This window comes from Lactuca serriola, chromosome 5, assembly GCF_051521515.1.
Source record: "Lactuca serriola cultivar US96UC23 chromosome 5, Lser_US96UC23_V15, whole genome shotgun sequence".
Classification (NCBI taxonomy): Eukaryota; Viridiplantae; Streptophyta; class Magnoliopsida; order Asterales; family Asteraceae; genus Lactuca; species Lactuca serriola.
Window position 1 is genome coordinate 149,640,137 of NC_136412.1, and position 144,179 is coordinate 149,784,315.

The 144,179-nt window shown below is 38.1% G+C and overlaps 1 long non-coding RNA gene across 1 annotated transcript; it reads right to left on the reverse strand.

Moving 5' to 3' along the window:
• Window positions 1-115,323: 115,323 nt before the first annotated feature.
• Window positions 115,324-116,699, reverse strand: LOC145053093 (uncharacterized). Its single transcript, XR_013684351.1, has 2 exons — window positions 116,510-116,699; window positions 115,324-115,572 (listed from the first exon to the last, which is right to left on the reverse strand). It is a non-coding gene; the product is annotated as an uncharacterized LOC145053093 (long non-coding RNA).
• Window positions 116,700-144,179: the final 27,480 nt, after the last annotated feature.

Here is a 144,179-nt window from a genome sequence, read left to right on the forward strand (position 1 = left end):
GTCCAAAAATTTCATTTTAATTAACTGATTATAAAAACATTCATAAAAAAACTACGTAGAAATATATCATTTCGTAAATATATATATATATATATATATATATATATATATATATATATATATATATATATATATATATATATATCATGTCTGAAAACCCAAATCATAAAATAGTAACATGTCAGAGTACAATCCCAGAATATCTCAAGTGCGGAAAATCAATGCGTGTTTGTATGATGTGTTGCTACCGCGCCAGCTCCTTCTCCTTCACTGAAGAGGTACCTGAAACCAAAACTATAAACTATAAGCACAAAGCTTAGTGAGTTCCCGCATCGTACCACATACCATACAATCATATAGCATACATACTGCCGGGCAATTATAGGGTGCCCGACCTACCCGATACGACCATTCTGGGGTGCCGACCTACCCATGTCAAGCCATTCCGGGGTGCGGACCTACCCGTGTCAAGCCATTCTGGGGTGCTGACCTACCCGTGTCAAGCCATTTTGGGGTGTTGACCTACCCGTCGGTCCTAACAACCGACCCTCGGGGATTGTTCCACCCCTACAGCTACTATCACATATATCATAACATAAACATACTATCAGACATATATGGGGTGTCTGAACTACCTTTCGGTCCTAACAACCGAACTTGGGGACTATTCCCCTCCTACTACCATTATCAAATATAACATATCATGATAGCATATAAACATATCATCAAATACTATTATACATATCTGGGGTGCCTGATCTACCCTTCGGTCCTAACAACCGAACTCTACTACTATCACATATAACATATCATGCCAGCATATAACATATGAGGTAGTAGCAAACCTAGATGATATCACAAAGACAATAATCTAACATACAACTCCTACTGGTGGGCCAGCATTGTGGCCGTAGACCCACTGCTACTAGAAAGCAACTCACCTCGAACGAGTAGCTGCTGATAATCTGCGCGGGAAATCTCTGTCTTCTGCTGCTCCGGAAATCCTCCGGCTATAATCCCCAAAAAACACTTAGTCAGAGTCTGATATCTATTCTTAGGGTAAAATGACCATTTTACCCCTGGCCAAGTTCAATTCACAGTCAAAGTCAAAGTCAACTTCCAGTTGACCTGACTCGCTGAGTTGGGCCGCCAACTCGTCGAGTCCCTATCCCTTTAACTGCCCTCATCCACGTCTCTACTCGTCGAGTTTAGAAATGAATCGACGAGTTCTCCTTCTATATAAAACATCGAAGGATCCTTCATCCGACTCGCCGAGTTGTATGAACAACTCGCCGAGTTTATCCTCATCGTATGAATCATTCATGTCCTAGATTCGTCGAGTTGTAAGAACAACTCGCCGAGTTCATCTTCAAATGTTGGGAGATTGTCGTGGACTCGCCGAGTCGGCTCATGCACTCGCCAAGTCTTATGAACTCCAGGACTATGGCTTATCCCGATACGTTTGGGTCACTCCCCTAGACCCTCTAAAACCTTTCTGACGCTCAATTGGGTCTCTTTGAACCATAACAGAGAAGGGGAGTCTAACCTTGGACTCGCCGAGTCCCAAGAACGACTCGCTGAGTCGATACTGTCCAAGTATATTCCTTCGATTTCTGGTGTACAACTCTTGTCCAAATGATAGATCTTGGTTCCTAAACTCGATCTAGCACGTAAAGTTACAAACTTTACGTGCATGCATGGGACTTTGAGCCTAAAAGGCTTTAAAAGAGACTCTTAAGATGCATGGGGGCTTCCATGGGTGTAAAAGCAACCCTTTTCTGCCTTGTAACTCCTTCATGGACCTAGATCCGAAGCCTCAACCACCAACCATGCTTGCAGTCATGGTTGGTTACCAAGAATGGCTTATAAAAGCCCTAAATCTCTTCAAAAAGGGGATCTAGCAAATGAACAAGAAAGGTATCGACTTTATATCTTTTAGGGACTACAAATGATGCAAAAACTTGAACTCCCTTGGTCTTCTCTTGATCCCTCTAGGCCCTTCCTTCTTTCTTGTGATCAAAATCACCAAAAATCACCACAAATGCCTTTAGATCTTCACACACACAGTTAGGGTTTGCTATGGGGGGTTTCTGGAAGCAATAGGGACGAAGGGTGGCTGAATAAGATGCTTAAATAAAGTGCAAACCCTTAGATTAGGGTTTTGTCCAGTCAGAGTCTACTTGTCGAGTCTGGAAGCCGACTCGACGAGTCCGTCATTTAAATCCCGTATCAAATCTGCTTCTACTCGATAGGTTGGGCCTTCAACTCGCCGAGTCCCAGACCAAAATGCAAAATACTTAAATAAAATACATACCAGGAACCAGGTGCTACAAATCTCCCCCATTTATTTTAGACTTCGTCCTCGAAGTCTGCTGCTCGTTCCTGGAAAAGCTCTGGGTAATGCTCTGTCATCTCATCCACTGGCTCCCAAGTCCATTTCGATCCCTTCCGGTGCTGCCATTGCACCTTCACCAGATTGACCCTCTTGTTCCTCAGATCCTTCGACTTCCGGTTGAGGATCGCTACAAGCCGCTCGATATGATTTAGGCTGTCATCGACTTGAATATCGTCTAAAGGTACCACTGCCGAATCATCCACCAACCATTTCCATAACTGGGAGATGTGAAAAGTGCTATGAATCTGACTGAGTTCGGCTGGCAGATCCATCCTGTATGCCACCTTGCCCACCCGGGCTAAAACCCTGAACGGTCCAACGTACCTGGGGAGCAACTTGCCCCGTTTCTTGAATCGGATGACACCCTTCCATGGAGACACCTTTAGGAGAACCATATCCCCGACCTGGAACTCCAGGTCTGACTGACGCATGTCGGCATAACTTTTCTGCCAACTCTAACTAGTCTAAAGCCTGCTCCGGACCTACTAAATCCTCTCTGTCGTCTTGAGCACCACTTCGGTGCTCCCCATGACCCTCTGGCCAACCTCACTCCAACATATCGTGTAACAGCCATAAAATTTATGCCAAATTTAAACTTTTAATACTAACAAAAGAGTCAAATAGTATTTGTTTTTACAAAACATTTCCAATTCAATTATCATAAGAGTGTCCCAAAATAGGTCATGAGGATGTGGAGCGGTACGGTCATGCCTTCGCCTTCCCTCGCTCTCCTGAAGTACCTGAAACAATAAACTGAAAACTGTAAGCCCGAGGACTTAGTGAGCTACCCCCAAAATACCAATACCACACTGGCAGAAACCATAGCCATACGAACAATCAAACAACATACATACTGGGCCATCGGCTGGACTGGTCCGCCTTACCAGGCCTACAGTCTATCTGAATCTATCCTGAGCCTTCGGCATGACTGGTCCGCCGCGTGGGCCTATAGTCTCCCCGAACCGCTCAGAGGGTGTGTTGGCCTTCAACACAAAGCAGGACTGCCTCAACCCAGCCAACAAGTAACTAACCATGTACGCATACTATCATATACTGGCATGTACACATAACAAACATATCTATCTCATTGACCATCAATCATAGAGTTTCACTCATAACTAGAGTATCGACCTAACATGTCACTAATATACCAATCCTCACGGGCCATATAAACATAACATACTATCTATCCTGATTCCAATCCAACAGATCATAATCTTATGCAACATACCGTAACTACCGATCTCTAGTGTAACAAACATCCTAAGCAAGATAAATTCTAGCAAGGCAATAACATAACACCCATCCTAAACCAGGATGAAATCTAACATGGCAATATCAAGGCAACCATCCTAACCCAAGATGTAAACCATAAAGGGCCGACCTTGGTGCCGTAGACCCTTCGATATAGTGAAGATAACTCACCTCGCAGATGTCGATAGAAATGCGAACTCCAACTATCGGATCACTTGACACCAGCTCCACCACCTTCCCAAGAGATGTCCACAGAAGAAGAAATCGTATCTCTTCCCAGATCCTTGCCAAAATCACTTGATTCACCAAACTTTTCCACCAAAAATCCTCTCTCAAACTTCAACACACAAAGGGGGGCACACACACACAAGATAGAGATGCAAAGGGGGCTGCAAAAGAACTGAGAGAGGCTTGAGCTTCTTTAAATAGGGGTGCAAACCCTGAAACTTAGGGTTTTCCATCTCCAGCTCCTACTCGCCGAGTAGACCACTTAATTCGCGTTCCGACCCGCTGCTACTCGACGAGTAGGGAAACCAACTTGTCGAGTAGGGCCAAAACCCAAAAATGTTTTTATTTAAATCAATAATTGAAAATCGGGGCGTTAGATATCGGGGTCCTGCACTTCCTCCCGTATAACATCTTGAAGGGAGGACGGTCAATACTCGCGTGGTACCTGTTGTTATACGAGAACTCAGCCAATGGGAGGTAAGTATCCGAACTACCACCGAAGTCTAACACACACGCCCGCAACATATCCTCCAGAGTCTGGATGGTCCGCTCGCTCTGACCATCTGTCTGCTGGTGAAATGCAGTGCTAAAGTGCAGACGAGTACCTAACTCATCATGGAATTTCTTCTAGAACCTGGAAGTGAACCGTACATCCGTGTCAGAAATCACGGAGACTAGCACTCCGTGTCGAGCCACCACCTCTCAAATGTAGATGTCGGCCAACTTCTCGGCCGAGATACTCTCCTGGATCGGAATGAAATGGGCACTCTTGGTCAACTGATCCATGATGACCCATATGGAATCCACTCCCCGCGCGGTCCTAGGAAGTTTGGTGATGAAGTCCATGGTAATATTTTCCCACTTCCACAGGGGAATATCCAACGGCTGCATCTTGCCGTGTGGCCTCTGGTGCTCGGCCTTGACCTTCCTGCAGGTCAAGCATCGCTCTACATACCATGCCACATCCCGCTTCATGCAGGGCCACCAATATTCTAGACGAAGATCCTATACATCTTTGTCGCCCCGGGTGAATGGAGAATCGGGATTTGTGCGCCTCTTCCATCAGGACCTGGTACACACCCCCGTGGTATGGAACCCACACCCTACGGTGTAGTGTCAATAACCCTCGGCTATCATAGTCGAAGGAGGAAACCTGACCCACTATATGCTCGCTCTTCCGATGTTCCTCCTGCTGGGCCTCTCGGATCTGCTCCAATAGTGGACTCAATACTGTCATCTGCATGTAAATGTCTCGGATCGGCGCTGCCTGGCGGCTAAGCGAATCAGCCACCACACTGGCCTTCCCCGGGTGGTAAAGGATCTCGCAATCATAATCCTTCACCACGTCCAATAATCGACGCTGCCTCATGTTTAGATTCGGCTGATCCATGAGGAACCTTAAACTCTTGTGGTCCGTGTAAATGGTACAACGGACCCCATAGAGGTAGTGTAGCCATATCTTGAGTGCGAAGACGACCGCCCCTAACTCCAAATATTGTGTCGGGTAGTTCGCCTCGTGAGGCTTCAACTACCTCAAAGCGTAGGCGATGGCATGTCCTCTCTGCATCAGTACTGCGCCCAATCCCATAATAGACGCGTCGCATTACACCACAAAATCCTCTATGCCCTCTGGCAGGGCAAAGATTGGCGCCTCGCACAATCTCTATCTCATTTACTAATTTAAACTAATTCAATTCATATGGCAAGATAATTTCAAATTCTACAAATAATTAGTTTTTCACAAAATCAAGTAATTATCTCAAAACTTGACAATCATCATGTTATTGGATGCGGATAATCATTACCATATAAGTAAAATCGAATTTTATGAGCCATAACAGTTTGTGGTAATGATCCTAATCCAAAACAGGCCAAAAAAAACTTGAAAAATCTGCCATATGATGAACCAACTCGTCGAGCTTGGCTATGGACTCGTCGAGTTCATGGTCATATGAATTAACTCGTCGAGTCCACTCATGGGACTCGTCGAGGCCAACATTCAGATAGCACAAAACATTAATTTTCAACTTTGAAAACAATACAATTGCATCTATATAACAGAAAACACCCATGGCTCTGATACCACTGTTGGATTTTATGTACTCTAACATCCCTATGGTGCACATACAACCCTAATGCTTTGGATCTAAGTTTTCTTTAGTTATACATGTAACATTCATTTTTCCAAAGGATGAAGCCTAAATAGCATACAATTGGAGATATACAACATAAAAAACTAGTTAGATGATTATCTCTTTGATGTAGCTTGTAGAAGTTGTCCTTTCAAGAGCTTAGCACCCCAAGTGTGATGCCTCAAACAAGTCACAAACACCATGAAAAAGTGGATGATAATGAGAGAGAAGTTATGACGAATAAATTGGCTAGGGTTTTAACCTTAGGAGTCTTAGGGCCGATTTTAGCTAGCTAGGGGTTTAATTTATAGTTTGGAATTCTTAGAGTTTCAACTTGTAAACCCTAATTCACTTGGGCTTTTAATCTAATAACTCATTAGCCTTTTGGATTATCTCTTCATGGACTGTCACAAAAATTTAGTCTAATCCTAATCAACATGGATCATTAGCCCAAACTATAAGTATTACTGATTTACCTAATCAATCCCTGTAAATTTAATCAGTCTCTTTTGAACATTGAATTAATTCCAAATTAATTCTTGATCAATACCAATTAAATAATATGATTTGTCAATTAATATATTATTGTTATAATATATTAATAAATCACAAATGAGGATATATGGTCCATTAGCATGGCCTAGACAGCCCTGGCACGCCAGCTTTGCCTGGCGCTCCCCTGCCAGCCTTGCTGGGGACTCCCTTGCCAGCCTTGATGGAGACTCTCCTGCCGGCCCGGCCTGACGCTCCCTTGCCTAGCGCCCCCTTGCCAGCCTTTCCTGGAGCGCACCCGATAGCCTTGCCTGGGGCGTGCCCGCCAGCCCCGCCCGATGCCTCTGGGCGGCCTTGCCCACCTCCTTGCTAGTTGGGCCTGAATTGGGCTGGCCCAAGGAATGACCCAATTCCCCTTGACCTAATTGTCCACCATAAATATGATGGGTTTTGGTCATAAGACATCCTATGTGCTCATACAAACCCTAAAGCTTGGATCTAGGTTTCTCTATTGTACATACCTTGAATCCAAGACTTTGAACCCTAATTCTAGCATATGGAAATCAGAATTCACCTGTAAATAGGTTTAAGAACATACCTTGATTGTTATATAGCAATAACAATCCAATTCCTCCTTGAATTGACCTTGGAAAGTAGAGAGTCACAAGTGTCACTCCTCTAATGGCTTGCAAACACCATAAGCAAGTGAAGAAGGTATATAGAGAGAGGAGAGAGGTTAGAATTCGTATCTAGGACTTCTTGGGAAGGGATACCCGAATTCATGACCTTGGGGTTGTTTATATAGGTGTAGAGATAGGGTTTCAGTCATTATCCTTATCTAGTTGATTATCCATTAAGCAACCAATAATATAATCCTTGAATCCTTATCATACTCAAATTCTAAGGCTTTCCAACCTTAAATTCGTCCACCATACTTATAAGATCATCCTTACCTTATTTTGTAACTATCACATAATTACAAATCAGCCCCTCTAGTTTAATTAATTACATTTCATCACAAAACTAATTCTTAATTAATTATCGACCAATATTAATTAAACAAATATGATTTCTCCTTTAATATATTATTCTTATAACATATTAATAAATCATATTATCCTCTCTCTCTTTATTCATTTCTCCAATCAAGTTGCTTTGGTGAAGGCAACCCAAAAGGACCATGCACCATCGGGTCAAGTACATACCAAAATAGTTATGGACTTAGACACTAATCCAACAGTCCCCCACTTGGATAAGTCTAACAACTATTCTGCGTATGACTTCGGATTCCGATCTGCAATCGTAGCTTTCCAAAGCCGCTGTCAACTCTGATCACATCAAATACGCGTGTCCTTAGATAAGGGATCATATATTCCTCCATTCTAGATATCATATGAGATATGATTTCAAATCATTCTCTTTGTACTATATCTCGATTCCCGATTTATGACGACTGACTAATTGAACAAATCAAATTAGCCCTAGCCCGGCCGAGCATTTACGTTTGTCATCACTAAACCATCGAGGGGCCCAAAGATATCGCTTTTATCCTATTTTGGATAAAAGGAACGGATAAAATTTGATACAATGCTTGCTTGTACTCACGCACCGAATCACACACAACAATATGTTTTATAACACCAAGTTACTGGTGCGTTTACATATTATCAATGTGTAATCGGTTTGCAAGATACAACTCACACATCTCGGTTTCAAGAATATAAGATGTTATCGTCTCACCAATCACTCGTGATACAATCCATGGAGTGATCCAAGTGAGCGTTGGTCTAATCCAATGCTCAAATCACATTCATAAGCACTCATGAACGTTGCAACAAACATTTGCTTATGTCTAATACTTTTCTAGACATTCCACACACCAATTCACGACAGTCTTCATTCATATCTACTTCCAACATATGAACGACTGTGGCCCGTTTGAATAATTCGATTATTCTTAATAAACTCAATTATTCTGGAAGTCAAAACATGCAAATGTGAAACACAAGAATAATACCAATCCCATATCGCCTCAAACCTTTGAGTATAAATAAAACACCTTTTATTTATCACCATATTGATTACTCATTATTTGTCGTTTCGGGTAATCAACTTCTTACTTGAATTCCAACACTTGTCTCATGCTCCTAGCATGCACACAATGTTTACCTATGGTTCTTACTTTGTGAAATAGATCACATTGAACACATTTCCAATCCTTCTCATTTCACAACTCCAAATCCGTTTTTCATAAGTGCAAGAATATCAAATTCTTGCTGCTTATAGAATATGCTAGATTCTAACATTCTGTGCAACTATCCTTTCGTAATGTCACTGCACCAAAGTCACAAAGACTATTGCCAATGATATTACAAAGTCTTCTATCGGAGATTGTTACAAGACAATTCCATAGATGTGATGTCTCTCACTCAAAGTACTTTCTTTGAACATCCTTTTGCATAGAAGTTTCTAATCTAGTCATAGATTTCTCAATATTCAATTCCCAATATGGACACACTTCCATATGTTCCATATGACAACTCATTCTTAATAGAATCTTATCTATTCATAATGATGTCGATATGGTCCATCCAATATGGAAACATTTCCATATTTTCCAATACTATACTTCCAACTACTCACAAGCTACCAATCCTCGTCGAACTTGGATTGTCCTTTGATAGTTGTTTAATTATTTTAGTCTAAACCGATTCTAGTCCTTTTTCCCTCTAAATGCGCTCGACATTTGGAAAATTTTAGAATGGTCAAACATTAAAGCATTTGCAATCGATCCTATACCCGAAGCGTATGGGACACGACGCATAATGTTTTATTTGCTATGTTCTCAAAATTCGAATTGTGAAGAGGGATGCCGTAATCATAATCGAAATTTTAAGAACACACTTTGTACCTTTGACTAAATTTTATTAACATTTCTCAACCTAAACCTTTAGATTTGAAATGAAGCATAATATTCTCTCCCTTAATTATAGCAAAACAACTCTTCAACTATTGCGACTTTGCAAAGTATGACTCTTGTTTTCTATAATTAATATTGCTAACCTTGCAATACTTTCCTTAATAATCATACAATCATAACTTTTATGCTCCCACTATCTTGATGATTATTATAAAACATAACACTTATGCTCCCACTAGCTTCGACATGTATTCATAAACATCTTAACTTTCAGAAAACAATGCTTATTGAATTTCTTAAGTTCATGTTTCTAATACTTAGTGCTTTGATAATCTTTTATCAAGGATTCTTTATACACCTTTGCCTTCGATAGTTCATATGTGTGTCTAAACAATTAAGACTAATTGCCAAACCTCACAATTCAAATTATGGAAAGGGATGCCGTAACCATAATTGAATTCGAGAATGCAATTTTACAATCACTATCTTCTTAAAATCTTTCTTAGCGAAAGCATTTCCTCACAATCATTTTCATGAAGGAGGAAATCTTATGACACTTAGATTTTAAACGGTGTAAATGTTCCTATCCATGTGAATTTGTCAAAACCAACGTTTACGACAAATTCAAACTCATATGGATCGAACTTTCTTAATCTTGATTTCTTGCCTCATGGTAGAACAGAACATAATCAAAATAATGTCGATAGGTTGTCAACCTCAACTCGTGTGCTAGTGATGATTGGTAAGGTTTATTTGATTTGTTCTTGAAACTATTCAAGACCATTAAGACTCCCACTGACTCCTTGACATATACGATTCTTTTGTCAATAACCATTTCTTGACACACAAATATTCAAGAGTTAGTGTAGCTTTTATCAAAACACTTCATAAATTGGTACTAGTTGGCCTTTTTCTTATTCAAGACATCACAACTTCCTACATTTGATGAATGTTATAAACCTTTAATACTTTTCACTCATTGTCACAATCTTAACTTTAAGACTTGTTATTGGAACGAAGTATGATTGACTTATTGATTTAACCATTTCTTCAATTCTTGATTCCTCTTCTTAGACATACAATTGTACTAAGACTCACTTAGAGGATCAATTGAGATATGGTTCTTAACCACTAAGACATATCATAAAGCATAAAAGCTACTCTCCCTTCTTCTTAGAATGGAGAAACTTTTATCTTTCTGCCTACTTGATTCTTCTTATTCGTTCTGCTATGGATCTAAACCCTTTAATCAATTCAGAATTACACTTAATCTTGTAAGTATAATCATATTTACTAAACCTTTAGTAAATCATGACGAATATCTTTGTTACTCTTATGGTGGACTTGATCAACACGCAACTTTGTGTGCTCGATCTCTTAGTCCTTCACTTGACACTTTGTCAACGAATCAGTCTAATTTCCAAATACGAAATTTCTCATTCATCGTGCATCCACGTTGCATGATTCCAAGTTTCTGTCCAATTGAAACTTTGGGCGATGAGAAACTCTCCCTATTTGGTAAATTCTTGACATTTCCATAAATAACATAACTAAGAATCATATCCATTGGTTGTAGAAATATTCGAACATCAATTTTCATAACGATTTCATTGTAAGGAAATAAACAAATAAATAAATAAGTCAAACAAAATTTATTTTATTTATAAAAGCAGCGGAAAAAATTTGTCCTTACAATGCAAAATCCATTGAAAACTATGTACAAAAGAAAATTTCTAACAACTCTATCATAACTTTCTAAGCTCAAAATCTAATCTTCAAGTCCATGCGATCGAGATCCATCTCTTGTGATTAGATTCATCTTGCTCTCTTATCAAGCTTCCTTTCTTTTCACCGACCCTACAAAGCACTCAAATGTAATCTTATTACATCATGTATTAAGAATCAATGAATAGGAACTTAATGGAGTTAGATAGTGGATTTTTACCTAAAGCGCAGTCATACTTTTGACTCTCCCATCTCTTAGATCTCTTAGGTAATTAGGGCAACTTCGTCTCCAATGCCCCCTCTCTTGGCAATAAAAGCAAATTGACTCTTTTGGAATAACACATGGAACTACTTCAGACATCGCCTTTCTCTTATGATCAAACTTTTCGATCATTGCATGTCTTTCATTGCCATTGTCTATATCCATAGAGGTCTTGAAGGCGGATTCACCAATCAACTTTGCTTTTCTATTGCGCCAAACCATTGCTGATTCGGCAGCAATAAGCATATAGGTGAGATCTATAAGGGTCACGTTGTGGTTCGTCATATAGTACTCTCTTACGAACTCACTATATGAGTTGGGAAATGACTGAAGAACCCAATCAACAGCCATCTCTTCATTAACAACGGATCCCATCATTCTTAGTCTATCAATGCGCGACTTCATCCCTAGGACGTGTGCACACACCGACTTTCCTTCTTTATGTTTACTTGCCAAAAGGGCTTGAGTGATATTGAACCTTTCAATTTTACAATCTTGTGGGTTAGGGAGAATAATTGGAGGAGGAGGAGGAAGTGAAGCATGATTTCTTGATCCTCGATCGAATCGTGGAATATCATCTTCATGTGGAATGCTTGTTCCACGGGATTTGGGAATACCATAGTTGTCGAACTTTGACATCTACAAAACGGGAGAAAACGAATTCAAGTTAGTTGATTGATTGAGTCCTTGGTAAATCACCCAAATGAAATTCCAAGGCTAGGACCCAACACAATATTCTACAACTCGGGAGAGGGATGCCGTAACCCTAATTGCAGAATATTTGAAGGTAAGTGAATGACGATTCACTAATTTTCACCATGAAAAACGAAAAAGAAAATTAAGTTTTAAATCTATGAAAACTCCTAGACCCTTTGAGATTCATTGAACTTTCAATGGCGTGTTTAAATCTCGATATGCCCCTCTTGTTTGTGACTGGGATGCCGAGGATCACAAAGCAGGTGTGAATAACCATGCAAACTTACATGGTGCCCTCACATGTTACAGTCACCTATTCGATTTGCCGGTAAACCACACACGCTCCACCGAACTATGACAAACATTGAGTCACCCTTTGCTACCTTTGCTTAGACCCATTTAGTGTGCCGGTTAACCACACACGCTCCACTAACGCCTTCGCAAGGGCACAAAGTGTAATTTCATGGAATTGCATCAATTCACTTTTGCCTAAGTAACTAAGATTGGGAATTATATGAAAACATTTAGTTACTTTTATACTTCATTATACTTATAAAGGAAGGTTTCGTCCTATCCTACCCGTTCGGCTAACGACCCTCCACTGGTCAAGAGTGCGGTGGGTAAGAGTGGATACCCATTTAATCGCCATTTTATAGGCAATTTCCTTAAACACCCCTTATAGACCAGCTTCGTGAATGAGGCCTACTAACGGTAAGACTGACTTTTACTCATACATATATATAATGTTAGACTTTTAATGTTATATATAGTATAGGGTGTATTTTACACTTTTAAAATATTAGGTGGTTCAATTTAACAATTATACTTTTAATTTACTTAAATTGTAAACCTAAACTTTTATGGATTTATTAAACCTCTTTAATTAAACACCTTAATTAGTTAATAAAACCATAAGGGTGTGATTTGAACTTTTTCAAAACTATACTTGAGTTTTAGAATTAGCATTCCTAATTAAACTTTTAATCAATTTTTAAATTCCAAAACTTGAGGGCAAGTTTTGAAACATTTCAACACATTAGGGTTTAGAATTTAAATATGCATCAAAATTAAACTATTTAATCAAAATTTAAATTCCAAAACTTGAGGGCAAGTTTTGAAACCTTTTTCAAAACATTAGGGTTTCAACTATTTAAATTTTAAAACTACAAAACTTTTGGGGTTCAAATTTAAACTATAAAACCTAAAGGGCCAAATATGAAACTTTTCACAACAACAAGGATCAAATAACAAATAATTCAAATTAACATTTAATCACATAATTATCCATATTTGATGATTTCTTGCAAAATAATTTATCAATTTATTTAAAATAATTAATCAATTATCTTATAAGGAAACAATTATCTTATTAATTGATAAATATCTTCAATTAGATTAAAAATATAGTCAAATATATCATGTAATCGGATTAATATTAATCTAACATGATAAGGTAATTATCCCAATGCAAAAACAGCAAGAAATCCCGAGATAAGCACTGTCTGACGCACCGACTCGCCGAGTCACCCTCTGGAACTCGCCGAGTAGGGCTGACTCGCCGAGTCCAAGAGTGACTCGCCAAGTCAGGTCGAACAGTGAGGCCAAAACACGATTTTCAGTTACATCAAGCATCAATACAATAGAAACCAATCATGGCTCTGATACCACTGATGGGTTTTGGTCATAAGACATCCTATGTGCTCATACAAACCCTAAAGCTTGGATCTAGGTTTCTGTATTGTACATACTTTGAATCCAAGACTTTGAACCCTAATTCTAGCATATGGAAATCAGAATTCACATGTAAATAGGTTTAAGAACATACCTTGATTGTTATATAGCAATAACAATCCAATTCCTCCTTGAATTGACCTTGGAAAGCAGAGAGTCACAAGTGTCACTCCTCTAATGGCTTACAAACACCATAAGCAAGTGGAGAAGGTATATAGAGAGAGGAGAGAGGTTAGAATTCGTATCTAGGACTTCTTGGGAAGGGATACCCGAATTCATGACCTTGGGGTTGTTTATATAGGTGTAGAGATAGGGTTTCAGTCATTATCCTTATCTAGTTGATTATCCATTAAGCAACCAATAAGATAATCCTTGAATCCTTATCATACTCAAATTCTAAGGCTTTCCAACCTTAAATTTGTCCACCATACTTATAAGATAATCCTTACCTTATTTTGTAACTATCACATAATTACAAATCAGCCCCTCTAGTTTAATTAATTACATTTGATCACAAAACTAATTCTTAATTAATTATCGACCAATATTAATTAAACAAATATGATTTCTCCTTTAATATATTATTCTTATAACATATTAATAAATCATATTATCCTCTCTCTCTCTCTCTTTATTCATTTCTCCAATCAAGTTGCTTTGGTGAAGGCAACCCAAAAGGACCATGCACCATCGGGTCAAGTACATACCAAAATAGTTATGGACTTAGACACTAATCCAACAAAATATAATAGTGCCTCTTCCATGAAGGAGGAATCTTCCCCAAGTGTCGCAACCACCACTAGACTTCCCCCATGGCTCAGCCACCACATTATACTCCGGCCGGGTGGCTCAGCCACCACCCGCCGCCGTCGGCCACCATACACCACCACCAATACCAAGATGGTTATCTCCAGCTAAGGACAACCATATTAGATTTACCAGCTATTCTAACTTGATCGTTGGAGTCCAATCCTAGGGCACAGTCCCTGGGGCAGCTCTAACGACTTTGTTCTGTGATGTCCAGATCTCCGCCGTAGCAGAAGACCGAAAGAACCGTCGCAGATCTATGTTACATCATTTGGCGCCATCCGTGGGACTCGAACCCATAGGTTCAAATACTACAGATGGCGCTAAATGATGCGACATAGAACTCCAACGGTTCTTCCGGTCTTCTGCTGCGGTGGAGATCTGGACATCAAAGAGCAAAGTCGTTAGAGCCGTCCCAGGGACTTTGCCCCGAGAGCAGACTCTGACAATCAAGTTAGATCAACTGGTAAATCTGAGATGGTTCTCCTTAGCTGGAGAGAACCGTCTTGGTGCGGGTGGTGGTGTATGGTGGCCGACGGCGGCGGGTGGTGGATGAGCCACCCGGCCGAAGTATAATGTGGCGGCTGCCACACTTGGGGAAGAGTCCTCCTTCATGGTGGAGGCACTATTCTATTTATAGTGGACAATTAGGTCAGGCCTTGGGCCAACCCAATTCAGGCCCAACTAGCAAGGAGCTAGGCAAGGCCGCCTGAAGGTGTCGGGCGAGGCTGGCGAGCGTGCACCAGGAAAGGCCGACAAGGGGGTGCTAGGCATGGGAGCGCCAGGTCGAGCCGACAGGAGAGTCCCCAACAAGGTTGGCAAGGGAATCCCCAACAAGGCTGGAAAGGGAGCGTCAGGCAAGGCTGGCGTGCCAGGGCTGTCTAGGCCATGCTAATAGACCATATATCATCAACAAATAACCTCTTTCTCAAAATCCATCCTATCAAATTGTTCTGGTGAAGGCAACCCGAAATGGACCATGCTACTCTCGGGTCAAGTATATACCAATTATAGTTATGGGCTTAGACTCCTAATCTAACACGTAAAAGGCTTGTACGCGCAACGTACAGACTTGTAAGCCTTGTGTACTCACCAACTTGGCCAACTATTCCATTTCAAATCTTAACCCATTAAGACTTCGATCCAAAATCATATTTGACTTCCTCAAGGTGGTTAATGACATAAACTTGCCAAATTTATGTGCATGCATGGCTAAATGGGGCTCTAGAGCTCAAAAGAGTTTAATAAATGACTTAATACATGCATGGGATTAAAACAATCATAAAGTTTGCACCTTTATGCCTAAGGAACCCTTAATATGTCTAGATCTATAAGGATAAGATTCGAAAATGGCCTTAACTCCCAACCACTAACCAAAAAGGTCCAAAATGACTAAAAACATGTAAAGATGTAGATCCATGAAATGAAATAGCAAGGTTTAAACTATATATCTCACAAGCCACCAAAAGAAGATGATAAAGCTGGATCTTAAAGGCATCCTCCAAAGAATGAGTCTTCAAACTTCTTCTTCTTTTACACATACTACCACAAACACTCTTCCAAGCTCCAAAACTTACTCAAGGCATTCTAGGGTTCAATATAGGCTAAAGGGGATGAAAGCTGACCTAAAATTTCCAGAGGAAGGATATAATGTTGCTTATATAGGGGTAAAACCCCCAAATTTAGGATATCTTAAACTCCTCGTAAGCCTAGCGTACTCCTCGTATGCTATGTGTATGAGGTTGAGGCTTCCCGATCCTTCCCTCTTGGTATGCTTAGCGTACACCTATGTACGCCCTGCTTACTTTGCTTTGCACTAGTACACCCCACATACTCCCTATGTATGGCCTACATACTAGGGTTTCCCTTAAACCCTATTAGACTTTGAAGGCCATAACTTCTTCATTATAAATCTGATTTCGACGATCCTTATATCCACGAAAAGATAACGAGAAGCTCTATGCTTTTATCGACTCATATGCACCTTAAGATTTCCCAAACAAAATCCAATTTCCATTAAATCATGAGCTGACATTTTACCAAAATACCACTTGGCTCCAAGTCACAAACCGAACACCCGGATCATCTAAATTACATCATCCACACCCAATTGGGAAACAATTCAAGACAGGGCGTTACACAAACACAAGCTATCGTAGCATACTATACCATAAAAGAGACATTTTTTATATCACTATACGGATTTGAAACCTTCATGACCATTCGATTTCCAGCTTATTCTAATTAATGTATTAATTTAAAATATGTTAACTAATCAAACAAATTTAAAATATGTTACAAAATATAGAGTATTATCTTATTATTTGTATACTTTTAAAATATTATTTCTTAATTTAAATATTATGTTAAATCCAAAACATAAATCAAAATAAAAAATATACTTAAAAAATATATTTAAATACTATTTTTCAAAACAGCTAAAAATGTTTAAATATTACAAACTAGTTGTGAGATTAATGTATTACATTAAACAAACACGAATATGTAACAATTTAGAAAATTTAAATTTATAAGAAAAAAAATTTAATTATTAAAATTGAAGTGCTTATTTATCTTTTTGATTTAAACTAATAATTTAAATAAATAAACAATTAAAATAATCGGATTCAATTTAGAAATTTAAAAATGATAAGGAAAATTACATTAATGAATTGGATATACATTTATTATTAAATTTATTACATTTATGTATTATATGAGCTTAAATAAAATGGAAAAAACCACAAAATGGCATATGGATATAATTTAATCTAAATTACCACAAAATAACATGTGACATAATGCATAAGAGGATGACAAGTGGCCAAATTGTTTTCATTTATCAGGGAGGATGTAGAATAATGGTTTATTGGGATCGGTCGAACCATCGAATACCGACCCAGATACACAATAAAGTAATAATCAAGAGTATTCTTCACAGATACAATAATTAACGATGAGTTGGTAGCAATATCATGTCATATCAAAACCAAAGTAGAAATAATCAAACGTGTTATCATAAACAATATCAGAGTGTAATCCCAAAGATCTCGTGTGCAGAAATCCATAGTGTGATGCGTTGCGATCAACCCGACTCCTTTCCTTCAAACACGAAGTACCTGAAACCAAAACTGAAAACCGTAAGCACGAAGCTTAGTGAATTCCCCCATCATACCACATACCATACAATCACATAACATACATACTGTCGGGCAATTCTTGGGTGCCCGACCTACCTGTACAACCATTCTAGGGTGCCGACCTACCCGTACGGCCATTCTGGGGTGCCGACCTACCCATGCGGCCATTCTGGGGTGCCGTCCTACCCATGTCAAGCCATTCTAGGGTGCTGACCTGCCTGTGTCAAGCCATTCTAGGGTGCTGACCTGCCCGTCGGTCCTAACAACCGACCCTCGGGGACTATTCCACCCCCTACTGCTACTATCACATATATCATAACATTAACATATTATCAGACATATCTGGGGTGTCCGAACTACCCTTCGGTCCTAACAACCGAACTTGGGGACTATTCCCCTCCTACTATCACTATCACATATAACATATCATGCCAGCATATAAACATATCATCACATACTGTTAGACATATTTGGGGTGTTTGACCAACCCTTCGGTCCTAACAACCGAACTCTACTACTATCACATATAACATATCATGCCAACATATAAACATATCATCACATACTGTCAGACATATCTGGGGTGTCTGACCTACCCTTCGGTCCTAACAACCAAACTCTACTACTATCACATATAACATATCATGCCAACATATAACATATCAGGTAGTAGCAAACCTAGATGATATCACAAAGACAATCATCTAACATACAACTCCTACTGGTGGGCCGACATTGTGGCCGTAGACCCACCGCTACTGGAAGGTAACTCACCTCACACTGCTGAAGTCCCGAAGACAATCTCACACTTGCTGAAGTCCCGCAGACTCGACCCCAGCTGTTGGCTGACAGATTCCCGAACTGTCAACACCAAAATAACACCCAATTAATAATTGGGTCCCAATACAGAGCCATAAGTACACTTTTTGGGTAATTACTACATTACCACTAGCTTGGCTTATTCAAGCCCAAGGCCCAATCCATAGGCCTAAAGTCAATTAGGAATCAAAGCCCAGCACATGGCCCAATTTTCCAAATTGGGCCTAGGCCTATACATGGTCTCAAACTAAGGCCTAACATCACATAATCATTAAGGCCCAAACTATTGCCCATATATGGCCCAGTTTTTCAAATTGGGCCCAAGCCCCTTACATGGGCCTTACCCTGGGCCCATTAAATTACTCTAGACCATTTGCTTGATCTTGGATAACCCATTTGATATCCCAATCATTAAGGCCCAATAGAAAGGCCCAACAATAAACCCAAGTGAAATTAGGGTTTCACATCAAATGATGATTAGGGTTAAGTTTCCTACTTAACCCATTAAGGACTTAATCCATTAAGTCCATCATTCTTCTAAATAAGTCATATGGTGTGATTGGGCTTAATCACACAATTCCATTCCAATGGCCCAAAAGTGGGTCCCAATAAGTCCAAGCCCGTAAATCCAATATTGGGGTTTTCTAAACCCTAATTAGGGTTTCTAATCCCATCTTAGCCCATTAGGCCCAAAACCAAGTCCTTAAGCCCATTAGGGTTTTCCTTAGGCCAATTAGGGTTTATTACACCCATTAGTCACATGTTTGGGCTTTTGGGTCCATTAAGCTTCATTGGGCCCATTAGGGTTCATTAAGCCCATTAAGCCTCATTGGGCCCATTAGGGTTTCTTAGTCCCTTATCCAAACATCCAAATGAGTCCAAACACCATCAAAGCACACCGCCAACCGACACGGAAGCCGGTGGTGGTTTCGAATTTCTTTCCATTATTCAATTTGTAATTTACACTTTACAATGCTGAAAATCAAAATAAACACATACACTAAACAACTTAAGCACAGACACACACAACCACCTTATGGTGGCCGGTGGTGGTAGAAGGTGGCAGCCACCACCTCACAGTGGATGCAGTTTCTTCCTTGCGATTTCCGGCTAAACAGAACACCCACTTGGAAACACAAACACAGTAACAATAGCGGCAGAAGTTGGCGACGATAGGAGGGTCGACTGCTAGGCGGAAGGGACGGAGGAAACGCATCCGAGAGTGGCATTACACATCCACGACATCGACTTCAGCGCCTTTGGCCTCTTCAGCAGCACCAGCGACCACGATGATTGGTGGTTTACAGCCTCAACAACAACAACACATACTCGATGGCAAAACATCGAACACACTCCTCCTTCTCGGTGGCATACGGCGGTCTCGGAGATAGGCATTGGCTCATAGCGAAAGGAGGTTGGAGTAGCTCCGTCAACCTTCGTGAAGCTTCAAAAGGTGGCGACAGAAAGCAGAAGAAGAAGAAGAAGGAGACACGGAGGAACGACGGTAGCGGCACATTATGGTGGCATCGTTGCGTTCTACGACCGGCAGTAGTCTTGCGGTTGCTGGCGGCCTTTCTCTGATCGGGAAAATAGGGTGATGGCGGCGCCGATGAGGGGGCATAAGGGAGGGATGGGGTTTGGGGCTGGAGTCTCTCATGGCGGCTGGAAGAAATATCGCTAGGGTTAGGGTTCTCTTATGGGTTATATACCCGACACCATAACATATTGCCATAATGGCAGAATTGGTCCCTCCTCATAAGTTCTCTTTAAATTAAATCCCATATTTCCCTTTTCAACCCCCGCCAACTAAATACTTTACAAACTAGATCCGAGATTTACAATACAGCCCCTATCTTCTAAAATCTTTACAAAGCTAATCCAGAATTTACAAAACCTCCCCTTGCTTGACAAATTCTTTCCAATTAAGGTCCAGAATTTACCCTTCAGCCCTCCACTTCTAAATTTATGACAATTAGCCCGTCGAGACCATCCATTGATATATAATTATTTATATTAGGGCTACTATTCGCTCATTATTTTATTTATTGATTTAATAAATAAACAGGGCTTTACAACTCTCCCCCACTTAAATTAGATTTCGTCCTCGAAATCATTCCTTACCAATCCTTACATACCAAGCCACTCTAGTAACATAGTCATCTTCCTGGGCACACCCTAGCCTTCCCTGGGTAGCCGTGACCAATCTTCGCAAAGCCCTACAATATGTAGGTGAACGAATTCCTTGCAACAAGACCACATGTAATCTATCTGAAATTTGCTATCTCGAGATGGTCTGAATCCCTGACAGACCACTTACACTAAATCATTATCGATGAATCTAGTCTGTTCATCCCTCAACTGACTACTTAACTTCTGATAGCATGTGGTTCCCGCCATAAACCTATGTGACAAACCCAATTACCTCTACAGATTACTTATTCTCGGCTAAGGCTCAGCTAATCCCGCTGTGGGTGACTTGTCACTCCCCAATAAACCAGCTATTCCATGCGCATATGCAACTAAAACACACATATTATCACTGCCCAAACATTGAAACTGCTCGAACACTGAACCGCCTGAAGCAGTATACGCTGCTACATAGCTGCTTACCAAAAGCTACCAAGACCTCCTGGGTCTTAATTCGCTTGTCAATCCTCTGAAATACTGGGTTTCCACCCGACTGCAGAGCCAAAGGACTCTCTACTTATTCGCCTCACACGACTTTTGAGCGAAATCCTTCTCTGGAACTAGTTGCCACTAGTTATCATGCCACAGTGACTCTACTACTTTCTGATCTAACCGACCGAGTCCATGCGTCGGATCCTGTCATCATCAAATCAAAGACTAAAAGTGATCGCTACCTAACCAATGGTAGCCTTACATCACCAACACCCTTACGCAGTCCATTATTTCCCTGATTTCATAACTGTAGTGGCATTCCTACAGTCTTATCACTGGCTCAACCAGATCTAATCCATCTGGGTAATACCGAAATCCAATATGGGGATTTCCATATCCTCACTGCCGCACCCAAACTGGTGGGTACGATTGTTCCTTTCGCGTTCTAACAACACGCTCATGCCATCTACCAACCTAGTGAATGCTACGGCTACACCCGCAGAATTACAACACTCTATCACTATCTAGCTGCTAGTGAATGCTACGACTACACCCGCAGACTTACAACACTCTAGTACTATCTGCCAACCTGGTGAATGCTACGGCTACACTCGCAGACTTACACCACCCCTCACACTATCTGCTGCTAGTGAATGCTACGGCTACACCCGTAGACTTACAACACTCCCCATGATAACTGACTGCTAGTGAATGCTACGGCTACCCCCGTAGTCTTACAACACTTTCCATACTAACTGACATCTAGTGAATGCTACGGCTACCCCCGTAGTCTTACAACACTTTCCAAACCGGGTCGAACACGCACTCGACCTAACCCTCAACTGAACTCGAGTCCTAACCGGAACTCTAACCTGGTTCCCGAAACCTGCTATCACGTGACCCCACTGTATCAGTACCGTACCCATGCCTGTGATCAAAGCATCACCGTAAACCATGAAATCATCTACACCCTCTGGCAGGGTGACAATCGGTGCCCCGCACAACCGCTATTTGAGAGTCTCGAGGCTGCCTGCTGCTCAGGCCCCCAACGAAAGGTCACCGACTTCCTGGTCAGTCGGGTCAAAGGAACCTCAATCTCAGAGAAGTCCCGTAAAAAATCTACGGTAATAACTCGTTAGACCCAGGAATCTCCGAATCTCAAATGGAGACCTCAGAATCTCCCACTGCCTCAAAGCCTCTATCTTGGCTGGATCGACCAGAATACCCTTCTAGTTGACAAGGTGCCCAAGAGATTGCACCCCACGCAACCAAAACTCACATTTGGAAAACTTTATAAAAATCTCTCCCCCACTTAGATTCGACTAAGTCTTCACATTACATGAGCACTGAAGGATTCCCAATCCTCCTCGCTTTCTAATATCCCACTGATGACAACCTGTGCCTGCCAATGCTAACGTTTAATCACCAATTAAACCTTGAGATCTCCCATCCTCGGAAATCTCGATGAGTATTCTTGAAATCTGATCCAGTCTAACACCTCAATCCATCTAACATGCTGTCAGTTGAAGACCTTAATCTTCACTCTAGCCAACGAATTCTCGTTCCCTCTTCCAATCTTGCAGTACCACTGAAATTTGACCGAACACGGCCCATGCGAAAACACAATTCTCTTGAACATCCAATGACTAACCACTTATGCATCTAACACCCGCGACAGACACTGCCCTCTTTCTGTCACCAGTTCTGTCCTAGCAACGGTAGTGCCTTGAACTCCAAAGTTCATCCATAAACAATTACCGACCATACCTGAACAATGATAGAACCTCTGAACGTTGAATTCATTGGAGAACAATCACTCCAACCCTGATCGAGTATTCTCTAAATAATACTCCTGCATAGATCCCGACAAAGATCCGAAATGATAACGGTATTCGCGGAACCCACTCTGCAAGATGCGTCCCTCTTTGGGTTCATCAAGGACCTTTCGGCATGCAGGATGGCATATATGATCCTTGGCAACCTAAACACTAGCAGAAAAAACTGACCCGAGGTCTGATTTATCCAAACTCACTCACAATTCCAAAGCGGTACGTATTCCAAACATTCACCTAATATCATAGAAGATGACATACCCGCAACACCTGGAGGAATACTGATCACCTTCTGCTAACATGACCAACCCCACTACCCTGTAGTAGCCTAAACCCTCGGAGCGACAAACTCCCTTGTACACTGTCCTGTACGTGCTGCACTGACTCTGGCCCGGCTGGCCCTTCACCTGATGATCAGAAATCATGGGTCTCTTTCCGAGACCCCTACTATACGCACCTGGTACACACCTCTCTTTCCAGGATGCTCCAAATCGGTCTCACATCTACAACTCTTGGAAATCATGTCCTTCAGGGTCTGACACCCTGTCGCGCTCACTAGCTCGCTTGCCAATGGCTAAGCTGCAACAACTGGAACATCCTCTGTGCCCCCAAACTAGGTCACAAACTCTTCCCTGAAGCTTCTTAGATTCTCCAAAACTCTCACTGATTCGAGTATGGATCCTGTGCTTTCAGTAGTACGGGCCCAATACTACCTTCCACACCTATCCATACTTTCCTCAGCAATCCTCCCGAATCCTCCAAGTTACTTCCTCAAACTGGTACACCCAAGTCTCACTGAACCTCATTATTAACTCACTGAAATATATCCTAGGCTTCCCTAGGTTCCCGAACTCACCCAGTCCTCAGCTGCTGAAAGATTCCCAGTAATGTCAACTAGCTACCTCATGAATATAGCCACATGCAACAGAGATCAGATAATCCTTTGAGTAAAAGACCCATCCCTAGAACGGTTGGACTCAGACAAGAGCTACACAATAGGCTCAAGTCTTTCACTCTGAGATTATCCGGCTTGTGCCCCATGTGACCTAGCATATTCACTTAATAGTTAGCTCACATTACTAAGAGTCCCACAAAGCACAAAGCAAGCAGCATTCAGACAACGGAAAATCTAACCATCATATTCCAATCAGATCATTCTATCCTCTAATCAGCAATCTGTACGTGCAATTCAAAGGCTCATACAATCAGGCATAACCTAAATAGGTTATCCTATCACTGACTGATCAGTACTAGCATGCAAGTCTACAAGCACATACAATAGGCATATAAGGCATCCTCCTAGATCCTTAGCCCTAATCTAGCATGCAATTCTCATAGTTATATCATATCATACGATAACATAAAATGTATGGGTATCTTGGGGAAAACTTACTTGAGCTCGGCTGATTGCACGCATCTCACACTTTGTTCTTCTCAAAGTTCTTTTCTCTTTTCAGATTCTTTTCAAATCCTTTTTATAAAATGGTTTTACTTTTGAAAATTTTCATACCAAGCCCTTAGTTTGAGTTCAGACACACCCGAGAATATGTCCGAATCCCTCAAACCAAGGCTCTAATACCAACTTGTAACATCCCAAAAATACAGGCCAAAAATTTCATTTTTAAATACGTCATTATAAAACCAACAATGTAATAAAACATCTGTAATATCATGTCATGTCAAAACCAAAGTAGAAATAATCAAACGTGTTATCATAAACAATATTAGAGTGTAATCCGAAAGATCTCGTGTGCGGAAAACCATAGTGTGATGCGTTGCGATCAAGCCGGATCCTTTTCTTTAAACACGAAGTACCTGTAACCAAAACTGAAAACCGTAAGCACGAAGCTTAGTGAGTTCCCCCATCATACCACATACCATACAATCACATAACATACATACTGCCGGAAAATTCTGGGGTGCCCGACCTACCCGTACGGCCATTCTGGGGTGCCGACCTACCCGTACGGCCATTCTGGGGTGCCGACCTACCCATGCGGCCATTCTGGGGTGCCGTCCTACCCATGTCAAGCCATTATGGGGTGCTGACCTGCCCGTGTCAAGCCATTCTGGGGTGCTGACCTGCCCGTCGGTCCTAACAACCGACCCTCAGGGACTATTCCACCCCCTACTGCTACTATCACATATATCATAACATTAACATATTATCAGACATATCTGGGGTGTCCGAACTACCCTTCGGTCCTATTAACCGAACTTGGGGACTATTCCCCTCCTACTATCACTATCACATATAACATATCATGCCAGCATATAAACATATCATCACATACTGTCAGACATATCTGGGGTGTCTGACCAACCCTTCGGTCCTAACAACCGAACTCTACTACTATCACATATAACATATCATGCCAGCATATAAACATATCATCACATACTGTTAGACATATTTGGGGTGTTTGACCAACCCTTCGGTCCTAACAACCGAACTCTACTACTATCACATATAACATATCATGCCAACATATAAACATATCATCACATACTGTCAGACATATCTGGGGTGTCTGACCTACCCTTCGGTCCTAACAACCAAACTCTACTACTATCACATATAACATATCATGCCAACATATAACATATCAGGTAGTAGCAAACCTAGATGATATCACAAAGACAATCATCTAACATACAACTCCTACTGGTGGGCCGACATTGTGGCCGTAGACCCACCGCTACTGGAAGGTAACTCACCTCACACTGCTGAAGTCCCGAAGACAATCTCACACTTGCTGAAGTCCCGCAGACTCGACCCCAGCTGTTGGCTGACAGATTCCCGAACTGTCAACACCAAAATAACACCCAATTAATAATTGGGTCCCAATATAGAGCCATAAGTACATTTTTTGGGTAATTACTACATTACCCCTAGCTTGGCTTATTGTAACGCCTGTGTTTCCGGGCTTGCCATTTTTAGCAATGTAATAGTCTAGGTTAACCTTTGTAACCCGTTTTGAAATAATAAAGATTGTAAAATAAACTTGATATCTTTGGTTAATGTTGTAGTAGTTGAAACGAGGTTTCCGAATATATATAGAACGCCTAAATCTGACTTCGTATGAGGAAGTTATGATTTATCGAAGTTTCGGCTTAGCGGTATGCAGCCTGAAATACTCGATTTGAGATCGAGCGGTTTTTAGTTGAAGCAATCTAAACGAGGATCGAAGGTCTCGTTGTTGGTGTTAAAGCGATAAAAAGTTAGGCGAGAACGGACGTCAAACGAAGAAGTTATGAATTTATAACGAAGTTTTTCTGTCGCGGCCTATTAAAAATAAATAATAAAAATAAAGTCAAAATTAGCCGACGGAGTCTAAACGAAAGTTGTAGAGCGTGGACTCACCTTCACGTGGATATAAAGAACGTCGAAAACGGAGTTCGTATGAAGAAGATATGAATTTCCGAAGTTTATTTAATATTTTGTATTTAAATTTAATTGGAAATTCGGAAGCATTATCCGAGGACGAGTCACCGATCTGATCCGAGGTACGCCCCGCGTACTCCGAAGTGTCGACATTCGCAGCAAGTGAATTCGGATGACGAACGCCATGACGATTTCGGACCTGTACGCCCCGCGTACAGGCGTACGCCCCGCGTACTCCGAGGCTCCAGCCTCCTATAAATAGGATCCGAAGGCAGCCGATTCTTTTGTTCATTTTCTCTCTTCTCTCTCCCGTTTTGCATCGTTTTGCGTGCTAGAAATACCCCGAAGCCCCGATATCATACTCGAGCCCCGAGGCAAGTCCCGAGATCCCGAAGATCCCGAGAAGTGCGGTTCCCGAGCCGAAGCTCTGTCCGCGAGAAGTTCGATTTTTGTGAAGATCTTCCAGATCTGCTGAGGATTACTACTTCTGCAAGTCGTAGTGCTGTCCGATCATCTTCTGATCAAGTGAGTGTGTAGTTACCTTCTTCCAACACATTATTATAAAGTATTATATATAAAATACGTGCTATGTGTATATATTTTGTTGTTATATGTGTGAATGTATATTCACTCTCTTCTATCTCATAGATATGATTTATTCTCTATGAGATATGTGTTATGTGTGTGTGTGTGCCTCATCTGTTATGTGGATTATGTGTTGATTAAAGCATGCTATACAGGTTTTTTTAAACTATGTATAAAAATGTATATTTTATCTACTAATATGTTGGGTAGAACATGGGTAGATAGTTGGTGTGTAATAAACAGATGAGAGGCCTCGTTGTTGTTTGATTTAGTCATCTAGCGGTGTTTAGATGACGACCACTGGCTATTCTAGACAGTCTTGTGGAAACATTAGCAGGTTCGCCACCTGTAGGTGTTAATGAACTTGGGTGTTCATTCGCTGTACTCCATCCCCCTCATGGTTGCCTTATTTGACTCATATTGCTGAGGTACCCCTGAAGCATGTGTTGTCGCCCCGATGAAATATTCTTAGACTAGGTCCCTTATGCTAGTTGTTTTAGGGACATAAAGTGAGAATAACGGGAATGGGTAATTGGTTTATTGTTGGTTGGTGGAAATTAAATATGATTATTTATTGTGGGTTGAAAACCCTATATGCTCACCAGGCTCCCAAGCCTGACCCAGTCAGTTTTAATTGTATTACAGGAAGTGGCGCGAGGGCATAACATGGATGAACCATCAGTTGTTTTGTTTACAAGTCTGTATATGTATATATTTGTTGAATGACTTGTAATGTTATCGTTTATGCTTATTGGTTTGTATCGGAACATGACACCCCGAGTTTTGATTATATAATGAAAAATATATTTCTTTTATGAAATGCTTTGGTAAACATTGTTTTATCATGTTTTGTTTTTGGGAACAAATTCCGCAACTCTTTCAAATCAAAAGGATTTACTCTGAAATTATTTTAAAAGCATAAATGAAATCGGTCTTTTCTGGCCGAGATTTTGGGGATGTCACAGTTGGTACCAGAGCATTAGTTTAAGCGAACTAGGAATTTGTAGGATTTCTAGACTTAAACTTAGAATGCTAAGTGAAGTTTTGAGATGTGTGTCTGTTATGTTTTAGACACGAGCACTGGTTTATTTTAGGAAAGTTGCCTAAAATGCTTTTATGTGCTAAATGTTATATGTTGCCATATATGATATTATTTGTTCGGATCTATGGTCTGTTGCCGACCGGATCTAGAAACCTTATGTGTGTAGGATTCTAAGCGTACGTCTACGATATTAGAACTAGCATGTAAACGTTTCAGAGTGGTAAGGAAGATTTGAATATCTATCATGATTGAGGATCTAATTTCACCTTATTCGGTGTGTAGATCAAAATGGTGAGAACCAGAAGTGGAGTTGGAAATGCTGATGAAAACAGGAATCAACCACCAGTGATTGAGCAAGTACCTGTCGTAGCTACAGCACCTGAGCCAATAACCATGGCTGGTGTGAAAATGATGATTCAGATGATGTTGGATCGTCAGATGGATGAAACTAGACGGTTGCTTCAACATAATCGTGAAGAACTGTCAATTCATGTGGAGGAGCCTAAATTAAATGAAGGGCACTCGGAAGGTGGAAAGTTCAGTGGGTCTATTGGTCAAGCCAACCCACCGATAGTTTGGCAAGATAACCATGATGGAAGGAATGATGGAATGGGATGCAAGTACAAGGACTTTCTAACTTGCAAACCATCGACCTTCAATGGAAAGGAGGATCCGATTGGGGTTATGGAATGGATCTCCAAAATGGAATTGGCCTTTATGACTTGTGGCTGCAGAGGTAAGTTGCAGACTATCTATGCCGTGCGTCAGTTCCGAGGTGGAGCCGTTCGTTGGTGGAACACTCTAGGGAAGACCTTAAGCCCTAATGAGCCACTGCAATTAACATGGGCAGAATTCTTGGTGCAGTTCAAGTGCAAGTTCTGTTCGGCTCAAAATTTGTTGGAGTTGGAGAACAAGTTACTGACATTGATGAAAGGCAGCATGTCAGTTGATGAATACACCAATAGCTTCACCGATAAGATGGAGTTTGCCTTGCGTATCGTTCCAGATGAGCTGACAAAGGTGGACCGGTATGCGAAGGGACTCCCATGGGAGTACGAGGTGCCAGTACGTCAGGCACATACTCTAGAGGCGGCTATTTGGGCTGCCAAGTCTGTTGAGAACATGATTAAGGGGAGAACCACCGACAAGGTTGAGGTTGGTGAGAAAAGAAAGTTTGAGGGAACATCTGGTTCCGGTAAGAAGCGCAAATTTTCGAAATCTGATTCGAAAAAGTTTGGAGGAAAGGGAGGCGAAGCGAAGTGGTGTGATAAGTGTAAGAAGAAGCACTTTGGGAAATGTAGCGAGGATGTAACCTGCTACAAGTGTGGAAAGGTTGGACATTTTGCCAATGAGTGTCCGAACAACAAAAGGATGTGTTTTGGTTGTAATGAAGAGGGGCATATTTTGAAGGACTGTCTGAAGAAGAAGGAGGCAGCTAGGCCCAACATTCCACCAAAGCCGAAGGCGAGAGCCTTCCAGATGACAATTGAGGCCGCGAAAGATGAAGCTGATGTCGCTTTAGGTACCTTTCTCGTTAATGAATTACCTGCTCGAATTTTGTTTGATTCTGGAGCCAACTACTCCTTTATTTCGCATGAGTTTGGTAGAAAGCTAGATTTGCCTGTTGATAGACTAGATAATGCTTTATTAGTCGAAGTAGCTAGTGGCAAGTTTGTACCTGTTAGCCATCGTATGAAAAAACATTTTAATCGACCTTAATGGGAATAAGTTTCACGAGGAATTATTGCCTATCGAACTAAATGGTTTCGACATCGTGTTGGGAATGGATTGGCTTAGCGCCAATGATGCCGAAATTTTGTGCAAGAAGAAGATAGTTAAAGTAAACCCGCCTGGGAAGGATTCATTTATGGTGTATGGGGACAAACGCAGAGTAAATTCTGGAATCATTTCTCTAATGAAAGCCATAAAGTGTTTGACCAAGGGATGTACATCATATTTAGCATTCGTGATTGATGCTAAGAAAGAAAAGAAGGTGATGCAGAGTATTCCAGTGGCGTGTGATTATCCGGAAGTATTTCCCGAAGATCTTCCTGGATTACCACCTGATAGACAAGTGGAGTTCAGAATAGACTTGCTTCCAGCAACCACGCCAATAGCAAAAGCACCTTATCGATTAGCACCGACGGAGATGAAGGAGCTGATGATGCAACTTCAGGAGTTATTGGACAAAGGTTTCATTAGACCTAGTTCATCGCTCTGGGGAGCTCTGGTGTTATTTGTGAAGAAGAAAGATGGAAGTATGAGAATGTGCATCGATTACAGAGAGCTGAACAAGGCAACAATAAAGAATAGATATCCGTTGCCGAGGATTGATGACCTATTTGATCAATTGCAAGGTTCGAGCTATTTCTCGAAGATCGATCTAAGGTCAGGATATCATCAGCTAAAAGTAAGAGAGCAAGATATCGAGAAGACTGCATTTAGAACTAGATATGGACACTACGAGTTCTTGGTTATGTCGTTTAGACTAACCAATGCTCCGGCAGCATTCATGGATTTGATGAATAGGGTTTGTAATCCGTTCCTTGATAAATCCGTGATAGTGTTCATAGACGACATTCTGATTTACTCGAAAAGCCAGGAGGAGCATGGCAGACACTTGCGAGAAATGTTAGAAGTCTTGAAGAAGGAGAAGCTGTATGCAAAGTTCTCCAAATGTGATTTTTGGATTCGTGAAGTCCAATTCTTGGGTCACGTGGTCAACCAAGAAGGGATAATGGTTGATCCAGCAAAGATTGAAGCTGTGATGAAGTGGGAACAACCGAAAAGTCCCACGGAGATTCAAAGCTTTTTAGGATTAGCCGGATATTACTGCAGGTTTATCCAAGGCTTTTCTTCGATTGCTACACCATTGACAGCTTTGACCCACAAAGGAGCTACTTATGCTTGGAATGATAAGCATAAATAAGCATTCGAGAACCTAAAGAAGAAGCTATGCGAGGCACCGATACTTTCTCTACCCGATGGAGTTGAAGACTTTGCTGTTTATAGTGATGCGTCTGGGGTTGGATTGGGTTGTGTTTTGACCCAAAGAGAAAAGGTGATAGCATATGCGTCTCGACAGCTGAAAGCGCATGAAAAGAATTACCCGACTCATGATTTGGAGTTGGCAGCGGTAGTTTTCGCTCTGAAATTATGGAGGCATTACCTCTATGGCACGAAGTGCAAACTTTTTACTGATCATAAGAGTCTCCAATATCTCTTTAATCAGAAGGAAGTGAATATGAGGCAACGATGATGGCTAGAATTACTTAAAGACTACGACTGCGAGATACTTTACCACCCCGGTAAAGCTAATGTTGTTGCTGATGCTCTCAGTCGGAAAGTCAATCTTGAAAGGAGAAGGCCAAGAGCGTTGAGAATTGAAGTTGTCTCGACCATTGTGGGAAGTATAAAGAAAGCTCAAGAGGAAGCTTCTGAGAAAAATGACCGAAAGGAGGAACGTTTGGGTAAAACGTTGGTGTTTGGTACAAACGGTCATGGACTGAAGGTATTCCAAGATCGTATTTGGGTACCTAAGTCAGGAGGAATTAGGGATCTTCTGATGGAAGAAGCTCACAAAACCATGTACTCAATTCATCCTGGTAGCACTAAAATGTATAGGGACCTGAAACCCTACTACTGGTGGCCGACGATGAAGCTTGATGTTGCAAAGTATATGGCTGAGTGTGTGACTTGTGCGAGAGTCAAGACACAACATCAGAAACCTTACGGGAGTTTAGAACCATTGCCTGCGCCTATGGGTAAGTGGGAAGACATTGCTATGGACTTTGTCACTAAACTGCCCAGAACAAAGAATGGTCACGACATGATTTGGGTGGTCGTTGATCGATTCACTAAGAGTGCGCATTTCATAGCAGCCAAGGAGAAATGGTCTATGGAAAAGCTTGCGAATTCTTACGTGAAGGAAATTGTGAGGCTTCACGGTGTTCCGTTAACGATTGTATCGGATCGTGATAGCCGTTTCACCTCAAGGTTTTGGAAAAGTCTACAAGAGGAAATGGGTACCAAGTTATGTTTAAGTACAGCTTACCATCCGCAGACTGATGGTCAGAGTGAAAGAACGATACAAACACTTGAAGATATGCTGAGAGCATGTACCTTGGAATTCCTAGGTAATTGGGATGAACATTTACCTTTGGTAGAATTTTCCTATAATAATAGTTTCCACTCGAGCATTAAGATGACACCTTATCAAGCTTTGTATGGACATAAGTGTCGTACGCCGTCTTGTTGGCTTGAGGCTGGGGAAAAGCAGTTTATGGGACCGGAGATGGTTCATCAAACTGCTGAAAAGTTGAAAATAATTAGGGAAAGAATGTTAGCAGCTCAAGATCGTCAAAAGAGCTATGCTGACAAGAAGCGAAGACCGATGACTTTTGAAATTGGAGATTCGGTTTTGCTTAAAGTCTCGCCGTGGAAGGGACTTATAAGATTTGGTAAAAGGGGAAAGTTGAGTCCAAGGTTTATTGGACCGTTTAAAGTTCTTCAGAGGATTGGGAACCAAGCTTACAAGCTTGAATTACCTGAAGAACTAAATGGAATTCACAACACTTTTCATGTGTGTTATTTGAGGAAGTTCACTGGAGAAGTTCCCGATATAATTCCAATTTCTGAATTGAGAATTGATGAGAACAAAAGGTTGATTGAAGAACCAGAGGCAATTGTTGACCGAAAGACTAAGAAGTTGCGACGCAAAATGGTTGGGTTAGTACTTGTCCGATGGAAACACACGAATGCGCCGAATCTCACCTGGAAGACGGAGAGTGACATGTTGAGTCGCTATCCGCATTTGTTTGTTGATGTGTGATTCCGGGGACGGAATCATTCTAAGGTGGAGAGAATTGTAACGCCTGTGTTTCCGGGCTTGCCATTTTTAGCAATGTAATAGTCTAGGTTAACCTTTGTAACCCGTTTTGAAATAATAAAGATTGTATTATTTGAGTATTATGTGTTTTGTGCTTAATTGCTTAATTATGTGGTTTGATTAATTAAGAATAAAAATAAGCGTCAAAATTTAAGTGTAAAATAAACTTGATATCTTTGGTTAATGTTGTAGTAGTTGAAACGAGGTTTCCAAATATATATAGAACGCCCAAATCTGACTTCGTATGAGGAAGTTATGATTTATCGAAGTTTCGGCTTAGCGGTATGCAGCCTGAAATACTCGATTTGAGATCGAGCGGTTTTTAGTTGAAGCAATCTAAACGAGGATCGAAGGTCTCGTTGTTGGTGTTAAAGCGATAAAAAGTTAGGCGAGAACGGACGTCAAACGAAGAAGTTATGAATTTATAACGAAGTTTTTCTGTCGCGGCCTATTAAAAATAAATAATAAAAATAAAGTCAAAATTAGCCGACGGAGTCTAAACGAAAGTTGTAGAGCGTGGACTCACCTTCACGTGGATATAAAGAACGTCGAAAACGGAGTTCGTATGAAGAAGATATGAATTTCCGAAGTTTATTTAATATTTTGTATTTAAATTTAATTGGAAATTCGGAAGCATTATCCGAGGACGAGTCACCGATCTGATCCGAGGTACGCCCCGCGTACTCCGAAGTGTCGACATTCGCAGCAAGTGAATTCGGATGACGAACGCCATGACGATTTCGGACCTGTACGCCCCGCGTACAGGCGTACGCCCCGCGTACTCCGAGGCTCCAGCCTCCTATAAATAGGATCCGAAGGCAGCCGATTCTTTTGTTCATTTTCTCTCTTCTCTCTCCCGTTTTGCATCGTTTTGCGTGCTAGAAATACCCCGAAGCCCCGATATCATACTCGAGCCCCGAGGCAAGTCCCGAGATCCCGAAGATCCCGAGAAGTGCGGTTCCCGAGCCGAAGCTCTGTCCGCGAGAAGTTCGATTTTTGTGAAGATCTTCCAGATCTGCTGAGGATTACTACTTCTGCAAGTCGTAGTGCTGTCCGATCATCTTCTGATCAAGTGAGTGTGTAGTTACCTTCTTCCAACACATTATTATAAAGTATTATATATAAAATACGTGCTATGTGTATATATTTTGTTGTTATATGTGTGAATGTATATTCACTCTCTTCTATCTCATAGATATGATTTATTCTCTATGAGATATGTGTTATGTGTGTGTGTGTGCCTCATCTGTTATGTGGATTATGTGTTGATTAAAGCATGCTATACAGGTTTTTTTAAACTATGTATAAAAATGTATATTTTATCTACTAATATGTTGGGTAGAACATGGGTAGATAGTTGGTGTGTAATAAACAGATGAGAGGCCTCGTTGTTGTTTGATTTAGTCATCTAGCGGTGTTTAGATGACGACCACTGGCTATTCTAGACAGTCTTGTGGAAACATTAGCAGGTTCGCCACCTGTAGGTGTTAATGAACTTGGGTGTTCATTCGCTGTACTCCATCCCCCTCATGGTTGCCTTATTTGACTCATATTGCTGAGGTACCCCTGAAGCATGTGTTGTCGCCCCGATGAAATATTCTTAGACTAGGTCCCTTATGCTAGTTGTTTTAGGGACATAAAGTGAGAATAACGGGAATGGGTAATTGGTTTATTGTTGGTTGGTGGAAATTAAATATGATTATTTATTGTGGGTTGAAAACCCTATATGCTCACCAGGCTCCCAAGCCTGACCCAGTCAGTTTTAATTGTATTACAGGAAGTGGCGCGAGGGCATAAGATGGATGAACCATCAGTTGTTTTGTTTACAAGTCTGTATATGTATATATTTGTTGAATGACTTGTAATGTTATTGTTTATGCTTATTGGTCTGCATCGGAACATGACACCCCGAGTTTTGATTATATAATGAAAAATATATTTCTTTTATGAAATGCTTTGGTAAACATTGTTTTATCATGTTTTGTTTTTGGGAACAAATTCCGCAACTCTTTCAAATCAAAAGGATTTACTCTGAAATTATTTTAAAAGCATAAATGAAATCGGTCTTTTCTGGCCGAGATTTTGGGGATGTCACAGTTGGTATCAGAGCATTAGTTTAAGCGAACTAGGAATTTGTAGGATTTCTAGACTTAAACTTAGAATGCTAAGTGAAGTTTTGAGATGTGTGTCTGTTATGTTTTAGACACGAGCACTGGTTTATTTTAGGAAAGTTGCCTAAAATGCTTTTATGTGCTAAATGTTATATGTTGCCATATATGATATTATTTGTTCGGATCTATGGTCTGTTGCCGACCGGATCTAGAAACCTTATGTGTGTAGGATTCTAAGCGTACATCTACGATATTAGAACTAGCATGTAAACGTTTCGGAGTGGTAAGGAAGATTTGAATATCTATCATGATTGAGGATCTAATTTCACCTTATTCGGTGTGTAGATCAAAATGGTGAGAACCAGAAGTGGAGTTGGAAATGCTGATGAAAACAGGAATCAACCACCAGTGATTGAGCAAGTACCTGTCGTAGCTACAGCACCTGAGCCAATAACCATGGCTGGTGTGAAAATGATGATTCAGATGATGTTGGATCGTCATATGGATGAAACTAGACGGTTGCTTCAACAGAATCGTGAAGAACTGTCAATTCATGTGGAGGAGCCTAAATTAAATGAAGGGCACTCGGAAGGTGGAAAGTTCAGTGGGTCTATTGGTCAAGCCAACCCACCGATAGTTAGGCAAGATAACCATGATGGAAGGAATGATGGAATGGGATGCAAGTACAAGGACTTTCTAACTTGCAAACCATCGACCTTCAATGGAAAGGAGGATCCGATTGGGGTTATGGAATGGATCTCCGAAATGGAATTGGCCTTTATGACTTGTGGCTGCAGAGGTAAGTTGCAGACTATCTATGCCGTGCGTCAGTTCCGAGGTGGAGCCGTTCGTTGGTGGAACACTCTAGGGAAGACCTTAAGCCCTAATGAGCCACTGCAATTAACATGGGCAGAATTCTTGGTGCAGTTCAAGTGCAAGTTCTGTTCGGCTCAAAATTTGTTGGAGTTGGAGAACAAGTTACTGACATTGACGAAAGGCAGCATGTCAGTTGATGAATACACCAATAGCTTCACCGATAAGATGGAGTTTGCCTTGCGTATCGTTCCAGATGAGCTGACAAAGGTGGACCGGTATGCGAAGGGACTCCCATGGGAGTACGAGGTGCCAGTACGTCAGGCACATACTCTAGAGGCGGCTATTTGGGCTGCCAAGTCTGTTGAGAAATGATTAAGGGGAGAACCACCGACAAGGTTGAGGTTGGTGAGAAAAGAAAGATTGAGGGAACATCTGGTTCCGATAAGAAGGGCAAATTTTCGAAATCTGATTCGAAAAAGTTTGGAGGAAAGGGAGGCGAAGCGAAGTGGTGTGATAAGTGTAAGAAGAAGCACTTTGGGAAATGTAGCGAGGATGTAACCTGCTACAAGTGTGGAAAGGTTGGACATTTTGCCAATGAGTGTCCGAACAACAAAAGGATGTGTTTTGGTTGTAATGAAGAGGGGCATATTTTGAAGGACTGTCTGAAGAAGAAGGAGGCAGCTAGGCCCAACATTCCACCAAAGCCGAAGGCGAGAGCCTTCCAGATGACACTTGAGGCCGCGAAAGATGAAGCTGATGTCGCTTTAGGTACCTTTCTCGTTAATGAATTACCTGCTCAAATTTTGTTTGATTCTGGAGCCAACTACTCCTTTATTTCGCATGAGTTTGGTAGAAAGCTAGATTTGCCTGTTGATAGACTAGATAATGCTTTATTAGTCGAAGTTGCTAGTGGCTAGTTTGTACCTGTTAGCCATCGTATGAAAAACATCTTAATTGATTTGAATGGGAATAAGTTTCACAAGAAATTATTGCCTATCGAACTTAAAAGTTTCGACATCGTGCTTGGAATGGATTGGCTTAGCGCCAATGACACTGAGATATTATGCAAGAAGAAGATAGTTAAAGTAAACCCGCCTGGGAAGGATTCATTTATGGTGTATGGGGACAAACGCAGAGTAAATTCTGGAATCATTTCTCTAATGAAAGCCATAAAGTGTTTGACCAAGGGATGTACATCATATTTAGCATTCGTGATTGATGCTAAGAAAGAAAAGAAGGTGATGCAGAGTATTCCAGTGGCGTGTGATTATCCGGAAGTATTTCGCGAAGATCTTCCTGGATTACCACCTGATAGACAAGTGGAGTTCAGAATAGACTTGCTACCAGCAACCACGCCAATAGCAAAAGCACCTTATCGATTAGCACCGACAGAGATGAAGGAGCTGATGATGCAACTTCAGGAGTTATTGGACAAAGGTTTCATTAGACCTAGTTCATCGCCCTGGGGAGCTCTGGTGTTATTTGTGAAGAAGAAAGATGGAAGTATGAGAATGTGCATCGATTACAGAGAGCTGAACAAGGCAACAATAAAGAATAGATATCCGTTGCCGAGGATTGATGACCTATTTGATCAATTGCAAGGTTCGAGCTATTTCTTGAAGATCGATCTAAGGTCAGGATATCATCAGCTAAAAGTAAGAGAGCAAGATATCGAGAAGACTGCATTTAGAACTAGATATGGACACTATGAGTTCTTGGTTATGTCGTTTAGACTAACCAATGCTCCGGCAGCATTCATGGATTTGATGAATAGGGTTTGTAATCCGTTCCTTGATAAATCTGTGATAGTGTTCATAGACGACATTCTGATTTACTCGAAAAGCCAGGAGGAGCATGGCGGACACTTGCGAGAAATGTTAGAAGTCTTGAAGAAGGAGAAGCTGTATGCAAAGTTCTCCAAATGTGATTTTTGGATTCGTGAAGTCCAACTCTTGGGTCACGTGGTCAACCAAGAAGGGATAGTGGTTGATCCAGCAAAGATTGAAGCTGTGACGAAGTGGGAACAACCGAAAAGTCCCATGGAGATTCAAAGCTTTTTTGGATTAGCCAGATATTACCGCAGGTTTATCCAAGGCTTTTCTTCGATTGCTACACCATTGACAACTTTGACCCACAAAGGAGCTACTTATGCTTGGAATGATAAGCATAAATAAGCATTCGAGAACCTAAAGAAGAAGCTATGCGAGGCACCAATACTTTCTCTACCCGATGGAGTTGAAGACTTTGTTGTTTATAGTGATGCGTCTGGGGTTGGATTGGGTTGTGTTTTGACCCAAAGAGAAAAGGTGATAGCATATGCGTCTCGACAGCTGAAAGCGCATGAAAAGAATTACCCGACTCATGATTTGGAGTTGGCAGCGGTAGTTTTCGCTCTGAAATTATGGAGGCATTACCTCTATGGCACGAAGTGCAAACTTTTTACTGATCATAAGAGTCTCCAATATCTCTTTAATCAGAAGGAAGTGAATATGAGGCAACGACGCTGGCTAGAATTACTTAAAGACTACGACTGCGAGATACTTTACCACCCCGGTAAAGCTAATGTTGTTGCTGATGCTCTCAGTCGGAAAGTCAATCTTGAAAGGAGAAGGCCAAGAGCGTTGAGAATTGAAGTTGTCTCGACCATTGTGGGAAGTATAAAGAAAGCTCAAGAGGAAGCTTCTGAGAAAAATGACCAAAAGGAGGAACGTTTGGGTAAAACGTTGGTGTTTGGTACAAACGGTCATGGACTGAAGGTATTCCAAGATCGTATTTGGGTACCTAAGTCAGGAGGAATTAGGGATCTTCTGATGGAAGAAGCTCACAAAACCATGTACTCAATTCATCCTGGTAGCACTAAAATGTATAGGGACCTGAAACCCTACTACTGGTGGCCGACGATGAAGCTTGATGTTGCAAAGTATATGGCTGAGTGTGTGACTTGTGCGAGAGTCAAGACACAACATCAGAAACCTTACGGGAGTTTAGAACCATTGCCTGCGCCTATGGGTAAGTGGGAAGACATTGCTATGGACTTTGTCACTAAACTGCCCAGAACAAAGAATGGTCACGACATGATTTGGGTGGTCGTTGATCGATTCACTAAGAGTGCGCATTTCATAGCAGCCAAGGAGAAATGGTCTATGGAAAAGCTTGCGAATTCTTACGTGAAGGAAATTGTGAGGCTTCACGGTGTTCCGTTAACGATTGTATCGGATCGTGATAGCCGTTTCACCTCAAGGTTTTGGAAAAGTCTACAAGAGGAAATGGGTACCAAGTTATGTTTAAGTACAACTTACCATCCGCAGACTGATGGTCAGAGTGAAAGAACGATACAAACACTTGAAGATATGCTGAGAGCATGTACCTTGGAATTCCTAGGTAATTGGGATGAACATTTACCTTTGGTAGAATTTTCCTATAATAATAGTTTCCACTCGAGCATTAAGATGACACCTTATCAAGCTTTGTATGGACAGAAGTGTCGTACGCCGTCTTGTTGGCTTGAGGCTGGGGAAAAGCAGTTTATGGGACCGGAGATGGTTCATCAAACTGCTGAAAAGTTGAAAATAATTAGGGAAAGAATGTTAGCAGCTCAAGATCGTCAAAAGAGCTATGCTGACAAGAAGCGAAGACCGATGACTTTTGAAATTGGAGATTCGGTTTTGCTTAAAGTCTCGCCGTGGAAGGGACTTATAAGATTTGGTAAAAGGGGAAAGTTGAGTCCAAGGTTTATTGGACCGTTTAAAGTTCTTCAGAGGATTGGGAACCAAGCTTACAAGCTTGAATTACCTGAAGAACTAAATGGAATTCACAACACTTTTCATGTGTGTTATTTGAGGAAGTTCACTGGAGAAGTTCCCGATATAATTCCAATTTCTGAATTGAGAATTGATGAGAACAAAAGGTTGATTGAAGAACCAGAGGCAATTGTTGACCGAAAGACTAAGAAGTTGCGACGCAAAATGGTTGGGTTAGTACTTGTCCGATGGAAACACACGAATGCGCCGAATCTCACCTGGAAGACGGAGAGTGACATGTTGAGTCGCTATCCGCATTTGTTTGTTGATGTGTGATTCCGGGGATGGAATCATTCTAAGGTGGAGAGAATTGTAACGCCTGTGTTTCCAGGCTTGCCATTTTTAGCAATGTAATAGTCTAGGTTAACCTTTGTAACCCGTTTTGAAATAATAAAGATTGTATTATTTGAGTATTATGTGTTTTGTGCTTAATTGCTTAATTATGTGGTTTGATTAATTAAGAATAAAAATAAGCGTCAAAATTTAAGTGTAAAATAAACTTGATATCTTTGGTTAATGTTGTAGTAGTTGAAACGAGGTTTCCAAATATATATAGAACGCCCAAATCTGACTTCGTATGAGGAAGTTATGATTTATCGAAGTTTTGGCTTAGCGGTATGCAGCCTGAAATACTCGATTTGAGATCGAGCGGTTTTTAGTTGAAGCAATCTAAACGAGGATCGAAGGTCTCGTTGTTGGTGTTAAAGCGATAAAAAGTTAGGCGAGAACGGACGTCAAACGAAGAAGTTATGAATTTATAACGAAGTTTTTCTGTCGCGGCCTATTAAAAATAAATAATAAAAATAAAGTCAAAATTAGCCGACGGAGTCTAAACGAAAGTTGTAGAGCGTGGACTCACCTTCACGTGGCTATAAAGAACGTCGAAAACGGAGTTCGTATGAAGAAGATATGAATTTCCGAAGTTTATTTAATATTTTGTATTTAAATTTAATTGGAAATTCGGAAGCATTATCTGAGGACGAGTCACCGGTCTGATCCGAGGTACGCCCCGCGTACTCCGAAGTGTCGACATTCGCAGCAAGTGGCTTCGGATGACGACCGCCATGACGATTTCGGACCTGTACGCCCCGCGTACAGGCGTACCCCCCGCGTACTCCGAGGCTCCAGCCTCCTATAAATAGGATCCGAAGGCAGCCGATTCTTTTGGTCATTTTCTCTCTTCTCTCTCCCGTTTTGCATCGTTTTGCGTGCCAGAAATACCCCGAAGCCCCGGTATCATACTCGAGCCCCGAGGCAAGTCTCGAGATCCCGAAGATCCCGAGAAGTGCGGTTCCCGAGCCGAAGCTCTGTCCGCGAGAAGTTCGATTTTTGTGAAGATCTTCCAGATCTGCTGAGGATTACTACTTCTGCAAGTCGTGGTGCTGTCCGATCATCTTCTGATCAAGTGAGTGTGTAGTTACCTTCTTCCAACACATTATTATAAAGTATTATATATAAAATACGTGCTATGTGTATATATTTTGTTGTTATATGTGTGAATGTATATTCACTCTCTTCTATCTCATAGATATGATTTATTCTCTATGAGATATGTGTTATGTGTGTGTGTGTGCCTCATCTGTTATGTGGATTATGTGTTGATTAAAGCATGCTATACAGGTTTTTTTAAACTATGTATAAAAATGTATATTTTATCTACTAATATGTTGGGTAGAACATGGGTAGATAGTTGGTGTGTAATAAACAGATGAGAGGCCTCGTTGTTGTTTGATTTAGTCATCTAGCGGAGTGTAGATGACGACCACTGGCTATTCTAGACAGTCTTGTGGAAACATTAGCAGGTTCGCCACCTGTAGGTGTTAATGAACTTGGGTGTTCATTCGCTGTACTCCATCCCCCTCATGGTTGCCTTATTTGACTTATATTGCTGAGGTACCCCCGAAGCATGTGTTGTCGCCCCGATGAAATATTCTTAGACTAGGTCCCTTATGTTAGTTGTTTTAGGGACATAAAGTGAGAATAACGGGAATGAGAATTGGGTTATTGTTGGTTGGTGGAAATTAAATATGATTATTTATTGTGGGTTGAAAACCCGATATGCTCACCAGGCTCCCAAGCCTGACCCACTCAGTTTTAATTGTATTACAGGAAGTGGCGCGATGGCATAAGATGGATGAACCATCAGTTGTTTTGTTTACAAGTCTGTATATGTATATATTTGTTGAATGACTTGTAATGTTATCGTTTATGCTTATTGGTCTGTATCGGAACATGACCCCCCGAGTTTTGATTATATAATGAAAAATATATTTCTTTTATGATATGCTTTGGTAAACATTGTTTTATCATGTTTTGTTTTTGGGAACAAATTCCGCAACTCTTTCAAATCAAAAGGATTTACTCTGAAATTATTTTAAAAGCATAAATGAAATCGGTCTTTTCTGGCCGAGATTTTGGGGATGTGACACTTATTCAAGCTCAAGGCCCAATCCATAGGCCTAAAGTCAATTAGGAATCAAAGCCCAGCACATGGCCCAATTTTCCAAATTGGGCCTAGGCCTATACATGGTCTCAAACTAAGGCCCAACATCACATAATCATTAAGGCCCAAACTATTGCCCATATATGGCCCAATTTTTCAAATTGGGCCCAAGCCCCTTACAGGGGCCTTACCCTGGGCCCATTAAATTACTCTAGACCATTTGCTTGATCTTGGATATCCCATTTGATATCCCAATCATTAAGGCCCAATAGAAAGGCCCAACAATAAACCCAAGTGAAATTAGGGTTTCACATCAAATGATGATTAGGGTTAAGTTTCCTACTTAACCCATTAAGGACTTAATCCATTAAGTCCATCATTCTTCTAAATAAGTCATATGGTGTGATTGGGCTTAATCACACAATTCCATTCCAATGGCCCAAAAGTGGGTCCCAATAAGTGCAAGCCCATATATCCAATATTAGGGTTTTCTAAACCCTAATTAGGGTTTCTAATCCCATCTTAGCCCAATAGGCCCAAAACCAAGTCCTTAAGCCCATAAGGGTCTTCCTTAGACCAATTAGGGTTTATTACACCCATTAGTCACATGTTTGGGCTTTTGGGTCCATTAAGCTTCATTGTGCCCATTAGGGTTCATTAAGCCCATTAAGCCTCATTGGGACCATTAGGGTTTCTTAGTCCCTTATCCAAACATCCAAACGAGTCCAAAAACCATCAAAGCACATCGCCACTCGACACGGCAGCCGGTGGCGGTAGACACCACCTGACGGTGGTGGTTTCGAATTTCTTTCCATTATTCAATTTGTAATTTACACCTTACAATGCTGAAAATCAAAATAAACACATACACTAAACAACATAAGCAGACACACACAGCCACCCTATGGTGGCCGATGGTGGTTGAAGGTGGCAACTACCACCTCACAGTGGTGGCAATTTCTTCATTGTGATTTCCGGCTAAACAGAACACGCACTTCGAAAGTAGAACACACACCACCCACTTGGCAACACGAACACAGTAACAGCAGCGGCAGAAGATGGCGGCGATAGGAGGGTCGAATGCTAGGTGTAAGGGACGGAGGAAACGCATCCGAGAGTGGCATCACACATCCACGACATCGACTTCAGCGCCTTTGGCCTCTTCAGCAGCACCAACAACCCCGATGATTGGTGGTTTACAGCCTCAACAAGAACAACACATACCCGATGGCAAAACATCAAACACACTCCTCCTTCTCGGTGGCATACAGCGGTCTCGGAGATAGGCATTGGCTCACAGCGAAAGGAGGTTGGAGTAGCTCCGTCAACCTTCGTGAAGCTTCAAAAGACGGCGACAGAAAGTAGAAGAAGAAGAAGGAGACACGGAGGAATGACGGTAGTGGCACATTATGGTGGCACCACATTATACTCCGGCCGGGTGGCTCAGCCACCACCCGCCGCCGTCGGCCACCATACACCACCACCAATACCAAGATGGTTATCTCCAGCTAAGGACAACCATATTAGATTTACCAGCTGTTCTAACTTGACCGTTGGAGTCCAATCCTAGGGCACAGTCCCTGGGGCAGCTCTAACGACTTTGTTCTGTGATGTCCAGATCTCCGCCGTAGCAGAAGACCGAAAGAACCGTCGCAGTTCTATGTTACATCATTTGGCGCCATCCATGGGACTCGAACCCATAGGTTCAAATACTACAGATGGCGCTAAATGATGCGACATAGAACTCCAACGGTTCTTCCGGTCTTCTGCTGCGGTGGAGATCTGGACATCAAAGAGCAAAGTCGTTAGAGCCGTCCCAGGGACTTTGCCCCGAGAGCAGACTCTGACAATCAAGTTAGATCAACTGGTAAATCTGAGATGGTTCTCCTTAGCTGGAGAGAACCGTCTTGGTGCGGGTGGTGGTGTATGGTGGCCGACGGCGGCGGGTGGTGGATGAGCCACCCGGCCGGAGTATAATGTGGCGGCTGCCACACTTGGGGAAGAGTCCTCCTTCATGGAGGAGGCACTATTCTATTTATAGTGGACAATTAGGTCAGGCCTTGGGCCAACCCAATTCAGGCCCAACTAGCAAGGAGCTGGGCAAGGCCGCCTGAAGGTGTCGGGCGAGGCTGGCGAGCGCGCACCAGGAAAGGGCGACAAGGGGGTGCTAGGCATGGGAGCGCCAGGTCGAGCCGACAGGAGAGTCCCCAACAAGGTTGGCAAGGGAATCCCCAACAAGGCTGGAAAGGGAGCGTCAGGCAAGGCTGGCGTGCCAGGGCTGTCTAGGCCATGCTAATAGACCATATATCATCAACAAATAACCTCTTTCTCAAAATCCATCCTATCAAATTGTTCTGGTGAAGGCAACCCGAAATGGACCATGCTACTCTCGGGTCAAGTATATACCAATTATAGTTATGGGCTTAGACTCCTAATCTAACACGTAAAAGGCTTGTACGCGCAACGTACAGACTTGTAAGCCTTGCGTACTCACCAACTTGTGCAACTATTCCATTTCAAATCTTAACCCATTAAGACTTCAATCCAAAATCATATTTGACTTCCTCAAGGTGGTTAATGACATAAACTTGCCAAATTTATGTGCATGCATGGCTAAATGGGGCTCTAGAGCTCAAAAGAGTTTAATAAATGACTTAATACATGCATGGGATTAAAACAATCATAAAGTTTGCACCTTTATGCCTAAGGAACCCTTAATATGTCTAGATCTATAAGGCTAAGATTCGAAAACGGCCTTAACTCCCAACCACTAACCAAAAAGGTCCAAAATGACTAAAAACATGTAAAGATGTAGATCCATGAAATGAAATAGCAAGGTTTAAACTATATATCTCACAAGCCACCAAAAGAAGATGATAAAGCTGGATCTTAAAGGCATCCTCCAAAGAATGAGTCTTCAAACTTCTTCTTCTTTTACACATATTACCACAAACACTCTTCCAAGCTCCAAAACTTACTCAAGGCATTCTAGGGTTCAATATAGGCTAAAGGGGATGAAAGCTGACCTAAAATTTCCAGAGGAAGGATATAATGTTGCTTATATAGGGGTAAAACCCCCAAATTTAGGATTTCTTAAACTCCTCGTAAGCCTAGCATACTCCTCGTATGCTATGTGTATGAGGTTGAGGCTTCCCGATCCTTCCCTCTTGGTATGCTTAGCGTACACCTATGTACGCCCTGCTTACTTTGCTTCGCACTAGTACACCCCACATACTCCCTATGTATGGCCTACATACTAGGGTTTCCCTTAAACCCTATTAGACTTTGAAGGCCATAACTTCTTCATTATAAATCTGATTTCGACGATCCTTATATCCACGAAAAGATAACGAGAAGCTCTATGCTTTTATCGACTCATATGCACCTTAAGATTTCCCAAACAAAATCCAATTTCCATTAAATCATGAGCTGACATTTTACCAAAATACCACTTGGCTCCAAGTCACAAACCGAACACCCGGATCATCTAAATTACATCATCCACACCCAATTGGGAAACAATTCAAGACAGGGCGTTACACAAACACAAGCTATCGTAGCATACTATACCATAAAAGAGACATTTTTTATATCACTATACGGATTTGAAACCTTCATGACCATTCGATTTCCAGCTTATTCTAATTAATGTATTAATTTAAAATATGTTAACTAATCAAAAAAATTTAAAATATGATACAAAATATAGAGTATTATCTTATTATTTGTATACTTTTAAAATATTATTTCTTAATTTAAATATTATGTTAAATCCCAAACATAAATCAAAATAAAAAATATACTTAAAAAATATATTTAAATACTATTTTTCAAACAGCTAAAAATGTTTAAATATTACAAACTAGTTGTGAGATTAATGTATTACATTAAACAAACACGAATATGTAACAATTTAGAAAATTTAAATTTATAAGAAAAAAAATTTAATTATTAAAATTGAAGTGCTTATTTATCTTTTTGATTTAAACTAATAATTTAAATAAATAAACAATTAAAATAATCGGATTCAATTTAGAAATTTAAAAATGATAAGGAAAATTACATTAATGAATTGGATATACATTTATTATTAAATTTATTACATTTATGTATTATATGAGCTTAAATAAAATGGAAAAAACCACAAAATGGCATATGGATATAATTTAATCTAAATTACCACAAAATAACATGTGACATAATGCATAAGAGGATGACAAGTGGCCAAATTATTTTCATTTATCAGGGAGGATGTAGAATAATGGTTTATTGGGATCGGTCGAACCATCGAATACCGACCCAGATACACAATAAAGTAATAATCAAGAGTATTCTTCACAGATACAATAATTAACGATGAGTTGGTAGCAATATCATGTCATATCAAAACCAAAGTAGAAATAATCAAACGTGTTATCATAAACAATATCAGAGTGTAATCCCAAAGATCTCGTGTGCAGAAATCCATAGTGTGATGCGTTGCGATCAACCCGACTCCTTTCCTTCAAACACGAAGTACCTGAAACCAAAACTGAAAACCGTAAGCACGAAGCTTAGTGAATTCCCCCATCATACCACATACCATACAATCACATAACATACATACTGTCGGGCAATTCTTGGGTGCCCGACCTACCTGTACAACCATTCTAGGGTGCCAACCTACCCGTACGGCCATTCTGGGGTGCCGACCTACCCATGCGGCCATTCTGGGGTGCCGTCCTACCCATGTCAAGCCATTCTAGCGTGCTGACCTGCCTGTGTCAAGCCATTCTAGGGTGCTGACCTGCCCGTCGGTCCTAACAACCGACCCTCGGGGACTATTCCACCCCCTACAGCTACTATCACATATATCATAACATTAACATATTATCGGACATATCTGGGGTGTCCGAACTACCCTTCGGTCCTAACAACCGAACTTGGGGACTATTCCCCTCCTACTATCACTATCACATATAACATATCATGCCAGCATATAAACATATCATCACATACTGTTAGACATATTTGGGGTGTTTAACCAACCCTTCGGTCCTAACAACCGAACTCTACTACTATCACATATAACATATCATGCCAGCATATAAACATATCATCACATACTTTCAGACATATTTGGGGTGTCTGACCTACCCTTCGGTCCTAACAACCGAACTCTACTACTATCACATATAACATATCATGCCAACATATAAACATATCATCACATACTGTCAGACATATCTGGGGTGTCTGACCTACCCTTCGGTCCTAACAACCAAACTCTACTACTATCACATATAACATATCATGCCAATATATAACATATCAGGTAGTAGCAAACCTAGATGATATCACAAAGAAAATCATCTAACATACAACTCCTACTGGTGGGCCGACATTGTGGCCGTAGTCCCACCACTATTGGAAGGTAACTCACCTCACATTGCTGAAGTCCCGAAGACAATCCCACACTTGCTGAAGTCCCGCAGACTCGACCCCAGCTGTTGGCTGACAGATTCCCGAACTGTCAACACCAAAATAACACCCAATTAATAATTGGGTCCCAATACAGAGCCATAAGTACACTTTTTGGGTAATTACTACATTACCACTAGCTTGGCTTATTCAAGCCCAAGGCCCAATCCATAGGCCTAAAGTCAATTAGGAATCAAAGCCCAGCACATGGCCCAATTTTCCAAATTGGGCCTAGGCCTATACATGGTCTCAAACTAAGGCGCAACATCACATAATCATTAAGGCCCAAACTATTGCCCATATATGGCCCAATTTTTCAAATTGGGCCCAAGCCCCTTACATGGGCCTTACCCTGGGCCCATTAAATTACTCTAGACCATTTGCTTGATCTTGGATAACCCATTTGATATCCCAATCATTAAGGCCCAATAGAAAGGCCCAACAATAAACCCAAGTGAAATTAGGGTTTCACATCAAATGATGATTAGGGTTAAGTTTCCTACTTAACCCATTAAGGACTTAATCCATTAAGTCCATCATTCTTCTAAATAAGTCATATGGTGTGATTGGGCTTAATCACACAATTCCATTCCAATGGCCCAAAAGTGGGTCCCAATAAGTCCAAGCCCGTAAATCCAATATTGGGGTTTTCTAAACCCTAATTAGGGTTTCTAATCCCATCTTAGCCCATTAGGCCCAAAACCAAGTCCTTAAGCCCATTAGGGTTTTCCTTAGGCCAATTAGGGTTTATTACACCCATTAGTCACATGTTTGGGCTTTTGGGTCCATTAAGCTTCATTGGGCCCATTAGGGTTCATTAAGCACATTAAGCCTCATTGGGCCCATTAGGGTTTCTTAGTCCCTTATCCAAACATCCAAACGAGTCCAAACACCATCAAAGCACACCGCCAACCGACACGGAAGCCGGTGGTGGTTTCGAATTTCTTTCCATTATTCAATTTGTAATTTACACTTTACAATGCTGAAAATCAAAATAAACACATACACTAAACAACTTAAGCACAGACACACACAACCACCTTATGGTGGTCGGTGGTGGTAGAAGGTGGCAGCCACCACCTAACAGTGGATGCAGTTTCTTCCTTGCGATTTCCGGCTAAACAGAACACCCACTTGGAAACACAAACACAGTAACAGCAGCGGCAGAAGTTGGCGACGATAGGAGGGTCGACTGCTAGGCGGAAGGGACGGAGGAAACGCATCCGAGAGTGGCATTACACATCCACGACATCGACTTCAGCGCCTTTAGCCTCTTCAGCAGCACCAGCGACCACGATGATTGGTGGTTTACAGCCTCAACAACAACAACACATACTCGATGGCAAAACATCGAACACACTCCTCCTTCTCGGTGGCATACGGCGGTCTCGGAGATAGGCATTGGCTCATAGCGAAAGGAGGTTGGAGTAGCTCCGTCAACCTTCGTGAAGCTTCAAAAGGCGGCGACAGAAAGCATCAGAAGAAGAAGGAGACACGGAGGAACGACGGTAGCGGCACATTATGGTGGCATCGTTGCGTTCTACGATCGGCAGTAGTCTTGCGGTTGCTGGCGGCCTTTCTCTGATCGGGAAAATAGGGTGATGGCGGCGCCGATGAGGGGGCATAAGGGAGGGATGGGGTTTGGGGCTGGAGTCTCTCATGGCGGCTGGAAGAAATATCGCTAGGGTTAGGGTTCTCTTATGGGTTATATACCCGACACCATAACATATTGCCATAATGGCAGAATTGGTCCCTCCCCATAAGTTCTCTTTAAATTAAATCCCATATTTCCCTTTTCAACCCCCGCCAACTAAATACTTTACAAACAAGATCCGAGATTTACAATACAGCCCCTATCTTCTAAAATCTTTACAAAGCTAATCCAGAATTTACAAAACCTCCCCTTGCTTGACAAATTCTTTCCAATTAAGGTCCAGAATTTACCCTTCAGCCCTCCACTTCTAAATTTATGACAATTAGCCCGTCGAGACTATCCATTGATATATAATTATTTATTTTAGGGCTACTATTCGCTCATTATTTTATTTATTGATTTAATAAATAAACGAGGCTTTACAACTATCCTTACTCAAATTATGCAAGGAACTAGGTAAGAGGATGATACAACTCTTTCGTAAGAAGCCTATAAAACAGACTCGACCATAGGAAATGTATGGTTTTTATTTTGAGAAAAGCAACATTCATATCAACAATCTAACTTAGACATCAAAGAGCAATATCGGGGCAACACCTTGATATTGCTTTCTGGCCTAGTGTTCACCTGTTTTTCAGCTTGATTTCTCACACGAACCTTAGAAGGAGAATTCTCCCAAGTACCACAAGACATCCGAGAAGTTACATAACATTATTGGCAGATCATACCAAGTTATGATCATGAACAACATGAATCCTAAGGGGGAAACGACACCCCGAATAATTTGCATTACCATTTTGGCAAATCATACCAAGTTATGATCACGAGCAACATGAATCCTAAGGGGTGAATGATACCCAATCTAGTTTCCAATATCATTTTGGCAGATCATACCAAGTTATAACAACGAGAAACATGAATCCTAAGGGGAAAACGACACCCCAGCCAGTTTGCAACTCCATTTTGACAAATCATACCAGTTCATGATCACAATCAACATGAATCGTAAGGGAAAACGACACCCAACCAGTTTGCAGTACCATTTTGGCAAATCATACCATGTTATGATCATAGGCAACATGAATCCCAAGGGGAAATCAACACCTGAGAAATTTTTTTGCATGAATCTAATGCATCAAACTGAGTTATGATTACAACTAATATGAGTGCCAAATAGCACCTCGGCAAGGTCATGGTACTAGCCTGACAAATCATATGAAGTAATATGAGAAACAGAATGATAAATGATATCGAAAGAGTCAACATTTACTACTCCGATGCATGATGAACAAACAAGGAAATTCAAGCATTGTATAGACACGAAAGACACAATACTTAGACTAAATAAAGAAGCTAAAACATAAAAAAAGGAACGGGGAAGCAGCCATTTCGAGAAACATATCAAGAACTACAGACAAGCATATAAAATAGAGAATATGGAAAACCATATATCATTAGAATAAAAAAAGAGATAACCTACATGTCAAAACCGATTACACTTACAAGCAATTCCTAGGAAATGCTTGTTGAAACACATGCAAAGCATAACTAGCCCCAAGAATAACACCTACGAAAGTTTCCCGACAAGTTGAGCAAGAAGGATTTGGTTCTCACACAGACAAGCCTCATAGTCAGCCTCAAGAAGATAATGTTGATTCTATAAAATAATAACCTTCTAGGAAGCAAAACGAAGGCAATCCTGCAGATCAGCATGACACTTCCCAGTATCAAACAACACTTTCTCACCAACCGACTTCATACCTTCAACTGCCTGTAAATTAACCTCAACCGAAAGGTACCGATCACACATGTACAACAAACCTTCATAACTTTCAACTCCTTTCCATTCACCATGGCCAAAATACCCTCCGCTTGATCAATAATTTGACTGGCCTTGTCCAACTCTTCCTTCAACATATTTCAACATTGAAAATTCCTGAAAAAAACATGCACACACTTAAAATAATGATAACATTTTACGAGGCAATATAAACCCATAAATAATACCATTAGAAGATGAGCCATAATGATCTTGGATGTAACTGAAGTCATTCCCCTTTGATAAAGACTTATCTGATAGCCCATGCAAAAAATTTGCAAACTTGCCAGAAAAAGATGAATGCTTGCGCTTGCCAATGATAGTACCTGAGTTCTTGAGAGTAAAGGAGTTCGAACCAAGCTCAGGAAACCTTTCAAGGTCGAACAGTACATTGTAAAAGCATCATTCAAAGGGACATCATCGGAACTGAGCAGTTGATCAAGAGAAAAAACTTCCGACCCAAAACCAATAAGCGGCAAAGACGATCTGAGAGGGCCAATGGGGGTCACATCCGGAGGTTTTGTATACATAAGCCCTTCCACAACAAGATCTCAGGGAGCAATTTCACCAGCCACACAGAAAAACTAAAAGTGCATTTATTTCTCCCTGCAACAATACATGCATACAAGAGTAAACGCAATTTGTATTAAAAGTGGGCATCAACAGATTACACAAAAAAGTGATACCAAGCCATAATACCAAATCAGGAAAGGGAAAGAAGAACATTTATTTACATGGAGAACTCACTAACAAGACATGCATTTCGTCTTGTGCTTTCCAAACAAGATTCATGCCACACAACGTCAGTACAACCTTTGGAAAGAAACAAATTTTAATTTAGTAACTTGAAAAATAAGGAAGGAACTGATACAGATCAGGAACCAAGGGAATCTCGTCATCTAGATTCAATAATGCTCCAAGGATGTTGAGAAGACACACACTTTTAAAATAACCCAACAAAATTTTCCCTTCTATCTACTATTTGTTCCTATAAGATCATGTACTAACGGAAAGTAACGGATACCAAAAGCGTACCAATCACCATACATCTTGAGGTGATAAAAGCATTGAAATAACGATACATTCAAAGGAGAGATGCCATATAGAATACCTCGAAAGCAATGAATTTTGAAATAGCATTAGGATATAGCTATATCAAGAGACTGCCATACGAGCACATAATCTCAAGGAAAAAGGATACGGGAGGATGTGACGTCACCTATTTTTCTGAATCGTATAAAACGTTTTCTTTATGCCTTCAAAACCATGTTGTTTTTGTTGCGGAAATTCTTAGTTTGATAAAAAACAAATTTGAGTAATAGAATTTGTTTCAAAATACCAAAAACACTTAGGATGTTATAATCAATACATAACATAGGTTACAATGTAAATACATATTTTTCCTGAATACTATTACAAGTTGTTTCTTTATTTACTTGACATCCTATTCAAGTTCCAGCAGCCTTAGCACCACTACCTGTGTTGCATATAATATGAGTGGGTCAGGTTTGGGAACATGGTGATACACATAGGGTTTTCAATCCTATAATGTTAAAATGATAATAAATCATATATAATAGTCCTTAAAAACAAACATTACCAACAATTATAGACATATAATCCAACGTAGATATCTATAAGAAAATATACCCATAGTTAACCAGCCTGTCGATTGTCACACATTGATCCTATAACAATGATCTTATGAGATCTATCCCGATGGATCACTGTAAGCAACGAGTAGACTATACTACTTTGGAGATTCATTGGTAAGTGTAAGTAAATAAAGACAACCATCTTAGGGGGATATAGTACAAAATGGGGATCCAAGTGGGTCTAAAACCGGACTCGGAAAACCCAAAACCTAGAATTAAAGGATTATAAGAACCGAGAACCAGAAAGGTATATGGTAACCGGTTCTGGTTCGGTTCCAGGTATCAAACCGGTTATGGAACCGAAAGTTGATAATTGGAACTAGATTCATGTATTAGACTCGAAAATGGATCCAGAAACCTGGAACTTTTGAACAAAAGAAAAAAATATTTTGTAACCCAATGCAATTAACTCTAAAATCTACTTCATCTTGTTCATATATATTAAAATCAAACCGAATTCAATCAAGCTGAATTCAATCAAAACCAAATAATCAAAATTAAAACTAAAACAAAATCAAATGTAATTACCAAAGTTCAAAACCAAATATTATTTTAATTTTACGTTTGATTCAAACTCCATATGCTTCATTTACTTCTTTCATAAACCACAAATGAAAGTATTCATCATATATGTGTCAGATCAATGCTCCTTGGTAATTAAACACATGAACACTACTACACAAACTTGTCTTTGTGCATACTTATACAATTCCAAAGATACCCATTTTTCACTTTCCTGATTTTAATACTCTACATTTAAGCAAACTTATTTATATTTAAGCGTGATGTACAAACTTGATATGCATCCTTTTCTTTTAACTTTGAAAACAGGAACATAAAAGCAAAGAGACAAATTCTCTTGACATTAGAATTTTTCGGTCGGACACATATGCATAAATTTGGACAACCTGCCAAACATCTCATTTTTTGTCATGTAGTTAACTTTTCTTATGGACAGGATACAAGAGACTACATCCGCTCACTTTTTTCTTTAAACCATCCAACGGATTTTTCATTTTGCATGGAGAACCACATGTGGATGCACTTTCATGTTTTTTCAACACACCACAACTTCTCATAATAAAAAGGCCCTTCCACATCTAGCTTTTTGCTTGGCTTATTATTCTATGAGTTAAAGGCTTGAAGTTGTTGGGTTTTTTTTAATTTTTTCAAAAATTTTTTATCAAGCGCATTCATGGAAGCTAACCCCCAAATCAAGTATGTTTCTCTTTAATGTTATGCAAATACACATTTAAATTAATTTTGCAAAACTAAGCATAACAATTATACTCTTGTTATCATAACATTTATGCTCTCACTAGCATAACAATTATACTCCTATTTGCATAACAATTATACTCTTACTAGCATAACACTTTTGCTACTATTTGCATAACAATTATGTTCCCATTAGCTTTGACATGTACCCAGAAATCAACTAGACTTCCAGAAATCAATACCTTTTGACTTTCTTACTAAAGTGCAAATTTATAATACGTAATGCTTTGATAAGTCTTCAACTAGACTTCTCAAACTTATACACCTTCATTAGATAGTGTATGTGTGTGTTTAAACCCATTCAGAACTTATAGCTATAAGTCCTAAATGTTCAAACTATTTCTTGCCATTTCTCATAATTCGAACTATGAAAAAGGATGCCGTAATCATATAAGAATTTGAGAACGCAATTATCACAACTACTAATCATAATGATATTTATCTTTTAAATCTACTAGTGAAAGTGTTTCCTTATAATCATTTTCATGAATTAGAGCGAAACCTTTTGTCACCTAGATCTTATGGTGTATACGTTCCTGTCCATGTGAATTTGTCAATTCCAAACTACAATCATAAGATTAGGTAAAGGAAAAAACCAAAATCAATTTTAGGTTTTTCCTTTCATGGACTGAACTTGCTTGTTCTTAATTTGTTGCCCTCTAGTAGTACAAGGGCCTACCAATGCTTCTGTGTTGTCAAACAGCTCACTTGCATTGACCAATGTACCATCACTAACAATGTGCTCTACCTTTTGCAGTCAAATGAGAACCATAAAACTCATAAGCAATGCCAACTCAACTGGAAGATGCAAAGAAACAATAATGTGTCAACTTGTCACGATAGGTTATCAACCTCAGGCCGTGTGCTAGTGATAACTAAAAGGTTTATTCTTGATTGACTCTTGAAACCTTTCAAGATCAATAAGACTCCCACACTCTTCTTGACATATAAGTTTTTCTGTTAAGGAAATTTCCTTGACAAGCAAAAATTAATACTCAAAAGTTAGTTTGGATTCTTGACAAGAGAACACTTCATATAATTGGTCTTAGTTTATCCTTTATTCTAACCAGAACATCACAACTACTAATTTCAAATGTGCTAGAGTAAGAAAACATTATTAATCCATATTTTATGAGATGTTATAAACCTACTTAGTACGAAACAAACTTCAAGATACAATTTATAGTTAATAGAGTATGATTCTAAAACTTGATTGGAGACGAAGTATGACTCATCTATCGATTGAACCATTTCAACATGTTGAGATAAAATCTCTATAGATTGAAAGATTCAAATAGTTAATAGAAAATAAGAACACAAGAATGGATCAAAATATGCTTAATGATTCAAAGTCACGCCTCAGAAGAACTCGATGAAGAATTGCTACTGTAGAGGCGTGTAGGGTTACAAGACTATAACCATAATAAATAAAGACGGGTGGACAAGCCCAAGCCCGTTTCCATAAATGGACTATTTAATAAAACACAATGACGCAACTCTAATTCCCAACAATTTCCCCCTTTGCCTCCATTGAGGTGGGAGGCTCTTCACTGCTGTGTCTTCTTTGTAGTCTTGAAGAGCTTGGGGATGACTGTGAGAAGATGCACGCGAAACACAATGTACCATATTAACATATCAGAGTAAATCTTCTTCGCAGCTTTGTCATTCAGTTGACATTGACAGTTTATGTCCAAAATAAACTCCAATCAAGTTGTAGAAAACAAATGCTTATCAGGCAATGCGAAGAAGCATTTTTGCACGTTACCTACTGGACCACGATGAAACATTACGGTCCAGTTATCCTTTTAAATTTTACCCATCTACATATTATTAATGTCTTTCGTCTTGCCAGTAAAGAGAGCAGTGGGTTTCCTCTTCAGAATAGTGGCAATTTCAATGTCAAACTTTGCCACTTCATAATTGTACGAAATTAACACTCGCTTTATATGCCCCAGAGCGGGTTTGTACTTCTTTTCATCTCTCAAAAGGAAATGCAACAAAAAGATCCAATCATTGGGATTTAGACACGACAGATCAGCTAAGGAAAACTTGTGAACAACACTTTCAGAACCTCTTGTTGTTTTGAATTTGATTTTCATGAAGCTCCCTATTTCAACTGGCCCTATGACCTTCACAACAGTAATCTTTTGTGCACTCCAGGTGAGGTACTAAGGCTTAGCATGGGACAAGTAAAACTCCATCAAAGATTTATCAACATTCTCATCTGATCTAGGAGCATTCACAATCACTTCAAAACTGCTAAATAGAAATGCTCTCGGAGTGATAGGCATGTCAAACTGAGAATCCTACGAATTCCCAGATAAAAAGATGTTACAGGTTCCAACCAATGCATGCTAGGATTTTCAGCAGCCTCATTAATCATGCGCTCCAAGGTCCATGGTGGAAATAAAGTCTTTCGACTCTCCAAAGTAACTTGAGCTTCGCGCTCTGCTTTTTCTTTCGCTTCAGCCTCGTGGATAATTCTTTGATGTTCATCCATTTCAGCCTCTCATGCCTTTATTCTTTTGAGCTTGTTTTACAGGCTCTTCATCTTTGCTGTTATCAGCAATAGGCTCATCACTTGAAAGTTTTTCTTTGCCTCTTGAACTCGAAGCTACATTATCCTTCGGTTCATTTGAGACTTTCGGTTTTTGCTCATCATGACCAGATGCACTAGTATTGGTGTTCAGAGGTTGATGAGGTGGTTCTTTTGATGATTCTTCCCCTTATTTTGGAAGGACGGGAGACTCCAAAACACCCTCAATTCGATTAAGCATGGCAAAAGCAGGACAAAAATTTTCATCCAAATGCCTTCGAATATAGATGGGAAGGATGGTATCATGAGTATCAAGAAGATTTTAGAGAAAAAAATTAACATCACTAATGCAGATCTTAATTACAGCTCGTTCAAAGTGAAGCTCCTTCATTTCTTTGTTTTCTTGGATGAGTTTTGCAACTTGAACATGGACTTTTGTTGCTTGGCAGCACATTCGTCCATAATTCTGCTTTCAACTGCCAGATCTTCATGAAGCTTATCAATTTTTGAAGAGCTTGATGTCTGAAACTCAATGTTATCTGTTTGTAGATCAGAACGAACCTGCACAAGAGATTTTTTTTCTTTTTATAGTGAGGTGCGAAGACCCACGATCGCCTAATTCGCCTTAGAGGTATTTGACTCAGCAGAAGTATGTAAGGTCGTCATAACAGTCTGAGCTTCATAGATAAGTTTTTCGACCTTTTTAGTCACCTCTTTGCACATAGCAGACGAATCAGAGAACGCTTTGTTCGCCTTGTCCAGATTTGCTTGATGTTCTTTTGTTATTGACTGGAAAAAGGCCTCAATCGCTGCTTTAGAATAAGCATCACTTGATGAAGCGTGAGAAGAACTGATCAACGAATATAGCTTCTCGTTAATAGCCTTGAACTATCGCTAAGTTATAGGGGCCTCATCATCACTATCCTCCTGAACTCTAAAGGGAATGTACTGAAAGGATTCAAAACCAAACCCATTGCTTTCGAAAAATGTATATGAATCGCCTTGTTTCAAAGGAGAAATAGGAGGTGTTGAGTGACCGACAGTTAAACCTAAAGCCCCTACCCCTGCATCAAATGCATTGATAGTGACAGGAGGTTCATTGGTCATGTCCATAGTAGAGGTGGTGGTAGTAGAGTTTGTGAACAAAGGAGTGGAATGAGAAAGAGTGGTTCGAACTTGCGAACTTACAGGGGGTGGACACGGTGCAATAGTGATAGGTACTGTAGAAGCATTGGGAGATGGAGAAGGTGTTTGGAAGAAAGCAGTTGAAAATTGTACCTCAGGGTTCATAGTGACAGGTGTTGTGACAGGTGGTTGCGAACTCTGTGCAGTGTCATAATCTTCGTTGCGAGCACCCTCATCCATGTGAATCTCAGTCACAGTTTTAGACTGCAAGCCTTCTTCATCGAAACTGGGAGTAGGAGTCCTTCGTTTGCGAGCTAGCTTCTTAACTTGTTTCTTTTTCGGTGGTTGGGCTGGTTTGGAGGGACCAGCCTTCGCAGTACGTTTGTTACCTCCCTTCTTTGGTTTGTCTTCTACATCAACAATACTTCACATTTCAGGTGTGAGTGGACGAGTGCCTGAAGTTGGAAGTTTTCGATATTCTTTAAGGATTTTGCTTGCAGTTGGCACACTACGAAACATTGCTTCATGTATGGAGCCCATGAACAAGAATTTTGAGTTGTCAACAACGATAAAGTTCATCGTGTGAAAGGTTGCAACAGTGGCCATTAAGGATTCTGCCATCACCGAAATCTTGTTTTTCTCCATATCCCTCTGAACAATGATTGTCCTGAAAAGAGAACAAGAGATTTCACTGTGTCGAGTTGTGGAATGGGTCCTTTGGACCAATTGTGCCCGAATAACTGCGCCAAAATCAACATCAACTCGAGTGTAGATTCCGTATAGGAGGGTCATGAATAATTTGCTAGCGCAATCAGAACCAGTCACCCTTTCAGAAAAGGCCTTACATAACAAGGTAAAGAGACCATTCCATTGAGGAGGAAGATTAGGTTTTTTGAACTTTGAAATTATGGTTAGGGTTTCTTTGTACCCCATTTAATAGAAAATCTCTATAATGGCAGATTTAGAGACTGATTCAGGATCCACCATATCATCACGGTAAGCAAGCCTTAACAAAGAACAAAACCTGGTTTTGGTAATGGAGGTCTTCTTGTCGTGAATCTCGAAAGTGATTCTTTGTTCTTCCTTGAGGAGTATTTCAAACACTTGATAATGGGAAGAAGAAAGCTATCATACTTGAAAGGGTTGAGATCGAGAATCAAGTTCTGATTTGGCTTGATGTTGAGAAACGGCGATTGTCCTATTTATTCTTAAACGGAAGATGAGGCTGCCATTGATGCGTTTTGGAGAAGGAGATGAACAATAGAGAGAATAATTGCTTGAGGGTGTTTTGAAATTATCTGACAATGGTAAGGAATGAATCGTTGAAAAACAACCTTTTATACCCTTAGCCAGGAGAGAGAAAAGTTAAGCGATGGTTGCGTTCTAATCTTTGAAACGTCGCCCGAAAAAGCACGATTTGACAGTTGTTACTTCTGAAAAAGGTGTCAGACGGTGTAAAGTAGGTGTCATTTCAAATTTCACGCGCCTTGTGGAATTCTTATCCATAAGAGATTGATGCTTTAGTTTCACCCATTCGCAGTTAAGTTGTGTACCACTTTCCGCGTACGAACTTTCGCTTTTAAGTGAACTTGAGTTGAACTGCGAAACTAAAATAAATGTGAGTGCCACAAACCAGCCTTTTTGAAAATCACAAGAATCTTCGTGGAAGAGTGTGTCAAAATAAATCAACAAATTCTAATGGATGCTAGTGATGTCAGTAAAGACACGAAACAGTTGGATCCCGAGCATAGATCTCTTCCTTCGAAGTCAAGAGATACTAAGAAGTGTTTGTGTAGTTCCCCGTTGCATAACGATCAGCTGTTTGATAAGAATCAGTGAAAGGCATCTTTTTATTAGGCTTAATGGGGTGGCTTATGCTCCAATCAAACTCCGAAACTTCATATAAGTCTGAACGTTTGAATAGAGTACTTGTTTGACCAGTGTAGTCAATTGAACAAGTAAGCTTTGGAATTATTTTGAGTGACATGGATTCACTTTGAAATCTCAAAAAAAAAAAAAAAAAAAAAAAAAAAAAAAAAAAAAAAACAGGATCTATTGGGAAGAAATGTCTTAGGTCTAGATCATTTCATTAAGATCTCGCAAAAGAAAAAGAGATTTCTTGGTACATACCACAAAAGTGGAGTTTTGTTAATTCCTTGGTGAATAGTCTAGAACATGTATATTGTTCATCGTCAATTCGTGTAAGTGTGTTGAATTTTTGGTTTCACTTAATTCGTGGTGATAACGAATTGAAGATCATAAACACAGAAGTTGTGTAACCATAAAACTCAGTGGCAATATCTGAGAGTCTCGAGGGTTACATTGTTAAATGCGAAAGTAGTGGAGAAAAGTATAAGGTCGTTCCAAAGAAGATAGTGTACCTCTGCTATGCAAAAGTGACCAAGCAGCTAACTCTTTACTCAATGTGAGAAGAGTGAGGTAGCTCATGACTTATGTGAATTCACAGCCTACTTAGGAAGAAACGATTGGTATTATCGAATCATTAAGGCTTCAATATAGAGTCTAGAAGGCTTCAGACAACATGCAACAAAATGCTTCTAGGGACACTTAGCTAGTTCATAGATAAAGAAATTTATACCTTCCCGATCATTCGTGATTGAAAAGTAAAGATTTTGCCTTCAAATCTGCACAAATATCTAATGAAAGAAATATAAACATGCAATTTTTTTTGAATTCTAAGTTTTTCTGAAAAAGAAATAAAAACATAAAGAAATAAAATAATTTTTGATTTTTGATTTTTTTGAAAAAGGAATAAAACAAGAAATAAGTAAAATGCTTTTGTATTTTGATATTCTTGAAAAGAAAAAGAAAAACTTAAATATACAACTAACATAAGGATACATGAAGCTCTGAACCATAAATGATTAATGAACTGTGAACCATTGCGAGCGTTCGCACCCATTCGCAAGACAAATGATGACTGCGAACTACTGCGAGCGTTCGCACCAATTCGCATGACAAATGATGACTGCAAACTACTGCGAACGTTCACACCAATTCGAAAGTCACTAAAACTTCTATTTATGCGAAGATTGTTTCGGAACTGACTCAACTTCGATCATTCCTAGGCCTTGAAGTATACGATTGAAGGTAGGTTAAGGTAAGGCTTTCGTGAAGACATCCGCCAACTGATCAGCGGATCTTACAAAATGTTTCTCAACATTACCATCTTCCACATGATCTTTGATGAAATGATACCTTAGTGCAATGTGTGTCGTCTTTGACTGTTGCACTGGGTTATGAAAAACTAGGCGGTTATTCGCGCGTTGCTCCGAATAAAATTATAACTTTTGGTAAACTTATGTTATTGATAATATTTATATAATTTATATTAACTATAAAATAATAATTATTATATTTAGTTTATATAAAATTATAATTAATTTGAACAATAGATAAAATAAAGCTTATTAAAATCAAATCATTTAATGGTATCTACTCATATTTTACGTGTGTATAATATTAGTTATATTTGTCAACTATTTTAATTTACTATTGTTATGATTTATTAATTTAAAAAAATGATGATGTTTTAATTTCATCATGATGATTATTCAAATTATCAACAACTTTTTCTAATCTAACATAATTTAATTTCTAAGTTTCTATTATTTTTAACTATTTTTATTATAAATTAATTTAAAAACAACTAAATTGAATTTTGGTTGTCAAATATAACGTACATCCTTTGGCCAAACACTTTCTGGCTTTCATTAGCGAAATGATCCCAGAATTTACTCTGCGTTTGTCCCCATACACCATAAATAACTCTTTCCCTGGTGGGTTTACTTTTATAATCTTCTTCTCGCACAATATCTCAGCATCATTGGCGCTAAGTCAATCCATTCCCAGCACGATGTCGAAACCGTTTAGTTCGATATGCAATAATTCCTCGTAGAACTTATTCTCATTCAAGTCAATTAAGATGTTTTTCATACGATGGCTAACAGGTACAAACTTGCCACTAGCAACTTCGACTAATTAAGCATTATCCATTCTATCGATAGGCAAAGCTAGTTTTCTACCAAATTCATGCGAAATAAAGGAGTAGTTGGCTCCAGAATCAAATAAAATTTGGGTAGGCAATTTGTTTATGAGAAAGGTACCTGAAGCGACATCAGCTTCATCTTTAGCAACTTCCAGTGTCATCTGGAAGGCTCTCGTCTTCGGCTTTGGCAGAATGTTGGGTTTTGCTGCCTCCTTCTTCAGATATTCCCTCGACATGTGACCCTCCTCACCGCAACCATAGCAAACTTTCTTGGTGAGGGTGTATTCATTGGCATAATGCCTTGGCTTTCCACATTTAAAACATGTGGCCACTACGTCACATTTTCCGTGATGCTTCTTCTTACATTTGTCACACCATTTCGCTTCGCCTCCTCCTCTTCTCGAACTAGACTTCGAGAACTTGTTTTTCTTGTTGGACCCCGAAGGTCCATCGAACTTCCTTTTTTTCACCAACCTCTATCCTTTCCATACCCTTTTCCTTCTGTTGGGCCTCCACATTCTTTGTTGCACGAACATCTATTTTCAGAGTGGTTGCCATCTTGATTGTCGGGCCAAAGTCGGCAGGCAGTCCATTAGCGAACCTCTCGATCTTGGAGAGTTCTGTTGGAACTAAGTACGGAAATAACTTCATTTTCTCAGTGAATGCAGTAGCATAGTCATCTACGCTCATTCTCCCCTTCTTCAAGTTTTGGAACTCATTGTTCAGATCAATCAAATCTATCTCGGAATAGTACTGCACCCTTACTTGTTCCAAGAACTCCTCCCATGACATTTTCAGGGCTTCTCCTTATGGCATAGTATCTGCCAACAACTTCCACCAGCTCAAGACTCTAGTCTTCAGTTGTCTATCTGCAAAGACAGTCTGCTGTTTGTTGCTATAGTCGCAACTTTCAAATACCATCTCCATTTCGGAGATCCAATTCATAATCTCAACAGGATTTGGGCTTCCAGAAAGACTTGGCGGCTCGGCGCCCAAGAAGTTCTTATACATTCGTCCATCCTTTTTGTTTCCCCTTTCCGGGTCATTCCTTCGTTCTCCTTGAGTCCCAACTTGACTCATAATGCGACTATTGTTCCCTTCCTCCGATTGCTCGGGAATCAGCTCGGGTTGCTTAATGGACATGATAGGTTCGTCCCTATTTTCATGCAAAATCTGTCACATTTCTTCCCTTTGTTCGGCTAACATAGCCCAAATCATGGCTTGCACCCCAACCATTGTCATTGGCTTAGAATCCTAAACACATAAGGTCTTCAGATCCGGTTGGCAACAAACCGTAGATCTGAACAAATAATATCATATATATGGTAACATACAACATTTATCACATAAAGGCATTTTAGGCATCCTTCCTAAAATAAACTAGTGCTCGTGTCTAAAATATTGCAGACACTCATCTCAAAATCTTCACTTAGCATTCAAATTTTAAGTCTAGAAATCCTACAAGTTCCTAGTTTGCTTAAACTAATGTTCTGATACCAACTGTGACATCCCCAAAATCTCGACCAGAAAAGACCGGTTTCATTTATGCTTTTAAAATAATTTTAGAGTAAATCCATTGATTTAAAAGAGTTGCAAAATTTGTTCCCAAAAAAATATGATAAAATAGTATTTATCAAAGCATTTCATAAAGAAATGTATTTTCATTAGATAATCAAAACTCAGGATGTCATGTTCCGATACAGACCAAAAAACAAAAACAACAAACTACAAGCCATACAACAGTTATATACAACTACAGACTTATAAACAAAATAACTTGATGATTCATCCATCTCATGCCCTCGTGCCAGTTCCTGTAATACAAATAAGACTGAGTGGGTCAAGCTTGGGAACCTGGTGAGCATATAGGGTTTTCAACCCACAATAAATAATTATATTTAATTTCACCAACCAACGATAACCCGTTTACCCATTCCTGTTATCCTCACTTTACGTCCCTAAAACAACAACTATCACAAGGGACCTAATCTAGGATTTTCATCGGGACAGACATTACTGCAAGGGGTTTCCTCAACAATAGATGTCCTAAAGGAAACCATGAGGGGGATAGAGTACTCCGGTGAACACATCGTTCACAACACCTACAGGTTATGAACCTGCCAGCGTTCCACTGGACTGTCTAAAAAGAATCAATGGTCGTCATCCATACTCCGCTAGATGACTAGATCAACAACAACAACAACGAGGCCTCTCATCAGTTTATCACACATCAACTATATACCCAAGTTCTTCCCAACATTTTTGTAGATAACAACATACATATGCATTCATATGCAACTTAAAAACTGATAAGATACTCATTCCATACTCATCCCAAATAAATAGATAACATATATACACACGAAACACGTATATTTATACACCAGTAACACGTATTCTAAATTAGATACTTCATATCTATGTGTTAGAAGAAAGGGAATATACACTCATTTGATTAGAAGATGATCGGGCAACACTACGGCTCTAAGAGTAGTATTCTTTGGTAAATCTGGAAGATCTTCACACACCGGGCTTCTCGCAGGCAGAGATTCGGCTCTGAAACTCTTTTCTTCTTGGGATCTTCGAGCTTCGGGACTCGCTTCGGGTCTCGGTAATGATACCGGGGCTTCGGGGTATGAGTTTCACGCAAAACGAGGTAATACGGAGGGCGAGAGTAAGGGAGGAGCAACCAAAATCGGCTGGCCCTTGATTTCTATTTATAGGGTGAGATTTTTGCACCCACGTCGTGAGTTTCTAATGCTCACGTCGTGACCTATGTAGGTCACTACATGTGTCACTCATCCACTTGCCCTGGAAGGCGTCAGGTATGTGCTCATGTCGTGACCACTGTGCTCACGTCGTGAGTTCTGACACAGCCTCAAATTTTGTGTTCCGAACTTCAGAAATTCATAACTTTCACACACGAGCTCCGTTTTTGACGTTCTTTATATCCACGCGTAGGTGAGATTATGCTCTACGACTCTCGTTTAGACTCTGTTGGCTAATTTGGACTTGAACTTTTATTATGTTATTTTAGTAGGCCGGGACAGGAAAACTCCGTTAGAAAATCATATCTTCTTCATCTGACGTCCGTTTTCATCTGTCTTTTTACCGTTGGACTACTATCGACGGGATCTTCGATTCTCGTTTAGATTGTTTCGGCCAAATATCACTCGATCTCTATCTCGAGATTTGGGTTGCATAGTCCTAAGTCGAAACTTCGAAAAATCACAACTTCCTCATACGAAGTCAGATTTTGACGTTCTTCTTATGTACGCTCTCAGTTTAACTTATTCTACGACTTTCATTTAGATCACTAAGGCTAGATATCGCTCTAACTTAAATTCATATTTTACGTCATTCAGCGTCGTGTCGGTTCTGTCGCGAAACTTCGACAGGTCATAACTTCTTCGTTATAACTCGGATTTCAGCATTCTTTATATATTTGGAAACCTCGTCACGACCACTACCACATCCTTCATAGATATTGATTTTATCTAACATTTCATTTTGACACTTATTTTTATCCTTAATTCATTTAAGTCACACAATTAAGCACAAAACACATAATACTCAAATAATACATCTTTATTATTTCAAGACGGGTTACAAAGGTTAACCTAGACTATTACATCATCATTAATGCCTAGCCTAGAAACATGGGCGTTACAATTCTCTCCACCTTAGAATGATTCCGTCCCCGGAATCACACATCAACAAACAAATGTGGATAGCGACTCATCATGTCACTCTCCGTTTCCCAGGTGAGATTTGGCCCATTCATATGTTTCCAACAGACAAGCACTAATTCGACCATCTTGCGTCGCAACTTCTTAGTCTTTCGGTCAACGATTGCCTCTGGTTCTTCAATAAACCTTTTGTTATCATTAATTCTCAACTCCAAAAGTGGAATCATGTCGGGAACTTCTCCCGTGAATTTCCTTAGATAACACACATGGAAAGTGTTATGAATTCCATTCAGTTCTTCGGGTAATTCGAGGTTGTAAGTTTGATTCCCAATCCTTTGAAGAATTTTAAACGGTCCAATAAACCTTGGAATTAACTTTCCCCTTTTTCCAAATCTTATAAGCCCCTTCCACGGCGAGACTTTAAGCAAAACCGAATCTCCAACTTCAAAGTCATCGGTCTTCGCTTATTGTCAGAATATAGCTCTTTTGACGATCCTGAACTGCTAACATTCTCTCCCTAATTATTTTCAACTATTCAGCAATTTGATGGACTATCTCGGGTCCCATAAACTGCTTTTCCCCAACCTCAAGCCAACAAGACGGCGTACAACATTTTTTTCCGTACATAGCTTGATAAGGTGCCATCTTAATGCTCGTGTGGAAACTATTATTGTAGGAAAATTCTACCAAAGGAAAATGTTCCTCCCAATTGCCTTGGAATTCCAGGGTACATGCTCTCAGCATATCTTCAAGCGTTTGTATCGTTCGTTCGCTCTGACCATCAATCTGTGGATGGTAAGCTGTACTCAAACACAACTTGGTACCAAATTCCTCTTGTAGACTTCTCCAAAATCGCGAGGTGAAACGTTTGTCACGATCTGAAACAATCGTTAACGGAACACCGTGAAGCCTCACAATTTCTTTCACATAAGAATTCACAATCTTATCTATAGACCATTTCTCATTGGTTGCTATGAAATGCGCACTATTAGTGAAGCGATCAACGACTACCCAAATCATGCCGTGACCATTCTTTGTTCTGGGCAGTTTAGTGAGAAAATCCATAGCAATGTCATCCCATTTACCCATAGGCATAAGTAAAGGTACTAAACTCCCGTATGGTTTCTGATGTTGTGCCTTGACCCCCACACATGTCACATACTCTGCCATGTACTTTGCAATATCAAGCTTCATCTTCGGCCACCAGTAATAGGTTTTCAGGTCCCTATACATTTTAGTGCTGCAAGGAAGAAATGAGTACATGGTTTTGTGAGCTTCTTCCATCAGAAGATCTCTTAATCCTCCTGACTTAGGTACCCAAATGCGATCTTGGAATACCTTCAATCCATGACCCTTTGTACCAAACACCAACGTTTTGCCCAAAAGTTCCTCCTTATGGTCATTCTTTTCAGAAGCTTCCTTTTGAGATTTCTTTATACTCTCCACAATTGTCGAGACAAATTCTATTCTCAACATTCTCGGCCTTTTTCTTTCAAGATTGACTTTCCGACTGAGAGCATCAGCGACAACATTAGCTTTACCGGGGTGGTAAAGTATCTCACAGTCATAGTGCTTAAGTAACTCTAGCCAGCGTCGTTGCCTCATATTCAATTCTTTCTGATTAAAGAGATATTGAAGACTCTTATGATCTGTGAAAAGTTTTCACTTTGTGCCATAGAGGTAATGCCTCCATATCTTTAATGTCACAACTAGCATTTTGCTAAGAAATTCTATTCCCATGTAAACATCATCCGATGTAAAATCCTATACTTACTATACTCTATTCTTGTTCAAATACATCTCATATGTTCAACTAAGGGTTGGAAACCCTAGAAATCCCGGTTCAAGTTCCTCATAGACTAGGACTCTCTTGTTGAACCCAATTCATAAATTTCTAACATTTTTGGGGTATTTGGGTCTAAATGGTTCATCCTAACCCTAATGGGCCTTTTAGGTCCATAAATGACTTAGTTAACCTTAATGGGCCATAAACCCATTCCTTTTTACCATGTTGGGCTGTGAATTAACTTAAGAGCCCAATGGGCCGAAAAATAATTATTTGGGCTTCATGATTTCGAGCCAAGACAAGTAATGGCACAAATTAATCCACATCCTACCTCCTAGCCCAAATCTCGGCCCACACATATAAAAAAAATATGGATAAGGATTAAACACATGCTTGACAACACATGTTTAACCACCATGTATCAAAGATAAAACTCACGTTTCTAGGAGAGTGTTATCCCACAAACAACAAAGTCTAGTCCTTCTCTCTCTTTTATCCTAACTCTCGGCCAAGCCCTTTCTCTCACCCCACTCATTTTCAGGTTACAACTCCTTCCAAAACCTCTCAAGAATTCCTTCACTACTCTCCAAATTTTCGAGACTATAGGGTGTTTGAAGGGAAATTCTTCATCAAGAACTCATTTATTTTGGTAAGATCTTACAAACCCAAGTGTATTACTTCATCTTTGAACACCTTTACTCCCCTTACACTCTTGTTTTCGTAAATAATGTTCTTAGAACATCTTAGAGCTCAAGATCTATTCAAGGAAGGCTTGCTAGAGCCGAACCTTTTCCATTTCTTCTTTAAATCGAGAACAAACAACTCAAGGTGAGTTTCATACCCCTCTTTTTCGATTTTCATATGTTTTATGGGGGAGAATACGAGAAAATGTGTAGATCTATGTGTATGTGTATGCTATGTGTGATTTTATGCATGTATGTGTGTGATGTTATGTGTTTTTGTGATAAACATGTGACAAAAAGGGGTGATAATTCTAGATCTATGACATGAGAAAGGAAACAAACATAATCTAAGTTATTTTACACTAATCAAGTCAAGAAAAATAACTTACAAGGTTATAAGGAACAAACTTTAACATAAAACTCATTTTAGGGCTTAAAATGTTAAAAATACAAAACTTAGGGTAAAAACTGCCAAGTCACGGTTTTCTCAAAGGTCAAATGAGTCAAAACAGTTTTTATAATCCCTTTTCTGAATATTAAAATTTTCAAAGGACTTAAAATGCAAAATTTTGAGTTATTGGGCTAAATATGGGCTTTTCGGCCCAACAAGCCCAAAATTGCGAAAATTGGAGTTTTTAAGGGGCTGAATTGTAATATTCTGTAAAACATGGGACATGAAGTGAAATAAAACTATTTCTAAGGTCAAAAATACTTTTAAACTCTAAAAAGGATCAAAAATGTAAACTTTTTTGTATTTTGGGCCAAAACTGTAAAAATTGCGAAATTTGGGGTTCTAACCGAGTAACACCATTCTGGAAGGGCTAAAACTGTTTACTAAATATAATTTGGGTTAAAAATGTCTTATCAACAAGTTTATGATACAAAAGTGTCAAGAAAATGTTTTTAAGGACTAAAATGGAAATTCTTTTATATAAAGGACTAAAAGTGTTATTTTTATAAAAGAAAGGTAGTGAAAAGGTCAAAGTCATACTTCTAAACAAATTAATTCATTAAGACAAAATACAATATATCCGGCTAGCGACAAAACGAAAAACAAATACACCTTCAAAACCAAATATCGTTATAAACGAATTGATTCGGTCTCGAATCAATACAAAACAATAAACGTCAAATCAAAACACTTCAATAGATACGTGATGACTACAATGAGTAAATCTATAAACTTTGGTCTTATGAGTTTCAAATTATGCTTGTGGGGCCTTGCAAGCCCACCAGCATGATCTTTGGGCCCAAAGGGATAACGCTTATATGTTATTGGGCCTTCAATGACCCAATATTTTATAAAAGGACTTTCAATAGCTTTGTGTGCTGGTGGGCCAAAGTGTCCCGCTAGAAAAGCTAGTAAGGTCACAGTAATCAAGTGCGAGTTGGACCATTGTGTCTTTCGTATCCACGATAGTCTAAGGTACTTACGATAGTAGTGGGACATAATGCCCCCTTCTCTTCGTTCGCTAAGGCTTACGAGAAATTAAAGTAGACATAATTTGGACGTTATACAATGTGGATTAAGAAATATTCATTCGTTAAGACAATACAAAAATCAATAATCACGAATACATTTCATTTTCGGAAAAAACATCGGGTTTTCCGGGGGAATTCAATACTACTCGTTCGAAATCTTATAACTATAATACAAAATACCCTTCTTATATATATATATATATATATATATATATATATATATATATATATATATATATATATATATATATATATATATATATGTGTGTGTGTGTGTGTGTGTGTGTCTTTTTTTAAAAATCATTCATGCATCAACTTATGGATCTTCACACTTTGATAAACAAAAGTCTTTTAAAAAAATATCGGATTTTCTGAGTTTTACAAAATACACAAATCATTTTATCACAACATTGCTTATTAACTCACCAACATTTTATATGTTAACGTTTTTCCAAAATAACTTGTATTCTCAGGTAACAGGTAAGCAGAAGAGTTATAAGAAGTAATGTTAGATGTTACGTTGTTAAATGTTCTCAAACTATTTAGGTTATGAATGTGTAGTGTTAAAACAATGTACTTGATGTGAACAATTACAGTTGTAATATATTGATGCATGGTGACGCTTGTGTTATGATTCATGTATATTCATTGTGATGATATTCAATTAATGTCACACGAGCCGTCGGACGTTTCCGCCGTCTGGTTCGGGGGTGTGACAGGTTGTTATCGGAGCATTGTTTATAGTGAACTAGCATATCTAACCACACATTGATATGCAATTATAAACCAAAAAGCGGACTAACCCAACTCTGAACATAATAATTAAAATACATACCTTCGTGTGCATTTTAGAATAATAACACAACAAGAACAGTAAAAGTCGTTGGAGGATTTGAACATCGCTATTAAACCTGTGCAATTATGTAGTCATATTGGGGGTGAATGTAGCCTGATCAACTACATTCATTCAAAATACGACCAACATGTGTCAGGGAGTAATTGTGATGGACAATGAATCAAAAACTTACCATTTAATTACCCAAAGAGCTTATAGAACAAAACCTAAACAAAACTAAATTACTATAGGAGTAAATGGTATGCTATTTGTTTCTAGTGTTTATACCCCATCGTGCAATGCACTATAGACGAGTATTATTAGCTAGGAAACCACTATCTCTGTAGTCAGGGAATACTCGGGTGGCTCGACCCAGAGGAAGACGCAGAAGGAGACTCGGAGGAAGAACCAGAGGAGGAACACGAAGTAGAACTTGTAGATGGACCCGTCGAGTCAATAGTGGACCTCGAAGAGGAAGAGCCAGAGGGCAATGTTGATGATGACTCAGATGCAGAATTTGATGTCATCAATCCCCCATGTAAAGCGAGAGTACCGACTTATCGTGTGGGCCCCGGTGGCCCCATGCCCCCATTGGGCACTCGATATGGAGTCATCAGCAGGGGATACGACCACACTACGGTAGGAACCGAGGTCTCTTCGATCTTAGTCATAGAGGACAGCTGATCGGGCCCTCCCAGTCATGGTCCGACGGACCTGAGGCATTGACAACCAAGCTCGGGACACCCCAAATCGAACGAAACAAATGTGGTTTGCTATTAAGAGAGACGAGAGGCAAACACAGGAAGTGAACGGAGACTCTTGAGCGAGACAGTTAGTTTGGGAAGTACGACTACAAGATACCGAACGACAAGTAGCTCGCCTCCGAGGTGCATCCACTTCATCAGCACCACCACCAGAGACTTTCCGCCACAATTAGGATCAGCCTTTTCTTCCCCCCCCCCCCTACTATCCGATGTGACTCTCTTTCGTGTACTAAGATGGTACTTACCAATGGAACAATTATATGCCATCTTTATTTCAGATTACTACATAAATTCAATGCACAACCGAACCCTCAAAACCGCTAGACACTTAAGGATCTCGAAACCAAAACAACCCATATACTCTAGGGATAGACGTAACAATCGTGCCAAGTTTGCGATTACCTACTACTGTAAATACGTCATAGGAATGTAGATGGAAACAATGAGAATCATACGACAAGACGCGAAATTTATGGAGCACAACCAGGAATGACGATCATTACTTGCGATCTGGCTTATTAACGTACAACATGAAAATGCCATTCCACAGGAATAACAACCACACCCGCGAGACACTGCTCCTACAAATGCACTCTGCTACAGTCCAAGCTGCTGTAACAGCAGCAGTGACCGCTGCTATAGCACAAATCAATGCAAACAACACCAATGGAGGCAGGAATAGCATTGACAAATCCAGCCGAAGGAACGAAAATGGAAACCAACAAGTGAGAGCTCATCAAGGAACTCCAAACCCCAAGCTTAAGAGCAGGAAGCGGACGTCTGGAAGTAAGAAAAAGGGACAGCCCGCTCAAGGGTTCTCAAGGAAGCAACATGTTGTTGCTGTTCATGCGAACATGACCCATATTACACCAACAACCACGAGACCATATGCTGGAAGTCTTCCAAAATACAACCAGTGCAATTTCCATCATAATGGAGCCTGTCGGGAGATGCATTGTAAGAAATGCAATCGAAAGAATCACACCACCAAATACTGTAGAACTTATCCATGCCAGAATCATCAGCCAAATGAAAACAATAACAACAACACCAATGATGAGACCAATCACACCCGTTGTGGGTGTGGAGGAACCGGTCACTTTAGGCACAACTGCCCCAAGGATAACAATCGAGGTGTAGAAGGATCAGAAATGGTCCCGACCTTGGGTCAAGGCAAGGCAGTCCAGGACCGGACGGTTGTTACTGGCACGTTCCCACTTAACAACTCTTTCGCTTACCCCTTATTCAATAGTGAAGCCGAGTGAAGCTTCATTAGTAAAAAATCGAAAACTTACTAAAACAATCAACCCCAGAAGCTAAACGATGCCTTCACGGTGGAGACGGCTAAAGGGAAAAACTGGATCAACCAAAGAAATTTATGTAGGATATACCTTAACACTAAACAACCATTTATTTCAAATAGATTTAATGTCAGTAAATATTAGGAGTTTTAATGTGATAATTAGCGTGGATTGGTTAAGCCCCACCATGTTGATATTATGTGTCGCGAGAAGGCCGTCTGCCTTCACCCCCCCCCCCCCCCCAATCACGAAACTCTAATAACCCATGGTGATAAACCTAACGTCAATCCTCGTCCTAACTGTGCATCAAGGCACAGAAGTGCCTGCACCAGAAGAACTACGTTTCCTCGCCCTCGATGTGGACAAGACCAAGGAAGAAGTAAGCATGCAAGGTATTCCAGTAATATGCGATTTTCCGGATGTATTTCCCGAAGAACTTCCAGGAATACCCCAGAGAGACGGGTTGAATTTCGAATCAACCTCATACCGGGAACCACATCAATTGTCCATTTCACCCTATAGGTTGACTCCCGCCGAAATTCAGAAGTTATCCAGTCAATTAAGAAAATTTTGAGCAAAGAATCCATCGGACCAAGCTTCTCACCCTGGAGAGCTCCGGTCTTATTCTTCAAGAAGACGGATCCTTCATAAGGTACACCGATATTAGGAAATTGAATAAGCTCCCTATCAAAAATTGATACCCACTCCCTCGGACTGGCGATCTATTTGACCAGCTCCAAGGAGCTAGTTACTTCTCTAAAATAAATCTAAGGACCCGTTATCATCAACTTCGAGTCCGAGTAGATGACCTTCCAAAAACTACCTTCCGAACTCGTCGCGACCATTTCAAATTCATTGTGATACCCTTCGGTCTAATGAATGATCCCATGGTATGGACCCCACGAACCAAGTTATCCCGACCATTCCTAGTTAGCCTTTTCATTATTTTCATCAATAGCATACTCGTCTACCCATGAAGCGAGAACGAAACACTGCCAGCATCTGCAACCAGCCTTGAAAGCATCTAAGTCAGAGGATATTCCGAAGAAAGCACTGCATGGATGGATAAAACTCTCAAAGTCGGAAGACGAAGCTTATTGTTATAAGAGTTGAGTTAGGTGTTGTCTGGGTGATCGCCGATAGGTTAACCCAATCTGCCCATTTCCTGCTAATACAGAAATCAAAACCGGACGGAAAGATTAGCTTGGATCTATATCAAGAAGATCATGAGACTCCATGAAATATCGGTATCTACCATCTCGGATCGAGATAAAGGAATTTCTTCAAGACTTTGACAGTCACTTTAGAGGGCTATGGGAACATAGCTAGATATGAGCATTGCTTACCGCCCTCAAACCAATAGCCAAAGTGAACGGACCATTCAACCACTCGAAGTCATGCTCCGAGCCTGAGTGTTCGAATTCAGCAAGTCATGGGATACCCGGTTGCCCTTGATTGAATTCTCACGCAATAACAGGTATCGCACGAGCATCAAGGATGCTCTTTTCGAAGCTCTTCATAGTCGTAAATGCAGATCACTCGTCAGTACTCACACGGGACCAGAAAACTATTCGCGAGACGATAGAGAAGATAATCCAAATCAGAACTCAACTTCAAGCATCGCGAGATCGACATAAGAGCTATGCTAACGAGCGGCGTAAGCCATTAGGATGCCAAGACAGGATCGCGTTTTATTAAAGGAATCTCCTTGGAAAGGAATGATTCGCTTTAGGAACCAATAAAACTAAACCCACGATACATCAGACTGTTACAGATTCTTGCTCAGATTGGTACAAAGACTTATAGGCTGCAGCTGCCTGTAGAGCTCAGCAACGTACACCCTGTGTTCAGCGTACCGAATCTGAAAAAGTGCCTATCAGGAAAAACTCCTATCAATCCTTTAGGAAGAGGTCGAAATAAACGAGAATCTCTTGTTCGTCGAAGAACCAGTCGATATACTCGATAGGGAAGTAAAGCGTACAGAACAAAGCCGCATTCTGATTATGAAGATCCGAGGGAACGCTAAGCATGGACCAGAAAATCACATGTGAACGCGAAGACCAGATGAAGTAGAAGTACCCGCACCTATTCCTTCATTCATGATCCTACCTTTCGAAAGAATTTCGGGACGAAATTCCCTCTAACGGGGGGATAATGTCACAACTAGCATTTCGCTAGGAAATTCTATTCCCATGTAAACATCATCCGATGTAAAAGCCTATACTTACTATACTCTATTCTCGTTCAAATACATGTCATATGTTCAACTAAGGGTTGGAAACCCTAGAAATCCCGATTCAATTTCCTCATGGACTAGGACTCTCTTGTTGAACCCAATTCATATATTTCTAACATTTTTGGGGTATTTGGGTCTAAATGGTTCATCCTAACCCTAATGGGCCTTGTAGGTCCATAAATGACTTAATTAACCTTAATGGGCCATAAACCCATTCTTTTTTACCATGTTGGGTCGTGAATCAACTTAAGAGCCCAATGGGCCGAAAAATAATTATTTGGGCTTCATGATTTCGAGCCAAGACAAGTAATGGCCCAAATTAATCCACATCCTACCTCCTAGCCCAAATCTCGGCCCACACATATAAAAAAATATGGATAAGGATTAAACACATGCTTGACAACACATGTTTAACCACCATGTATCAAAGATAAAACTCACGTTTCTAGGAGAGTGTTATCCCACAAACAACAAAGTCTAGTCCTTCTCTCTCTTTTATCCTAACTCTCGGCCAAGCCCTTTCTCTCACCCCACTCATTTTCAGGTTACAACTCCTTCCAAAACCTCTCAAGAATTCCTTCACTACTCTCCAAATTTTCGAGACTATAGGGTGTTTGAAGGGAAATTCTTCATCAAGAACTCATTTATTTTGGTAAGATCTTACAAACCCAAGTGTATTACTTCATCTTTGAACACCTTTACTCCCCTTACACTCTTGTTTTCGTAAATAATGTTCTTAGAACATCTTAGAGCTCAAGATCTATTCAAGGAAGGCTTGCTAGAGCCGAACCTTTTCCATTTCTTCTTTAAATCGAGAACAAACAACTCAAGGTGAGTTTCATACCCCTCTTTTTCGGTTTTCATATGTTTTATGGGGGAGAATACGAGAAAATGTGTAGATCTATGTGTATGTGTATGCTATGTGTGATTTTATGCATGTATGTGTGTGATGTTATGTGTTTTTGTGATAAATATGTGACAAAAAGGGGTGATAATTCTAGATCTATGACATGAGAAAGGAAACAAACATAATCTAAGTTATTTTACACTAATCAAGTCAAGAAAAATAGCTTACAAGGTTATAAGGAACAAACTTTAACATAAAACTCATTTTAGGGCTTAAAATGTTAAAAATACAAAACTTAGGGTAAAAACTGCCAAGTCACGGTTTTCTTGAAGGTCAAATGATTCAAAACAGTTTTTATAATCCCTTTTCTGAATATTAAAATTTTCAAAGGACTTAAAATGCAAAAATTTGAGTTATTGGGCTAAATATGGGCTTTTCGGCCCAACAAGCCCAAAATTGCGAAAATTGGAGTTTTTAAGGGGCTGAATTGTAATATTCTGTAAAACAGGGGACATGAAGTGAAATAAAACTATTTCTAAGGTCAAAAATGCTTTTAAACTCCAAAAAGGATCAAAAATGTAAACTTTTTTGTATTTTGGGCCAAAACTGTAAAAATTGCGAAATTTGGGGTTGTAACCGAGAAACACCATTCTGGAAGGGCTAAAACTGTTTACTAAATATAATTTGGGTTAAAAATGTCTTATCAACAAGTTTATGATACAAAAGTGTCAAGAAAATGTTTTTAAGGACTAAAATGGAAATTCTTTTATATAAAGGACTAAAAGTGTTATTTTTATAAAAGAAAGGTAGTGAAAAGGTCAAAGTCATACTTCTAAACAAATTAATTCATTAAGACAAAATACAAGATATCCGGCTAGCGACTAAACGAAAAACAAATACACCTTCAAAACCAAATATCGTTATAAACGAATTGATTCGGTCTCGAATCAATACAAAACAATAAACGTTAAATCAAAACACTTCAATAGATACGTGATGACTACAATGAGTAAATCTACAAACTTTGGGTTTATGAGTTTCAAATTATGCTTGTGGGGCCTTGCAAGCCCACCAACATGATCTTTGGGCCCAAAGGGATAACGCTTATATGTTATTGGGCCTTCAATGACCCAATATTTTATAAAAGGACTTTCAATAGCTTTGTGTGATGGTGGGCCAAAGTGTCCCGCTAGAAAAGCTAGTAAGGTCACAGTAATCAAGTGCGAGTTGGACCATTGTGTCTTTCGCATCCACAACAGCCTAAGGTACTGACGATAGTAGTGGGACACAATGCCCCCTTCTCTTCGTTCGCTAAGGCTTACGAGAAATTAAAGTAGACATAATTAGGACGTTATACAATGTGGATTATGCAATATTCATTCGTTAAGACAATACAAAAATCAGTAATCACGAATACATTTCATTTTCGGAAAACATCGGGTTTTCCGGGGGAATTCAATACTAATCGTTCGAAATCTTATAACTATAATACAAAATACCCTTCTTATATATATATATATATATATATATATATATATATATATATATATATATATATATATATATATATATATGTCTTTTTTTAAAAATCATTCATGCATCAACTTATGGATCTTCACACTTTGATAAACAAAAGTCTTTTCAAAAAATATCGGATTTTCTGGGTTTTACAAAATACACAAATCATTTTATCACAACATTGCTTATGAAGTCACCAACATTTCATATGTTGACGTTTTTTCAAAATAACTTGTATTCTCAGGTAATAGGTAAGCGGAAGAGTTATAAGAAGTAATGTTAGATGTTATGTTTTTAAATGTTCTCAAACTATTTAGGTTATGAATGTGTAGTGTTAAAACAATGTACTTGATGTGAACAATTCCAGTTGTAATATATTGTTGCATGGTGACGCTTATGTTATGATTCATGTATATTCATTGTGATGATATTCAATTAAAGTCACGCGAGCCCTCGGACGTTTCCCTCGTCTAGTTCGAGGGTGTGACATTTAGAGCGAAAACTACCGCTGCCAACTCCAAATCATGAGTGGGGTAGTTCCTTTCATGCTCTTTCAGCTGTCGAGATGCATACATGATCACCTTATCTCTTTGGGTCAAAACACAACCCAATCCAACCCCAGACGCATCGCTATAAACAACGAAGTCTTCAACTCCATCGGGTAGAGATAAAATCGGTGCCTCACATAGCTTCTTCTTTAACCACTCGAATGCTTCTCTATGCTTATCACTCCAAGGATAAGCAGCTCCTTTGTGGGTCAAAGCTATTAATGGACTAGCAATCGAAGAAAAGCCATGGATAATCCTTCGGTAATATCCAGCTAATCCAAAAAAGCTTAGGATCTTCGTGGGACTTTTCGGTTGTTCCCACTTGATCATAGCTTCAATCTTTGCTGGATCAACCATTATCCCTTCTTGGTTGACCACGTGACCCAAAAATTGGACTTCGCGAATCCAAAAATCACATTTAGAGAACTTAGCATACAACTTCTCCTTCTTCAAGACTTCTAATACTTATCGCAAGTGTCTGCCATGCTCTTATTGGCTTTTCGAGTAAATCAGAATGTCATCTATGAACACTATCATAGATTTATCAAGGAACGGATTCCAAACCCAGTTCATTAAATCCATGAATGCTGCTGGAGCATTGGTTAGTCCAAACGACATCACCAAAAACTTGTAGTGTCCATATCGTTTTCTGAATGCAGTGTTCTCTATATCCTGCTCTCTTACCTTCAGCTAATGATATCCTGACCTAAGATCGATCTTCGAGAAATAGCACGAGCCTTGTAGTTGATCGAATAGGTTATCAATCCTCGGCAACGGATATCTATTCTTTATTGTTGCCTTGTTCAGCTCTCTGTAATCGATGCACATTCTCATACTTCCATATTTCTTCTTTACGAATAACATCGGAGCTCCCCAGGGTGATGAACTAGGTCTAATGAAACCTTTGTCCAATAACTCCTGAAGTTGCATCATCGGCTCCTTCATCTCCGTCGGTACTAATCGGTAAGGTGTTTTTGCTATTGGCGTCGTCCCTGGTAACAAGTCTATTCTGAACTCCACTTGTCTATCAGGCGGTAATCCAGGAAGATCTTCGGGAAATACTTCTGGATACTCACATACGACAGGAATGCTCTTCATCTCCTTTTTCTCCTTCTTAGCATCGATCACGAATGCCAAATATGACCTACATCCTTTGGCCAAACATTTTCTGGCTTTCATTAGCGAAATGATCCCAGAATTTACTCTTTGTTTGTCCCCATACACCATAAATAACTCTTTCCCTGGCGGGTTTACTTTTACAATCTTCTTCTTGCACAATATCTCGGCATCATTGGCGCTGAGCCAATCCATTCCCAGCACGATGTCGAAACCGTTTAGTTCGATAGGCAATAATTCCTCGTGGAACTTATACCGATTCAAGTCAATTAAGATGTTTTTCATACAATGACTAACAGGTACAAACTTTCCACTAGCAACTTCAACTAATAAATCATTATCCAATCTATCGATAGGCAAAGCTAGTTTTCTACCAAATTCATGGGAAATAAAAGAGTAGTTGGCTCCAAAATCAAATAAAATTTAGGCAGGCAATTTGTTTACGAGAAAGGCACCTGAAGCGACATCAACTTCATCTTTAGCAGCTTCTAGTGTCATCTGGAAGGCTCTCGCCTTCGGCTTTGGCGAAATGTTGGGTTTTGCTGCCTCCTTCTTCTTCGAATATTCCCTCGACATGTGACCCTCCTCACCGCAACCATAGCAAACTTTCTTGGTGAGGGTGCATTCGTTGGCATAATGCCTTGGCTTTCCACATTTAAAACATGTGGCCACTATGTCACATTTTCCGTGATGCTTCTTCTTACATTTGTCGCACCATTTCGCGTTGCCTCCTCCTCCTCTCGAACTAGACTTCGAGAAGTTGTTTTTCTTGTTGGACCCCGAAGGTCCATCGAACTTCCTCTTTTCACCAACCTCTATCCTTTCCATACTCTTTTCCTTCTGCTGGGCCTCCACATTCTTAGCTGCACGAACAGCTGTTTTCAGTGTGGTTGCCATCTTGACTATCGGGCCAAAGTCGGCAGGCAGTCCATTAGAGAACCTCTCGATCTTGGAGAGTTCTTTTGGCACTAGGTATGGAAATAACTTCATTTTCTCAGTGAATGCAGTAGCATAGTCATCTATGCTCTTTCTCCCCTTCTTCAAGTTTTGGAACTCATTGTTCAGATCAATCAGATCTATCTCTGAACAGTACTGCACCCTTAGTTGTTCCAAGAACTCCTCCCATGACATCTTTAGGGCTTCTCCTCGTGGCATAGTATCCGCCAACAAGTTCCACCAGCTCAAGACTCTGGTCTTCAGTTGTCTAACTGCAAAGACAGTCTTCTGTTTGTTGCTACAGTCGTAACTTTCAAATATCATCTCCATTCCGGAGATCCAATCCATAATCTCAACAGGCTTTGGGCTTTGAGAAAGACTTGGTGGCTTGGCGCCCAATAAATTCTTATACATTCGCCAATCCTTGTTGTTTCCCCTTTCAGGTTCATTCCTTCGTTCTCCTTGAGTCCCAACTTGACTCATAATGCGACTATTTTTCCCTTCCTCCGATTGCTCGGGAATCAGCTCGGGTTGCTTAATGGGCATGATAGGTTCGTCCCTATTTTCATGCAACATCTGTCGCATTTCTTCCCTTTGTTCGGCTAACATAGCCCGAATCATGGCTTGCACCCCAGCCATTGTCATTGGCTCTGGTGCTGCTGCTACAACAGGTACTCGCTCAATCACAAGTGGTTGGTTCCTGTTTACATCTGCGTTTCCAACGCTACTTCTGGTTCTTACCATTTTGATCTATACACCGAATAAGGTGAAATTAGATCCTCAATCATGATAGATATTCAAATCTTCCATATCACTCCGAAACGTTTACATGCTATTTCTAATACCGTAATCCTACGCTTAGAATCCTAAACACATAAGGTCTCCAGATCCGGTTGGCAACAAACCATAGATATGAACAAATAATATCATATATGGTAACATACAACATTTAGCACAAAAAAGGCATTTTAGGCATCTTTCCTAAAATAAACTAGTGCTCGTGTGTAAAATATCGCATACACTCATCTCACAATCTTCACTAAGCTTTCTAATTTTAAGTCTAGAAATCCTACGAATTCCTAGTTTGCTTAAACTAATGCTCTGATACCAACTGTGACATCCCCAAAATCTCGTCCAGAAAAGACCGGTTTCATTTATGCTTTTAAAATAATTTCAGAGTAAATCCATTGATTAAAAAGAGTTTCAGAATTTGTTCCCAAAAAAATATATGATAAAATAGTATTTATCAAAGCATTTCGTAAAGAAATGTATTTTCATTAGATAATCAAAACTCGGGATGTCATGTTCCGATACAGACCAAAAAGCATAAACAACAAACTACAAGCCATACAACAGTTATATACAACTACAGACTTATAAACAAAATAACTTGATGATTCATCCATCTCATGCCCTCGCGCCAGTTCCTGTAATACAAATAAGACTGAGTGGGTCAAGCTTGGGAGCCTGGTGAGCATATAAGGTTTTCAACCCACAATAAATAATTATATTTAATTTCACCAACCAACGATAACCCGTTTACCCATTCCCGTTATCCTCACTTTACGTCCCTAAAATAACAACTATCACAAGGGACCTAATCTAGGATTTTCACCGGGACGGAAATTACTGCAAAGGGTTTCCTCAACAATATATGTCCTAAAGGCAACCATGAGGGGGATAGAGTACACCGGTGAACACATCGTTCGCAACACCTACAGGTTATGAACCTGCCAACGTTCCACTGGACTGTCTAGAAAGAGTCAGTGGTTGTCATCCATACTCCGCTAGATGACTAGATCAACAACAACATCGAGGCCTCTCATCAGTTTATCACACATTAACTATCTAACCAAGTTCTACCCAACATTTTTGTAGAAAACAACATACATATGCATTCATATGCAACTTAAAAACTGATAAGATACTCATTCAATACTCATCCCAAATAAACAGATAACATATATACACACATATATTTATACACACGTAACACGTACATTTATACACTAGTAACACATATTCTAAATTAGATACTTCATATCTATGTGTTAGAAGAAAGGGAATATACACTCACTTGATCAAAAGATGATCGGAGAACACTACGGCTCTAAGAGTAGTATTCTTCGGTAAATCCGGAAGATCTTCACACACTGGGCTTCTCGCAGGCAGAGCTTCGGCTCGGAAACTCTTTTCTTTTCGGGATCTTCGGGCTTCGGGACTCGCTTTGGGTCTCGAGAATGATACCGGGGCTTCGAGGTATGAGTTGCACGTAAAACAAGGTAATACGGAGGGGGAGAGTAAGGGAGGAGCAACCAAAATCGGCTGACCCTTGATTTCTATTTATAGGGTAAGATTTTTGCACTCACGTCATGAGTTTATAATGCTCATGTCGTGACCTATGTAGGTCACTGCATGCGTCACGCGTCCACTTACCCTGGAAGGCGTCAGTTCTGTGCTCACGTCGTGACCACTGTGCTCACGTCGTGAGTTCTGACACAGTCTTGATTTTTGTGTTCCGAACTTCAGAAATTCATATCTTTCGCATACGAACTCCGTTTTTGACGTTCTTTATATCCACGCGTAGGTGAGATTATGCTCTACAACTCTCGTTTAGACTCGGTCGGCTAATTTGGACTTGAACTTTTATTATGTTATTTTAGTAGCCTGTGACAGGAAAACTCCGTTAGAAAATCATATCTTCTTCATCTGACGTCCGTTTTCATCTGTCTTTTTACCGTTGGACTACTATCGACGGGATATTCGATTCTCGTTTATATTGTTTCGGCCAAATATCACTCGATCTCTATCTCGAGATTTGGGTTGCATACTCCTAAGTCGAAACTTCGAAAAATCATAACTTCCTCATACGAAGTCGGATTTTAACGTTCTTGCTATCTACGCTCTCGGTTTAACTTATTCTTTGACTTTCATTTAGATCACTAAGGCTAGATATCGCTCTAACTTAATTTCATATTTTACTTCATTCAACGTCATGCCGGTTTTGTCGCGAAACTTCAACAGGTCATAACTTCTTCGTTATAACTTGGATTTCAGCATTCTTTATATATTCCGAAACGTCGTCACGACCACTACCACATCCTTCATAGATATCGAGTTTATCTAACATTTCATTTTGACGCTTATTTTTATCCTTCATTCATTTAAGTCACACAATTAAGCACAAAACACATAATACTCAAATAATACATCTTTATTATTTCAAGACGGGTTACAAAGGTTAACCTAGACTGTTACATCATCATTAATGCCTAGCCTAGAAACACGGGCATTACATTGTGTAGGCCTCCTAGTTGATAAAGATACCTTCTTGATCCTGGTTTATGTTCAAACCAAGGAAAAAGTTAATCGGACGCATGTAGCTCATCTCAAATTTAGTTTCCATCAACTTTCGGAATTCAGCTGTTAAGATGTGGTTAATAGATCCGAAGATGATGTCCTGAACATAACTTTGGATGATCTCTAGTCCATTTAGACAGAGGAGGATAATTAGGATCATAAGATGGATCTAATTCATCATTTATGTCCTCAAATTCTGATTGTATATCCGAATCATCATTTGTATTATCTTTCTCTCCCTCGAATGATGTGAATGTCTCTTCTTCAGGTGTCAAATTCTCCCCCTAGAATGGACTTTCGTGGGTCTCTTGTGGAGTAGAGTGCTCCCCCTGAAAAGTTGCATTGGAAGTTGATTCATAACTCTCCCCTTGGAATGCGGTATACATGTCAAGAGGATCATTCGCACTTGGTGGCTCTTTGTGCATATCTTTCGCAGCGTCGTCTATTATTTTCCTCAATTCATCGACTTTGTTGTTAGCTGCTTTTGATTTAGATGAGATAGCCTTCTCTGGCTCATCAAATAGTAGCATGAGTTCCTTGTAAAGAGTAGAGAGTGGAATCGTAGCTGGACTTGGTGTAGGAAAGATCTCCTTCAATGAACTATCATTCGTTTGAGTCCCCTTCAATTAATTGTCGTCGGACGTGACATAGTAGGTTTCTTCCATCGTTTTAGATCGTTTGTTGAGAACCCGATATGCCTTGGAGGTCAGTGAATATCCCAAGAATATACCTTCGTCAGCTTTTGCATCGAATTTGTTTCGTTGTTCCTTTGAGTTGAAGATATGACACCTGGAACCAAATACATGGAACAACTTAACGTTAGGCTTGAGATTATTTATTATTTCATAAAGAGTGATAGAAAATCACTTATTGAGAATAGATCTGTTTTGGGTGAAGCACGCAGTTGCAATCGCATCTACCTAGAAATAGAGAGGCAGATTCGCGAAAGACAACATAGTTCTCGCAGCTTCGCACAAGGAGCGGTTTCACATTTCAACGGCCCCGTTCTGTTGGGGAGTGTAAGGAGTAGAAAAGTTGTGTGAAACGCCTTTCTCAGTAAGGAATTCTTCAAACGCTTGGTTTTTGAATTCCAAACCATTGTCACTGCGAACATTGTGAATCAGCTTTCGCAGTTGTAGCTCAGGTTGCTTTATGAAATCCTTGAGCTTTGGCGTTGAATCAGATTTCTGCTTAAGAAAATACACCCAAGTGAAATGTGAATAATCATCGACTATAAAAAAGAATATACTTATTACCAACCACGCTTTCATTTGCTGAAGGACCACAGAGGTCGATGTGCAAAAGCTCTAGTGGTTCAATGACTTTCGTATTCACTATGGTTGGATGACTTTTCCTGCTTTGCTTCCCCATTTCACAGGCTGCACATAGATGATCCTTATCGTATTTCAGGAAAGGAATCCCTCGCACATGATCACCAATAACAATCTTGTTGATGTCTTTGAAATTGAGGTGCAAAAGTCTTCTATGCCATAGCCAACTATCGTCTGAGTGAGCTTTCGTTAGTAGGCATATAGCAGGCTTCCCTTGTATCAAATTTAGATTCAAAGAATACATCTCACCTTTGCGCTTCGAATTTAGAAGAACTTCTTTGGTCTTCTTTCTTTGATTTGAAAACCTTTGTCGTCAAATGATACCTTTAATCATGTCCCAACAACCAACTGTGAAACACTTATGAGATTGTGTTGCAGTCCCTCTACGTATGTCGCTTTACGAATTTAAAACTCTTCGTTCGTTATCATCCCATAACCATTAATCTTGCCAAGAGAGTTATTTTCGTACTTCACATTTCCACCATCTTTAAGTTCTCTAAATTCTCACAAGTCTTCCTTCCTATCTGTCATGTGACACGAGCAACCACATTGTCGATATACAATTTAGTGTCAAACTACTCATCACGAATTACCTGTAGAAATTAAGCAGATTTAGGAACCCAAAATTGCTCCTTGTGAGACTTTTACAGAAAGAGGAAAAGTAAACGCAAGATCAACCATATAAATGCGTTTAATTAATGTGGTGCTATCTTTCTTTTTTATTGTAAAAACTTTTATCCTATTATCTTTCAAGTTCGTATCTTTTGAAGATGATTGTTTTTGTTTGTTCTTGATTTGATTCTTCACGAACTCTTTTTCAACTTTCTTTGAATTAGTTTCAGACTTCTTGATTGGTAATTTATGATTCGAAACAAGCTTTCCTTTTCCTTTAAAATCTTTCGAAGCATTCGTGGTTTGAAAGTGATGAGGTTTCTCCATAGGCTTCTTTGGATTTGAAAAGTTAGGTTTTTGAAAAAATTTCCTTTCAGAATCCTGTGGATAGCGAGAGTGATTTTGTGAGGAGCTCCTAGGGTTCGCATGCGAGGCGACTTTCACATTTCGATCTAACAGTTTTTTTATTTCGAACGAAGTTAGGATTCTTGGATTGCCAAAACTGTTTTCTTTCTTTGAGAATTTTGTTGTATCTCGCATTCCTTTGTCATTTCTAAGCTGCGAACTGCTCGGATGACTTGTGAACGTTAGCCTTAAGTTTTGGCTTTCTGACTGACGTGTGGTTTTGCACTGAAGACTTTTGGAACGTCCTTGGTTCCACTTGGACTCCCCTTTTCGTAGCTTGAGCGATTATTGAGTGGTTCTGCTATGCATCTTCCTTTCACTCTCTAAGAAGTCTTTTCCGACCGACCCTTAGTTTCTTATACATTGTCTATTGGGGCAAACCAGAAGTGCTCATCACATCCATCTTTGTTCTCGTCATCAACCCGGGATGTTAATTCAACAGTTTGATTTTTGTTCATACCAATGGTTACGAAAACCTGTTTAGGCACAGTTTGAACTTTTGGGAATACAATTGCTTTTTCTTTTAAAATCCTTGATTTATTTTCAGAAAAGTGTGTGAATTCAACAAAATTTTCAGAGATAAGATCTTTCGCAGGTTCAGATTCGCTTTTAACAAACTCCAAACAGTCAACCTCATCCTCTATACAGATTTCGCTCATATCACTGTGCTCATAAAATTCAGATGTGTTTTCAACATAGATTTTGTTATCTGAACTTAACTTGGTACTCAATGAGTCGAACTTCTGTATAGTATCAAAATTAATCTGCCTTTTGTCATTTTCATCCAAAAGTTGCTTTAACATGTTCTTATGGTGTTTGGACTTAATGTATGATTCAATTTTTTCTAGACCTATCCTGTAATCATTTGAGGTTTCATCAGACGAAATGATGGATTCGCACTGATAACAATCGACGTCAATTTCGTCTTCCTTTAATTCATGGAATGGTAAGATTATCTTGTACATTTTTCACCAATCTCACAATCAAGGTGCAACTGAGTAATGTTAAAATAAAGCCTTTTCGTAATCAAACAGAAAATATTACATTGTTTCAAAAGCATTAAATTATCCCGTTGCAAGTAAATTAACTGATCCCTAGACTTAGATAAATCGGACTCTATCTTCTCTATCCACATGTGTCTCTCCTCACTTTTTGATGAAACCCTATTGATTTGATCGGTTAGGTTAGAGTTTGTTAAACGTGTCTTTTTAAACAGTCACTAAAGCTTGAAAAAGTATATCTTAAGTCATTTAGTTCAGTTTCATATATGGACAAAGGTACATTAAGAGATTCAAGAATAGAATTTACCTTGTTGATTATCTGTTCGTATTTGCTGATTTGCTCAAGAACTGGCTTTGTAGCGAAGCAGCTATCATCCTCACATTCATTATCTGCTCCACATACACTATTAGTGGTATAACTCGCATGTGTGATACATCGCTTGGCACCATCAAGCATCTACCTCCTAGCAGCGAACTCTCTTCTTTCGCAGCGAAACTCTTACCATGAGTAGGCCTGCGAACCTCTTCATCTTCAAAATCGGTTGACCAGACCTCTACGCCTCCAAATTCGTTCTCAGCAAATTTTTCCTGCACAATCAAAGCAGGCATGGTGTTATCATCATTCTTTTTCTTCTTAATCTCCTCAAGCTTTCAGAGATGGTATGCTTCGTCATCTTCTCCTTCCTTCTTCTCATTTAGCCTTCGTAGCATGCAATCCTTAGCTAAGTGGTTGTTGCCATGACAATAATTGTAGTCATAGCCGGAGTCACCCAGGACCTTCTTCTCTTTCTTTTCTTCTTCTTTTTGAGAATTGCTTGCATTCACCTCTTTTACTTTCTCATAAATGTAGCTTCCCTACCAGTTTTGATTCTTATTCTTGTTGTAGTTCCTTTTTGCAAACCTTTTTGGGTTGGACACCATCATTGCGAACTCTTCTTTAGACAGTTCACAATCAGAAAGCTCAAACTCTGAATCATCATCTTCTTCAACCTTCTTACCTTTTGCGATGAGAGCTAGTGAACCCATTCCAGAAACAATCTTTGCTTCTTTCGTCACTTCAGCTTCATGTGATTTGAGAATTCCAACTAGAATTGCCAACGAATAATTCTTGAACTGCTCATGCACTTTTACTGTTGAAACTATAGCCTTCCACTCAGGTCTAAGTCCGTTCATGAACGTGACTTTTTTCTCGATGAGTTCTCTTCCAATATTATGCTTCATCATCCTACTGAGAAGATGATTATAGCGATTAACAGTTTGTTCCAGACTTTCTTTAGGCTTTTGCACAAATGCACCGAACTCCGAAAGTAGTTGAGTCTGAGTAGAATGCTCTAGATCAGCATCAGTAGAGTACAGTTCCTTAAGCCTATCCAAGATGCCTTTAGCTATATCATATGAGCTAACCAAACGAAAGGTTTCTGGTGGTTGGGTAAACCTAATAATTCTCATTGCCTTGACGTTGCTGATTAACTTTTCTTTCTCATCTAGTGGAACATCCTTTACTTCAAGAAGAAGCTTGTCATAGTCTTTCTGAGTTTCAATAACTGTCTTAGTTCCAGTATGAACAAATGCAGCGCCCAAACTTCATATTCATTGGGGAATAGGATAGGAATCCTTGTTGTGGATCCAATACCGTTTGAGAGATTTATTGAGTTAACGTGAGAATCATTTGAATGCATGTTTGTATATGGATCAAAAACTGTATGAATCATGTGTAAACAAGATTAGGGTAATATTAAGATCAAAATCAGTGTCAACAAAAGAAAAAACGATGATGATGGTTGACACCAAATCCAATAATAGCGGAAACCATAAAAAGCTTCTTTCAACAAAAGAGATGCGTATAGATTACACAGTCTCTTGCTCTGATACCAATTGTTGAGATAAAATCTCTATAGATCGAAAGATTCAAACAGGTAATAGAAAATAAGAACACAAGAATGAATCAAAATATGTTTAATGATTCAAAGTCACACCTCAGAAGAACTCGATGAAGAATTGCTACTGTAGAGGCGTGTAGGGTTACAAGACTATTTCCAAGATTACTAAAACACGGTGCATGCATGCACCTTAAATACTATAACCCTAATAAATAAAGACGGGTGGACAAGCCGAAGCCCGTTTACATAAATGGACTATTTAACAAAACAAAATGACGCAACTCTAATTCCCAACACAACAATATTCGATTCCTCTTCTCAGTCATACAAATGTACTAAGCTATTCCTCGAGGATCAATTGCGATATAGTTCCATAATCATTAAGATGATCACAAAACATGATACTAAAGTGCTCCCATTTCCTTTCAGATTGGAGAAACTTTTATCTTTCTGCCTAACAGATTCTTCTTATTCGTTCTACTACTCTTTGAAACTTTTCAAAGTGTTAGAATTATGCTTAATCTTATAAACACAACCATGTTCACTAAAACATTAGTAAACCATGACGAATGGATTTATTGTTCTTTGTGGTGGATCTAAATACTCCACATCAATGTGTACTAGATCCTTTAATCCTTTACTTGACCCACATAAACATGCGATCAACAAATTAGTCATGATCTTCCAATGATCAAGATTCTCATACATCACACAATTCGAATTGTATGACTCCAAGTTTCTATCCAATTGAAACTTAGGTGATAAGAATTCCTTTTCACATGGTTGCTTATGGCATTTCCTCAAATGGCATGATTAAAAACCAAATCCATATTTAACATTGCTAATAATAGAAATATAACCATGAATTCTCATAAATGCCATTGCAAGGAAATACAAAGTAAATAAATCAAAATTTCACTTTATTGATAATATGCGGAAAAATTTGTCCTTACAATGCAAAATTATGAACACTATGTTTATAGTTATTTCCTAAGCAATCTATTAATCTATCACAACTCCATGCGATCGAAATCCATCTCTCACGATCAGATTTAGCTTAGTCTTCTCAAACTTCCTTCTTTCTCTTAGATCCTGCAAAACATCAAAATGTGACTATCACATCATGTAATAAGCATCTAAAGATAGGAACTTAATAAAGTAGAGTTAGATAGTGGATGTACCCGGAGTAGAGTCATACGACGTGACTTTACCATCTCTTAGATCTTTCAGGTATTCTGGACAGCTTCGTTCCAATGCCCCTTCAATTGACAATAGAAACATAAGGACTTTTCAGGAATAACACATGGGACTATCTCGAGATTAGCCTTTCTCTTTACCATATAGTCAAACGGTTTGACCTCGGACGATTCCTTTCCATTGGAAAAAGAAATCTTTTCTGGACTACCAATATTGCCATTTTTAACGTCCATGGAAACTTGGGAGACATATCCTTCAAACTTATTTGCTTGATTTGTGCTCTTAAGCATTTCTGCTTCAACAACAATCAACATGTATGTCAGATCGATTAAGGTCACGTCGTGGTCCCTCTCATAGAAGTCTTTAATGAACTGACTATATGAGTCACGAAGTGAAAGAAGAACCAAATCAATGGCCATCTCCCTTGGGAAAACGACACCCAACATTCCCAATCTGTCAATGTGTGATTTCATTTTCAGAACATGCGCTCACACATACTTTCCATCTTGATGTTTGCTTGCTAATAAGGCTTGAGTGACTTCGTATTTTCAGCTTGAAGAAAACGTGGCTTGGGGAGAATTACTGGAGGAGGTGGAGGAAGAGTTGGAGAAGCATGATTTCCAACTCCACCAATGCTTGAAGGAGGGAACATTCTTTCACCTTGATCAACATGTGGAAGATCATCTTCATATATGGGAAAAACATTTCCAGAAGAATGAGGAGAACCATTATTGTCTTGACTCGACATCTATAAAGGGAGAAAAGAGTATTCAAGTTAGTTGATTTTAATCCTTAATTATTAACCCAAAAATTTAAATTAAGGCTAGGATCCATATTTTTGATTCGAATTCTAAAGAGGGATGCCGTAATCAAATTCGAATCTATTTTAGGTAGGTAAGGCATTTATCGATTTCAATCTTATGAAACTCCTAGATCTTTTGAGATTCATTGAACTATTCAATGGCATGTTAAATCTCGATTATGCTCTCACTTTTTGACCGGGATGCCAAGGATCACAAACGAGATTTGAATAACCATGCAAATTAGCTTGATACTCTCGATGTCATTTACCATCTAATTAATGTGTCGGTTAACCACACACGCTCCATTAATCAATGATAATTTACGCACCCATTGCCAACAATATTAGTCTCACATTAGTGTGTCGGTTAACCATACATGCTCCACTAATGACCAATAAGGCTCAATGTGCAATTTCATGGGTTAACATCAAATTCACATTTTTTCTGAAGTAACTAAGACTGGGATTTTATAAAAAAAAACATTTAGTTACTTTATATATTGTTATACTTATTAATGAGAGTTTAGTGTCCTATCAAACTCGTTCGGCTAACGACTCTCCACTAGTCAAGAAAATGGTGGGTAAGAGTGGATACCCAATGACGGTCATTTTATAGGCCACTTCCTTAAACTCCCCTTATAGGCTAGCTTTGTGAATGAGTCCTACTAACGGTAAGACTGACTTTTCATATATATATATATATATATATATATATATATATATATATATATATATATATATATATATATATATATATATATATATATATATATATATATATATATATATATATATATATATATATTAACTTTTAATTTTACAATATATATATAAGGGTGTATGTTAAACATTTAAAATACTAGTGTTCTTGAATTTGAAAATTTCAAAATTAAACTATTTAATTTAAATTTTAAATCTTAAAACCAAGGGCGTAATTTTAGAACTTTTCAAAAATACTAGTTAAAATTTTTAACAATTGAATTAACAAATTAATTTTATCTTTATCAAAAACTTAACCTAATCATGAATTCATGACAAAGATACAAAATTGTTGATTAAAATATCTAATTTTAAACAATTAAAACAAATTTAAGGTAATTATCCTAATCAATCCATGAAACAATTATCAAAACCAAAAATTCAAGATCTGACAGTGCAACTCGCCGAGTTGGGCAATGCACTCATCGAGTTGATGTCAACTCATCAAGTTCCAAGATGAACTCGTCGAGTTCGATGAACAAATTGACGATTTTGTTCCCTACTCCTTTAAACAATTCATAATTGCATCGTATTCAACATAAAACTAATCCTAGGCTCTGCTACCGCTAATGGGTTATGAGCATAACTACAAATCCTATGTGTTCATGCAACCCTATAATCAGTGGCATACCTTGGTGGAGCATTGGGGGTCCCGGGCCACTGCTCAATTTCCGACATTTAGTGTAATTTTTTTTTGTTTTTTCTATTAGGTGCACAGGCTTAGGGATGGCAAAAAAACCTGAACCCGACGAGAAAACCTGAACCCCGAAGATTTTGGGGCGGGTCGGGTCACTCTTATCGGGTTTCGAGTCGGGTTTCGGGTCATTATCGGGTTTTTTGTTCGGGTTCGGGTCAGGGAGTGGGGTATGCATGCCCCGACCCGCCCCGACCCGAAAAATTATATATATATATATATATATATATATATATATATATATATATATATATATATATATATATATATATATATATATATATATAAAATGAGATTTCATCCCTCTAACCCATTTCAGCCACCCGAAGACTCTAACCTTCAATCCCATCACGTATTCCCAATTTTTCACTATTGTGATGAATTTAGTTACGATATTAGACTTTAGTAATTTCTATTTGGTTCACTTATGTTAAGAACTTATTTGTATTTTAAGCATTTGTAAGGTTTTAATTTCTCAATTGTTTCATTGTAGTTTTCCTAAATTTTTTTTTGCCACCATTTTCGGGTCGGGTTTCGGGTCTATATCGGGTTTCGGGTTTCGGGTCGGGTTCGGGGGATATTTTTAGCCCCGACGGGGCGCCCCGATAAGAAACCCGTCGGGTTTCAGGTTGGGTTCGGGGACAAATATAAATATCGGGTTCGGGTATGGGATATGCCACCCCGCCCCGAACCCGCCCCGTTGCCATTCCTACACCGGCTTGAAGTACGAGGGACACCCCTACTAATACAGTCTACGTCTGCCACTGCCTATAATTAAGGATCTAGGTTTTCACTAGTTGAACATGCAAACTTGAACATAAAGAAGAAGCCCTAGTATGCTCCTATAATTTCTGAAATCCATATAAAATTAGGGTTTAGTTACATACCTTTAATATTGTTATTGTAAACAATCTTTAATCCTTGGTTGAAAGACCTTTGGTGGCAAGCGCCACAAGTGTCACGCCTCTAATGGCTCACAAACAAACCAAGCAACCAAGGATTACTATAGAGAGAGAGAGAGAGAAAGGAAGAAGAATTTCGGCTCTAAGCCTTCTTTTGGAGTGCATGGACGAATTCCAACCCCAAGGAGGGTTTATATATGCGTTAGGAAAGTATTGGATAAGGCAGGTGTATCAAGATAACACTAATCCCTTAACTTCCTCCCTAAGGCATCCAAGGCACCCTTAGAGCCCAAGGAAACCCTAGAAACACCCTAGAATTCGTTCCCCCACCCCCGATTTAGGGAGGTTCTAGAATGCTCAATGTTCAACTATTGAACATTGTCACCTTTAGTCCCTGCAGTTTCAATTAATTCCTTTAATCCCAAATTTAGTTCCAAATTAACTTCTGATTAAATATTAATTAAACAATATGATTTCTAATTAATATATTATTTCCATAATACATTAATAAATCATTTATTTTGATTTCTAATAAATTTATTAACCAAGTAATAAATTAATAAATCATTATTCTCTCTCTAACAGTTATCCTATTTAATTGCCAGGTTTGAAGGCAACCCAAAAGGACATTGCTACTATCAATTCAAGTTTATACCAATTATAGTTATGGGCTTAGACACCTAATCCAATAAAGGTATAATCATAGTCAATCCCTGGGGGTTGAGTAAAGCCCTTCGCAACCAATAGAACCTTAAAAGTGTGTACATTTCCATCCATGTTAGTCTTCTTCTTGAAGATCCATTTGCAACCAACTGTTTTTTGACCATGTTCTTGATCAACCAAATTCTAAACTTGGTTGTCATACATGGACTTGATCTTGTTGTTTATTGCCTCTTTCCACTTGGCAGCCTCAACGCCTTCCATCACTTCCTTGTAGTTAGCCGGCTCATCCAAATTTACCAGTGATCGATAAACGTATCACCATCTGACATTATACGGAAACCTTAGAACGTTGGTGGCATGCTAACTTTACTATAACTTCGAAGAGTTAACGAATTATCAATGGGTTCAATGGGAGTCTAATCCTCTGGTTGAGCGCTAGTATATTATAAGGTTCTTTCATCGGTTGACTCTTGAATTTCTTCAAGGTCAACTGTGCTCCCACTGTCCTCTTTTTCATATGAGCTCTCTCTCACGTGAAAGACTCCTCTTCATGCTAAAAACACACCTCTCACACACACACACACTCTCTCTCTCTCTCTCACACACACACACACACACACACTCTCTCTCTCTCTCTCTCTTTCTTTCTCTATCAAAATCCGTGAAATGACTCGAACACCTCTCGAGTGCTAGACCTCTCGGTTTTCTACCCTACATCAATGGTTTCATGAATTACAAGTGAGATCATGGCCCCATTTTCCAAACCTTTTAAGGAGGAATACATGTTAAAATTCAACTATACATAATTATTACTAATTATAGTTAGATAATTAGGCTCATAACATTAAGATAATATTATGCATGGTAGATACTCTACGCAAACCCTTTAGCTAATATTATGCATAGTTGTTATACTGAATCCCAATGTAGATAAGATCATATATAGTTGTTATTGATGGGTTTTGGACATAAGAACTTTACCTATGTGCACATACAACCCTATAGCTTGGATCTAGGTTTCACTAATTGAACATGCAACATATCCAAGACTTTCATGGCTAGATCTAACGTAGACTAACAATTAAAACATATGAAAACATATCTAGAATGATACCTTGAGTTACTTGCTTGGAAACCTTCTTCTTCTTGGAGCTTAGAGTCACAAATGTCACTCCTCTAATGGCTTACAAACACCAACTAGCAAGAAGATGATTTGAAAGAGATGAAGAAGAGGGAAATCGGCTCTAGGGTTACTCCAATCACAAGGGTGGCCGATTTCCTCAACCCTATGGGTCTATTTATACTATGAGCTCCTAGGGTTTCACCCTAAAACCCTAATTGGATAACATAGCCTCAAAGCAATCCAAATCCCTTCCTAGATAAGGCCTTGGACGATTTCTAGGTGATCCATATCCCTAAAATCGTCCAACCCTATATCCATAAGGGTTATTAGCTCAAAATACAACTTTCACACATTTGACAGTTTATACCCCTTTATTCAATTAATCTCTTTAAGTCACCAAATTAATTCCTAATTAATTTATGACTTATATTAATCAAATAATATTATTATTCTTTTAACATATTATTCTTATAATATATTAATAATAATATCTCTTCTCTCTAAATCACACTATCAAGTTGCTATGGTAAAGGCAACCCAAAAGGACCATGCACAATCGGGTCAAGTACTTACCAAATATAGTTACAGCCTTAGACACTATTCCAACAGTCTCCCACTTGGATAAGTCTAGTAACTATAAACGCAAACACAACCTGATTAGCAATCGTAGCTCTCAAAGACCTTGTTAACTCTGATCATATCAGTAACCTATCCTTTAGATAAGGGATCGTACAGTCCTCTGTTTGATATCGTGCAGACGATTTCATGAGACATTGTCATACTCATTGTCCAGCAACTATTTTCTCGATCATAGATTTATTTGACATAGAACTTAATTGAACACATCAATTCAGTCCTGACCGGGCCCGGTACATAAGTCAAATCAAATCATCGAGCGGCCATGATATAGTTTTTACCCTCTTAGAATAAAAGTAACAGATAAACTACGACTTATATGCATTTACTTATCGACTAACCAACTATACACAACAATGCGTTTTATGACATCAATTTACTGATGCGGTTTCGCATTATCAATGTACAACCAATTAGTAAATAATAAACCATATATCTACGTTTTAAGACCATATGATATTATCGTCTTGCGATCACTCCAAAATGATTCTAGCAAGCGCGGGTTTATTCCAATGCTCAAAACTTGTTCATAAGCACTCATGAACGTTGCAGCAAACCTTTGCTATGTCTAATACCATTTAGACAATCTACACACCAATTCACGACAATCTTCATTCATACCTACTTCCAACATATGAACGATTGTGGACAGTTTAAATAATTCGATTATTCTTAATAAACTCAATTATTCTGGAAGTCAAAACATGCAAAATGAAACAATAGCTAAACAATTAACATAAGACAGTAACATTAATTATAAATAATACTCCTTTATTTAATCATCAAATGTCAATTACATTTATCTATTAAATGTTTCTAATACTATCTAATCTAAACTAATATCATCCTTCAGCCCAATACTCCTAGCATGCTGCAAGTGCTTAACCCTGCTCAGTCCCTTCGTAAGCGGATCTGTTGGGTTATCTTTTGATGATATCCTCTTAACCACGAGGTGTCCTTCTTCTACTCGATGCCTAATAAAGTGATATTTTCTGTCGATATGCCGAGATCTACCATGATCCCTCGGTTCCTTGGTCAAGGCAACCGCTCCTTCATTATCATAGAAAATTTCCATGGGCTCCTTTATGGCAGGCACAACTCCAAGATCGCCAATGAAGTTCTTCAACTATATTGCCTCCTTTGACGCTTCGCTCGCTGCAATGTACTCTGATTCGCACGTTGAATCAGCTACTGTTTCCTGTTTGGAACTTTTCCAAGTTACTGCTCCTCCATTAAGGGTAAAGACCCATCCCGACTGCGAACGGTAGTTGTCCCTGTCGGTCTGGAAACTGGCATCACTATACCCTCGCACCTTCAAGTCATCACTCCCTCCGAGGACTAGAAACCATTCCTTGGTCCTCCGAAGGTACTTAAGGATGCTCTTGACTGCAATCCAATGCGCTCTACCAGGATTCCCTTGATATCTACTGACCATGCTCAAAGCAAAGGCCACATCAGGTTGATACAAGTCATAGCATACATGATTGAGCCAACTGCGGAAGCCGAAGGTACTCGGCTCATCTCAGCTATCTCGGCTTCGGTACTCGGACTTTGAGTCTTACTCAACTTGGTATTACTCTGTATCGGTAGTTCTCCCTTCTTTGAGTTTTCCATACTAAAACGTTTTAGTACCTTATCTAAGTAAGTGTTCTAATTAAGTCCTATTAGTCTCTTACTTCTTTCTCTCATTATCCTTATTCCCAAAATATAGGAAGCCTCTCCGAGGTCCTTCATAGCGAAGCACTTCCCGAGCAAGGACTTTACCTCCTGCAGAGTCGGGACGTCATTTCCTATGAGCAGTATGTCATCGACATACAAAATGAGAAAGCTAACTATGCTCCCACTGGCTTTGACATACACACATGATTCATCTTCGCTTCATACAAATCCAAACTCTTTGACTTTCTCATCAAAGCAAAGATTCCATCTACGAGACGCTTGCTTAAGTCCATAAATAGACTTCTCAAGTTTGCACACTCTATTTGGATGCTTCGGATCAACAAAACCTTCTGGTTGAGCCATGTAAACATCCTCAGCCAGCTTCCCATTAAGGAAAGCGGTCTTGACATCCATTTGCCATATCTCATAATCATGAAATGCGGCAATAGCTAGCATCACCCTAATAGATTTTATCTTCGCAACTGGTGAGAAGGTCTCATCATAGTCAACTCCGGGAGTTTGAGTAAAGCCCTTCGCAACCAATCGCGCCTTGTACGTGTGCACATTCCCATCCATGTCGGTCTTCTTCTTGAAGATCCATTTTCACCCAACCGTCTTACGTCCGGGCACATTGTCAACCAAATTCCAAACTTGGTTATCATACATGGACTGAATCTCGCTGTCCATTGCCTCTTTCCATTTTGCAGACTTTGGGCTTGCCATGGCTTCCTTATAGCAATTAGGTTCATAGATTTATTAGTGTACTATCACTAATATACATGTCCCCTTCGGTAGTAATATGAAAACCATACAACTGGGGTTGAACTCTAACTCTTTCGGAACGTCTAAGAGGTAATGACTTGTCAATTGGTTCAACCGGAGTTTCCTCCTCGGGTTGAGCGCCAGCGGTAGAGGTTCCTTCATCGCTCGACTCTTGAATCTCTTCAAGATCGATCTGCCTCCCACTGTCTCCTTGGCTTATGAGTTCTCTCTCTCAGAAAACCCCTCTCCTCGCAACGAAGACCACATTGTCACTCGGTCTATAAAAGAGATATCCAAAGGATTTTGCAGGTAACTGATGAAAATACATCACTCACTACGAGGTTCGAGCTTGTCATGAGTTTCTCGTCTTACGAAAACTTCACAACCCCAAACCTTGATATGTGCCAACGAGGGAGATTTCCCCGTCCACATCTTGTGAGGTGTTTTGGCAACCTTCTTTGTAGGGACTTGGTTAAGGATATGGGCGGCAGTTTCTAAGGCATACCCCCAAAATGAGATAGGTAGTGAAGCACGACTCATCATAGAACGAACCATGTCCAACAAGGTTCGATTGCGCCTTTCTGCCACACCATTTAACTGTGGTGTCCTAGGTGGCGTTAATTGCAAAACTATTCCACATTCCTTGAGATAGTCGTGGAATTCAAGACTTAGGTACTCTCCTCCTCGATCGGATCGAAGCATCTTGATTTTCCTGCCCAATTGATTCTCCACTTCATTCTTGAACTCTTTGAACTTTTCAAACGTTTCAGACTTGTGCTTGATTAAGTAAATACACCCATATCTACTATAATCATTGTCACACCCCACAACCGGAACGGCGGAAACGTTCTGGGGTGGATGACATCATGTCAAGTATCACAACATATGCAGTATAGTAATCAAAGTACAACAACCATTGCATTAATAGTAATAGTTTTACATGGGTTTACATTGTATAGAATTATCAAAGTAATACAAGTAATAATGTAGGTGCAGCTTGGTACTAAACTGTCTTCACCAAAAGCTCCTGAGATGTACCTGTCTAATGCTGACCTGAGAATACAAGTTATTTGAAAGCGAGTATCAACATTTTTACAAATGCTGGTGAGTTCATAAGTATTTAGTGTCATTTTATTCAAATAACTATATAAAAAGTAGTAGTATTAGAGTCTACAGTGTATTAGAGTTCTTTCCAGATAATCCTATATTTTCTAATTAAAAGAAGTCTTCTACCAAGACTGGAAAGAGTTATGTTGTGAAAGTAATTTTCCCTTAAACACTATCATTATCAAAATACGGGATTTGATTTTAAAGAAAGTTGGAGAATATCAGGGAAAATGACATACGCCTCAGCAGTGAAGACTGTTGACTAAGGCAGAAGAAATCATAGACTCCAGGAGAGTATCGACTGAACGACACGCCTGGCTCAGTCTAACAAAAGGAGGCACAGACCGCAGATGGTATCAAATGAAAGATACAGCTAGTAAGGTCTAAAACAGTGAATACAGACCCTAGACAGTATCAAATGAAGGATACAACTAGCACGGTCTAAAACAGTGAATACAGACCCTAGACAGGATCAAATGAATGATACGTCTAGTAAGGTCTAAAACAGAGGATATAGACCCCAGACAGTATCAATTGAATGATACGTCTAGCAATGTCTAAAATAGTGTAATTCTAGGTGTGTATATTCGAGGTGTGTATTTTCTAGGTGTGTATTTACAGCGTACAATGTTAAGCGTCGTTATCTTAAGGCCATGAATTATAAGGTAACCCCGAGATACTCGTAACCATACTGATAGACACTAGAGAACTCGACGCCCTGCAAGCGTCAAAATAAAGATGTGACATTTGTCACCCCTTGGCTTGGTAGGCCATGGACTGTAGCTAGCAGTCAGGGTGCGGGGGTGTCAATCCCATATAGATCTATACACACAATGTCCGCTCTCCCTACAAGAGACTCTGGTTACCAACTAGACAACGGAGAAGGCCGTGTCCTGAAGATGTATCCCGAATAGTGGATTCTGATGTAAGTGTTGGACTAGCAGTAGTGACTCATAACTGAACCGATCGATGTAAACCCATATGTCTATACATGTATACATGATATATAATTAATGATCAAACGACCTTCGGATAAATATCCGATCCCACCAGACCACATCTCAACGAAGAAAAGGAAATAGGGCGAACTAGCCTTCCTAAGTCCTTTAATCATTATTTATATAACTATACAAGTACATACATACTTTTAACTAAGTGAAAGCGTATCATGAAGTAGAAGTGTATCGTGAAGTAGAAGCGTATCGTGAAGTAGTAGTGTATCATGAAGTAGAAGCGTATTGTGAAGTAAAAGCGTATCGTGCAGTAGGAGCGTTAATAAGTATAAGCGTATCACGAAGTGGAAACGTTAATAAGTATAAGTGAAGTCGAAGCGTTATCAAGTATAAGTGTATCACGAAGTGGAAGTGTTAATAAGTAAAAGTGAAGTAGAAACGTTATCAAGTATAAGTATATCACGAAGTGTAAGTATAACGAAGTAGTAGTATCTAACCAAGTAGGAGTATAAAAACATGGAAGAAAACTTTGGGAAAACCTTTATACTTAAGAAAATCACTACTTGGTATTCTTTTGTAAAACAAGTTTGAAAACCTTTAGAAATCCTTTGAAAACCTTTCATAAACACATTTTGGTTATAACTTTGATAAAACAATATAAGTAAAGATTTGAACAAGTAAAGTCGTTTTGGAAAACCATTTACAGTATCACACTTGGCAAAACAGTTGACAGTGTAAAAATCCTTGGGCATGTGGGTTATCAATCACATGTGATTGATATGATAACTGGCAATTTTAACTTGTATCCCCCCCCCCCCATAAAAACATGTAAAAACATTTAAAAGGTTAATTCAGGGGTATGAACTCACCTGTTGTAAGTGGATCCGACGAAGGTGACGGTTGGGTGCTCAGCGTCAGGTAAAGACTTGAACACACTTAGTGACCTATTAACATATGATAATATATGTTTACATATAATTAGTACATATAATACTAATTAAACAAGTATACACATCCTAAAGTGCGAAAAACACTTTGGTTAAGTGCTTGGAGTATCCCGGGTAACATTTAAGGGTGTGTATGGCCTAGATAGGGTGTTTACTCTTCAAGAGTAAACTCTTTATAGAGTTCACAGCCTTGGGACTAACTCCCCATGAGTTTACGGCCGTAAACTCATGGTGAGGGTGTTCTAGGATGCCAAAATTTCTTATATCACTTGTGGAATTTTGCTAGGTCCAAATATAAAGTGTATGAATGGATTTAAGGCATCAAATGGACCATTTGAGGAGTTTACGGCCCTAAACCAGGAGTTTACAGCCGTAAGCTCCTATGTGCATATACTTTTGGTGTTTTAAGGACTTAAATGATAGAGAATAAAATCCTACGCATTTTTCCAAGTCAAATGGGGAGTTTAGGGCATCATTTGGGCACCTTTTAGGAGTTTACGGCCCATGGACCTTTCCTAGGGGGGTTTACGGCTGTAAACTCCTATTTCCTTGGTTTTCTTTAATGTATAAATGATTTACATCAATGGGATTGCTTCTAGGCATTTTTCCAAGGCCATAGGAGGTGTTTGAGGGCATTTCTAACACTTAAACTTGAGTTTACTCCCCATGAAGAGGATTTTACGGCCCAAGCATGTTCTTGGGCAGTAAACTCAATTATACTCCCCAAAAGTTAAGTTCAATGTGTTCTAAGTCCATTTCCATAAGTTATTTAGCCATATCTAAGCCTTAGGGGTAATTTAGAGGAGTTTTGGGGCTTAAAACCCCCATTTAATGGTGTTCACGGTCCAAGAGTGTTCTTGGGCCGTAAACACATAAATTTACCCCTATTTGATGTTTTAAACATGAATTTGCATGTTAGCTAAGCTATACAACAAGTTAGGGTAGATTGCTTACTCGTTTGGGGCTCGAAACAGACATTTTTGGCTCGGGAAATAAGTTATAGAGAGAGAGAGTGTAGTGAGAGTGTGAAAAGGGTGGAAATGATGTCCACTCCCCCTTATATAGGGGTTTGAGTTGAGGCTCAGTGGAAATCTACCCGATACTGCCGTTAAACGGGGCTTTTGGTCGCACCCGATTTAGTGGTCGTATTTTGACTTGGTTGAAACTAAAATTTTTCAAGGGAAAAAATTGGGGTGTTTCTAATTTATTTCAACCTTCATAAAGTCATTTAAGAAGTCCCAAATTAATTAACCAGTCCAAAAGTTAACGGACAGTTAAATAAAACGAGGCTTATTAACGGAAAAAGGGGTTAAATATGACGGAATAAATTTCGGGTTGTCACAATCATCCGTGAAAGTCACGTAGAAGCGGTTTCCATCCTTTGTGGTGGATCTAAAGGGCCCACATACATAGGTATGTATGAGATCCAATAAACCCTCACCCTTCTCACAAGTGCCAGTGAAGGGTGACTTGGTCATCTTTCCAAGTTAACAAGATTCGCACGTGTCATCTTCCCTAAGGTCGAACAACTCCAACACTCCATCCTTTTGGAGTTGGGATATGCGCTTCTTGTTGACATGTCCAAGACGACAATGCCACAAAGATGCTTTATCCATACTATTGGAAGAATCTATACACAACACATCATTTCGTAGGTTATCTACAACCATAACAGTTTCATAAATTCCATTACAAGGCATTGCTTCAAAGTATAAAACACCATTTAGATAAGCATAAATAGAACCATTCATATTATTAAACGAATATCTAAATCCTTGTCTAAACAAACCATGAAATGAAATGATGTTTCTTGCCATATCTGGCGAGTAGCAACAATTATTTAAATCTAGACCTAATCCATTACTAAGCACTAAAGAATACACTCCAATCTTGGTGACAGGCGACGATCTTCTGTTTCCCATGATTAGATTTATTCTTCCTTGCTCCACATCTCTATCTCTTCTTAGTCCCTGCAAGTCAGAACAAATGTGGTAACCACATCCTGTGTCAAGAACCCAAGAAATAGTGTGAGATGAATTACTAGATTTAATTGTGTATATAACTGCAAACGATGGCTTGATCTTTCCATCCTTGATGGCTTGCAGATATTCCGGGCAGCTTCTCTTCCAATGCCCTATCTTGTGGCAATGATGGCACTCTGTCTCCTTCGGGTTAGGGTTGGGCTTAGCGGGATCAACTTTGGTCCCACTAGAAGAGGAACCATCTTGGGACTTTCCCTTGCGGTGGCTCTTTGACGGAGCCTTCCTTTTCTTGCCCCTTCCCTGCCCTATAGCCAAAACAGGAGCAGCGGTTGGTGTGGGAGTTGGTGCAACAGACTTGTCCTTTAGGTTGCTCTCAGTTGTCCTTAGGAGTCCTTGGAGTTTGCTTAGGGTGACCTCTTCCTTTTTCATGTGGTAGGTCATCCTAAATTGGTTGTAGCATGAAGGCAAGGAATGAAGAATAATGTCGATGGCCAAATCCTCCCCAAAGTTAACATTTAACTTGCGAAGACGATCAACATATCGTTACATCTTTTGCAAGTGCACAGTCAACGATTCTCCATTTCCCATCTTAGCGGTGATCATGTTAGTGATGATCTCGTAGCGCTCTTGCCTCGCGCTTTGGTGGTACCTCTCCATCAAGTCTTGATGCATTTCATATGGATTCATGTCCTCATAGGACTTTTGGAATTCTTGGTTCATGGTGGCTATCATGATGCAATGGACTTTCGTTGCATCACGTTCGTGTGTCTCAAAGACTGCCATCTATTCGGGAGTAGCGATTTTTGGGTTGACCTTCTCGAGCTTTTCGTCGAGGACATACTCTTTGTCCTCGTAGTGTGCAATGGTGCGAATGTATCTTATCCATTCGCTAAAGTTCGTACCATCGAAGGTCACATTTTGGCAAAGACTCATTAACGTGAATGAGTTAGCAGCAGCGTTGTTTGCGTTTGACATCTACAAATAGAAAGGACAAAGTTTGATTAGAATTTGGATCCCTAATTAAACACCCAAAATGAAAAATTAGGGCTAGGACCCAACAACATTATTTACATATTAGAAAAGAGATGCCGTAATCCAATCATGCAAATAATTTGGAGGTAAGTGAATGACAATTCACTAATTCTTCACCATGAAAACATAACCGTAAGTTTTATTGAGAATTCCTAGATTTTAGAGATTCATTGAACACTTCAATGGCATGTTTAAATCTCGATATGCCCCTCTAGTTTGTGACTGGGATACCGAGGATCACAAAGCGGGTGTGAATTACCATGCAAATCTACATGGTGCCTTCATTGTTACAATCATCTATTCGATGTGCCGGTAAACCACACACGCTCCATCGAACTATGATAAACAATGAATCACCCTTTGCCACCTTTGCTTAAAACCAATTAGTGTGCCGGTAAACCACACACGCTCCACTAACTTCTTAGCAAGGGTGCAAAGTGCAATTTCATGGGATTGCATCAATTCACTTTTCCTAAAGTAACTAAGATTGGGAATTTTATAAAATAGTTTAGTAACTTTATAGTTTCATCATACTTATTAATGAGGAGAGAGAGTTGCCCTATCCTACCCGTTCGGCTAATGACCCTCCACCGGTCAAGCAAGCGGTGGGTGTGAGTGTACACCCATTAAGCGCCATTTTATAGGCAGCAACCTTATACCCACCTTACAGACCGGCTTCGTGAATGAGGCCTACTAACAGTAAGACTAGCGTTTTAATTTTACTTATATATTTATTAAGCTTTTAATAATATAATAGTATAGGGTTGAATTTTAAACTTGTAAAAATCTAGGGGATGAAATTTAAATTCTTCTAAATTAAACTATTAATCACAAAATTCAAATTTCAAAACTTCGGGATAGAAATTGAACTTTTCAAAACAATAGGGATCAAATAACAAATAATTCAAATTAAACAATTAATTTCATAATTATCTATATTTGACCTAATCTAATTTTAGTCATTAGATAATTACCAAATAATCTTAAATAGTCCAATATTTATCATATAAATAATCAATATTTAAAAGATTTGAAATTATCTATATTTATGTCAAGGATAATCATTAAATTAAGTTAAAATTCGGATTTTTACATGAAACGCTTTAGGTATCAATCCAAGACAAAACAGCAACAAAATCCCGAATTATCCTCTGTCTGATGCTCGGACTCGCCGAGTCAAGCTTTGGACTCGCCGAGTAGGGCCAACTCGCCGAGTCCAAACACTGACTCGCCGAGTTGGGTCGACGGAGGGCAAGAAAAACGATTTTCAGCAAGCAAAACAGTTAAGCATCACATTCAATTGAAACCAATCATGGCTCTGATACCACTGATGGGTTTTGGACATAAGAACTTTACCAATGTGCACATACAACCCTATAGCTTGGATCTAGGTTTCACTAATTGAGCATGCAACATATCCAAGACTTTCATGGCTAGATCTAATGTAGACTAACAATTAAAACATATGAAAACAGATCTAGAATGATACCTTGAGTTACTTGCTTGAAAACCTTCTTCTTCTTGGAGCTTAGAGTCACAAATGTCATTCCTCTAATGGCTTACAAACACCAACTAGCAAGAAGATGATTTGAGAGAGATGAGGAAGAGGGAAATCGGCTCTAGGGTTACTCCAATCACAAGGGTGGCCGATTTCCTCAACCCTATGGGTCTATTTATACTATGAGCTCCTAGGGTTTCACCCTAAAACCCTAATTGGATAATTTAGCCTCAAAGCAAACCAAATCCCTTCCTAGATAAGGCCTTGGATGATTTCTAGGTGATCCATATCCCTAAAATCGTCCAACCCAATATCCATAAGGGTTATTAGCTCAAAATACAACTTTCACACATTTGACAGTTTATACCCCTTTATTCAATTAATCTTTTTAAGTCACCAAATTAATTCCTAATTAATTTATGACTTATATTAATCAAATAATATTATTATTCTTTTAACATATTATTCTTATAATATATTAATAATAATATCTCTTCTCTCTAAATCACCCTATCAAGTTGCTATGGTGAAGGCAACCCAAAAGGATCATGCACAATCGGGTCAAGTACTTACCAAATATAGTTACAGCCTTAGACACTAATCCAACAGTTATGATGACCAGCTGCTAGGAAACGTTAATACTCTAGTCGTTATTATAACCACCCTTTGGATAAAGCTTAGTACCTAGTGGTTACTCTGCCTAAATACTCGGTTACGCATAACACACTAATTTTATATATATATATATATATATATATATATATATATATATATATATATATATATAAAAGATAAATAATGTATATAATAAGTAAACACGTAAGAATACAACGAGAATAACAACACAGCCGACGAGGGGAGGTCCCCACAACAAGAGTTAGACAAGACACAATTCATCAACACGCTGAAAGATTTTCAGCTAGCTCCCCACCTATAATCGTTAAATCTTAAGTGAGCGGGAAAGGTATGTATAGATTTATACGAGATTGACATTCCCACCTATGGTTGCTAGCTACAACTTGATGGCAAGTCGAAGCAGACATAAGTTTCTAAACACATTTGCGACGTCTGATGAAGTGTCATGGTTTTCGGGATCAACAGTCATATTTCGATTATAAGAACTCATCATAACTTTGTTAAACTAAAACTCGCTATAAAATACAAATAATTAAATATGTAGTGATAGTACCCTCAAACTCGAGGAAACGAGTTCAAACTTCCCTTATCAGCTTAAATCGTCGTACATAAGGAAGCGGTTCATACAACATTAAAGAAATGCTACCTTAGTACCAACAATGGGTTTCCAAACCAGCGAAAATAATATAATATACTCATCTATCCAAATAGGTTCATATCTAGTTACTAAACTATTTGAATCCCACTACCAGAAACATCAAAAGAACAATTAAGTGCAACATAAGAACGCAACAAAAGTTGAATTACAAAACTTGACAAAGTGTCTTTCAAGTATACAAAAACCTGTGGACTCACCAACATTATGTTGAACTTTCAAAACTCACATGTATTCCTAGGTCACCAATGGAGACCGACGACCTTTCAGCAGAAGGTAAAAATATCTGACAGTCTACTGAAGAGTATGATGGTCAAGACAAAACTTAATTGTGAAAGCCTTATCTATGAGCCAACATCCTAACGTCGTGCCACTTGGCATTTCCGCCGCCAGGCAGAGGGTGTGACACGATCACAAAGAGGAGAATAAAATTTTTTGAGTCCCTCTTGTAGTCCACCAAGACTCTTGTTGCCTATCACAGAGAAGGGAAAAAAACGAGATTGATGAATGTTTATAGTCGATGTCGATCATAGGAGATGATGAGATTTATCTGTGAGAAGCCTTTGTCGTCGAGCAAAGAAAACAGATTGATGAATTGAGCGTATTTTTTATAACCCTTCAGTTTATGGTTCACTGGCTCACTAAACAGGTTCTAGTCCTTTAAACCCGGTTCCGGTTCTTTTTACATATGTGGTTCCAAAACGCAGAATACCCGGACCCGTTGGACCCATACCCACAATACCTAGAAACCAGATAAGACTAATTTTGGAACCTAATACCCAAACCATTTAAGCTTTTTCTGGTTATACCAATTTTCGTTCCGGTCCGGTTTTCCGGTTTTATAACTCATCCCTAGTATAAAACACATGCGGGAACGAACACCCGATATTATTCCACAAGAATGTATAGAACAGTCAGTAGTCGTCATCTTACTTCGTTAGATGACCAAGTACGTACTATACTCTGGTACGAAACTCGTACCCCTGCACAAACTGTGCCATAGAACAAAGCTCTACTCTTCGTTATAATCTCTCTCACACACACCCCTTAGAATGAGACTATTTAATTATTCAACCTACTTTGAACTAAGAATCCTTTACATGACTTAGTTTATAACTAAACAAGATTACGATACATGTAATTAGCTTCCAATACAAATTTCATGTTCATGTAATACTATCACAATACAGGGTATACATTTAGCACAAAACAGAAACAATAAGCATACAATATACATTTAATCTTTTAAGTAATAAATATTTTTATTAAGATTATGCTTATGAAGCTAAGTATGCGCTCACAATACAAGGTATACATTTAATATTTCAAGTAATACTTTTATTAAAATCATGTTCATGAAGGTAACTACGCACTCACCTGATTAAAGGTGGAAGATTTGCAGATAAGTTAGCTCTTCGTTTAACACTTTTCCTTTCCCTTTTAAATGACCTAAATACAAATATTATTAAGTTTTAGTATTCATTTGTATTTATAAGGTTATATTAACTATTTCTCAGATTATTCATTAATCCCATTAGAATACCAAGTCTATCAAATACAAAATGATCATGAAAGATCATATTAGAAGTAGGATCCCTATGGTATATAAATATACTATTTGGAAAATTCACTTTAAACAACTCGCTAAGATCTTACCTTGACACTATGTTCATAAGTTGATCAATCAGTATTATAACTGATATTACTGATAAATCTTATTAATAGATTCATAACAACGACAATGAACACAAACGTAAGTTACACTTAACAAGCATAGTAAGTGCAACTTACCTTACAGGGTTGACTAGCAAAAACTTGGAGATTCCATGAGCGTAACTTTGATGATGGTTCCTTCTTTTAGAATGATTCTTCGATGCTCCGGTGGTTCGTTAAATGATTTGGAAAGAACAAAGACATCAAATCACAAGGGACTAAAATCTCAAGGGTTGAGAGATAAGTTTGATCGAAATTTAGCAAAAAATGAAGCAGGAGCAATTAAGCTATTTATAGAAAAAATCTAGAAAAGCATGCCTACATGATGCTTTCTGGTGATGCCACATCATCACCATGGTGGGTGGGGATGATGAGTCTCCAGTAGATCTAGAAATGGAGCGATTTTTGACCCCGACATGGCCCAAAGCCGTAAAAATTATATGGGTTTGGAGCATAGTTTTTGATTCGTTTACTCGTTAACGACCGGTACCTATTAACCCTATTATTAAAAGGGTCGGGTATGGATCATCACTGATCCACTCTATTTATAATCTGCCTAGTATAAACTTTTTGAATTATACATTTATATATTATAGTGTATATCGTTTGCTTTTAATTAAAATGAAAGTCCAAAGGTCAAAGGCCAAAGGCCAAACTGTGTTTACCTAGGGCTCGAGTAGTCGACATCCAGACTTCTAGTTTTCTTCCAATAATCATGATGTCATTCCATTTCAATTTCATAAAGCAATTGCCAATTCCATTTGTATATCAATACAATCATCAATAAATTAAAATGAAGTTTTCAATCAGTATTCTTTATTAATAATGATCTTGAATTCTAATCGAACGTCCTTGAGTACATGATGTATTTTCTAAATTGACATTTGTTTTATTTAAGATATTTTATTTTAAGTATTAAGTTATAGTATATGTTTTTATTTAAGAAATGTTATTTTAATAATTAAGTAAAATATGTTTGGTTATCCAAAAAATCTGAGGGTTACGAGGCAGGTTTGGATATTTGTTCATTCGGTGGATAAAGGTATGAGTTTGATTATTTAAAACCCTACTGGTTACAGAGCGGTTTGGATCAGATTTTGAAATTTCGTAAAAGGATTTGGATCAAGGTCGATTCACTCCAAACCCGCTCCATTTCCAGCTGCCACATGGCAGCCTCTGATGATGCTACGTCACCCTGTCGTAGGTGGGGTTGAAAGCTTTCATACTGTCATGTAAATTCTTCTTATCTTTAGATAATTATAACTTTCACATACGAGCTCCGTTTTCGACGTTCTTTATATCGACAGATTCATAATTTCGCATACTACAACTTTCATCAAGACTACTTTGGCAAAGTAATCTATTTCCACTTTGATATTTATAAAGAATATACAATGAATGATCTTGTGAAATTCATAACTTCTTCGTACTAGTTTCGTTGTCGATGTTCTTTATATCCACAGTTTCGTATTTACATGTACTACAACTCTCATTTACATAACTTTGGGTAAAAAGTATTATATTTTTATTTCATATTTTATAACAAATAGTTTATAACCCGTGGAAACCACGGTTACTAAATCAATTAAAGTTTCATAGTAAAAATTCGTGCTTATTATTCATTATTTTAAATAAATAATTTTGAATAAATTATTAGTTAAGAGATATACCAAAATTTTAAAGTAATTTATAACTTCAAATTTAACATATAATTAAAAAAAAAGTAAATGTTTCTATAAAAAGTTTAAATTCTACTGTATAATATAAAAACCTTATCGTCATTAATTATGATAGTGATTTGTCTAATATATCTTCCCGACATGTGACATAATATTAATGAGAAATTGTATTAAAGTGACACATGTCAAAAGAATATTAAAACTATTCTTTTATTAGTATAGGGATACTGATGCAATGTGTAACTTCAAAAAATTATAACTTCTTCATATGACGTCATATTTTCACGTTCTTTATACTCATGGTTTCGTATTCACGACTACTGCAATTTTCATTATTTATTCAAAATAATCTTTTAGTTATAAATATTTATTTAACACAATTTGTTAAGTTTTTAATATGATTTTATACAAATATTATATAACCATAATATTTATCCATATAACATGTACATAATAAATATATACAAATAACATTTATATAAACACATAAAATATATGAAGGATTCATATTTATTTATCTATAAGAGATTACATTATTAACTAACGTTAATAATAATTTTCTAGTAAAGTTTAAAGAAAAACGCGGGTGTTATAGAGGAAACCTTAAACCACAAACAAGATACCTTAGATGAAACCCCACGTTACCCGCCGGAGGTTTAAGAATCAAGGAAAAAGGAGAGAAGGTAGCAAAACACCGTAAACGTTGGATAAACAATATTCATGGACATATCAGTCCAAAGTAAAGTTGTCAATGTTGGAAACTGCAGATGACATGTCCAAGGCCATGACAAAAAAAAGATCTTGGAAAAGCGTTAAGTATAAAACGAATAAGGTTCTAAAATATCCAAAATTGATATATAAAGATAATGACCGTTTTAACATTAGTTACACAATCTAATCAACAGATGGATGTGACTAACCGACGGCTGACCGTATTAAATGCAAATTGCTACTAGTTCACGCACGACGCTTCGATCCCCGAAGATGGTTATAGTCTAAATAGAAAAAATTTGCACCATTTTCACAAATTTAGACTATGAGACTTATTGGTGTACCCGGGTTGGCCGAGCCATCGAATACTGACCTAGGTACACAATAAAGCAACAATCAAGAGTATTCTTCACAAATACAACGATTAACCACAAGTTGCTAGCAATATATGCCAGATAAAAACCATGGAAGGGGCATATCTCGGAAAAGGGCAACGTACATGTATTAACAATAAAATAAAATATAGAAATGTACGATGCAAGTAGTTGTCCTTACTCGGATTATGGAAGAAACCATGTAAGAGGCTGATACAAGTCTTTCTTAAGAAGCATATAAAAGCAGACTCGACCAAAAGAAATGTAAGGTTTTTCTTCCGAAAAAAACAACATTAATATCAACAATCTTACTTAGGCATCAGATAAGAATAACATGGCAACACCCCGATAGTGCTTCATGACCTAGTGTTCACCTGTTTTGCAGTGTGACTTCTTGCATGAACCTTGGAAGGAGAATTCACCCAAGTACCACAAGACATCCACAAAGCTACGTAGCATTATATAACGACAAGTAAAATTAAATAAAAAATCAAAAAACTATTTTTTTTTATTATAATTCAATTGTTTTTCAAATAAGTGGTTTTAATTAGTTAACATAAAAAATTACATTGTTTGTTTGTTTGTTTTTGTTTTGTTTTCAAATGACAAACTAATCTAACTCCTAATCTACTCCTAAACACCATCAGTTTCTCATTCCTCGTGAGACTTGAACACATAACCTCTCATTTGAGAGAGTCACTCCTTACAGCCAGACCAAATGCCGTTGGTAAAAAATTACGTTGTGTTAACTTACAAATAATAAATAATAGTTCATATATCAATTAACCATCATAATCAAAACATAAATCAATTAACTTACAAATAATAGTTCATATATCAATTAATTTACAAATAAGTAATTTTTAGTTATATTATAATAAATCCAAAACATAAATCAAAATATAAGATAAATTTTAAAATATATATTCAAATACTATTTTTTAAAATAGTTAAAAGAGTTTTATGCAAAAAAGTCCAGATATATTGAGATTTTTTTTAATAAAGTCATAATTTTTTTTGAACAAGAGTCCCGATTATTTATTATTTTGCCTAAATTAACGAAATAGCTATTATTTTAATTTTAGTACGAAATGACAGATTATTATGTAAAATCAAATAATCAAAACTTTTTTGTTTATTTTTTTGTAGGACTTTATCGATTTTTTTTTCAAAAACAATATGACTTTTGGTATAAAACCCTAGTTAAAAAGCTTTGAATAATATAAGGATAGAATGACAAGTCAAATTAAATAAAAAAGTATCATAGAACTATTTTTTTTATTATAATTCATTTTTTTCAAATAAATGGTTTTTAATTAATTATCATAAAAAGTTACATTGTGTTGACTTAAAAATAATAGTTCATATATCAATTAACTTTCATAAATAAAAATATAAATCAGTTTAACTTACAAATAATAGTTCATATATCAATTAACTTACAAATAAATGGTTTTTAATTATATTATGTTAAATCCAAAACATAAATCAAAAATATAAAATAAAATTAAAAATATATTCATATTTTTTTCGAAATAATTAAAAATATTTAAATATTGTTTATATAAAACGAAAAGTCAAATTAAATAAAAAATATCAAAAAACTATTTTTAATTAAAATTCATTTTTTTTCTTCAGATAAGTGGTTTTTAATTAATTAATAGAAAAAATTACATTGTATTAACTTAGTTCATATATCAATTAATCATCATGATCGATATTAAAAAAAACAATAGATGATGAATTTACACATTAATCAATCATAACTTTAAATCATAATACTAAATCGAAAACTATGTTTAGTTTTTTTAAACGACGGATGTAGATGTCATTGAATGATTTGATTATGATAGATGTATATGCTATATAATGGTTTACAATAATTACAAATTTATGTATTAACTTAGTGTAAGAGCTATTATTTTGTAGTTAATATCTTATTATTTTTGACATAACAAAATTAATATCTTATTATTTTTGACATAACAAAATTAATATCTTATTATTTTTGACATGCATATGCAAAAATTTAACTATATAGTTTTATTTTTCACAACACATGAATATTTGCCTAATATCTTTAATGTGATTCAAAGTTCAAATCTATATGGATACTTTACCATATTAATTTAAAATTTGTCTTTATTAAATCTGTTAATTAATTAATGAAAAACTGTCGATATTTTTTATTAAATAAAAACAAAATAATAGTAGACTACAATCTTATTAAAAGTAAAAAAAAAAAAAAAAAGCAAAATCCATAGATTTCATTAAGCATCATCTATCTTAACAATATTGTTCAATAATTCATATTCTAGAACATGTAAAGTATCCATCTTAATCATCTAATAAGACGTACATATATTTATATTTTATATTATGTATTAATAATACAGTATTTTTATATCTCTTATAATAAAAGCTTTTATTTTCAAGTAGTCAAGATAAATATTTATTTTCAACTATATTAATTTTTTTAAATGCATAACACTTCTATGTTTATTTAATTTTAATACTAGCTATTCAAATTCTAATATAATGTACTTAGTTTGTTTATTTGAATATGATACAAAAAACCAACAAACTATGAAGTCTACATACAATTTTAAAAACAATCAGTTTTCCAAAAATAGTATCTTTGTTAATTCTATTAATAATAACCATAATTAAAAAAATATATGCCAATAAAAGTGAATGTTTTTGTGTGGTGTGCGTTATTAAACATGATTCCTACCAGAACTCCTTTCTTGTATTGACGCAACCAAAACTATCCATGAATAAAAAGCATGTGTTTGAGGTTATTGTATGGGTGTTGATATTTCCACTGTTAATTCTTGCTTCTTCCACAGAAATTTACGTTAATTGTCAATTATGCGCATTGATATTAAAGATAAAAGATATGTTCTATACCGGATTAAGTTAATATCTTGTAAATTGTCTTATTTTCCCTACAAGTAGCGCCCCTTAAATGATATAGGCTAATTTTATTTTTTCATCTTTGTCATTGTTTACACCAATATTAAAAGATCTATATTTGTTTTAATACATAATTATCTTTTAGTTTTTTTGATTATTTTTATACTATCATCTTTATTTTTGAAGAGGGATTATAAAATCAAAAAATATTATTTTTCTAACGAGCATTCTACAGAAAAAAGAATCAACATATTACAACTTCAAATAAATGTATATAAAATCAAAAAATATTCTTTTTAATCTTTGTCGTTATTTACACTAATATTATTTCTTTTGTCCAAATTAAAAAATATATTATCTTTTTAAGTCATTATCTCTTTTAACGAAAAATTACAACTTCAAACTAACATATATAAAATCGCAAATATATTATTGTCCAACAAAAATATTCAGACCGATTGCATATCAATTTTTCTTCTTCAATCATCCATCTTTAACATACTCTCCAACAATAAGAAATCAGTTATATGTCGGATTAGTAATTTAAATATTTTTATTGGACAATATTTTATTTGTGATTTAATATATATTAATTTGAAGTTGTATTTATTTTGTTAAGTGATTGGATGTGTAATTATCTAATTAATATATTTATCAAAAAATGATTAGAAAATCTTTTTATTCAAATGAGGGCGGATTTACTTCTTAAAAGGAATTAGGTACTAGAACTAGAAAAATTAAATATAAAATGACTCAGCGATGTAAAGAATAACAAAGAAGAAAAAATAAAAAAATAAAAAAATAAATAAAAAGAAAAGCTAGTTCAGATCGTTTAAATGAGTCGCAAATATAGGGAAAAAAATAGTTTACAAGTTTTAATGTTAATTAAAAATGGTAAGTAAGAATCAGCCGCTATTAAAATGGTTAATTAGACAAGGGTAAAACTGGAAATATATATGAATTTAAGTGGATGGATTAATAGTTGCAGTGGAAGAATCAGCCTCCTTATTGTATGTATAAGTATGTGGGTGATTTGGAATTGCAGAAATAACGTCATCTACAAGTCGAACTCATTTCCTAAAAACATTTTGTTTGATAAGGTGATAATGTTTTCGTTTAATTGGTTTGGTATTAGGAACATGAAATGTAAAATAGGATTAAACGGATGGTTACAAAATCCGATTCTTTAACTCTCCTATGTAATTTTGTTCCTTGCTAGCTCTTTACTAGTTTTTTTATAAAATTGTGGCTGTTAAAAAAGTATACATAATTCACGTTGCACATAATCTGTGGCTAGAAGTCATTTATATCATGTGTACTAATTTTGAAGATTTTATTTTATAAATTTCATTGGCTACTATAAATTTTAACTTTCAATATTTTAATTATATGGTTCAAAATAATAAAAATATTTTAAATTAATACAAAAATTATTATCTCATAATTGATGTTACATTATTAGCAATTCATCTAGTTGTGCAAGTTATAAGTCCACTTTTACCCTTGATTTTTCTCTTTCTTAATAATTATGTATTTGTTTTTAGCATACATGGAGTATAAAAAAAAAAAAAGAATGATATTTACACTTAAGAAATTGATCCATAACATAAAATACAACACATTTGCTACTATCGTATAAGTCTTTTCCACTTAAGAAATTGATTCATCTATATAAGATACAACATATTTGCATCTATCGTATAAGGCAAATCATATATTTTATGTGGATGAATTAATTTGCTAAGAAGAAATATCACTATCTGTTTCTTTCTATTACAACATTATACTTTTATTTTATTTTTTCCTTATTATTGATGCATACCCAATTACAACATTATACTTCCAATTCTTTTCTTCTTACCACATCATACTTTGAAAGATCAACCCAATTGCTATAACAACTGAGTAGATTTTTCTTGGATTTAGAATCACACATCACAAAACAAAACCATCTCTATATCAATTAAGCTTTTTTATACTCGGTTTTGGCAGAAATGAAAATGTCAAAGCAAAAGAAACACTAGACATATCATTATCTTCATGCAAATGAAAAACAGACAACACAAACCTTTGCATCAATCCAAATGCATACAGATCAGATCATTCAGAGTTGCTTGGAGGCTTCTCTTTTGGATGCTTGGAGCTGTAATGATCAACAAGCTGCTTCTCATTTGCTAACTGCACCTGAAATGTCAAAACCCCAATGCATTTTCCATTAGGTACTAATTCCGGACAAAAGGGTAAAATGGTCATTTAGTATCATTTAGAACTAAATGAAACTTAAATAAGCAAGAAATGATTCTATATCTATGTGTATCATCTAATTTGTTTCAAGCTTCTGCCACAACACCAAAATTACTGCTGTTCATATAGGTATACTATCACTTCCAATTATCTAAATGCAATAAATTCATGGAATATATCATCTTGTCTAATCACCCAAATGAAACCTAGATCAAATTCAAACAGAAATAAACCCAAATAGTCAAATACACCTAAAACAAGCAAACCAGTACTAAATCAATATTTGTATCTTGAAATTTCTTCAACTATTGTGCTCCACCACCAAAATTACTATTCTATAATAAGCGTTTCTTCTAATTTACCAAATCAAAGTCAGATGAGAATTCAAAACAAAGTTCAATAAGTAAAACATACACATTATAAGTCTATATCGACTTACTATTTTTTCTAATTGTTCCAAAGCAAACTCAGATCGGAATTCAAAACAAAATTTAATAAGTATACAAACAAATTTTAAAAAAGCAACACATACACACTATATCAACATGCGTAAGAGTGTAACTTCCAATTACTTATCTCTGCTACAACACCAAAAATACTGCTTGCTCATGCAGAGAATATTGTATTTTCTAATCATACAAACAAAACAGAGATCAAAGTTCAACCAATTGTGTAATTTAAAGCCCGATAGAACTAAAACAAGCAAACAATCTTCTGAATTCCTTCCTCTCTCAGCTACAACATCAAAATTACCGTTGTTCATATAGAATAAATCATTTCTTTTAATCATATATGTGAAATCCAAATAAGAATTCAAATAAACGATCAGCTTAATCAAACCTAAACAATCATATAAATCGCGCAAAGAGGAACTTACTTTACAGATTGGGCATGTAATTTTGAGAGCAACGGCACGTGCTTCAAATTGAGATCCTTTTGATTTCTGGTTCTTCTCTGCATTTTTCTTCTGCGCCTCGATCTTCTGTTTTCCCCTTGTCATCTTCTCTCTTGTTTTGTTTCTCTCTCTAGAAGTTGCAGTTGCACCACCAGCGTCAAAACAGGGAAGAATGGTCACGGACTCACGGGTTTGTAATTTGTGTGCTTTTTAGTTTTGGGATTAGACAAAGAAAAAATTGCACTATAGTACCTCAACTATTGCTAACTTGCCCACTTGGCCCATCATGATATTTTTTTTGTTAAATCCGTAACGTGCTTTTGACACCTCCTTTAGGGGGGTTTTTTGGTCATTTTAAAGTACTTTAATTTCTTTTCCCCTTCAATATATATATATATATATATATATATATATATATATATATATATATATATATATATATATATATATATATATATATATATATATATATATATATCCGTTATTCATTGCAAATTTCGTAAATAAATAAGTATAGAAATCGAAACTTTGTTAGTTTTGAACTTACATTTTTTGTTTCGATCTTGCAATTTTGGTCGGACAAAGTAAATTAAAAAGATGAGTTTCGAACTTGTTTATAAGTTTCAAACTTGTTCATTGTAGAGAATTTTAAGCATGTTTATAGATTCTAAACTTGTTTTATGTGATGAGTTTTGAACTTTTTTTTCGTGTTGTATATCCATGATAAAAAAAAATTAAATTATTCGTCGAAATGATAGTAAGAGAAAAGGTTTTAAGTAGTGTTGTAAAAAATCGATATAGATAACTAATTAATTCGCCTAGATGCTTGACAATCTCTCACTTCCTACGAATAATGGTAATCGATCATAGTAGACTGACTCGGTCAAAACCAATTATTAGTAGGGCTAAGCGTTCAACATTAGTTAAAAAGTCAAAATGGTCAAAATTATTTGATAATGATAGGTTTATTAGCTTGACAACCCAGCGAAAGTGCTGCTTGTCAGCGTTGCATGGCGTCCCTACCTGACGGTCGCCTGGTAGCCTCGTCTGCCTAGCGCCCTCGCTTGCCTGGCAACCTCACCTGCATGGCGGCCTCACCTAGCCGTTTGCTAGTTGGGTTTGAATTTGGTTGGCCTAAGGTTTGACCTGATTGTCCCCTATAAATAGAACACATCTTCCACCATGGAGAAGGACCACGACCATCAAAATTCTCTCACATTAGGAGATCAAACCTTATTATATACACATACCCTTGCCTCATCCAAGATAGTTCTCTCCCTCCTAGAGAAACCATTTCCTCATATCTACCGATTTAACTTGATCGTTGGAGCCTGCTCATGGTGCACAATCACTGGGGAGGTTTTAATAGTTTTGTTACCTGATGACAACTAGGAATCAAGTGCAGGACTCGTTAACGACACCATTTTCGATCTCTGACAATAATATCCTGAATACTAGATTACAATTCATTGGTGCCATCCATAAGACTCTAGCGAATATATATTGTCTCGCTTGGTCTCAAACTTGTTTTCACCCTGATCTGTTCATATTTGTTGCATTTCGCCTTAGGTTTGTCAAGATCTATTCCTTTTTACCATAATTTGTTTAGATTCGCTAGGCTATTGCCAATATCTACTTCATCATTGCTCAGATCTCCAGATTTGCCCTGTTTTTCGTTCATTCGGACGTGTTTCAACCTTGCAAAGATCTTCCCAGTTGTGTTTCGTTTATGTTTTGGTGATCTCTCCATCAACTTGGGGAGTTTTTTTTTAGAAGTTCTTACCTTATGCCTAGTTTCTTATTATCGGGAAACCTTTTTTAGTTGAGGTTTTTTGTGTATATTTCCATCCATTGAAGCAGATGTTCGTAAACCATGTTCTGATACTTGTACATCTCAAAGAAATCTCATAGAAACCTATTGGTGTTTGCCTTGTTTTTACCAAAACACATCTGGTTACTTTTTAGATACCTTATCTCAAAAGTTGCATTTTCCCTATCACCTTTCACATTTTCAACATATATGTCTACTAGTTGTACAAATAGTATAAGAAATTACAAGAATGGTCATTTTTCATTAATGAATGTAGTTTTGTTTCATTTCAGCACCAAAAAGCAAAAGAAAGGAAAACGAGGAATATAGTTGGGTCACACCATATGTATACTATACACGTATCTTTCCTAATGCCCATACATCAAAATACATTATGAGCTACAAGGAAAAAAGGGGACCCACCTGGTCCATCTCTTTCCTCATAATACCATAGTAGTCACATTCCCAAATCATACCTCATATCTCTCGATCATCTCTTTGATGTCAACACGAAACCAATCCTTGATGGAACCATCACATGTCGCTCCTAATAAGTTTTATATGTATTAACGTGGATAAATCCTTAACTCTTAAGGGTACATGTAACCTAAAGACCTAAGTCATCACACTATTGATGTAATATTCTATTGAACCACAAGACCTCACTAACCCTAGGTATAATCGAAGTTTGCTATAAATGGGTTTAAGATAACATACCTTTATTGTTATTGTAGCAAATAACAAAGAAAACCTTCTTTTTGATATCTTGGAAGCAGGCACCACAATTGTCGTGCCTCTAATGGAATCACACCCAAGCTAGTAAGAGGATGAATATAGAGAGGAGGAGAGGAAAAATTTCGGCCTAGGCTTATAGAATAAGAGTGTAGCCTAAAATGTGAAGGGCTAGGTCCTTTATATAGTTGAGATATCTTGGTGCCAAAGCTAGGGCTTAAGGGAGAAACCCTAATTTCCCTAGCTTGGTGACCAAGCAACCCATTCCCTTCATATTAAGAGGCTTGGACGAAAACTCTTGGGCTTGCCCAAGTGATTTTCGTATCCAGTGAGGTCCTTGGTCCTTCTTTCTTCAACATCCAATAATAACCAAATAGTCCCAACACTTTTAATTAATCTAGTTAATCCCAAAATTAATTCCAATAAATTATTGATTAATTATTAATTAAACAATATGATTTATAATTAATATATTATTTTTATAATATATTAATAAATCAATTATTTCAATTTATTACTCAAATAATAAGTCAACCTCTCTTTCTCCAAAATCATCTTATCCAGTTGCTAGGTTTGAGGGCAGGCCAAAAGGATTTTGCGACTATCAATTCAAGTATATACCAATTATAGATATGGGCTTAGACACCTAATCCAACAATCTTCCACTTGGATTAGTCTAATAACTATAATTGCTAGTATAACTTCTGAATCGATCAGTAAATTGTAACTTCTAAAAGCCGTTGCCGAACTCTGACCCAATCAGTTACGTGTCCTAAGATAAGTGATCATATAATCCTCCGTTCTGCAAGATATCATTCAGATATGAGACATGGAACATAATCAATCTCATTGTCCAAGACTTTGTTTCCCGATTTCTGATTTGTAATGACAGAAAACTTCTAATCGAACACACCAATTTAGTCCTGGGCGGGTCCGCCACTATAAGTCAACACCAAATCACCAAGGGGCCCAAAGATATTGCTTTTCCCATTAAGGAAAAATGAACGAATAAACTTTGACTTAAATTATTCAACCATTTATTCATCACATCATGCACAACAATATGTTTTATAACATAAAGTTACTAACGCGTTTACGCATCATCAATGCACAACTGACTTGTAAACAACAACTCATATATCTTCGTTTAAAGATTATAAGATATTATCATCTCGGAATTATTTGTGATAAATTTCGTGAAGGAATTCTATGATTTGGTTAATCCAATACTTAAATCTCCATTTCAAAGTACTCATGAACATTGCAGCAATGCCATTGCTATGTCTAAAACTCTTTAGACAATCTACAATCTAATTGATGAGAGTCTTAATTCACTACTTATTTCCAAAAGTACAAACGACTATGGAATTTGAATAATCGAATTATTCGGGAAGTAAAACATGCAAAGTGAAACACAATAATAAACAAGTGACAAAAGGTAGTAAACAAACTCATAAATAGTTCACTATTATTTAATCATCAAAAGTCAATTATATTTACTTTGTTACAAGTTTCAACTAACTATCTAACTTGTGATTCAAAGCTATGATCGATTGTGAGGGTCAGTGGGTAGTAGTTTGAACCCCATGTGGGGGAGAACAAGTTATTTATGGAGAGGGTACCAGATTGGGATCAACCTATTGTTCTTCTTCCAAAGCTTAACAGTATATTAAACATGGGTGTATGGGTTATCTTGCTTATGTCGTTGATGCCCAAGTTGGGAAGCAGGCTTCAGTTTCAAATGTGTCGGTTGTTAGTGAATTTGTTGATGTATTCCTATAGGAGTTGCCTGGTGTACCTCCGGAGAGGTAGGTTGAGTTCAGGATTGATTTGGTTCTGGGGGCAGCCCCAATTGCCAAGGTGTCATACCAACTGGCACCGCCTGAGATGCAGTAGTTGTCCTCTCAACTCCAGGAGCTGTTGGGCAAGCAGTTCATCATACCGATCAGTTCGCCATGGGGAGCACCTATTTGCAGATTGATGACCTCTTTGATCGGTTGCAGGGCACATATTGGTTCTCTAAGATCGACTTGAGATAAGGGTATCACCACATGAGAGTTAGAGAGGAGGACATGGAGAATTCAAAAGGGCCTACTAGTTTCACAAGCCTTTGTCATTGTCAGTCTACTAAGTGACGCCTGAGGCCCTTTGTGAATCCGTAAATCTGAGGAGCATACCGCAACAAAAGGATGGTCCCCTATGCGTTTCATTCTTTTCTGGAAGGAAAAAAATGAAGTACCCTAACCCCCCCCCCCCCATCATAGTGAACCCATCCTTATGATCGAGATGAGGTAGATGCCTCCCAGCCGGGGGGGGGGGGGGATTGATCGGAGTTTCCTTAGGTAGCCATGATGTGCACGGAAGTACCCACTAATTTTAATATTTTATAACCTAACAAACTTAGACTAACTATGCACTTATAGGCAGTGTACCTAGTCAGATTACAGTATAGCTTGGGTAAGTCGGGTGTCGATCACAGGGAACGGTGTTATTAATTATTCTGTTCTCTATTAAATTAATCTAACTATTAACAGCTAAAAGGGGTTTTTATCTGATTTTGCAAGATCAGACTAACTTAACTCAAATTCAATCAATAATTAAAAACACTCTTATCAAGTTCGAATCCACTTCGTCCTTATGGCTAGCTAATAATTATGGATTATTGGGTTGGTTGTTATTATATTAGTAATTTAGGTCTAAATTTACCAATAGTTAATCAATTCATATATAACTATGTATGGTCACACATAATTAAACATATAACCAATTATGATTATGAATATGCTATGTAAGATGCAAACACAGTTATGGTCATACTGTATGTTCTCTAGCACAACTAAATTGGTTACTTCAATTACTAACTAAGATCTTGGTTAATCCTAGCTCTAGCAATTCAATGTTCACTAAATTACTAGGTTATCAAGTTCATGTAGTCAATTATAACTAAGCTACACGGAACATGAATTTAAGCAACTAGAGCAACAAACATAAGCATGCTAGGTAACAATAAATCAAACACAAGCAATTCACCAAATAATAAATCCATATAAAACTAAGCTATCCATAAGTTAGAAGCTTCATCTAGCTAGACAAGAGTAGCTAGATTCAGCTGCTCGTAATAGCAACTAACAAACAAACACAAATCAAAGTATAAGAAGACATGTTCATAAGTAACAAATAACTAAACTAATTATGGACTTGTGTTGAAAACCTTCTTCAAAACCTTTTCCTGCTGCTAAAATCAACTTTTGGAACTCTATTCTTTATCCCCAAAAGTCCTCCAAATCGTAATGGGCAAAGGTATTTATATTATCTTCAAATTCACCATTCACGTCGTGAGAATCTCAGTCTCACGTCGTGAACTCGAGATAATCGTATTCGGCAAGGATTCCTTCACCCAGATGCTTATCTTCTAAAACTCTCGACTCACGTCGTGAATTCATGATGGTTCACGTCATGAGTACGTCTTTTGGGTGTTTCTTCGTTCTTCTTTTCTTCAAGCCCCCCAAAGTTCCAACAATTGTCACCTCTGGTCCCTTTCTTTGAAAATTCTTCTATTTGGTTGCACATAACAATTTATCCTTATAAGTACCATAATTCTATGCAAATAACCAAAATATTTAATAAAATGTAGATCAATATTGCCTAAAACTATGTATAAATATGGCAATATTAAGCCACCGACCTAAAGTTATCCTTAAATTTCTGTGCTTGGTGGAGAAGAAGCGAAAAAGGTATGCTCGCTTGCTATCTTGTTCTTTGTTGCGAACTGGTATCGCTCACCAGCTAGGTTAGATTGCAGCAAAATTGTAAGAGAACATATTACCCATATTCGGGGACAATGGGCGAAACGACCTCTTGATCTACTTACTGCAACCCAGGAAGAAAAACGTCGTATAGGCGTTAACTGTTGCTCCGATCTCCCCTATGCCTAGGATATTGTCTGGGCCCACCAAGAGCCATAGTTAGTTGTTGTTTCCATTTGGTAGTTATTATCATTGTTGATACCAGCAAGACCCAACCATATGATGTCTGCTAGTTGGTAGTGAGAGGACTCTTAGTACATGCATACCCAAAAGGGGGTGCTGGTTCAAAAACAAGAATTTTTATCTTTCTTGCTCTCCTTTAGCGTCAGGAAAGCAGTATGTGACAACCCGAAATTTCCATTTGTACGAACATTATCTATTCAATAGAAGCTAGTCCAATTTCAGTGATTTTCACACTTTTCCGAACAAGTTTGTGTACATTAGGGTTTATGTTTAAGGAGATATCAGGAGAGTGGATGCTCCTGGTTTTATGAAATTTGAGCATTCCAAGTTTCATAATATTATAGTCCAATATCCGGAATAAAAATATTTTCTGCCAAAATATTCCAGGACTATAAATAGTTTTCTAAATTAAATTAATTCATTATTCACAATTCCAAATAGAGAAAAGACATTTTCTCTCTGACGGATCTTCGGGTTTTCATCCCATATTGTGAGTCTACTTTACTAAATGTGTTTCAATACTTGTTAGATGCTTTATAACATCAATTACATGTTTAGATTGCAAGATCCGGGAGTTTACCGCCCAAGAACGTTCTTGGGGAGTAAACTCCAAAATGGAACTTTAAGGCTTCCTAGTCCCATTCCCTTGTTAGAGAACTTGTTAAGGACCTTGTGTATGATCTTTAGAGACTAGAAAGCATCCAAGAGACCCAAGTAATAGGAGTTTACGGCCAAGGACTTTTCTTGGGCCGTAAACCCCTTTTCAAGGGCATTTAGTGCCCTAAACTACCCCTAAAGCTTAAGTACTTTAACCCTCAAATGCTTGTACCTATTTTGGACATCAAAACACTTCAAAATCATAGGTTTATAGGAGTTTACGGCCAAGAACCTCTCTTGGGCCGTAAACCCCTTTTCCAAGGGTTAAATGCACCACAAACTCCCCTAAGGCCTTAAGACAATTACCCTTGAACACCTAGGACTTGAATGAGGAGTAAAAGACATCAAGAACATCCCTTAAAGGGAGTTTACGGCCAAGGAACATCACTTGGGCCGTAAACTCCAAGTGAAGGCACAAATGTGTGCCTCTTGTCCCCTTTAGCCTTAGATAAAATCATGGAAGCTATCCTTGATGTGCAAGTGCCTCAAATGAATTAAAATCCAACACCCCATAGGAGTTTACGGCCGTAAACTCTAGGGGATATGGACATTAGGCCGTAAACTCCTCTATGGAGCATTCTAGGGCCTTAAACTACTTCATGTATTATTCCAACAAAGCTAGGAGTGTTCTAGGATCAAGATAACACCTTAAGACACCCAAAACCACCAAGTGAGGAGTTCACGGCCATAAACCCATGAGTTTATGGCCGTAAACTCCAAAGGGTGGGGTTTGTTGGGTGGTGAACTCTTATGTAAGGCCATTTGATGTTTCAAACCCTTTTGCCTTGTCCCGTAGCAACTTAGATGCAACCATTAGGACCTTTAACACTTATAAAAAGTGTTTTTCATGTTCCTAAGTGTATTAACTTATTTATTAAGTTATTATTTGGCTAATTAGTTATATATATGCTTATTATATGATAACTAGGCTCGTGCGTGTAAACAAGTCTCCGTTTGCCACCTAGCACGGTATCCGACACTGCAATTCGTACAACTCACCACAAGTGAGTTCATACCCCCTTTAATCAACCTTTGAAATGATTTTAAATGTTTTAAATACTTTATGGGGGGGGGGATACAATTCAAATACTTATAGTTATTGCTTCAATCACATGTGATTGCATTTAATCACATGTGATTAATAACTAGGAAAACAATTATTTTTACCACTGTTCAAACTGTTTATCAAACTGCTTTACTTTGAAATGTTTTACAAACTCTTTTACTATCCAAACTTATTTACAGACTGTGATTCAAACAAATGCTTCTTATACTTAAACTGCTTTATTAACTTATGCCTTCTAATTGTTTTAAAGATTGACATCAAGTCGATCTTTTCTTGAAATAATATTTATCCTTCAAATGTTTTATGAAAACTTATTTTATGCTTTTATATATTCAATTGCATGCCCATATATGTATAGATGTATAAATAATGTTTAAAGGGCTTAGGAAGGCCATCCGCCCTATTTCCTTTTTCTTGATTTGGATGTGGTCTGGTGGGATTTCGGGTGACCATCTGAAGGTCGTTTCAATATTACTTATATATCATATATACATATATAGACATAAAAGTACTTCCATATTCATACTCATCAGTACATCAATAGTTAGTTACCATCGGGGTAACACAGGAACATATACAGCTATACTAGAAACAAGTACATATACAGCTATACTAGAAACAAGTACATATACAGCTATATTAGAAACAAGTACATATACAGCTATACTAGAAACAAGTACATATACAGCTATACTAGAAACATGAGCATATACAGCTATACTAGAAACATGAACATATACATCTATACTAGAACAAGAAACATTACATATACATGAATACGTTAACAATTGTGATCCACTGTGTCGGAACATGCCTTAAATGTCATGGCCCGAGTTGTAGCCAGAATTCTCTTGGAGGGAGAGCGTGAGTTTGCGTATAGATCTATACTGGATTGACTATCCTACACCTTGCTGCTAGCTACAGCCGGACCTGCAGGTCTGCGGGTGCCAAACGTCATTCCGTTATTACGACCATTCGTATGTCGTTGTTACCAGTCGATAGCATGGTGCAATTTATCACATTTTACCTTAATATAAATCTGGTTTAAGGTAGTTAGTACTACAGTAGTTCTTATTATACAAAACTACAATACTACAATGATTTACCCATTACATATTTTAGTGATAACCTCACTTAAGCATTAATGTACATACTATATTTTATTAAATGATAGTTACACTTGGGAAATTACATACTTTTACAACAAACGAGTATACAAAACAGCTAAGCCTTGGTAGAAGGTTACTTTAATAGAAAATATAGGTTTTTCTGAGAGATTCAAACTTTTACAAACACTTTCAAACACTTACATACATATTTCAACTTATACTTGCGACAGGTTCAAACGTTTTGACAACAAACATTGACACTAAAATACTTATGAACTCACCAGCTTAAAGCTGATAAACTCTTTCAAAATAACTTGTATTCTCAGGTCATCAGTAGACAGGTACCGAGGCCAGCTTTTGAGAAGATGGAGTGCATTCAAGACTCATCTCATATTATTTTGTTTTACATTATTTTGGTGTCTATAACGGTACAGAACACGCTTGTATTGAAATTATATATTTAATGCAATGGATGATGTTGTTTGCTTATTTACATTTACTGTGTTGTGATACTATACATGACGTCCTCCGCCCCAGAACGTTTCCGCCGTTCTTGTTTTTGGGGTGTGACACAGTATATCAATCTACCTAGCTTTGGTAGATTTCCCCTAACGTAATCTACAGAATTTCCATGAATTCCTTGGTGGATAAGTCTGAAGACTTAGCAGGAGTGCATAATTTTCTTTCTTGTCTGTTGGATCTGATCTATAGTTAGGGGGAAATACATAACAAAAGGTTCAAAGAAGGATAACGAATGAAGATTTTTCCCAAACAAGTCGTCAACCGCTGCGGTACCTGAACTGAATGCTCTGAGGTTGAAAGGCACATAGATAAGCATATTCCTACCTATATTTTTCTTGTCTCGATTCGTCCACTGTTGCTACTGATAATGGAAAAGTTTATTAAGTTTACTTCTTTGCCTTCTTGAAGGCGGTTAGGCATTAACCAACACAACAGTGAAACCGAGTCCAACTTTTGCTCCCTCCGCTTCCTTAGGGACCTCACTTCCTCAATCAACTCACTCAGATGCTCGCCTCACATCACTTTGCTCGCCTTAGGAGGAAGACTACTGACAGTAGCGAATCTTAGAATACGAAGAAGATCAGTAAGACCATCATAAGAGCAAACAAGGAAATGGATTCCGTGATAGCAATGCCTAAAATGGCATAACCAAACAATTTAGTATCTAATTCCAAACTCCGTGCTACTGAATAGATCATCAAACTGAATATCTTTCCAATTCTGACTGTTGCTCTAGCTAAAGCAATTGTAGCAGTTCCAACACCGATTTGAAACCCTCCATAACATCTTTCAAAGTTTTCATTTCAGTTTATTAATTGGAAGCAATATTTTTCTTCTTGAAAGCGAGTTAAGTGGCTTTGAAGGGCACAAACAGTATAACAATAATTACTGATTCAACTAGCTCGAAAGTGGGGAACAAATGCTTGAATATGAACAAATAGTTGACTCTTGCAAGTTTGTGGCCAACGATCACCCTCTAAGCTGGTTGATAATGAAATAAAGGGCTCGAAGCTATAGAAGATCTACAAATAGCAGTTCTTATAAATTTATGGCACAGTTCTTTAAGCTGGGTAAAGGTAAAGTAAACAATAAACAATAAAGCCTCCCTATATCGAACCCAATTTTTTGATATGCCTTAGTTTAAAGAGCTGGCTTAGTACATATCCATAAATATGTATTTTTGACTGGGGCATAGCTATCCCGTAATTTTCTTTTTTCAAAAGATAAAGGATAGCCGTATAGGTATAGTATACATAAGTTTACCTATATCTATGTATTTACCTTATATGCCTAAAATTGACAGATGAGTCGGGATCCTTATCTTACTATTACAATTAAAGGATCAAATTTTATTTGCAATCTTCCTTAAAGAAAGTATAAGTTAGTTGTAGGTCCATTTTACTTTTTTTTATAATGTGGAGGATTCCTACTCTGAGTATGCTTCTTCGTGCGTGCCATTCTAGGAGTCTTTATTTACTCCAGTATAAAAAGGGTTATATCAAGGTCAATAATTTCTTTCTGGTCCACCAATAATTTTTTTTCAACCAAGGTTTATTTAAGTCCACCACAACATACCTTTTCTATTTATAGCGGATAGGTAGTTTAGTTACCTCCACAACATCAATTGCATCAGCGGGAGCTGTCGTCGTGGGATCCGTAATAGTGAGCATTGTAACTGATACCGGGAGTTTCATATTTAGTTTTTTCTACTTATAAAATGCTTATGCTTAACATAAGGACTAGGGCATCTTGTCAAAAGAAAAAGAGAGCAGTGACTCTATCGGAATCTATAAAACTCAAAGAGAAGCGGGTGGAACCCACAATTGAATCTATTATATCTAGAGGCCTACGCCCTTAACCACTGCGTGTTTACTGACACACTATCCCACCTTAGGGCAACCCCCTTATTTCAAATAGGATACCTGTAACACCCGAAATCAGAAAGCTCAAGAAAGGAAAGGAAAAACCCTAAGTTAAAGAGGTTTGACTCGTCGAGTCCAGGGAGGAACTCGGCGAATCGGAGCGGGATCCGGGTGTAAAGTAAGTGACCGACTCGGCGAGTCGGCAAGTGGACTCGGCGAGTCTGGTCTGGGTTGGGAAACCCTAGTTTCGGGACTTGGTACTCTATTTAAGCATCTTATTCTCTTCCCTAGGGCTCATTTGCGGCCCCTATAGTCCAGAACCAGAAACCCTAAGCCTCCATTATTGCTCATTCAAGCTTTCTTGCCATTTTGGGTGATTTGAAGGAAGAAGGAAGAAGGCACCCATTGGGGATTCAAGGATTGGCAGTAGATCCAGAGTTTGTGAGGTCTTCCAGAACATTTGAAGGTAATGAGTCACTACCTTCCCTCTTTTGCATATAGATCAACCTTTATCATGAGATTTAGGGCTTTTAGGACAAGTTTATGAACCATTTCGAGTTAGAAGCCCAGATCTGAAGTTGCTACTTCAGATCTATGTGTATCTTGGCCTGGAGAATCATAAAGCATCAGTCTATGGGTTGATTGTTGAGCCCCTTTGTCTCAAACCCTAGTTTATAGTGTTTTGAGCCTAGATCTCTTTAGCTACACATAAAGTTTGCCACTTTACGTGAGGAATAGGCTTGGGAAGGGTAGATCTACAGTTTGGAGTCCATGCATGACTCAAAAGTCCTCTGCATGTATGTAGATCTGAATAGACTCGGCGAGTCCTTCGAGTGGACTCGACGAGTAGCATGAAGATGAGGAGGAACTCGACGAGTGGGATGAACAACTCGTCGAGTCGGATGAAGTTGGGCATGAACTCGGCGAGTTGGAAGAACAACTCGACGAGTTGGTTGAAGATTGCCTTGGACTCGGTGAGTCTATTCGTGGACTCGGCGAGTTAGGTCGCGAAACCCCAAACCCTTCGAGTTGAGACTCGAATCAGTGAGTCGGGTGGAGACTCAGCGAGTTGGTCAGGACAGGACTCGGAAATCGTTGGACTCGGCGAGTCATGGACTGACTCGGTGAGTCGAGTCGCGAATAGAAGGACCCTGAGCATATGAACTCTGCGAGTCAGTAGGTGGACTCGGCGAGTAGGGTTGACCTGGAAGGTTTACTTTGACAAGAGTTGACTTAGTTGACTTTTAGAGGACTGTCAGACTAAGTGTCATATTGATATTGGTAGCTCAGAGAGCTGGAGGAGCAGCGGCTCAGGGGATTGTCGATTAGCAGCCAGAGGATTATTGGCAGAGCTCAGCAGTTCAGGTGAGTTTCCTTCCAGTAGGAACGGGTCTAAGGCCACAATGCCGGCCCGTTTAGCTAGCAGTAGTTTCCAGATTTTGATCCGATGCAGTAGTTAGTATGTTTGATGCCTTCGTGCCTCAGACAGGATTTATGTGTTATGTGTTCCGGGCTACGGCCCGATGCAGTATGCAGTATATGTTTGTTCATGCTAGTTGATATGTTTATGTTATGTGATGTTCAGTTAGTTCCGGACTTTGGTCCGATGTAGGGGCAAGGCCCCAGTTAGTCCGGACTTCGGTCCGATGCAGGGGACAAGGTCCCAGTCAGTTTCCGGACTTCGGTCCGATGCAGGGGGCAAGGCCCCAGTTAGTCCGGACTTCGGTCCGATGCAAGGGACAAGGTCCCAGTCAGTTAGTCCAGACTTCGGTCCGATGCAGGGGACAAGGTCCCAGTCAGTTTCCGGACTTCGGTCCGATGCAGGGGGCAAGGCCCCAGTTAGTCCGGACTTCGGTCCGATGCAGTGGGCAAGGCCCAGTATGTGCTTTATATGTTATTGTATGGTATGTGGTAGATTGGAGGAGCTCACTAAGCTTCGTGCCTACGGTTTTCAGTTTTGGTTTCAGGTACTCAGTTTTCAAAAGAGGAGCTCGAGAAGATTGCAGTGCACACACCATAGTGAGTTAGCCTGGGAATGTTTGACTCTGATAATGAGATTATGTTTTGAATTTAATACTCGAAAGTTATGTTATGACTTATGATATGTTTTTATAAATCTGGTTTTAGTAATGTTTTAAAAAGAAATTTTTAGTCAGGATTTTTGGGTTGTTAAAATACCTATCCTATTCGCTCTGAATAGCTCTGAATCAGGAAATATTCTTTGCTTTTCTACACTAGATTCTGGACGAAAAGGAGATGGTTGTTGAACATCTTCCTAGGCCCCTTCCACTGTACTCTTCCCTTCTTCTTACCCTCTGACATTTTCTATCCATTCTACATGTAATATTATACTAGTAGTAGGTATTGGGTCTAGGAAATGCCAATTCAAACTTGTTATGGACATTACGAGTTCTTAATAATTTCATTTGGACTCACTTATGATAAGGGTGAGGGTTTATTGGATCTCATACACACCGATGTGTGTGGGCCCTTTAGATCCACCACAAGGAATGCTTGCCACTTCTACATGACTTTTACAGATGATTATAGCAGATAGGGATATATGTACTTAATCAATCATAAGTCAGAAACCTTTGATAAGTTCAAAGAGTTTAAGATTGAAGTGGAGAATCAGTTGGGCAAGAAAATCATGATGATTCGGTCAGACCGAGGAGGAGAGTACCTAAGTCTTGAGTTTCACGACTATCTAATGGAATGTAGAATTGTTTCTCAATTGACGCCTCCAAGAACGCTACAATTGAATGGTGTGGCTGAGAGGCGTAATCGGACCTTGTTGGACATGGTTCGTTCTATGATGAGTCGGGCTTCGTTACCAATAGCTTTCTGGGGGTATGCCTTAGAGACTGCCACCCATATCCTTAATCTAGTTCCCATCATGAAGGTTGCCAAAACACCTCACGAGATGTGGATAGGGAAAGCTCCCTCGTTGGCACATATCAAGGTTTGGGGTTGCGAGGCTTTCGTAAGACGAGAGACTCACGACAAGCTCAAACCTCGTAGTGAGAAGTGTTATTTCATCGGCTATCCACATAAGTCTTTTAGCTATCTCTTCTACAGACCGAGTGACAATGTTGTCTTCGTTGCGAGAAGAGGGGTTTTCCGAGAAAGAGAACTCATAAGCTAAGATGACAATGGGGGGCAAATTGATCTTGAAGAGATTCAAGAGCAGAGTGACAAAGGAACTTCTAACACTGACACTCAACCCGAGGAGGAAACTCCTGTTGAACCAATTGAGGAGTCCATAACTCTTAGATGTTCCAGTAGGGTTAGTGTTCAACCCCAGTTTTATGGTTTTCATATTAGTACTGAAGGGAATACGTTTATTAGTGATGAAACACTAATAAATTTGGACGAACCTAGCAGCTACAAGGAAGCCATGGTAGGCCCGAAATATGCTAAATGGAAAGAGGCAATGGACAGCGAGATTCAGTCCATGTATGACAACCAAGTATGGAATTTGGTTGACAATGTGTCGGGTCGTAAGACAATCGGGTGCAAGTGGATCTTCAAGAAGAAGACAGAAGTGGATGGGAATGTGAACACTTATAAAGCGCGATTGGTTACAAAAGGCTTTACTCAAACTCCTGGAGTTGACTATGATGAGACCTTCTCACCAGTTGGGAAGATAAAGTCTATTAGGGTAATGCTCGCAATAGCTGCGTTTCATGATTATGAAATATGGCAGATGGACGTGAAAATTGCCTTTCTTAATGGAAAGTTGGCTGAGGATGTTTACATGAATCAGCCAGAGGGTTTTGTAGATGCTAAGCATCCAAATAAAGTGTGCAAGCTTGAGAAGTCCATTTATGGATTAAAGCAAGCGTCTCGCAGATGGAATGTTTGTTTTGACGAGAAGGTCAAAGAGTTTTTTTTTTTGCGAAGTGAAGATGAATCTTGTGTATATGTCAAAGCTAGTGGGAGTATAGTGAGCTTCCTCGTATTGTATATCGATGACATACTACTCATAGGAAATGACATCCCGACACTGTAGGAAGTTAAATCCTGCTTGGGAAGTGTTTCGCTATGAAGGACCTCGGAGAGGCTGTCTATATTCTAGGAATAAGGATAATGAGAAAGAGAAGTAAGAGACTGATAGGACTCAGTCAGGATACATACTTGGATAAGGTACTAAAGCGTTTTAGTATAGAAAATTCCAAGAAAGGGGAGTTTCCAATCCAAAGCAATACCATGTTGAGTAAGACTCAAAGCCCGAGTATAGAGGCAGAGATAGCTGATATGAGCCGAGTACCTTATGCTTTCGCAGTTGGATCGATCATGTACGCCATGACTTGTACTCTCCCTGATGTGGCCTTCGCTTTGAGCATGATCAGCAGATATCAGGGAAACCCTGGTAGAGCCCATTGCACTACAGTTAAGAATATTCTTAAGTACCTTCGGAGGACCAAGGAATGGTTTCTAGTCCTCGGTGGGAGTGATGACTTAAGGGTACGAGGGTACAGTAACGCTAGTTTCCAGACGGATCAAGATAATTACCATTCACAGTCAGGCTGGGTCTTTACCCTTAACGGAGGAGCAGTTACTTGGAAAAGTTCCAAGCAGGAGATTGTGGCTGATTCAACGTGTGAATCAGAGTACATTGCAGTGAGTGAAGCGTCAAAAGAGGCAATATGGTTGAAGAACTTCATTGGAGACCTTGGAGTTGTGCCATCCATAAAGGAGCCCATGGAGATTTTCTGTGATAATGAAGGGGCGGTTGCCTTAACCAGGGAACCAAGGGATCACGGCAGATCCAGGCATATCAACAGAAAATACCATTTCATTAGACATCGGGTAGACGAGGGACTCCTCATAGTGAAGAGGGTATCGTCAGAAGATAACCTAGCAGATCCCCTTACAAAGGGACTGAGCAGGGTTAAGCACTTGTAGCACCCGAGGAGCATTGGGCTAAAGGACGATATGAGTTTAGATTAGATAGATAGGAAATGTGTAATAGATAATTTGTAATTGACATTTGATACAAATAAAGGTGTTTTATTTAAGAGTAAAGTTACTATCTTGTGTTGGTTATTTATCTATTGTTTCAGTTTTGCATGTTTTGACTTCCTGAATAATAAGATTATTCAAATGGTCAACAGTCGCTCATATGTTGGAAGTAGATATGAAAGAAGACTGTCATGAATTTGTTTGTAGATTGTATAAAAGGTTTTAGACATAGCAATGGTTTTCTGCAAAGTTCATGAGTGCTTATGAATTGTGATTTGAGCATTGGTATAAACCCACGTTTGCTGGTATCACTTCATGGAATTTTATTTCGAGTGATCGCAAAGCGATAATATCTTATAGTCTTAAAACTTAGAGATATGGTTATTGTTTGTTGGTTGGTTATGCATTGATGATGTGTAAACGCATTAGTAACTTGATGTTATAAAACACATTGTTGTGCATGATTTAATTAGTAAACAGTAAAAGCATATGAGTCGAAGTTAATGTGTTCCTTTTATTCTAAGAGCATAAATATGATATCCTGGCCACTCGATGATTTGGTTGGACTTATGTGCCGGGCCCGGTCAGAACAAAGTTGATGTGTTCAACTAAGTTCTATGTCAAACAAATCAGAGATCGAGAAACAAAGTGCTGAACAATAATTATTGTAAGCATCATATATAGAATAGAGGATTATACGATTCCTTATCTAAAGGACAAGTTACTGATCAGAGTTGACAGCGGCGTATAAGAGCTACGATTGCTAATCGGATCCTGAAGTCATATGTGAGATATAGTTACTAGACTTATCCAAGTGGGAGGGTGTTGGATTAGTGTCTAAGCCCGTAACTATATTTGGTATGTACTTGACCCGGTTGTGCATGGTCCTTTTGGGTTGCCTTCACCAAAGCAACTTGACAAGGTACTTTAGGAGAGAGAGAAGATGTTATGATTTATTAATATATTATAAGAATAATATATTAAAGGAGAAATCATATTATTTGATTAATATTAGTCATAAATTAATTAGGAATTAATTTGGTGACTAAAAGAGATTAATTGAATAAAGGGGATTCAACTGTCAAATGTATGATAGTTGAGTTTTTGGGCTAGGAAACCTAATGGATTAAAGGGGGAACGAAATTATCATGGGGATCCATCGTATTTTCGTCCATAGGCCCTATTCCAGAAGGTTCCATGGGTTGCTTGGTGATTAAGTTGTCCATTAGGGTTTTACCTGAAACCCTAGCAGCCTACAGTATAAATAGAGACCCCTACTTGCAATTTTTGGCCACTTAATTCCAAGAGAAACCCTACGTCTGATTTTAGCATCCTCCCTCCTCTCTCATAATTTCCTTCTTGCTTGTGTGGTGTTTGTAAGTTATTAGAGAAGTTACACTTGTGACTCTAAGCTCAAGAACCAAGAAGAATCAAAAGGTTTCAAGCCAATTGGAAGAGGTAATCATTTAGATCTGTTCTTATTATGTTAATTTGGAATTATGCATGATAGATCTAGGGTTACAAGTCTTGTATGAATTACATATACAATAGAGAAGCCTAGATCCAAGCTTTAGGGTTTTGCATGAGCACATAGGATGTTCTTTTGTATAAAACCCATCATGGAGGGGGTAGGCTCATTTCGGTATGAACCGGTACAGTGTATTGTATAGTCCGGTACAGTGTTCCTAATTGTAAGACATTTCATAAAGTATATGTATAATATTACTTAACAATTTAACACTTCAAATTTCAAACATAAAATACTTAATAACAAAAGTACCAATTACCAAAACAGGAACAAAAGAAATACCACAATTACTTCATCATAATACTTAATAACAAAATCGACCCAATCGCAAGCAACAAAATCGACTTCAGGTACGCTCGTTTTTCACACCAGGAACGCTATTAGGTTCGATTAGGATCACTATTAGGATCGATTGGATCCAATTCAGGATTCGACATATATCACGTACCGGACCGATCTCGCTTCGATTGGGTACGGGGCGATTGGGTACGTGGGACACCACTACTTGAGCTTTTCTGGTAACTATGGTAAAATCTGAAATCTTCCATAGTTTCTGTTAATGTTGATAAAAAAAACTTGTAAGATATGTATAAGGCATATACTATCCTAATATTTTAAAACATGAATTAAATTTTCTGGCTTTATCATTCGGAATTTATGCTCTTTTTTTATTTATTGTTGACTATGGTCAACCATTTGTCTCATCATGTATCTAGGATCTAACACAAGTCGGCGCGTTAGGCACACTAGGCCTTTCCCTACTATTGGCACAACAGGCCTATCTCTCATTTACTGTTGTAAGATTAAACAATTATCACAAGTTAAGATTAAACATATTTTTATATTATTCTAGCTTTCACCATTTTTTAATTACATCATCTATTTTTTTATCATGATACTGTACTTTTTGCAACATGAGGTTTATAACAAAACCTCATTCGCTACTTCAACTCTTCAAGTTACGGGAAGTGTTGTAGAGGTGACAAATTACCAATTTATCTTATTCATATTTGGATATGGACCTCTCAATGCTGCAACAAAGGGTTCTTGCTGGATAGGTATCATCATGTCCAGAAAACATACATGAAATTTCTCTTTTTTTACAGGATTTTTTTCTTTGAGTAACCATCTTTGCACATTATATTTATTATAGCATTGTACTTTTAACTTTTTTTACACTTGCTTTGTATTTAGTTGACACTGCTATAAAGGGTAGATTTTTGTATCAAGTTAGGAACAGTAAGTTCCTAACAAGATGGCAAAACTGGTCCCTTTTTTATATATGTCCCTTCAATTCCACCTCTTTTGTAGCTGTTCTTTCCGATGGGGAATTTTATGTCTCTTCGATTATTGATCATGGGAACGTGTTCTTTCTACTTTGCTTCACCGCTTTTTTACCCAATCAAATTACTCCACCACAACATCACGACTCTAGCTCGCTGTCGCTTTGGAATTCCCACCTTTAATCACCGATCCAACGCCTTGCCTTTTCCATAGCTTCAATCCTCTTCCCACCCACTATATGTTCGCATCTACTCCAGCCGTCTTCCAAGGAAGCATCTCCAAACCTCCTATTAATCTATTTCTCTCTCTATTTTGATTCTCCGTTTTCTTCACCGCCGACTTCTAATTTCCTACGACAGATGCTTCCTTGGTTAATTGGAAGCTCAATAGCCTAAGAACTTATTTTCACAGGCCGAAAGATCACACCCACAGAAGCATTGTCATTTGGTATTTTATTTTTGTATTTATATACCAATGTTAAAAATATGTAACATATAAATTAAAAAGCCTATGAATAACCAAATAAATATAAGTACAATGCTATTATGCGTAGAAAAATAAAGTACTAACCATAGAATAATTTATTGTAGGTCTCATTAATTAATGTGCTCCTGCGGGTGATGCTTACTCAAATGCGCTTGAAATTCACGTGATATAAATCAAAAGATACGTTTATTAATATTATATGACATTTTTTTTATTATAATATAATATTATGATGTAAGATGTAAGATGATGTTATTAGGGTCCTGTGGCTATACGGATGACTAAAAGAGTGATTAGCAATGGTTCAGAAATAGAGATCGGGTCTGGTTTGGAATTGGAAGAAAAATGCTATGAAGAGATATTGGTCACGGATGACAGGTTAGAAGGGTTGAATGTGTTTTCTGAGGAGCGAAAACCATTTTACAAAGACGAATGAAATAAACGTATTTTGGTTTATTGATAATGGCAACGTACTTTAGTTTTTTTTATTGATAAGGTGTACAAGTTTTTTGTAGGTACTTTGGGGAGATGGTTGTCTTACTTTAACATGGAGTTGCACAGAGAAGTTGGTCATTTCAGTAACTAGGATGGGAGGTGATGATGACAGAAAGGGAAAGAGGGGTAAATTGGTCATTTCAGGATAGGAAGGGTTTTCTGTAACTAGGATGGGAGGTGATGATGGCAGGAAGGGAAATAGAGGTAAATTGGTCATTTCAGGATCACCAATTGTATTATTGCCTTTGTAACCTAGGATTAGACTTTTAGTTCTTACACAATTGATTCAAATTCAATTTTTTGTAACTATATTTGTTACCCATAATAGCAACATACTTACATTTTGATACCAATATCAACAATGGTTATCAAATCACCAACGATATATTGAGGATCATGTCAGTTTTCTTTGACATTAGTGGTGAATCCAGCCCCCTTTCGCGGGGTTTCCTATCTAGTTAAGAAACAAATGGAAACATGGACATCCGTTACTATTGAGATATTATTTAAACAATCTTACCACTCTAGTCCCTGAAATTTAGCCATAAAAATACTTTAAACTCGTTATCTAAAAGGCCTACATTTTATACTTTCAAAAATGTCACTTTAATGCCTAGAATTAATGTATACCTTTTTAATAATTAACAAATTATATTGAGAATTAATTCACACTCATTTTCAATTAATTATTTTAACCCTAAATCAATTTTCTCAATAAATCAAGTTTCTTTTAATGATATTTTAACCACTATACGTCACTTATACATTTTAATGAATTATTTGTACATTATTTTTACATAAAATCATTAAATTAAAATATATACATGTTGAATGTATTGATTAATTATTTTAGGTATTATTTGACACCCTTTTTATTCAATTTATTTCATTTTAACCTTATAAAGATTAAATCATTCGCATAAATATTTTCAAGCAACGAAAACCTAAAGTCTTTAACGAAAGGATTTTTGGATCGTTACACTCTTTGGTGAAGTGCGAAAGCAAAATGGAGAGGGTGAAGGAGGGGATATCACGTGAGAGGGAAACAAGAAAGAAAATGAGCTCGAAATTTCGTTTCTCATAAGCCTAGTGGATCCCACATAAGGTCCTAATCCATTTATTTTCCCAGAACACACATAATTGGGTGTATCGAGATCCTGATGTCGAGAAAGTTTTTTGAAAGTGCCACTAGATAGATCCGGGTTCAAGGATTCCAAAAACCCAAACAGATTAATTTTTCGAGTTATGAAACTCCGAGAAATCACGTTTAAAGTTTCACGTCTAAATGGTCCGTAACGCTCGATTTTTCGACTTGTGCAAATATTTTCACTAAAAATATTTTGGGTATGAAATTAAATATTAGGCCATAGTCTGAGTCCAAAAATGCTTTCGGAATTTCCATCGTAGGTGTGTAAGTGCCTTAACGGATTGATTCGGTTTTACGCGATTAAAGAAAATCAGTATTTTACTGTCTGTTTTCTTAAAACTGTAGTATCTTCTGCATACAAACTCCGATTTTGACGTTCTTTATATCTTCGAAAACAAAGGAACATGTAATATAAGGTTTTGATGTTTGCTTTGCTCATAACTGCTTAATACGAATTTTCAGGTTTTTGAGACACATTAACAAGTGTTGAAGTTTGAGATGTTTGATTTGTTTGACAGTTTACACATTTGGAAGTAAGGTATCATTTGAGATCTTATAATATTTGAAACGAACCCATTTATTTTACATTAGATGACTAAAACTCAATGAGTTAAATTACAAAGGGAATTATTGTAATTTAGTCGTTCCCAGTCTATGACCTAAATTTTGGGATGTCACAAAAATTAAATCTGATTCTTTTCTGATTAATTCCAAATTAGTTATTACTACCTCCAACTAATGTATTAATCATATAATATATTAATAAATCATTTATTTTAATTTCTAATTAATTTACTAACCATATAAAAAATTAACAAATCAGTCTCTTCTTCCAAAAGTCATTCTATCCAAATACTAGTTTTGAGGGCAACCCAAAAAGTCCTTTTCTTTTAATTTAAGAATATACCAATTTAGTTATTGGCTTAGACACCTTAATCCAATAGTCTTACACTTGGATAAGTCTGTAACTACAATTGTAGGTATAAACCTTTAATTAAACTGCAAAGAGTGCTTTATAAGCCACTGCAAACTCTGATTCAAATCAAACGTTGGCCTTAAGATGAATGATCACCTATTCTTTCATTCTACAAAATATCGTATGAATTGAGTCATGGATTAAATGATCAACCTCATTTCAATTTACTTTGTTTCCCGATTTCCCGATTTGTGATCGAATTTCATGCTACAAAATTCAACACATCAAAATAGTCCCGACCAGGTGCCTAGTTTTTCATAGATCAACTCAAATCACCGAGGGGCCCATAAATATCATTTTTCCATATTCAGTCAAAAGGAATGAGTTATATTGGCTATATAGTCATATAATTTACGTATCAAATAACATATGGAATAACCCTTTATAACATCTAGTTACGAGATGCGTTTGAGCAATCTAATGCACAACTGATCTGTAAACTGTGAACTATATATCTCTGTTTTAACAATAGAAGATATTATCATCTAAGAATTACCTGTGATTGAACCCATGAAGTAATCTTTAATCATGAGTTGATCCAATAACTAAAATCTATATTTTCAAAGTACTTATGAATATTGTAGCAATTCCAACTACAATGTCTTAACCTCAATCAACAATCTACAATAAGAAATTAATTAACTATGATATCATACCCATTGATTATAAATAAATCCGTATTATTTAATCTGCTGTAGCCAATTTTGACGATCGTTTCATGCGAAATAGTAAGAACATCTTGAGATTTAATGATAAAGTATGAATAACATAAAAGAGATGAGTAATTCAATGATTTTACTAGAAAGAGAGAAATAAAATATTAAAATACAAGAACACTTGGTGGGAGAGATCCCACCACACCCTCTCTAACTAGGAACTACATTTTTGGTGCACTCTTACTTAATAATACATGACCCATCTCTCTCTATATATATGGAGAGAGAAACCAAACAATACAATAAAGGGAATAAAATAACCTAACTATCACTCATAATTTATAGAGCATTTTCATGCTATAACATAATCACCATAAAAATTATGAATTTATTCATTGTATAATGTTTTGAGTAATCAACTAAGATCTTAAATTAGATAACATCAATCATGACATGTCATGAACATCCATATTATGCCTCTCGATGGTCCTTCCTTCGTGAACATATCGATTGGATGTTGCTCCAACAACTCTTAATTCACGATTCCAAATTCTTATAACTATCTAACATGTAGTGGAATTTCATGTTTACAGAATGTTCCACTAGAACTTTTTACTCAGAACAACTCCATGGTTTTGAAATCTCAAATTCAAGGTATACTCGTTGAACACTTCTTTGCATTAAAGTTTCCAACTCACATGTAGATTTTGAAAAAATCTCTATTTATGGAAACATTTCCATATGACCATCAATTCTGACCAAGAATCAAAACTTGTCACTATGGTCCTTTCCAAACAATATCATACCTCAAATTGTCCACAAGCAACCAATTCTTCGGTAAAACCTTAGAAAGTTCTTGATAGTTGTTCCAAAACTTTAGTGACATACAATTCTAATCCTTTTCACCCAATGATAAAAGCATTTGAAAAATAGACCACTCGAATATTATAATATATGTAATGTATGCTATATCCGAAGCATATGGGACTCGACTCATTATTACAAGGAGTCCAATGTATGTTCAATTCTTTGCTATAATATTTCCATATATAGAATACCTAATGTTGAAACATTTCTACATGGTATGCCTTTGACTAAGTTCTATAGAATCTAAACCTTTAGACTTGAAAAGAAGTATGAGTTCCCTCTCCCTGAAGTCCATTACAGAGAAACATTTTCTAAACTTTTGCAATTTGCAACATGCAATACCGGCATAATAATGATGGTCCCACTAGCTTTCACATATACTTAGAAATCAACTAGACTTCTAGAAATGAATACCCTTTGCCTTTCTCATGAAAGTGTAGATTCCTATTTTACGATGCTTCGTCACGCCTCTAAGTGGGCTTCATAAGCGTATGCACTTTATCCGGATAGTGTATGTGTTCAAACCCTTTCAAGATATGATAAATATATCTCCTTAAAGTTTAAACAATTCCTTTCCATTCCTCACAATTTAAAATATGAAGAGGGATGCCGTAATCATATTGTGAATTTGAGAATCCAATTAATACAAACAATGTTTGTATTCATCTTTATCATATCCTTAAAATCTATCAACGAAAGTGTTTCCTTATAATCATTTTCATGAATTAAAGCAAAACCATTTGTCACCTAGATTTGAAAGTGCATATGTTCCCATCCATGTAGAACTTTATTTTTCAACCTACAGTTAGAAGACAAGGTTTAGGGAAAACCAAAATGACATACAACTCTCCTTCATGGACTGTACTTCGCTTAATATAAATTTCTTGCCTTATGGTAGCTCAGAGGCCCATCAGTGCTTCGATGTTGTTAGCAACGCACCCATATTGATCAGTGTACTTTCACTGACCAACGCACTTAGCCTTTTGCAGTTAAATGAAAAACATAGAACTCATAGGTATTTCCAACTCAACAGAAAGTTCACAAACTTTAGAATGTGTCAATAAACACAACAAGTTATCAACCTCAGGTTGTGTGCTAGTGATAACTAAAGGGATCATTCTTGGTTGAATCTTGAAACTCTCAAGATCAAAAGTACTCCCAATGAATTCTTGACATATGAGTTTTTCTATCAAGAAACATTTTTTGATGAGCTAAAACAAATATTCAAACGTTCATGCAGATTTCCGACAAGAAGACACTTCATAGAATATGTCTTAGTTTATCTTCTATTTCTCGATCAACGAAAATATCACAATTCCAATTCCAAATGTGCCAGAGTAAGAAAACATTATTACTCCACATATATGTTGGATTAGGTGTCTAAGCTCATAACTATTTTGGTATGTACTTAACCCAATAATGACCATGGTCCTTTTGGGTTGCCTTCACTCATGCAACTTGATAAGATGACAAGAGGAGAGAGAGTAGAATTTATTATATGAACAATAAATTCATACTTAAAATGGTTTTATGAATATATTACAAAATTAATATATTATTTGGAAATCATATTATTTAATTAATATTGATCATAAATTAATTTGGAATTTATTTAGTGATCAAAAGAGACTGATCAAATAAAGGGGACTGATATTGTAATAATTTGATAGTTGTAATTGGGATGATGGATTACCTTGGAATAAGGTTGGACGGATTTTATGGGAAGTCTATAAGGAATTCGTCCAAGGGCTATTCTAGAAGGGGTCCATGGGTTGCTTAAAGCCTAAGCAGTCACATTAGGGTTTCCACCAAAAACCCTAACAACTACAAGTATAAATAGACCCCATTACAAGGGATTTTCATCAAAAGGCTTCAAGAAACCCTAGAGTGGTTGAAATCCTCCTCTCTCCTACATCATCCTTTGCATAGAGTGTTTGTGACTCCATTAGAGGTGTAACACTTGGGGCACTAGGCTTTCAGAAGTCAAGATCAAGAAGGATTAATCTTGTTATTACCACATAACGAGAGAGGTAAGATCTAAACCCTAATCATATGTGATTTTCGGATTTTGTATGCTAGTTTTAGGGTTTATGCTTTGGTATTCAATGTTGTATGTTCAAATTAGAAAAACCTAGATCAAAGCAATTAGGGTTGCATGTACACCATAGGAATGATGTTATGCTCAAAACCCAACAGTGGTATTAGAGCCTAGGCCGTTTTTCTAGTTGAATAGATGTAAAAGTGAATTGCCAAAGGATCAAAAAGGTCGAAAATTTGCTGTCTGACTGGATGTCTCGCCGAATCCATGTATGGACTCGACGAGTTGCATGAACTCAACGAGTTCCATAGTGGACTTGACAAGTTCGGGGCTCTGGTGCCGGGATTTTTGATTTTTTGGCCAGATTTGGATGAAGATAACTACCAAAACTCATTTTTCTTGCCAAAAATCGGTTTTTTATGATTGGTGTGGTTATCCTTTTCAAAATTAATGGATTTGGTTAAATATGGATAATATAGGATTATTATGATTCAAATATTTGACCTAGTAAGTTTGAAAAGTTTCAATTTACACCCTTTAGGTTTTATAGTTTAAATTTGAACTTCAAAGTTTTAGTTTTAGAAATTTAAATAGTTAAACCCTAATACTTTGAAAGGTTTCAAAATTTGTCCTCAAGTTTTGGAATTTAAAATTTAATTAAAAGGTATTGATTTTGAACTATTAAATTCCAGAACCCTAGTACTTTGAAAAGTTCAAATTACACCCTTATGGTTTTATTAAATTAATTAAGTGTTTAATTAAAAGAGATAATTAATAAATCCATAATTATATCGTTTAAGTTAATCAAATTAAAAGTCTAATTTATTAATATATTAAACCACTTAGTATTTTAAAAGTGTTAAATACACCCTTATACTATATAAAATTAAAAGTTTAATATATTATATATGTATAAGTTCAAAGTCAGTCTTAGCGTTAGTAGGCCTCATTCACGAAGCTAGTCTATAAGGGGTGTTTAAGGAAGCGGCCTGTAAATGACCGCCATTGGGTATCTACTCTTACCTACTGCACCCTTGACTAGTGGAGGGTCGTTAGCCGAACGGGTAAGATAGGACACGACCTTCCATTATAAGTAGAATGAAGTACGAAGTAACAAAACACTTTTATAAATTCCCAAATCTTAGTTACTTTAGGAAAAATTTGAATTTGGTGCTAATCCATGAATTGTACATTGCACCTTGTTGATCTTTAGTGGAGCGTGTTTGGTTAACTGTCACACTAATATGGGACCAATAATGAATGGCAATGGGTAGCTCGTAGATTATCATAGATCAATGGAGCGCGTGTGGTTAACTGACACATTGATTAGGTGATATACGTCTTTGAGAGTACCAAGCTAATTTGCATGGTTATTCACACCTTGTTTGTGATTCTCGGTATCCTAGTAAAAAACTTGAAGGGCCTAATCGAGATTAAACATGCCATTAAAAATTTTAATAAAT